Source organism: Bubalus bubalis, chromosome 4, assembly GCF_019923935.1.
Source record: "Bubalus bubalis isolate 160015118507 breed Murrah chromosome 4, NDDB_SH_1, whole genome shotgun sequence".
Taxonomy (NCBI): domain Eukaryota; kingdom Metazoa; phylum Chordata; class Mammalia; order Artiodactyla; family Bovidae; genus Bubalus; species Bubalus bubalis.
Window position 1 is genome coordinate 89425229 of NC_059160.1, and position 118248 is coordinate 89543476.

General features: G+C 52.2%; 6 protein-coding genes and 1 long non-coding RNA gene across 13 annotated transcripts; 2 read left to right on the forward strand and 5 right to left on the reverse strand.

The window, feature by feature from the left end:
* Positions 1-1596: 1596 nt before the first annotated feature.
* On the reverse strand, positions 1597-19129 carry ARF3 (ADP ribosylation factor 3). The gene is made up of 5 exons (XM_006054549.4): positions 18970-19129; positions 6328-6567; positions 5408-5518; positions 5050-5174; positions 1597-4485 (listed from the first exon to the last, which is right to left on the reverse strand). Exons 2-5 carry the CDS (start codon positions 6473-6475, stop codon positions 4324-4326), a joined length of 546 nt encoding a protein of 181 aa, XP_006054611.1. The 5' UTR covers positions 6476-6567; positions 18970-19129; the 3' UTR covers positions 1597-4323.
* Positions 19130-19219: 90 nt separating this feature from the next.
* Positions 19220-27884, forward strand: LOC112584591. The gene is made up of 3 exons (XR_006550588.1): positions 19220-19283; positions 22515-22594; positions 27749-27884. It is a non-coding gene; the product is annotated as an uncharacterized LOC112584591 (long non-coding RNA).
* WNT10B (Wnt family member 10B) lies at positions 27237-33329 on the reverse strand. Its single transcript, XM_025284072.2, has 6 exons — positions 32896-33329; positions 32440-32553; positions 31443-31562; positions 31052-31320; positions 28938-29311; positions 27237-28420 (listed from the first exon to the last, which is right to left on the reverse strand). Exons 3-6 carry the CDS (start codon positions 31514-31516, stop codon positions 27962-27964), a joined length of 1176 nt encoding a protein of 391 aa, XP_025139857.1. The 5' UTR covers positions 31517-31562; positions 32440-32553; positions 32896-33329; the 3' UTR covers positions 27237-27961.
* A 5855-nt stretch (positions 33330-39184) lies between these two features.
* Positions 39185-43169, forward strand: WNT1 (Wnt family member 1). The gene is made up of 4 exons (XM_006054547.3): positions 39185-39288; positions 40032-40285; positions 40941-41206; positions 41703-43169. Exons 1-4 carry the CDS (start codon positions 39185-39187, stop codon positions 42189-42191), a joined length of 1113 nt encoding a protein of 370 aa, XP_006054609.1. The 3' UTR covers positions 42192-43169.
* Positions 43170-53270: 10101 nt separating this feature from the next.
* Positions 53271-59557, reverse strand: DDN (dendrin). 2 transcript variants are annotated; one of them, XM_044941707.2, is made up of 3 exons: positions 59015-59557; positions 57107-57178; positions 53271-56681 (listed from the first exon to the last, which is right to left on the reverse strand). In XM_044941707.2, exons 2-3 carry the CDS (start codon positions 57151-57153, stop codon positions 54875-54877), a joined length of 1854 nt encoding a protein of 617 aa, XP_044797642.2. In that variant the 5' UTR covers positions 57154-57178; positions 59015-59557; the 3' UTR covers positions 53271-54874. The 2 variants fall into 2 exon arrangements, with proteins under 2 accessions (XP_044797642.2, XP_006054608.4); XM_006054546.4 differs by lacking the exon at positions 59015-59557 and having other exon boundaries at positions 57107-57462.
* Positions 59558-60281: 724 nt separating this feature from the next.
* Positions 60282-75226, reverse strand: PRKAG1 (protein kinase AMP-activated non-catalytic subunit gamma 1). Its single transcript, XM_006054545.3, has 12 exons — positions 75115-75226; positions 70039-70087; positions 63174-63283; positions 62905-62986; positions 62750-62808; positions 62567-62612; positions 62410-62464; positions 61994-62120; positions 61719-61884; positions 61533-61570; positions 61118-61264; positions 60282-60987 (listed from the first exon to the last, which is right to left on the reverse strand). Exons 1-12 carry the CDS (start codon positions 75121-75123, stop codon positions 60883-60885), a joined length of 993 nt encoding a protein of 330 aa, XP_006054607.1. The 5' UTR covers positions 75124-75226; the 3' UTR covers positions 60282-60882.
* A 142-nt stretch (positions 75227-75368) lies between these two features.
* On the reverse strand, positions 75369-114575 carry KMT2D (lysine methyltransferase 2D). Of its 6 annotated transcripts, none has more exons than XM_044941702.2 (55): positions 114438-114575; positions 110166-110251; positions 109790-109916; positions 109392-109615; positions 109167-109276; positions 108871-109033; positions 108136-108301; positions 107929-108043; positions 107621-107778; positions 107279-107424; positions 105545-107140; positions 104352-105457; positions 103470-103580; positions 103009-103119; positions 102364-102468; positions 101490-101671; positions 101174-101338; positions 100968-101077; positions 100827-100874; positions 99943-100164; positions 99316-99435; positions 99115-99228; positions 98770-98900; positions 98536-98683; positions 98287-98352; positions 97993-98103; positions 97696-97833; positions 97507-97591; positions 97032-97273; positions 96864-96937; positions 96602-96652; positions 94667-96478; positions 94400-94579; positions 94186-94322; positions 92109-93967; positions 90416-90539; positions 90200-90284; positions 90028-90109; positions 89704-89936; positions 86736-89603; positions 86460-86600; positions 86168-86335; positions 85850-86009; positions 85142-85217; positions 84784-84959; positions 84540-84670; positions 83779-83911; positions 83573-83700; positions 82279-83419; positions 81166-81302; positions 80921-81051; positions 78943-79228; positions 78633-78706; positions 78397-78505; positions 75369-78266 (listed from the first exon to the last, which is right to left on the reverse strand). In XM_044941702.2, exons 2-55 carry the CDS (start codon positions 110212-110214, stop codon positions 78174-78176), a joined length of 16758 nt encoding a protein of 5585 aa, XP_044797637.2. In that variant the 5' UTR covers positions 110215-110251; positions 114438-114575; the 3' UTR covers positions 75369-78173. The 6 variants fall into 6 exon arrangements, with proteins under 6 accessions (XP_044797637.2, XP_044797641.2, XP_044797638.2 ...); XM_044941706.2 differs by having other exon boundaries at positions 90028-90094; positions 99124-99228; positions 103467-103580; XM_044941703.2 differs by having other exon boundaries at positions 99124-99228; positions 103467-103580.
* Positions 114576-118248: the final 3673 nt, after the last annotated feature.

The following is a 118248-nucleotide window of genomic DNA, read 5'->3' on the forward strand; positions in this document are numbered from 1 at the left end:
CACCCACTCACACTTATCCTGCCTGTCACTGACTCCATCCCACCTGGCCCGATCCAAGGCTTTCCACTAGCTTTCTCTAGGCTCACTTCAGAAGCTCCCTTGCCCAGATTATCCTAGGCCAAGCCATGAATGAGGAGCTATTCGTGTTCTGGGAAGATAAGGTTGCTTTTGTCTTAAGAGCTGGATGCTAAACATTCACCTTCCAGGTTAAGTCTCCCTTTCATCTCCCCATGTCCTCCTCCATCCCCCCAAAAGCTAGAAGTTTCAAGCAACTGCCACAAGAGAGCTCCCCCTCTTTCCTGGCATCCTGGACTGACTACTGAGGGACAGAGACACTAGACCATCCTCTCCCCAAGTTGCCAGAGGTCCAAAGACCCCCACTGGCCTGCCATCCTGCTAAAGTCCTCTCCATTACCATTATCTTATGTAGGGCTGTAGCTCTAGAAGTTATCCATTTGTTAGTATACAAATAATGCACTTGGGCAAGTGCTCCTAACTTATCAACAACCTTGGTCACCAAGCAGGCTTCTGAGGAGCCCAGGAGGAAGAAAGCTTCACCTGGTTTTCAGGGTTATGTGGGTAGTGTTCAAAGCTTATGGGGTTGATAAAGCAATGTCTGATTGAAGTAGTTTAAGGGTTCATAAGGGCAGATGCACTGGTCCTTAACCATGATGGATTATTTTAATAGCAAGAGAGGGGCTGAAAAGGAAGATTGCCAGGGGAGGCAGCAGGGAGGTAGCTGAACACAAAGGATAATTTCACACTGGTATTTGGGGCTCTCAAACTTATTACATGCCTATATCCTGTGCCTTTTCCATAACATCAAGTTGGGAAGATCTCTGTCATTAAATCTTAGGAAAGTGGTGAGAGCAGGGAAGGCCTGCCTGGCTCACTCAGACCTCACCAAGAAAGGGGAGCAGCATCCCTTTCTTTGCCTGAGTAACAGCAGGAGAGGAAAAGAGTAGTGGTGGGAATTGGATGGAAGGACAAGGCTTGTCTTTTTCCTCAAAACGTTATCTCTGGATGAGGTCTGGCCTCCTGACAATGGGGAACCGGACACCTAAAGCAGAGGTGATGCAGGGCCATGAGCTGTAAGGAGGGTCAAGTTCATTACACTACTCAGACCTTTACCCTTCACCTTACGCAATGCCAAAGTCCAGAACTAGATGGGTGAGCAGACTCCAACCTATGGATGAGGGGACCCTGGTCCAACTAGAAGCAGCTGAGGCACAGGGCTGGGGAGATCTGAGAGTGGGGGCTGTGTGAGGCATTAGGGCCCTCTATTGGAGTCCCTAAGTCTACTAGAAGATGATGAACATGGCTAAGTTCAGGGTTAAACCCTTTACAACTTGAGGGGCAAAGTCACGAAGCCCTCAAACTCTGGGCCCCGATTCATTTCAGCTCCCTTTTGGGGTATGATGGGAAACAGTAAGCAGTGTGGAGATGAACCTCCGTCACTTCACTCTCCCCAGTCCAGAGTACCCTTTACCCCTCTGCTGAAACAAAGAGCAGTCTGGAGAGGGGGACCAGAAGCAGAACTACCCTCACCAATAAACTGTGCCACGGCTGCTGCACATCAAGGATGAAGTCTGCTCCAAAGCTGCATAAAACAAGTTTAATTTCCAACCAGGGTCACAGTCATCGCGTATCCCACATTTTGAGCAAGGAGAGAGAAGGTGAGTTATTAAACATATACAGTCTACATTCCAGAGGAGAAAAAAAGAAGAGAAAAACCAGTTCAGAACTGCAGTTACCACTATAACACCACAAACAAACTTTTAGGGGGGAACAGGGGAAATTCCCAGGGAGAAGAAAGGCTGGAACAAAGGAAAGCAAAAAATTAAACCTACCAGAGGAAAGTAGGGGAGGGAGTGGGTAGAAGTGGAATGAAACACCCAATTCTGAAAGCACTTCTGGGTGAATGGGAATGTAGAAAGGACCGCCCCTGCCGAGGGCCCAGCAGCCTGGCAAACTAACAAGATCATTTACTGCCCCCTGCTGGACAGATCCTTCAGCAGCACCCAGGCAACCTCCAAGACTTGTTTCCCAACACCCTCAGCCCCACCAGTCCCTGAAGGCCCCCAAACCAAGGTGGGGGGTAGGTCTAAAATGAGAAAAACCCATTTGGGACTGACATCTAACTTGGCAGGGTTAGAGAGGGAGTGAGGCAGGAGAGGAGGCAAAGTCCTCACCAACCACAACGATACAGAGTGAGCAATCCTAAGGAAATTTTCCCAAGGAAAAGGGAGACAAACAGGCAACAGCAGTGAAGCAGGTGAGAAGGCAAAGGAAAGAGTTCCGGGAGGCAGAGGCAACAGGAGCAGGAACAAAAAAAACATCTGACAAAACAGAGACAAAGGCAAAGTAAAATATGAGGGAAGCATCTGTGGGGTCAGGGGAGTGAATACATGTTAAAATGAACCAGAAGCTCCAGCAACCCCTCCCCCCACCCTGCCACCAACCACACATACACACGCATACACACAAAGGCCTAGAGCGCAAGAGACCTGCATACACCCACTGCATCACTAAGGAGCTGGCACTGAGACACCCCTGGAACCTCTCTTTCACAGTTCAATCTGAGGTGGGGTAGGGAGTACTGATCCGCCTGTTGTAGACAAAGGTGGCAGGAAGCCTGGCCCCATGGGGTGGGGCTTGGGACAGCCCCTCTGGGAAGGGGTCCCTCAGCCATGCTATGGAGGCCCTGGGCCCTGACATTAGCAAAAAGGTTATGGGCGGCCGTCTTGGAGCTCAGGGCGCAGCCAGCACACACAGGAGCCCGCAGAAAAGCCACGGCTTCACAGAAACCGCGGAAGTCAGGAACCCAGGCCAGGATCTCAGGGACAAGTGCCTCCTGTAGACAGAGACACAGTAGCAGCAGCTTCTGAACAACTACATGATAATGGAGGGAGGACTCGAAAGACGCTGCAGCCCATCAGCACCAACAATCACTTCGGAGCCCGGTTTCCTCCATTCCAATGCCCAGATCCATTTATGGGAAGTGGGTGGAGAGGGCAGGGAAAGGCTCTTGGGATGGAGTGCGGAGTGATGGCAGGATGGTCTCAGGGTCTGGAAACAGAAATTTCCATCCTTCAGCACGCCCTGGACTAGATAAAAATGGAGAAGAAGTGGCTTGCTGCTGAGGTCTACTGTGTCACCCCACTCCCCTGCTCCTCAGCAAACCAGCCAGCCGGCGCTGGTGAGGCCAGCAGAACTACCAGGGTGAGGAAACTTCTGACAAAGGACAGGGGAACCACCCAGGCCCAAGATCAGAAGACAGAGGGGGTAGGAGGCAGGGATAGGGAAACTGATCTGTGTTTCACCTTCTCCTAATAACAAAAGAGGATGAAGACGGAAAACCTGAGCCCCTCTCCCCAGTGCCCTGGGTCCCAAATACAACCCATGGTCTTGCTATCCCTACCTCCCCGCTCCAGCTCGGAGGAAGAGATCTAAGGACGAGGGGGAGGATCAGCTGAACACTCTGAGCTGATAAAGAGTGAGTGGGTTCCTCTCTCCTTCCACAAAAAGGCAGGGCAGAATGGCATCTCCTTGGGAACAGTCATCTAGAGACAAATGCCACCCCCCTGACCTGAGTGGGGTGGAGAGAGGGATAGAGGAAGATGGTGGCAGAGAAGCCGTCATCTGCCCTGTCATCCAGGAAAACCTACCTGCAGTGGAGAGGCACCAGCCCAGCACTGGGGCAGCCTCCCCTCCACCTCCTTCCCTTTATCTCGCCAGCATGGGAGGAGCAGCTGATAGATGAGAGTGGGCAGTGTCCTGCTCCAAGCCCTGAGCTGCACCCACCTCCCCTACCTGCTCCTTGGCCCCCATATATATCTCTCTATACAGGTATATACACGCGCACACATGCACGCACACACAGAGAGGCCCGTGCAATTTCCATGTAGAATAGGGGGAGAGCAGCAAAGGAAAGGAAGACGGGGAAGGGAAGAGGGGCCTGTGGGGAGAGGGAAGGGACTCAGATGCCAAGAGCACAGCAACTAGAGCCAAACGAAGCAAACCAGAGGGAACACTCCATCCCACCTCCCAAGCCCGAGCTTGAGGGGGGGCCCCCCCCATGAAACCATAACAACCTTGTTTTTTGTTTTAAATCCGGTAAATTGGAATGATTCATCATCAGGACAGCAACTGGGGACTGGTCATGGATCGGGGAGGGGAGGGCAGGGTAAGCAAGGCTGTTGCTGGGCATGCGGACATGATACCCAGGGATCTGGCCGCACTGGCAACAGGAAGGAAAAGGGTAGGGCTGGGTCAGGGAGACAGTAGGGGTGGATGGGGTGGTCGGATAGGGCTGTCTGGCTCTCACTTCTTGTTTTTGAGCTGATTGGCCAGCCAGTCCAGGCCTTCGTACAGCCCATCCCCGCTGGTGGCACAGGTGGCCTGAATGTACCAGTTGCGATGGCGCAGGGAATGCAGGCCCAACTTGTCTGTGATCTCAGCAGCATTCATGGCATTAGGCAAATCCTGAAGCACAAGGGAGACACAAAAAGGAGCCTCAAGATCTTGCAGAAGCTTCTAGAGCACCCACCTAGCAAAGGCAGGTATACCAGCACCCTCTCCTCCTTCTTCAGTGGAGGAACCCAGAGCAAGATCCTAAAGAACCACTTTGGATTTAACCATCCTAGAACTCCAGAGCCTAGGCACTAAAGGTCATTCCACTGAGGAGCTGGAAACCAAGTATGGGGTTGCTAGGGAAGTGGAGAAGTCATTCAGATGGGCAGACAATCAGGTCCATCTGACCATAAAAGAGAGGGCTGTTCCACTAAAGCAGAGAACAGGTGAGATAACAGAGGGGCTGGAGGTAAAGGATCTACCACACCAGTCCCTCTGGACAGAAACTCTGCTAAGTAAAGCTGGGATGGGGGAAGGGGACAAGAAGAAGAGCATAAAGAAGCCAGCTAATCATATTTCCTACTTTCCAAATTGACAGCCTAGTCATAGGGTTTACCACACAATGGGCTCCAAGATCCCATGACTTCCACGGCCAGGCTGCCCTCTCTCAAACGCAGAGGCAGGGAGATGTCACACCTGTTTGTTTGCAAAGACAAGGAGCACAGCATCCCGGAGCTCATCCTCCGCCAGCATCCTCATCAGCTCCTCCCGGGCCTCATTTACTCGCTCTCGATCATTGCTGTCGACCACAAATATCAACCCTGGGGAGGCAGAGCATGGGCTGCACAGAGACGACAGATCAACTCCCCTCCCCCACCACAAAGAGAAAACACCCTCCTTATACCCTTAGAGTATCTGCTCCCTCTTCTCCTGTCTCCCATCCCTAGGAGCTGCAGCAGGGCAAGAGCTGGTACCTGATAACCAAGAACAACAGCCACCCTCTGCTCACACCCAACCAACCTGTGCCAGTCCATGGGCAATTCACACGCCCTACCTTGGGTGTTCTGGAAGTAGTGTCTCCAGAGAGGCCGAATCTTGTCCTGGCCACCTACATCCCAAACTGTGAAGCTGATGTTCTTGTACTCCACTGTCTCCACATTGAACCCTTTGGGGAAAAAACAGACAGTGGTCACTTGGCCAGAATTACCAGGCCTGCAAACGATGCCCCGCTGGGTTATTTCTGCTTCCCCCAGGCCTAGCAAAGAAAAGAAAGTAAGGCCTCCTCAGACCTGGTGTTCCCTGACTTAGCAGCATTAAGGCCAAAAAGAAAACCTCAGAGAAGCAGCAGAAGAGGACGAAGAGGGCCAGTTGGGAGGTTCCCAGCTGCCTGGGTGAGACAACCTTCCCCACTCATTCTCAGTCTCTGACTCTCTCTCCTGCAAAAAAAATGACTCAGCCCCACTCCTGTCCCTGGGCCACCGAGTCGGCCTCAGTGGAGAAGTGGGGCCTGTGAGGCAGAATGGAGAACAAGAAGTGGGTGACAGTCTGGAGCCCCAAAAGCAGAACCAGCTGATGATGGTGATCTAGAGCTGCTTCCACGAGGCAAATGCTCTCCCTCCCAGAGGCAGGTCTTAACTGGGATCAGGGCCACCAAGGATCTAAACTGAAGCAATTCCAGGCCTCTGGCAGGAACATCAAAGCTCTTCACCTGCTTTTCAAACAACAGAGAACAAACCAGCTCAGTGCTTGAGGGCCACTGTTGGGTGCCAGGGTGCGGAAGTTCCTGCATCAGGGAGGGCTAGGGTAGGTGTGCAAATGGCAGGCCCAGCACCTGCTGGGAAGCTAAATAACCACTGTTCCCTGAACCCCACAGACCGTAAGGACTTGCCGGTGGCCAGGTGGGGGATCCAGGAATAGGCCCCCTACCTGGCTCAGGGGTGGGCATGAGAGCCTCCATCTGAGCGTTGCCCTTACCAATGGTGGGGATGGTGGTGACGATCTCGCCCAGTTTCAGCTTGTACAGGATGGTGGTCTTTCCTGCGGCATCCAGGCCCACCATCAGGATGCGCATCTCCTTCTTCCCAATCAGGCTCTTGAGAAGGTTTCCAAAGATGTTACCCATGATCACAGCACTCGCTTTCTGAGGACAGTAGGGTGCAGTGGGGGCAGTGGCAGTCTGGTTCGGGCCTGGACCCTGGTATGGAGGGCTTGATCCTAGGCAAAGAAATGCAAACTCACTACCATCTGCTTGTCAGGACTTCATGCTAATGGGACTGGCCACAGTCATGGCTGGAGTTCTTTTATGACAAACCGAGAGCCTGAGCGTACCATGAAGATCAAGGCCCACTTAGATCCTGAGCCTTTGGGAGCAGAGACAAAGCAGTGAACACTCAGGTCCCCTGCTTCTGCCAGTAATCCACCCAGGTGACGCTGGATGGGTTATTTCACCTGTTCTTATCCGCACCTGTAAACGGAGGAGGTTGAACTAGATAATCTCTAAAGTCCCTTCAGTCCTGCCATTCTATACTATATCCCAACGCATAGGGAGATCGTTAATGCCTCTCCTTCCCCCAACCTTGCCCTGAGACTTCTGGAAAAGGTGGGAGAGGAGGGAGTGGAATAAGGAGTGGCTCTTTGTGATTCCTGACAAGGTTCAGGCTTGTCAGGTTCCCAAGGTTTATGCTCTCAGCCCTAATCAAGAGATTCTGCTTCTTCCCATCCTGTGTTTCTACACTTTCCTTCTACACACCAAAATTAAGCAGGAAGAAGAAAGCAGCACTCCTAAGAAAAGCTGATCCTTTCCACTCTGTGAACTGCCAGCTGCTAAAGCCGTACTCTGCGCATACAACAGTGAGCTGAGAGCTGGGAGGTGGGATGTGGAGAGGCCCCCCCTCATTCCTCACCCAGCTAGGTACTGGGCTCCCGTGGTGCCTCCCGGGACAGCTGCTCCACATGGTCACCTGCAATGAGGCCGTCAGCTCATTCTCTGCTTCTGTTCTCACCCTCTTCAACCTATTCTCCAGAGCAGCCAGACTGATTGTAAAACCAAAACCAGGTCAGGCTGCGACTCTGTTCAAAACCCTCTCTGGGCTTCATAGCTCCCTTTCTGTAAAACCCAAAGCCATCATGGCCTACAAAGTCCGGCACAGTCTGCATTCCCGCTTCTCTCATCAGGGCTCCTACTCTCCCCTGTGCGTACTCCACTTCAGTTCCCCAACACTCTCCAGTCTCAAAGCTTTTGTCCCTGCTCTTCACTCTGCCTGGAAGGCTCATCTCCGAGACAGCCTTCGTGGAGCTCTCCCTTGCTTCCTTCAGGTGTCTGTTCAACTGTCCCTTTATCAAAGAGGCCTTCCACAGCCACCTGTGACACACACACACGCTTCTCTAACCCATCATTCCGCTTCTTCCTTGTAGCATTTACCACCATCTGACACGTTCTGTACTTGTTTCCTTCTGTACTGTTTTCTCCTCCTACTATCATGTCAGTTCCTTGTCTATTTTGTTCCCTGCTGTGTTCCTGGTGCCTTGACTAGTGCCTGGCACACTTCATAGCTGGATAACTGAATTAACTCACAAGGTCTCTACTGACCTCACTAGCAGCTCACTCAGGTTAGACGCTTCTGCCTGATACATCATTGGCGGAAATGAAGGGAGCAGCTAGCACACTACAAAAGTACAAAATGCCTATCTGCCCACTTTGCCCACTGCCCCAGACTGACAGAATCATAGAGTCATTCATTTCTTCCCTTCTTCTCTCCTATCTGGATGGCTCAGGACAGCCACAGAAATGACTCCTTGAAACAACAATGAAGCAGGGGTTCAGAATCACCCATGCCAGCCAGCTCTCTGTGCCTGCAGGAGCCGATGCGTCAGCGGCAGCTTATTCAGCGATCACCATATGCCAGCTGCTGGTGTTCTCCACAGTCTGGGAACCAGAGGTACACATATGCACACCACAAACCCAGCAGGCAAAGGAACAGGTCAAGACAGAGTGCACCCAAACCCAAGAATGTGAAAGGTGGATAGGGAGGAATCCTATTTTCAAGCTAAAGCATGGGGGTTTGGTGGGAGTTTAGTTGTTTTTTGTTTTGTTTTGTTTTTTTTTCAAAAACTATTTTAGATTTGTTTATTTGTTTCCTACTCTCCTCAGTTTGCAGTGAATTCCAGACTGGTAAAAAGGAGCCAGATCAACGGCCCCTGGAGACCAAAGTACTAGTTTGTCCAAAAAACAAACAATAAGTGCTTATGGAGTGTTTCATCTTCAAAGGCCTCCGCAGACATTCACTAATAAGCCAGGCGTGGTGCTCTGGGTAGGTTCCACAGAGGAGCCCAGCCCCTGACCCAGAGGGCTCACATCCCAGGGGGAGGGCCTGGCTCAACTTTAGGGTGCAACTTCAGCCAAGTCGCCCACTAGCCATCCACCCGGCCCCTCCTGCCTCAACCACCCAGGCAGACAGATTCCTGAGGATTCCTGAGACAGGAGGGGAAACCTACCCAGCTAGTAAGATCAGATCCTACCAACTCTGGTAATCCGTGGTAGTCAGACTTCTGGTTCTGATGCCTTCACTTCCAGAAACTTACACCTTCCCCAAGTCCTCCTAGTTTTTACCTTGTTTCCCGCTCACGTGTCTTTTCCTTTAGCTCCAGATGACACTTTGCTTTAAAGCTTAGGTAATAGGCTTTGGCCCAGATTCTGAACTGAATTTATACCACACATTTATCTTGCCATCCTTCATGACTAGAAGTATTGCTGATTAAATGATTACCAACTGTGAGTAGAGCAGTGGCTGAAAGCGAGCCCTTGCCCCAGAACATGCACACACTGTCCTTTGGTTTGCTTCTTTGCTAAGCTATCACACTGAAGTCTTGGTTCAAAAGCGGATCCCAGTGTTACACTGATTTCTATTTCCTGGCAAGCTACAAAAAGGCCCCTGAATTATCTGAACCATTCAAGTGACACTACGTTGTGGAGTTCTTCCTTCTAAATCTGTGCTTTTACTGTCTCCCCAATTTAACCATGTGCTCACCATGTGCAAGGACTATGCCTCTTATTTATTTTGGATCTTTCCTTGCTCCTAGTGCCAAGCCCTGCTGTAGGAGTTCAAGCAAGCACACCGGCTGATTTAAGCCTCATCTAAGGCTTGTATCATTTCTTCTGTCCTAGCAGTACTTGGTATCTTGGTGTCTCCATGTGGTGCACAGATGGCTGCTCAGCTTTCCTGTCAATTCCTGGCCATTTTCCACACATACTGACCTTAAGACTGGTTTGGGAAAGCCATGAAAGGACGAGAAGACTAAAAGTGGTAAAATTTTCTCTTGGTATTTAAAACTCTATGGGGCTGGCAGATAACTAATGAAATATTCAAGTAGTTACCATGTGTCCCCCATGGCACCCCAGGGCCTTGAAATTAATGAACATTACAATTCTTCTTTAATATAATCAGGAGCTTGACTCAGATGAACAGTCCAAAGCAAGTGCTGGCTTTCTTGTCTTGGCTTTCCTTGCTCCTGTCTGTTTCCAGATGGCATGCTGCCCCGACCACCAGGATGGTGGCAACTTTCAGCTCTGTGCCATGAACATACACCTACGGCTATATAGTCAGCTCTCACTTTCACCACACTGCATTGCTAGAAGCAGCTCTGGGAAGCAGAATGGCAAACAAACCATCCTCGGATTGTCTATGTACTGTACAGCCTATAGTCATTCTCTTTTGCCACAGATGGCACTCCTGTGTCAATAAGGCAAAATACCAGGGTTCCATGGGCTGGGAGAAACAGGAAGCAGTTAAGACTGAAGGTGAGTGGCTCAAAATGAAAAATGGAATACAGCAATATCTCTATTAACAAAAAGGATGTCTCAACATTCTATTGCACAGTTACAAACTTTGTTATCAGTGGTAAAAGCAGCAACAGGAACTCTAAAAATGTGTTTTAGTATAATCTGTGTTGGACAGTGCAGTTCGATCAGGCACACCGACTGACATAAGCCTCGCCTGAGGATGCCCTCACTGACGATCACTCACGGCCCCCAACCCCTCCCTCCCACCCGCACCCCCCAGGAGAGGCAGGCTGTTGCTGTCATTGACTGTTCAGTCATTTTGACTTGAGGCCTGTCTGCCTCACACTGCAGGTGATTCTGAGAGTCACAGCTCAGTCTGCCATGCACACTCCCCATTCTTTTCACAGGTATGTGTCCTGAGACACCCCTAGGGGACTCCTGATTCAGCACCTCCTTTTCAGGCTACATGGGCTCAGGGAAAAGAAGACCAGAGTCTCCCAAACCCTCTGCTGCCAAGCAGAGTGCACCAAAAACAGCTATATTCCCAGACGATTTTCAAATTGAGACATCACTAATAAAGATGCTATTTTTAGCACAGCCCATGAAATAGACCAAAAAATTTAGGGAAACCAAAGCAAGGTCTGCCTGTTAATTTGGTTTCCTTAATGCAGCTGGCTTGTGACCTATGTAAACTTTCCAAATTTTTGTCTCAAGAGCACTGTAATCAGCACACAAGAACTCGTAGATTAGTATCTCAATGGCTTCTATTAAACTCAAAGATTTCCCAAAGCCAAGAAACAGCTTCTGATGTCAGTTTCCATTCATTCATTAAACGTTTATTAAGTATAATGAACTAGGGATACTCTGCCTTCATGAAACTCAGTCAATGGGAGAGAAAGACTAGGAAACAGAGGATTACAGTGTGAGGCTAAGAGTGGGATAAGCACACAGTATTATGGGGACAGAAAGCTAGAGCAGTTAATCAAGACTGGAGGATGAAGGCCAATTCCAAGACATGACTCTCTGATCACACCTGAGCTGACTCTTAAAGGAAGAATATGAATCAGTCAGACACTAAAGAATAGGGAAGGTGGAAGAGGGAAGAGTGTAGGCACAGGCATAAAGATGAGTTAGAACAGTGATTAGCCAAAGCCAGGTGCAACCAGGAGGTCATGTATGTGGATGCAGCATTGTGAGTAAAAAGAAGGGATGAGGCTGGAGAGGGAAGCAGGAGCCAGATCATGAAGGGCCCTAAAGGTAACACTGAGTAACATGATCAGATATGTGCTTTAGAAAGATCGTTCTGACAGCAGTTTAGGGAATAAGTTAGGGAATAAGGGGGAAAGACGGAGGGAAAGAGACCACTTGGGAGGTCCAGTAATACAGATAAGAAATCCAAAGTTCTTAGAAGGGTGGGATGGGGAGGGAGATGAGAGGGAGGTTCAAGACGGAGAGGACATATGTATACCTATGGCTGATTCATGTTGACGTTTGACAGAAAACAAAAAAAAAAACTGTGTACAGCAATTATCCTTCAATGAAAAAATAAATTTAAATTTTTCAATAAATAAAATTTAAAAAGAGAAAAAAAAAGAAATCAAAAGTTCTGAAACAGAGGTGGCAATAGAGAGGACAGGACAGATTTGAAACACCAAAACAGTAGACCTCACAGGATTTGATAGCTGATTATAGTAGGGAGAGGAGAGTCAAAGACGACTCCCAGGTTTCTGGCTTGTGTGAGTCAGTGGCACTTCTTTAGACCGGAAACACTACAGAAACAGATCTGGCAGCAAAGATGTTTGTTTTTAGATTAATTGTGAAGTGCTAAGGTCTGAAGATCGGGAGAAAAGTCTGGTCAGGGTATTTGGAACCATGTGCATAGACAGTAACTGAAGCCCCAAGAGGAACCAGGAGGATTCAGGGTGGCAGCAGTTACTGGCTGCCTGCCCCAACAGCCATCTTCCCTTCTTTCTTCTAAGAGAACCCCTAATTTGTTCAGACATTGGCAGGCAGTGGTTATGAGCTACCCCTCCCCAGACCTAGGGTATGAAAGCTGATCAGTAAAGACTCTGGGCATTTCATTTCTCTCACCATGATTTGAGTCACAAATGCTCAAGCACTAATTCTGGGCAATAAGATGTAAGAAAAGTCTACTGGGAATATTTGGGAAAGATTTCCTCAATCTTAAAAAAGAACATATATCAGTGTTCTCTTCTCTAGCTTTTGGATGTTAACGTAGAAGGGCAAGATGCTGGAGTAATCTTGAGTATATGAAAGGACAGACACAAGAACACTAGGATATCAGAGCAGAAAAACCTGGATCCTACCACTGTTTAGTGGGTAGATCAAAAAAAATTGTAAGAAGGAATGTTCTTCCCCTGAACTACTTCTGCATGTGGCAGACCGTGCGTGTGTGCTCAGCTGCTGCAGCTGTGTCTGACTCTTTGCAACCCCATGGACCATAGCCCAACAGGCTCCTCTGTCCATGAGACTCTCCAGGCAAGAATCCTGGAACGGGTTGCCACGCCCGCCTTCAGGGTATCCTCCTGACCCAGGAATCAAACCTGAGTCTCCTGGACTGCAGGGGTATTCTTTACCCACTGTGTCACCTGGGAAGCCTTGTGGTAAAATATACATAAAATTTACCATTTTAACCATTTTTAAGTTTAAATGTACAGTTCAGTGGCATTAAGTACAGTTACACTGTTGTGCAACCATCACCACCATGCATCTCCAGAACTTTCGCATCTTCCCAAACTGAAACTCTACTTGTTAACCAATAACGCCCCTCCCCTACCCCCTGGAAACAACCACTATACTGTTTCTGAATCTGACTATTCTAGGTACCACGTTAAGGTGGAATCAAACAATACCTGTCCTTTTGTGTCTGGCTTATTTCACCTAGATTTCCTGCTAGGTGCTTAATAAATCCTCGGATTATTTGAGCCACAGTGTGTTTTCTTTTTTCTTTCTTTCTTTTTTTATTTTGGCTGTGCTGAGTCTTCGTTGCACTTGAGCTACCTCTAGCTCCAATGCTCAGGCTCTAGAGGGTGGGCTCACTTGCAGCATACAGGCTTAGGTGCCTTGAGGCATGTGGGATCGTCCCGGGACCAGGGATAGAACCCAAGTTCTTTGCATTGGAAGGCGGATTCTTAGCCAGTGGATCACCAGGGAAGTTCTTCACAGGTGTGTTTTCTATCTTTCGCAACTGATACATCCTAATCTATGTATCTAGAGAGAGTGTGTATGCTGAGACAGGAGAAAAGCCCAAAGATAAAAACCTGGGGCACATCAACATTTAAAGCAAAAAAAGGCCAGGAAAGAGAGTAGGAAGCAACCAGAAGGGTAAAAAGGAAATCAAGAGACTAAGGCATCAGAGACACCGATGAGGAAAGAAAAAAAAAGGAGGGTCAAAGGCTACGAAAAAGTCAAATTAAGATAAGGCCTGAAAGATACCTACTGAACTTAGCTACTAGGCAATCAATGAATGGCCTTGTTATAAATTAGAACATATGACTAAAATTAGTCTCCACTTAACTAACAGCATTTAGGTTTGAGTCAGAATCATTAAACATCAGTTTCCCTTCTAGTCCAAGACGAAGACTCCAGTTAAGGATAACCTGAAGGAAGCCACAAAGTCAAGCGAAGGATTCTAAACTGCCCTGATAGACCCACACACCAGAGAACGGTATGGCTTTTCCCAAAGACAAACCTCAGCAAGTGAGTCAGAACAGAACCTCAAGTCTGTTTCAGAATACATGACCTAGCTAGATAAGACAGTGACCAAATAAAAACTAGACTCATTTCTTTCCCTGGAACATTCCGTGGCACTGCCCTCTAATCAAAGCTTTCAGTGTGCCCTATTCTTATCATTTGACCACCTTACAACTGTACCATATCCTGATATTTGATGGCTGCTCCAATGCCCACATCTCTAGCCTTGGATATCCAGTACACTGTACCTTCCTAATTACAAAATCACTGAAATCCCATGAGTAATCAGCCTAAAGCCCTAGTAAACCTTTGCCCCAATCTGGTCCCACTATGCATGTCAAGATGGAGCTGCCAGTGAACAGATGAAAACAGGAGGCCATGATTTGGACAAGGCCACCTGTAACAGAGCAGCCTAAGAATACAGAAGACAGGGAATGTCCTACCTTGGGGGATAAGAGCCTTTTGTGATCCCTCAGCACCTCAAACACACTTCTACTCTAGGACTTACCACAGAATGTTTTATTTACCTTGGTGTGTTTTGCTTTCCAGAGCTGGAACTTCCCAAATAATGTGCCTTTAATGTAATACAGGTCAGCTGAAGATGCTGATCCCATCAATACTGGATAGCTAGGGCTTAGAGTGGCTAGAGCCCATGGGCCGGTCATCTCAGGTTGCAAGCAACTATGCCTGTTTCACTGTTACCATTTTCTCAGGACACCACAGTGGGAAAACAACACTAGACTCTCAGTCCCTTGACAGCTGGGACTGTGCCTTATTCATGTTTCATGCTCCCAGCGTCCAGCTCCATGACTGATCTGTAGCTAGTGACTGATACACTTGTTGCTGAACTCAGTTCTACTGATGGTGCAAACGCTCGTGAGGTTGAGGAAGACAGTATTCTATATGTGATCTCCAATCTTTTTCCTGTAACTGACAAACTGGCAAAGTGGCTTCCACGTTCTCAGGTTCCTTGGATGGGATTCAGAGCCTGCCTAGGGGAAAGGGAAAACTATCTGAGAGGTTCTGATTATGGTCCGCCACTCTCCACCACTACCACAGCAGCACTGCTTTTATCCATTTTACGTATTAGACTTCAAATAAGATTTTATATAAGGTATGGTTAGATTCCTTTTTTTCAAAAAGGGGAGGATGAAGAATTAAACCACTCCAACAGAAAGCTAATGTTCTTCTGCATCCTAAATCATGTTGAAATTTAAACATTCATGGTTGACATGCTTGTGTTTAAGCTCATAAAGGGCAGGTTATGGGAATTCCATGGCAGTCCAGTGGTTTAGACACCGCAATTTCAATGCCAAGGGCCTGGGTTCAATCCCTGGTTGTCAAGGAACTAATATCTGCCATGCCCAATCATTTCAACTTTCTTCAGGAATATGGTGATAACCGTGGATCCCTAATATCTTGAGCCATTTCTTTTTCTGGTCCATCTGATGCAGCAGGTCCTCTGCAGAAATCCATGACAAATCTCTAACACCTTGGTAGAATCCCTACATCAGTCAGTTCTTTCCCAGACTATAAGATAAAGCCTTCAAACATTTGTAGAACTCTTTCCAAATGCTCCCCATGTCCTTTCCTTATCCAAAACCTTTATTAGCACTCCACCTATACTTGAAACAGATGTTGGAAAAGGCAGAGTAGACAAATTTACAGACATTGCAACTCTGGACCGTAATACAGTACATTCTGAAACAGAGGCAGACATTTAAAGGAGTTATGACTAAGTGAAAAGAGTGGCCCAGGAAATGGAGGATGCTGAAATACCAAGATCTAAAATAATGGGACCCAGGAATCTAAACACCTGACATAGGCCAATTAGGGTGCTCTTTCACGGAAGAGTCAACCATTACCTCAGAGTCATGCTGACTTTTGTATCATGAACACTATTCCTGAGCCCCCACATCCTCACTCTACATCCCAGTTGATGGTTCAGGGCCCCTGCCTTGCTCCAGCTTCACCTCCCACTCAGCCAACAGGAGCTGCCTCTGTGAGGCTGAGGCTGAAAAAAGATTTCATTGCTCATAAGCCTACGACCAGCACAGAAAGTCATGGTAACAATCACCCCTCTACATAGGCGCTTCAGGAAGCAAGTTGTTCTTTTGTAAACCTCCTCTTTTTTAAGGCAGCCCTGAGGGCTCATGTTATTATTACTGTTATGATGGTGATTATTAATAGCAGCTAACATTTACTTGAGGCTTACTATGTGTGCTTTGTATAACCCTAAGCACTTTGTGTATGTTATCTCATTTAATTCCCATGCCAACACTATGAACAGACACTATCATTATCATACTCCTTACAGATGAGGAAAATGAAGCTAAGAGAGACAAATAATTTCACCAAAATCATACAACTAGTAATTAGCAGAGGCATGATTTGAACCCAATTGTGTCCGATTCCAAGGTCCACATTGTTAATTATCATACCATGTAACAAAAATGGTGAAGAAAACTGTTGCACACCTGAAACGAACACAATATGTCAATTAACTATACTGCAATATAAAAAATGTGAAGGACTTCCCTGGTGATCCAGTGGTTAAGGCTCTGCACTTCCACTGCACGGGGCACAGGTTCGATCCCAAGTCAGGGAAGTTCCACAGTAGCCGCACACAAAAAATGGTGAGGAGAGTGAAATACAGTGACATGTTTTGAGTCTTAGGCCTCTTGAAATCCATTTCTAAAGGTATATGGGAGAGTAGATTCCACAATTTCCCTCAGTCATTGAATCAGTTTTAACAAACCTGGTTTTAGAGAACTTCCTTCTAACCAATAAATCCCGCCCACTGTTCTCTGAGTCCATTTCCTCTATTATGACTCCAGTGGAAGAAAGTAGCAGAGACAACACACTCTATGACTCTTTGTGCAGTAAGACTTCACTTCCACTCTTTCTAGCCTGCTGTCTGTCCTCCTTTACACTTGCATTCAGTTTAGTAATAGCAGCTACCATTCATTGCCACCAATTCTATGCCAGGTACCAGATACATACACGGGCTTCCTTCTCCGTAATTATCAGGAACTCAATCTGCAGACAACTCTGCAGGACCTAGGTCTAAAGGAGATCTAGGATTTCTGCTAAATAATGACTCTGTGTTCTAATACTTTTCTTTTGGGGGTCTTAACTTTCATTATCTACAACTGTTTTGTGCCTCTTAGGAAACGTGGAGACCAAGACCTTAATTACAAAGGGTAAAGACCTTTACACCCTCACTCAGCTATCTTCAGCAACTCTCTATGACAGCCAAGCCATCTCTTTCTCTTTCCTTAAACTATGGTCAGAAATCCGGAGTTCAGGACTTTCCGGGTTTGATCCCTAGTCAGGGAACTAGATCCCACAACTAAGAGTTACCAGGTCCATCCTGCATTTCGCAACTAAAGATCCCAAGTGCCACAACTGAGACCCAGTGCAGCCAAATAAATAAATAAATATTTAAAAAAAGAAAAGAAAACCTAAGTTCTATTCATTCACATTCAGTATTCATGAGAGCTTACTGTGTGCCCAGGCAGTGTGGGGGACACAAGATGAGATCTAATTCCTGCACTCAAAGTTTTGTCTCTTCGGAAAATCAAGACATATGCATAAAAATTTTGACTACAAAAGAAAAAAAATTTTTTTTTTACTACCGAAGGCAATAACTCTATGCTGGGAGGCAGAAGGAATGTCAATATGTGATACAAGAGGACCCTTCCAAGCTGAATCCAAGGTCAAAGATTCATTCTGTGAAAAGGTGGATCAGTTTCTTTCTTAGAACGAGCTTTTATAGACATGGTATTCAAACCCAAGTCTAATGCACAATGACCAATTCACTGACCCATTCCTGTCATAGCAAGTGGAGACACTTAACCCAACAACAAGCTCAAGACAAAATGGTAGCAAATACTGTCACCACCTGAATAGGGATGGGGAAGGAAGTATGCAGACCCTAGCTGCACTGGCCTAAGCAATCAGACTCCTGCAGCAGATCTCCTACCAAATAAAACTTTCATGCCCTAGACCAGGAGTGACCCAATCCAACAGCGACGGAGACACGTTTTAAGTTACACTTCTTCCTCCCCCGATGACCTCACTATTTCTTCTCACTCCTGACCACATACCACACTCCTCTCGGCCTAGCCAGAGGGAGACCAGCGGTAATACAACCCAGAAGGAAGGAAACTTTCCCCAAAGAGGAGTTACAACTTGGCTAATCAAGTGGCCCGGTTTTAACAGGGAATTCCATCCTACCCCTCACCCCCACCTTCTTCCCTCAAACACTAGTGTAAGCAACGGCTCCATTTTCGGTTCCGGGAATCCTGGTACTTCCTAAAGAAAGAAAGCGGATTGGAAGACCGAAACTCAGAGCTGGCGACCAGAAGCTCCCTCCTCCAGTGAGACCGCCCCCGCTACGCCTGGGGGAGGAAGGCACCACCTCTCTTCTCCAAGCAAGACCAGATCCCCCTCCCCCTTCTGCTGCCTCCTCTCTTCTGGCTCCCCACCTGCTGCCCTCTTCTCAACATGCGGTTCCCAGGACCCGAAAGCTCAACCTCCACCAGAATAGTGTCCCTGGGGTGTCCCACCAGCCTGTGTTCCAGGTTAATCCCTAACCCCCTACCGACCCCTGCCCCACGATAGGGGGAGGGGTGTCACCATAGCAAAGCTTCTCTCTGGTCTATTACCAAGGTGAAGGCGGAAAGCGGGTAGGAAAAAGCGCTATTCCCTAGCCCTTTAATAGGAAAAGAATACAAAACAGTCATCGCCGCCCTCACGTCACCTCACCCAGGACTGCTTTCCTCCCCCTCAACCCCGACCCTTCAAAAGCCCACCTTCTGCAGGCGAGGGGCTCCTCACCGCAGCCCAGGTCGCCCCCTTGTGCGAAGCGGAGGACAAAACCGTGTGCGCCCCCCACCCCCACACCAGCTCAGCGTCCTTCAAATGCGGGGGCAGGCGTTTGGCTGGCCCGGCGCCCCCTTTCCGAGCTCTCGGGAGGGAAGGACCACACCGCTCCATGCCAGGCAGTGCCGGGCGGGGGCGAGCGAGCGGAGAGCGGGGCGAGGGGGCTCTATCCTCGCAGCCCCCACCCCGAGCCTCTCCTCTACCCGGACCTGCCTTCCCTCCTCCAAGCCCCTCACCTGTTCCTGCTCCCAGCTCCGCCGCTGCGGCCGCCGCCTCCGCCCCCACAGGCTCCGCTCGGCTCTCGCTCCACTCTCTCCGGCTCCCTCAGCCGATTTCAGCGCGGCTGCTCCCCTGGCCTCGCTCCCGGCTCCCTCCTTCCTGCCCTCCACCTAGCACCGGAAGCAGCGACGGCGACAGGAGCTGTGCGGCGCACCCCCACCCCCAGACCGGGATACTTCCCACCTCCCCGATCGCGCGAGAGCTGCGCACCGGCGAGCGGCAGATCTCGCGAGATTCATCACCATGGCAGCGGCTGCAGCAGAAGCAACCGGTATTGGAGAAGTCCGGGCGGGGTCCGATGTGGGGGCTGGAATCTGTGGGCGGTGGTGGCGGAAGCTAGGGAATGGGGGTGAGACAGTGGGAACAGGTGAGAAGCCCCAGGGCTATGCCTGTTATTTAAGGATTGAGGCGGCGTAGTGGGCGCAGTGGAGACTGGGGCTTCTTGGGCAAAGTCAGGAATCCAGAAAATGAGTGAACATCTCTTGCTTTGGACCTTACTCCTTCAGCTCTCATTTTCATTTCTTAACCAGGGATAGGTGCAGGCCTCCGAGAGCCCTCACTGCACCAGTGTTGCTACTCACTGCTAAGACTAGGTTGCTGGGGGGGTCTGAATCAAGAGATCTTTTTTCATAAGGAAGAGGGAGAGTGATGAATTTAAGAGACTGAAGGAAGCAACTGGTCACTGGGCCAGTTAGGAAGTTGGAACTTGAAAGACAAACAGTTGAGGCCTAGTATTCAGAGGTGTGGTTTGAGGAAGTATACCTAGATGAATATGAATTTTAGTATTACAAGGAAAGTGAGGGATTTTGCACCTGTGTTTCTCTATTCCTGCCCACTCCCACTTTCATCACTCATTTTTGCACCTGGTCTACACATGGAGAGTTACCTTGGAACAGTCACAGCTGTGATACAAGAAGAGCACTAGTAATGCTAAGCACAGAAGGTTCTTGAAATGCCCTTTCTCATTTACAGCAGTACAGATTTTCCTTGTCTTACAATGGGGTTCAGTTCAGTTCAGTTCAGTCGCTCAGTCGTGTCGACTCTTTGCGACCCCATGAATCGCAGCACGCCAGGCCTCCCTGTCCCATCACCAACTCCCGGAGTTCACTCAGACTCAAGTCCATCAAGTCAGTGATGCCATCCAGCCATCTCATCCTCTGCCGTCCTCTTCTCCTCCTGCCCCCAATCCCTCCCAGCATCAGAGTCTTTTCCAATGAGTCAACTCTTTGCATGAGGTGGTCAAAGTACTGGAGTTTCAGCTTTAGCATCATTCCTTCCAAAAAAATCCCAGGGCTGATCTCCTTCAGAATGGACTGGTTGGATCTCCTTGCAGTCCAAGGGACTCTCAAGAGTCTTCTGCAATACCACAGTTCAAAAGCATCAGTTCTTCGGCGCTCAGCCTTCTTCACAGTCTAACTCTCACATCCATACATGACCACAGGAAAAACCATAGGCTTGACTAGACAGACCTTTGCTGGCAAAGTAATGTCTCTGCTTTTGAATATGCTATCTGGGTTGGTCATAACTGTCCTTCCAAGGAGTAAGCGTCTTTTAATTTCATGGCTGCAGTCACCATCTGCAGTGATTTTGGAGCCCAAAAAAATAAAGTCTGACACTGTTTCCACTGTTTCCCCATCTATTTCCCATGAAGTGATGGGACCGGATGCCATGATCTTCGTTTTCTGAATGTTGAGCTTTAAGCCAACTTTTTCACTCTCCTCTTTCACTTTCATCAAGAGGCTCTTTAGTTCCTCTTCACTTTCTGCCATAAGGGTGGTGTCATCTGCATATCTGAGGTTATTGATATTTCTCCCGGCAATCTTGATTCCAGCTTGTGCTTCTTCCAGCCCAGCGTTTCTCATGATGTACTCTGCATAGAAGTTAAATAAGCAGAGTGACAATATACAGCCTTGATGTACTCCTTTTCCTGTTTGGAACCAGTCTGTTGTTCCATGTCCAGTTCTAACTGTTGCTTCCTGACCTGCATACAGATTTCTCAAGAGGCAGGTCAGGTGGTCTGGTATTCCCATCTCTTTCAGAATTTTCCACAGTTTATTGTGATCCACACAGTCAAAGGCTTTGGCATAGTCAATAAAGCAGAAATAGATGTTTTTCTGGAACTCTCTTGCTTTTTCAATGATTCAGCGGATGTTGGCAATTTGATCTCTGGTTCCTCTGCCTTTTCTAAAACCAGGTTGAACATCAGGAAGTTCACGGTTCACGTATTGCTGAAGCCTGGCTTGGAGAACAGAATGAGCCCGCTCTAGGAGTCTGTAAAAACATTGGAGGAGTCTTCTGCCATTTAAAATACAGAGCTTAGGATCGCCAAAGGCCTTTGACAGCAACAGCCCAGGACGGATAGGATACAATTCTTTTTGTTATAAACATACTCCTTATTAGTCCTCTCATCCTTCATCATCTTTTAAAAAAAATCTTATTGGAGTATAATTGGTTTACAATGTTGTGTTAGTTTCAAGTGTTCAGCAAAGTGATTAAGTTATACATATGTATATTATTCATATATATATTCATTCTTTTTCAGATTCTTTTCTCATATAGATTATCACAGAGTATTTGAGTTCCCTGTGCCGTACAGTAGGTCCTTGTTGGTGATCTATTTTATATATAGTAGTGTGTGTATTTTAATCTCAAGCTCCTGATTTATCCCTACCGCCGCACCCCGCCCCCCAACGTTTCTCATACGGTAACCACAAGTCCGTTTTTGATCATCCTTCACCAACTTTTTAAAAAATAATACTTTACTTTTATTGGTGTATAGTTGATTTTAAGGGCATCTCTGGTGGCTCAGATGGTAAAGAATCTGCCTGCAATGCTAGAGACCCAGATTCCATCCCTAGGTTGGGAAGCTCCTCTGGAGAAGGGAATGGCAACCCACTCCAGTATTCTTGCCTGGAGAATCCCATGGGCAGAGGAGCCTGGCAGGCTACATTCCACAGGGTTGCAAAGAGTTGGACATGACTGAAGCGACTTAGCACACATAGTTGATTTACTAAACTAATGTTGTGTTACTTTCAGGTATACAGTGAAGTGATTCAGTTATACCACATATATTTGTTCATTTTTAGATTCTTTTATCATATAGGTTATCATTCATCCTTCACGATTTTAAGTTAAGTTCCTGCTGACTTCACATTCTAGGGTTGTGTTATTCTCCAGGTTAAAACAAGAGCAAAAACAAACTGGGATAAGAGGAAGGGATTGGTGAATGTATATACCAGGGATTGATGAGGACAAGGAGTAGACAGAGTTATCTACCAGTTTAGTTCTTCTTGGAAGGAGACAAGAAATAAGGCCTAAAAAATCAAATTTAAAAAATCGACAATTTTAGCTCAAGCTTTAGGGAAGAGCCATGTGTTTCCTTATACATATGGTCCAAACTTACAATGGTTCCACTTAATGCTTTTTTTTTTTTTACTTTATGATGGTGCAAAAGTGATATACCTTGAGTAGAAACTGTGATTTGAATTTGATCTTTTCCCAGGCCATGTGGTATGGTTTTCTCCTGTGATGCCCAGCAGTAGCAGTGAGTTGCAGCTCCTGGCCAGCTATACCATCACAAGGGTAAACAACTGACACACTTACAACCACTCTGTTTCCCACTTTCAGGATAGTATTCAATAGATTACATAAGATATTCAACACAATTATAAAATAGGCTTTTTGTCAGATTATTTTGCCCAACTGTAGGCTAATGTAAATATTCTGAACATGTTTAAGGCAGGCTAGGTTAAGCTATGATGTTCAGTAAATGCACTTTCGACTTTAGATATTTTCAACTTACAATGGGTTTATTGGGATGTAACCCCATTGAAGAAAGTAGGGAAAACCACTAGACCATTCAGGTATGACCTAAATCAATTTTAGGTCATATCAATCAACCCCTTATGATTGGAGAAAAGGAAAGACATAAGCATCTGAATGCTGAGTTCCAAAGAATAGCAAGAAGAGATAAGAAAGCCTTCCTCAGTGATCAATGCAAAGAAATAGAGGAAAACAACAGAATGGGAAAGACTAGAGATCTCTTCAAGAAAATTAGAGATACCAAGGGAACATTTCATGCAAAGATGGGCTCGATAAAGGACAGAAATGGTATGGACCTAACAGAAGCAGAAGATATTAAGAAGAGGTGGCAAGAATACACAGAAGACCTGTACAAAAAAGATCTTCACGACCCAGATAATCACGATGGTGTGATCACTCACCTAGAGCCAGAAGTCCTGGAATGTGAAGTCAAGTGGGCCTTAGAAAGCATCACTACGAACAAAGCTAGTGGAGGTGATGGAATGCCAGTTGAGCGAATTCAAATCCTGAAAGATGATGCTGTGAAAGTGCTGCACTCAATATGCCAGCAAATTTGGAAAACTCAGCAGTGGCCACAGGACTGGAAAAGGTCCATTTTCATTCCAATCCCAAAGAAAGGCAATGCCAAAAAATGCTCAAACTACCGCACAATTGCACTCATCTCACACGCTAGTAAAGTAATGCTCAAAATTCTCCAAGCCAGGCTTCAGCAATACGTGAATCATGAACTTCCTGATGTTCAAGCTGGTTTTAGAAAAGGCAGAGGAACCAGAGATCAAATTGCCAGCATCCACTGGATCATCAAAAAAGCAAGAGAGTTCCAGAAAAACATCTATTTCTGCTTTATTGACTATGCCAAAGCCTTTGACTGTGTGGATCACAATAAACTGTGGAAAATTCTGAAAGAGATGGGAATACCAGACCACCTGACCTGCCTCTTGAGAAATCTGTATGCAGGTCAAGAAGCAACAGTTAGAACTGGACATGGAACAACAGACTGGTTCTAAATAGGAAAAGGAGTACATCAAGGCTGTATATTGTCACTCTGCTTATTTAACTTCTATGCAGAGTATATCATGAGAAACGCTGGGCTGGAAGAAGCACAAGCTGGAATCAAGATTGCCAGGAGAAATATCAATAACCTCAGATATGCAGATGACACCACCCTTATGGCAGAAAGTGAAGAGGAACTAAAGAGCCTCCTGATGAAAGTGAAAGAGGAGAGTGAAAAAGTTGGCTTAAAGCTCAACATTCAGAAAACGAAGATCATGGCATCCGGTCCCATCACTTCATGGGAAATAGATGGGGAAACAGTGGAAACAGTGTCAGACTTTATTTTTTTGGGCTCCAAAATCACTGCAGATGGTGACTGCAGCCATGAAATTAAAAGACGCTTACTCCTTGGAAGGCAGTTATGACCAACCCAGATAGCATATTCAAAAGCAGAGACATTACTTTGCCAGCAAAGGTCCGTCTAGTCAAGCCTATGGTTTTTCCTGTGGTCATGTATGGATGTGAGAGTTAGACTGTGAAGAAGGCTGAGCGCCGAAGAACTGATGCTTTTGAACTGTGGTATTGCAGAAGACTCTTGAGAGTCCCTTGGACTGCAAGGAGATCCAACCAGTCCATTCTGAAGGAGATCAGCCCTGGGATTTTTTTTGGAAGGAATGATGCTAAAGCTGAAACTCCAGTACTTTGACCACCTCATGCAAAGAGTTGACTCATTGGAAAAGACTCTGATGCTGGGAGGGATTGGGGGCAGGAGGAGAAGGGGACAGCAGAGGATGAGATGGCTGGATGGCATCACTGAGTTGATGGACTTGAGTCTGAGTGAACTCCGGGAGTTGGTGATGGGACAGGGAGGCCTGGCGTGCTGCGATGCATGGGGTCGCAAAGAGTCGGACACGACTGAGCAACTGAACTTAACTGAACTGAACTGAGAGTGGGCTCCCGGAGAAGGCAATGGCAACCCACTCCAGTACTCTTGGATGGAAAATCCCATGGGTGGAGGAGCCTGGTAGGCTGCAGTCCATGGGGTCCAAAGAGTCGGACACGACTGAGAGACTTCACTTTCACGTTTCACTTTTATGCATTGGAGAAGGAAATGGTAACCCACTCCAGTGTTCTTGCCTCGAGAATCCCAGGGACAGGGGAGCCTGGTGGGCTGCCATCTATGGGGTCACACAGAGTCGGACACAACTGAAGCGATTTAGCTGCAGCAGCAGCAGAGTGGGCTCCATGATACCTCCACATGATTTTGCTTTCCATTTCTTTTCCTAGATTTTTTAAGGCACACACCACCAGATTATGCCCTCACACTGATCACCAAAATTATGCTTTGCAACTGCCCTTGTTAGTGCCTCAACCATACCAAGACACCTTGTGAGACTCTGATAGGAGGTGACACCTGTCAGTGTTCCTGCCCAAGTCTTCAGATCCTCTCAAGGTTGAGTCCCAGGTATGATAGAAGGAAGGAAATGGTGACAGTGTTGTATGGTTAGCAGCAAGTCCCAAGGTATTTGAGTCAGGACTGATGAATGGAACTAGAGAATCTTCCAGCCCTGCTATCCTTTACCCTCTGGAGTCTGGAGAGGGAAGTGTCTATTGCAGCATTACTGGGTGCTCCTCGTAGAGCAAACAGGAGCACAGATAGGAGGGTTGCTGCTCAGCTAGCAATAAGCCAGCCACTGCCGCTCCCCAGCTCCCCAGCCACTTGAAAGGCTAATGCTCTAAGGGGAGAAGAGCTGTATCCAGAGCTGAAGGAGGCCAAGAGGCCTGACTGCAGTTGATCAGTCTTTCCCTATCCCTCTGGCTGCCATTGGCGCTAACCAAGGCTGAAATTTTAGCCACCAGCTCTGTGGGTTGCACACTCCCCCTCCACCACTGACCCCAGGCCTGGGCCTGAGCCCAGTGCGTGTGCCGTGTGCCGGGAGCAGGGGTGGGGAGGGGGGTGTTGGCCTCACTGACAAAATCCATTTGGAATTTCTCAAGGTTGTGGTTTGGGGCTTCAGTTTGCCACAGAGTGTGTCTGAGGAAAGAAGAGAGAAAGCTAGTAAGAGAAAAGGAGCCAAAGAGAGCACAGAGGAAGGAACTGGAGGAAAACTGAAATAGTCCTGCTGTGATTTCATTGGCCATTCTCTTCCCTCTTCCTGAGTGTGAGAAATTCCTAGTCTGGATGTTCCTTATCATTATTTTCCCTCATATCCTATGTCTATTCTAGCTGCATCCATCTCTCTCCTGCTGTCCCATGCATACACGAAGCTCAGTCAGTGCCTAAAGGCCTACCTCCATCAAATTTCCAAACCAAGAATTCTCAGTGTGCAAGTGAAAATTTAGGACATCAAGTTTTACCATAAAGTACTACCTAAACCAACACCCCTTGCTATCTTTCCTACCTTGATCCTACCTGATTTTGAGGGTAATTGGGGGCAGATAATGCTATTGCCTAGAGGTGTGAAAAGGACTATTTCTACATCTCCTGGCCAAGGAGATGACCTGACAGAGTGAGCATCCTGCAACCCCATAAACAATCAGTTATTTGTAAAGTTCTAAATTTGTGCTATAGCTTCCTTTTCTGAATTGAAAGATGATTGTTTATTTTCAATGATACTTGACTAGGAATAGAACGAAAGTGGAATTGGAATAAAAGAAGTTCTGTTTTCTCTAGTTATGGTTATCTCTTAAAAGATAAAGGAGCTATTTTGCTGAGATTAAGTGCAGAAGAGCTCTGATAAGGAAAGACAAACTACATATGCAAATAATTCAGGGGGATAGCATGCTGATTTTGCTGGTTTCCAGAGCAAAAAACTCCCAATTTTGAGAGTAGGAATCCTTTATATATGTTTCCCATTAGTCTTGCATCTATCATTAAGTTCTCCAATTTGGAACCACAGAGAAAAGCACCTGCCATTTTTGAGTCCAGGTTCAATGGTGAGACATCTTCAGGACCTGAAAATCCCAGAACAGACGTGACCTCACTGTGTAGGGTAGGTGTCAAAACGAACCACAGCCGAAGAACCAAATCTGGCCCCGCAGTCCATTTTTGTGAATAAAGTTTTATTGGACATAGGCATGCCCATGAGTTGAGGAAAAAAAAAAAATCCAAGCCCTGTTATAGGGCAGTGGCCAAGGCAAAATCTGGAGGTGGAACACAGAGAACCAGAACGGGGCCTGTGTCTACCTCTTGAGTCCCTCACACCTAGAAGTCCCCCTGCCCCACCCAGTTTTTTCCACGCTAAAAATTGTCAACTGAGTCACCTGAAGACCATTTCAAATCCTTTGTGGAACGGAGCATGATATACATAAAGTCACTGAGTGTGGGCGGGTAAGAGAATTCACCTGGAAAAGAAGCCAGGCCTGGGATCCCAAGTGTGGCTAGAAATATCACCATCTGTAGTCACCATTCCAGGAACTTAATTTATTTTTATTACAAACAAGAACCAAGAACAAGTCTCAGTACAATAAATTAGCCTTTCCCACCCCTCCTGTTGAAGAAAGAAAAAGAGGCTCAGAGAGTCTTGGATAAAATTCTTCCTTTGGAGGGTTCCCTTCAACATCTGAATAGGGGCAGACAGCTTCCCTAAGGGCCTTGACAGACAACTTTCAGGGTTTTTGAGTGCCCTGCACCATGTCCCTTCCCTAAGAAAAACCTCTCTACCACCGGCTCCTATGACTCCCTAAGATGGGGTCCAGGCTGTAGTAGAGGAGTTTGGAAACAGCAAATAGGAGTGAGAGGTCTCTTTCTGGATATAGGTTGTATGGCTCCACACAATGCTGGGGCTATCCCGCAAAAGAAAAGAGTGGTCAAATTATAGGGACTCCCCAGCCAAAAGGAATATGAATATGAGAGTTAAAGGGACCCCAGGTTGGGTGGCTGGGAGAGCAACACAGTTCATTTCATCTTCTTCCATTCAGGTGTTCAAGGAGCAGAAGAGGATGACAGCTCCCTGACAAGGCCCTCCTACTGTGGAGGAGAAAGCCACACATCACAGACTCCACCTGACCCAAAGCTGTTTCCAGGTAGACACTTTGAGCTGCCAGGGGCCAAGATTGACCCTGGACAGAAATCAGAGCAAAAGGCTGCAAAGGTGGCCCTCCCCTGCCCCAGCCCCGCAGTGAGGCTGACCCTCACTTACACACATTGACCCACTCTGTGACCTTGCACTCGTCACACAGCACGTAGCAGCACCAGTGGAAGCGGCAATTACAGCGCTCGACTCGGGTCTGCCGGAGCACGTTGTGCCCGCGGCCACAGCACAGGCTGCCACAGCTACCCAGCAGGGGGCTCGTCTTGTTGCAGGCCCGGCCCTGTGTGCCTGGGGAGCCCACAGTGGGGTCTCGCTCGCAGAAGTCAGGAGAGTTCTCGAAATAGACCAGCTCTCCTGAAAGGCGTCGGGGCCGAAGGCGGGGTTGAAAGGCTCCGGAGTTGCGGTTGTGAGTATCAATGAAGATGGCCCGGTCCAGCCGCTCCCTCAAGGCTGCTCCCACTGCCCGGAACTCTGGGGGTGCCCTCCAGCACGTCTTGAGCTGGCAGCTGCCTGACGTACCATGGCACTTGCATTTCCGCTTCAGGTTTTCAGTTACCACCTAGAGCATCAGCGAGGAAGAAATGAGAGGGGAGGGCAGCAAATGGACAGAGCACAGAGGTACAGGAAGGGGAGGGAGCAGAGAACATGCAGGAACAAACAGAGGGAAGAATGGCAATGAACTATCAGAAGAGAAAGGGCACCGTTGGACGGCTAATAGCCCCACTCCCTCGTTTCATGTTGGAGAACGAAAGCCAGAGCAGAGAGTAAATTGCCCATCTTCAACAAACAGCTGGTTACAGAGATTTGGCTGGTAACTAGTCGGCAACAGGACTCAGCTCCAGTTGCCCTGACTCCCAGTCCAGTGCTCTTTCCAGAGTGAACACTGGTAAACCAGGGAGTCTAGCCCAGAGAACCCCTAAATTCTAGGGAAGGCAGTGACTTGCTTGGCTCCAGACCACCTCGCGGGTAACAATCACCCCCCCACAGCTCATCCTCTTATGCTGCTGTGCCCTCTCAAATCTAGCCAGGCCTTAAAAACGCCAGGAAGACCCAGGACAAGTCGCGCACACACATACCTGACGCCCCACCCTGTTGTTGTGGATCCGCATTCGTGCCTGGATGTCCCGGGGAGCTTCCCTGGAATCCAAAAAATCCCGAGAGAACTTCTCCCCGAAGTCCATGTCATGGTTACAGCCGCCCCATTCCCACGTGTCCTGGGGGCCAGGGCTGGGACCGGAGCCAGGGCCCGAGCTGGGCAGGGAGTGGGGAAAGCTCTTGCCCCGCGATAGTGCCTGCAGCTGCAGCAGTTTCGCCCTCAGTCGATCCTGCTCACCACTGCCCTTCCAGCCACAGCCACAGCTCACCAGCTTGCCCAGGCTGCAGGCGGTGGCTACTGCATGCATGACCCCAGCAGCCAGCATGGAGAAGGAAAAAGCGCTCTCTCGGAAACCTGGGGATGAAAGGGGTGTGGATAGGGGTAGGTCTAACAGGCCGCTAAGAGTATGGAGGCCAAAGGAAACAGCCAACCTGCAATTCCAGAATTTCCTAACTGACTCCAGATCCTGCCATTTACCAGTTAAGTAGTTTAGGAGCAAGTCACAGGAGAAGGAAGGGAACCTAAAAGCACAGAGTCTCAGTTTCCTCATCTATAAAGGGAGAGGATGAATTGAGATGATCCCTGAGGCCCATTCTTGCTCTGTTTAAGTCTGGAATTGTCAAGCGTGGATGAAAGAGCTAGGCTAGAGAGAAAGACCCCTGGGGATGAGAGATGACTAAGAGAGAGTCCTTGAGGTCTTTGAAGATATGTTCACTTAGTTCTATATCTGAAAGCCTTAGAAATTCCCCAGCTCTGCAGGTGGGATGGAAGCGGAGGCCTTGGTTTTGTGTTGTTGTTTTTTTTAATCAAGGTTATTTAAATCAGTCTTTTCACCAACTTACCCTCCACCAGCCCAAAATCCCCAAAGAGTTGGAGCTGTGGAGCTGTCCTTCCTCTTTCCAGTTTCTAGTTTTATATTTGCCTGTTAAGACTGCCCCTTGTATTTATCCTAACCTGTTATTACTCTATAAGATGCTGGGAGAGGGAGAGAGGTGGAGGTGATTCTCCCTAAGGTCCTCTTAAAATGTTGACTTCTTTGTTATGTTTTGAGAGTCACAGAGGCTCAGGATGACAAGCCTTCCCCAGGCTTAGATAGACATGCTTCCCACTGGGCCATCAAAGCCTTGCCCTATGCCAGGCCCTGTAGGAAAGCAGCCTCCCTCTCTGGAGCCCTGAGTGGATGTGAGCACCTCTTTAGGGGCCAGGCCTCTCCCGTCCCAGGATGCAGGACTCCTGGCCCAGCCTCCTGATCCCCCAACCTCAAGCCTCCAGGGGTGAAGCTGTTTTCACAAGTCTTGGGAATTCCCCCGCAGATGGCGGCTGCCTATTAACCCCATAGTCCCCAAAGTATTGCCCCCACCCTTGGGCTGAGCCCGAGATGCATATTTACTCCTTTAGGGAGTAAACTGGGGCATGGCCTAGCAAGAGACAGTGATGCCCTTCCAGACCAGGGCCCCCAAGCCAGGCCCCACAGTGACCTCCTGTGGGGAACACCTCCAGTGAACACCTCCAGCGCTTCCTCACCTGCTCAAGTGAGAGCCACCTGGGGCCCCCACAGCACTAAGGAGGGAGATGCTCCCCGGCTTCAAAGCCATCAGGGTCTTTGTTCCCAGCTTCTGCTCCTGGGAACCCCAGTAATTAGGGGAGAAGGTTTAACCCTTAAACGGTTGGGGGCGTCACCCCACCCCCGCTGAGGCTATGGGGACACCAGCCTGGGCTTGTCCCATGCAGAGAGGAGGGGCAGAAAAATTGGGGGACGGGAGGAGGGGGGCATTTAAAGCTTCTAAGGCTGGGGGCATCTCTTGCTCACAGGTGCAGCCGAGATCAGCTGGGCGGAGGCAGGAAAGGGGGGCCCTGGGGTAGGGGAGCAGGGACCCAGCTGCCTTGCCGGCAGCGCGCAGGTGGAAGTCTGAAGCACGGGGCCCCAGACGGGTGGCCAGACCCTACTCCGCGCAGCTCCGGGGGGGAATTCCCGGAGAGGCCCCTCCCGGAGTGGTGAACCAGTCCCTTCCCGCCTCCGCTCGCGTCGGCGTGCCTCCCCCCCCACCGCCCCCCAGCCCCGGCGGCGGCGCAGCCTCGCCCGGTCAGGCTCACCGCGCTTGAGGATGGCGCTGTGGTGCGGCAGGCGGCCGCCGCCCTCGAGCGCCGAGCAGTTCCAGCGCTGGTCGCGCAGCTGGTGCTGACACTCGTGGACCGCGATGTGCAGGCCCTGGAGCGCCGACGCCGTCACGTCGGGGCTGCGCAGGCACAGGCCCAGCTGCTGCTTGCTCAGGCCCGACAGCGTCAAGCAGACGGTGTTGGCGGTCAGCGGCGGCTCGCCGCCGCCCGGCAGCTTCAAGCCCTGAATCTCATTGCCGAGGGCCCTGGGAACCGAGAAGGCGTCTCAGGTCTGCGGTCCAGGCCTTCGGGCCCCCTCCGACGCCTCCCGACCGGCCTCTAACCCAGGGCTTTCTCTCGCGGGCTGGGTGACAGGGGGACGGCTCACCGACTGCACAACGCCAGGAACAGGAGACCGGCGAGGCCCGAGGGCGGAGGCCGCGGCCGGGGCTCCTCCCGCATGTCGAATCCCGGGCCCGAAGGCCCCGATGGGCAGATCGAGCAGGGCCTGCAGGACAGGGACACTTAGGGAGCGCTCCAGAATAGGGTGGCTCACCCGGGCAACCGAAGGATGCCCAACTCCCGCTCCTAACTCACCAGGGCCACCCCACTCATCCCGCTCAAACAAAACAGTAAGATCACGCCCTTGATTCCCTGAGTACCTGGGCCCTGGAAGAAGTGTGGGCCTAGAAACTGGGACTTACGCCAGCGCCCTGGAGCTCACCCAGCCAGACACAGTGCCCGGCACACAGACACACTCACGTGCAAACAGCTGGATAGTCTCACAAACAGCTCTCCATTACCCTGTCCACTGCTCCCTTTTCAAGGGCCCCAAGATTGGCTTCCCAGGCCCAACAAAGGTTTACCCTCTCACGCTCAGGAGGCCTAGGGGCAGGATTGAGAGGGGGCGGGGTGGGAGAGTGTAGTCTCCAAGTGCCATCTAGCAACTTCCCTGAAAAGGGTGGAGGAATGGGCTCCCCATCCCACTCTGCCCTGTGCAGCCCCAGTAGGGAGCCAGGGGAGGCTCCAGGTGCCACAAGTCTGGGAGGGGACCTTGCTTCCCTCTTGAAATGGGCCTCGTGCCGGCTGAGTCCTTTACTTCGTCTGCTACTTTCCCTAACTACATGTTCCTCTCCTCCTGGCACTGCCCATCTGGTCCCCACCAGGTCCTCAGCCTCAGCCCCCACCCCTCCGCTCTCCACTCACTGGCCTCCAAATCTAGGGCCACTCCTTTATTTGCTAGGCTTTTATCTCTGGCAATATCCCGGGCTCTCTCTGCATCTCTGCGCCCCTGTGGGCGGATGCGTGTCTGTCTGACTACCAGAGTGCTTGTCGCGTCCCCGAGTGCGAGTCCCTGCCCTCCCTGCTTTCCCAATTCCGATTACCTCCAGCTGCTCTGGGGCCGAGTCTGCCACAGGCGCGGTTGGGTCGCCTGGGCTCGAGCTGTTCAAACTGTGGGGAGACTGCGTCGGGTTCTGGCCCCTCGGCAGAGCCGCATTCTTCCAGGGCAGGGCCACTCCTCTCCGCCGCTTCCCCAGCGCCGCCGCGGCCGCCGGGAGGAAGGGAGGGAGTGATCGAGAAAGCTAGCGAGCGGGCGAGCACAGAACTGGGGGCTCTGGCTCTACTCGCGCGGAGCTCACCGGCGGCTCTGCCGCGGCTGACAGAGCTGCGGCCCCTCCCCGAGCCCGGGGCATCCCCACCCCACTCCTCACACCCCCCGCCTTGACCCGGGGAGCCCAGCCGCTCCCCCTCCTCCCGGCGTACTCACACACCCTCTCCCCCGACGCCTGGGTTTCAGGCTTGGCCCCACCGAAGGGGGAGGTGGCCAGAGTTCCACTCACCTGCTCTGGGACCGCCAAGGCTGCAAGGAGGGTGTGGCGACCCAGACTAGAGAGCCAAGCCTCTGGTCCCCAGTGGTCATGTCTCTTTGCCTCAGTTTCCCCTACCGATAGCTGAGTGACTGGAAGGTGCCTTTGACCAGATGAAGACGGAACTCAGATCGAACTTGCCTGGCTTGACTGGCTTGGTCTCCGCGCGAGAGCCTGGGGAGAGCGCACTGCAGGGCAATCTGAGCTGGCGGGAGTAGCTCCCTTCTGGGTGGCTTGGCTTCCGCCCACCTCGGAGCCCTACGCCTGCCCCTTGGGAGGGGTCAGCTCTGGCCTCAGAGTTTGGCTGTGGCAGAGGTTCCGGGAGCTCCGGAGATCTTCAGCCTGCCCCTGTGCTTCCTTCTGCTCACAGGCATCCTTGCCAGCAGAGGTCCCCTGCCCTTCCTAAGATCCCAAGTCGCCACTCCGCGGTGGCCCATATTCCTGCTCCAGACTCGCAGACTTGCTTCACGTGGAAAGAGGAGGGATCCCAAACTGAGCCCAACCTGAGGACGGCCAGGCAAAGAGTCTGATCGTGGGTTGCACAGACGGAGGCAAACCACCCTAGGGAGTTCCAGTGGCAACGAAGGGGTTAGGCGCCACTGCGCTCCTGCCTGACTCACCCTCCCAGCTCTAACCACTGTGGGCTATTTTTGCCAGAGAGGGGCCCCAGGCTTCCCAGCCGCCCCCCGCCCCTGCCAGACCGCAGCCCAAGGCACGGCTGGCCCCGCGCGCCCGAGGCTGGCACGTTGACTCAGAGACAGGCCCCCCGGAGAAGCAGAGCCACGGGGTTGAAACCCACAGCCACAGTCATCTCTTCCTTGGTAGTGGCCATGCAGCTTTCCTGGGCAGCCAGCCTCTAGTCTGTGTGGCTGCAGGTCTTGCCCTGGGCTGCAGGGGGCACTGCTGTCTAGGGGGCAAAGCCGTCTGAGAGAGATTAATAACTTTTATCTGTTGGGATATTTATTAATCACCTTTATGTGCCAGGCCTCAGGCAGGCTGGGGAGGTGAAAGTACCCTAGTTCCTGACCCTGGACAGCTGTGATCAAAGAGGGCTGCTTTTATCTGCTTTCTCACCTCTGGGTGGAGAGGGGAGTAGAGGAGAAGCCCTACAGGAGAAGGGGCTCTTGTCCCTGCTTCCTGTTTAGGGGCCAAGAACCAAACCATGTGTGGCTTTTGAGACCACTAGAATCTGCACCCTATCTTAGTAGCTTTTGGATCCTGTCCTTGTCCTTCCTGCATGTCAGCCTGGAACTTTACTTAGGTCCCTGGAGGAGGGGGACAAGGTTTCCCATGCTCTTGGACACTCGCATTTTTCCATGTGACTCCAAGTCTCCCTCAGGTTTCAGACTGCTCCTTCTGATTTTACCCTTGTTGGGCTGTGGTATAGTCAGGTGCCAAGGAAGGGCCAGGGTCACAGCTGCTACCACAGATTCCAACATCTTAGTGACCCCCAGGCTCCCCAGGCTGCCCTGTCCCAAATCCAAAGACCCATACTCCTGTTTCCTTTCCCAGCAGAAGCCCAGCTCTGGGACAGGAGGCCACAGGCAGGCAGACTGGGTGGCCTGAGCTGGCCCCCAGTGCCCTCGGCCCGACCGGCTGGCCTGAGCACTGACCCGCAGGCGGCTGGAGGGTGGTGGGGCAGGCGGGGCCTGGAGAGGGCTGTGGGTACACACCCATTGCCTAATACCCCAAGCACGCGGCCAGCTCCAGGAAAGGAGAGGGGCGGGAACCAGAGAGACCTTGACAAGGGTTGGGGCCATGACAGGAGGGGGAAAGTGAGGGGCTGTCATTACTTCAGAGAGGGAGTGGGAGCAAGCTGGTCCCCCTTCCCCTGTGGGGAAGAGTAGGGGGCTGACTTCCCATCATAGGGCTGGACATATCAAGAGCAATCTGAGAACACTGGGACTCTATAGGGCGGGGGTCAAAGAAAAAAGTGGGGGTCCCTGGAGATTGGGGGATCCAGCAACTGAGGCGGTGGCTAAAGCTGAGTGCAGCCTCGAAAGCCTCCTCCTCCTCCTCCCCCCGTGTTTGCCTTGGCCCGGGGTCCCGGGTGACTCATCTATTGCTGAGCTGCTGATAGGGGCGGCCAGGCCCAGGGAACCCAAATTATAGGCCCTGGAGGGATGGATGCACCCGCGGCGGCGGTGAGCTCAGCTGTGCTGCCCACCCTCCGCCTCTCACGCCTTCTGCTGCAGCACCCTGGGCCACCACCCAGAGGCACCAAAGCGTTCGCAGCTGACTGCACTGGGCTTCAGAGAAACCCCCAACACTCAGCAGTTGCCCCCAACATATCAGTAAAATTACCCACGACAGAACTTTTCACCCTTCTCCACCAGAGGCTGATGCCTTCCCAGCCCAAAGAGGGAGTGCCACCTGCTGGTGCTTCAAAAGAAGGTAGGCTCCTCTGCCCACAGCTCTCAGCCCTGGTCCCCTGCTTCCCCCCAAGACCCCCATTTAGGTAAAGCCCCTCTCCCTTTGGATATCTCTCTCTCCAATTCCTATTTTAAGAGGGTAGTTTACTACTGACTTTCCACTTTAAGCCTTTAAAGGTATCCATGGTCAAAAGTGATGCAAAAGATAAATAAAGCAGAGTAAAGGAGATAGGTGGCGGAATTCCATTTTATATAGGTGGAGGAGTGAAAGGGGTGTGGAGGAACAAACATATGGAGATATCGGGGAAGGGCATTCTAGAAGACAGAAAAGCGAGTGCAAAGATCTCGAAACAGATACTTCCTTGGTATGTTCAAGGAATTAGCAAGGAGGCCAGTGTGGCTGGAGGGAGGAACCTACAGGGGTTTTGAAGACAGAAGAGCAGGAGTTTTGTTTTCTGTTTTTTGTTTTTTTTTTTGACTGATTTGACTTAGAGTATAAGAAAACAGACAAGTCAAGGATGGCTCTAGGGTTCTCATCCTGTGCAACTCAAAGGATGGAGTTGCCATTCACTGGGATGGGGATGACTGAATAAAGAGTAGGTGCAAGTGAATAACTGGGAGTTTAGTTCTGGATATTGTACATTTTGAGATGTTTATTCAAGTGTCAGATGTGCAAGTTCAGAGTTCAGGGCCAGAGATAAAAGTAGGGAGTATGAGACTGTATAGTTCACCAAATGAGTGAGTGTAGACTGAGAAGAAGTTCCAGATTGAAATGGGGTGCAGTCCAATGAGTCATGTAGAAATTGGGTACAAAGGTGGAACCAGATAAAGAGACTGAGAAGGTGAGCAGTCAGGAAGGTAGGAATGGTGTTCCAGGAATCAAGTGAGACTATTTCAAGGAAGAAGTGTTCAACTTTGTCTGCTATTCCTAAAAAGTTTGTTAGGATGAGAACTGAGATTTGACAGAGCAAAACAGAGGTCACGGATGATTTTGAGGAGGACATGCAGTGGGTTCAAAGGTGTGATTAAGGTGGTGGAAAGAGAGAATAAAGAAAAGAAACTGGCACCGGGGTGATTAAAGCAACACTTTGAGTTGTGCAGTAAAAGACAACACAGAAATGGGGCACACTTAGGTGGTAATGTGACGTCAAATAAAGTTGTGGGGTTTTTTAGATGGGAGATATTATGGCATCTTTGTAGGCTGATAGGTATGATCCAGTAGAGAGGTAAATTGATGACACAGGAAAGGAAGAGAAGACAATTAATAGGGTGATGATTTGAGCTAAATAAATTTGGGCCAGGTCCTGCAAAATTTGACCAGCCCCTAGAGCCCTCCCACTCTTCCCCACTATTCCTGATGGGTGGGGTAGTGGAACAAAGGATACGGAATCCTTCTTTCCTCCCTTCCCACTTGTGCTTGTCACCAGTGGCCACAGACAGGACTGCCCTGTCTTCAAGCCCAGCTCCCTCCTCCATGGGGTTTTATCAACCCACCAAACCAAAAGATGTGACCCAGGCCCCAGTGGGAAAAACTCCTAAGGGACAAAGGGCAAGCTGCCCATGGTACACTGTCTACTTACTTGAGCCATCTGTGCTGGGTGGCCTCTGCAGGGGCCACTGGCTTTTAGACCTTTGGAAGATGCTAAGCCAGTACACTTTGTCCCTCAGGGTCAAATCCTTGGAGGGGCAAAGGGCCTGGGAAAGATACTCCCCTGGAAAATAACCTCCATCAGGTTTCATTTGGGTAATATGCATCCTTTTAAAATGCCCCAGAAAGTGCCCCAGGAAGATTCATTAAACTTATTAGAAATTTATTCTTTAGAGTGATTTGCCTGCAGGGAGGCTGATCATTTCTGGGCTTGGAACTCTTTGGGACCAGGCCTGGTACATTACTCAGTCAAAAAAACATCCTAAAGTCAGGGAAGATGAAAAAAGAGAAGATCAAAAGGGAGGCAGGAAGATCCTAAAGACCATATCTATTTATCTCCCAGTTTGGGGAAGGGCCCCCAGCCTGCTATTGCTGCACAATCACAAGCAGCCATTAAGGTGGAAAAAGCATGGGGTATGAGTCAGAACAGTCTGGGTTTTAACCTGGCTCTACCGTTCATCCCTTTATTAGCTGCGGGGCCCATGGAAAACTGCCTAATCTAGTTTTTCCTTTGTAAAATGGAGAGAGAGAGGAGAGATGTAAAGGAGGAGATCCTCCTCTTCCAGGGGCAACCTGCGTGTGTTGGCAGGGCCTGATAACCAGGCTGGCAGTGCCCCCTGTATCTCACATGGGGAACAGCAGCCACTCCTTCCATAGGAGGCAGAGGGGCCCTCAAGCTGAGAGGATGTAGGGAGGCGTGTTAGGGTTAGGTATCCCAGCATGGTGAGAGTGAAGAGAGCCAGAGTTTTAGGTGGAGAAGACAGAAACTTGGTAGAAATTTTCAGAAAGAAGCAGAAATGTGGATGCACAGGTTCTCTGCTCTGGGTTCAGTTTAGTCAGCAGCCCTTCTGCTCCCAGCCCCTCCACACACACACCTGACATCTAGTCTAATGCCTGTCTTTTCTGAGCCCAGTCTCAGAGTCACCGCTGCTCCAGGCCTCATCCGTTATGATGCCACCTTGGTTACAGGTTTTGTCCCCCGCCCCCAGTGACATGCACAGGTTGACACATGCCATGGGGTGACACACTATAGGATGACACAAGGTACACAGGGTGAGAGTGACACATATATGCATATTTAATCTCCTACTCATCCACCCACCTCCACACACAGCTCCAGACACTGTTCCTCGGTCAACCTTCTGGGTCTCTCCTGCCCACCCCCTTCCCGACACATAGGCGATGATGCACTGTCCCAGGTTGTGGCTGTGACAAGATGACTCGATGATGCCTTCTGACCTGAGCTAAATTCCAAGATTCTTGAGAAAGGCTCCTAAAATCCCTCCTCAGAACATGGAGTTTCTGTACGGAGGACACACACTCATGGGTGTATGCACATTCTCACATGCAGTCTCATTTACAACTCTCCCACTTAATGCACACACTGGCAGGCATTTGTGCACTTCTTTCTTCCCACAAGTACAAACCTCTGCTGCCTCAGGTTTCTCTCCATGGTCGGGCTCTGTGTGCTCAGCTCATCCCCCAACCCCAACCCATCCCTGGGATTTCCCTGACCACAGCCCCAACCCCACCCGTCTCCCACTTCTCCTTCCCTGTTCAGCCGTCGGGGGTTCATGGGCGGGGAGGCGTCTCCCCAGAGTTGCTGCCCAGAACCACAGCTTTCCTTCTTCCACTCAGGATGGGGGACCGGGGTGACGTCGAAGGGACAGCCCCACAGCGGGCAGCGAAGTGGCTGAGCTCCTAGCAGTTTGTCCCCGCAGCACACTGGTCGCTGCGCCCCCTGGCGGACGCTGGTCCCCGACGGGCTCCGGACGCGGAGAGGACTGAGGCGGGCGCGCGTGGGAGGGCGTCCCAAGGGGAGGGGTCGGCGGCCAGTGCAGGTCCGGAGGCGGGAGCCACCGGGCAGGGGGCGGGGGTGAGCCCCGACGGCCAGCCCGTCAGCTCTCGCCTCAGACGGGCGGGAGCCACGGCCCCGCTCGCTGCCCATTGTCTGCGCCCCTGACCGGTGCGCCCTGGTGCCACAGTGCGGCCCGGCGGGGCAGCCTCCTATCGTCACTTCAGCCAGCGCCGCAACTATAAGAGGCGGTGCCGCCCGCCGTGGCTGCCTCAGCCCACCAGCTGGGACCGCGAGCCATGCAGCCGGTCGCCCGCCCCCAGGGCTGTTAGAGCCAGACTGCGAACTCTCGCCACTTGCCGCCACCGCCGCGTCCCGTCCCACCGCCGCGGGCAGCAGCCAAAGCCGCCCCAACTGCAGCATAGAGCGGGCAAGGCCAGGCAGGCCATGGGGCACTGGGCGCTGCTGCCTTGCTGGGTTTCTGCTGCGTTGTTGCTGGCGCTGGCCGCTCTGCCTGCAGCCCTGGCCGCCAACAGCAGTGGCCGATGGTGGTAAGTGAGCTGGTGCGGGGTCGCCACTTGTCTCGGGGCACAGAGCCAGGGGCCAGCCCCATCCAGCTCCCACGCTCTGGGATCCGTCCGCAGACAGACTTCCTCCAGCGCTCTGACTTCCCTTTGAGACACCGAGGGGCGCTCTGGAGCGGAGCTGGTCCAGAAATTCCAGCTCTGCTGAAGTGGGGGTGAATGGTCCGCCCGGCGGCCCACGATACTCCAGGAGGGGAGCCCTCTCTCATCTAGCACTGCCCTTCTTCCAAGAACCCCCAAACGAGCTTCACGGTGGTAGTCACACTACAGGGCTTCCCAGCCTCTGGAGAGAAAGGCCAGGCGTGCACTCCGAAAGAAGCCAATAAGCGGGTGGAACTCCCAAGCATTTCACTCCTTGGGTGGGCATGGACCGCAGGCCAGGATTTGCGAGCCAGACTGTCCGGAAACAGGCTCTGAGAGCCAAGGTGAATATCTAGTCCCTGGGCTCTCCATCCCTCCGCTGTCCAGCTCCGGGCGCAGCCCGCAGTCCCCGAGCAGCCCTAAGATTCCCGGGAACACAAAAGTCTGAAAGCCAAGTCCTTTCAAACTAGTGAGTGCCTAAGCGCAGAACTGTTACCTTATTATTGATTTCTTCCCGCTCTTGTGGCAAATAGCTCCAGGAAGAGGACAGAGCGAGCATGACCTTTCTGGTTAGGGTTAGGGTGCAGGTCCCCTTCCAGAGCTTGAACTCCTCTCATGCATCTCACCAGGGGCATCGTGAACGTAGCCTCCTCCACGAACCTGCTGACCGACTCCAAGAGTCTGCAGCTGGTACTCGAGCCCAGTCTGCAGCTGCTGAGCCGCAAACAGCGGCGGCTGATCCGCCAGAACCCGGGGATCCTGCACAGTGTGAGCGGGGGGCTGCAGAGCGCTGTGCGAGAGTGCAAGTGGCAGTTCCGGAACCGCCGCTGGAACTGTCCCACGGCCTCGGGGCCCCACCTCTTCGGCAAGATCGTCAACCGAGGTGGGTACCCCGGAAGGTGATGCTTCCGGGGACCAGGGGAGCGCGGGGTCACCTCAGGGCACGGGCGGGCAAGTGCAGGGAAGATGTCCGGGGCATCTGCAGGGTCACAGAATCAGCCTGCCAAGAGCTTCATGCCAGCACTAGCTCTGGGCCAGACTCGTTCCACCAGGAGGTTTCAACCCATGCGCCTCGGGCAAGCAGCTTAGCTTTTCTGAGCCACCGCCCCAGCGAAAGGGAGTGCTGAGTGGTGGACACTCGCTGGCCACCACTTTTCCGCAGTCCCTCTCAAAGAAGCCTGGGAGGCTGCTCTCTTGCCTCCAGCCCAGCAAGGCTTGCATCGCTGATGTGAGCTGGAGAGTTCTTGGCGGTGCAGAATTCTTCCGTTCCCCTCTATTCTCTTTTCCCTCCGGGGCTGCCCCACTTGCACCAAGAAGTCAAAATGAGCCCGGAGTCTCAGTAAAGCGTGATTACAAGTGTGGAGGAGGTAGCGTGCCCACACACGTGCTTTTGCGCGGAGACCAACTTCCCAACACAGCCGGTCGCCAGGCTTCCAGGACTCTAAGGGCGTAGGACTCAAAGGTCCCAAGGCCTCCCCTGAAGGTGCAGGCTGCACCCCGCGTGCCCCCTCGCTGATCCCCTCTCCCATCCCCAATAGGCTGTCGGGAAACAGCATTTATCTTCGCCATCACCTCGGCCGGGGTCACCCACTCGGTGGCGCGCTCCTGCTCAGAGGGCTCCATCGAATCCTGCACGTGCGACTATCGGCGGCGCGGTCCTGGGGGCCCCGATTGGCACTGGGGAGGCTGCAGCGACAACATCGACTTCGGCCGCCTCTTCGGCCGGGAGTTTGTGGACTCCGGAGAGAAGGGGCGGGACCTTCGCTTCCTCATGAACCTTCACAACAATGAGGCGGGGCGCACGGTGAGCCTGCTTGAGGGTGTCCGCGCCCGGAACGGAATGGCGAGGATCTCGGAGTCCCTGTCTTAGGCTAAGCTCGAACTTGGGAAGTAACGGTCGGTGTTAAGGCTAGAGGTTAGGCTAAGGAACCAGGCGAGGGCGTCCGGAGGGCGCGCGCGAGGGCTTGGAGGGATTCACTGAATGAAAGGGATAGTCTGACAACGGAGAGGTTAGAAGTCATGTAACACATGGACTGTGTTGCCTACGCCCGCCACTGTTTAGGTTCAAAAAATAAGACTGAGAGGCAAAGACAGATTCTCCGGGTGGAGCAGAGTTGGGTTTGGCGTCCAAATCTCTGCGGGACATTTCGTGACTCCCTGCCTTTGAGCTCGGCTAGGCCTGGGCCTTTGCTGAGATCCCGGCGACGACCAGGAGGGGGCGGTATCCGGGAAGGTGGCTCTGGCTCTGACGGCGTCCCGGGCCGTCCTTTCTTCTTCTTCCCCACCCCCCGCCCCCCTAGACCGTGTTCTCCGAGATGCGCCAGGAGTGCAAGTGCCACGGGATGTCGGGCTCATGCACGGTGCGCACGTGCTGGATGCGGCTGCCCACTCTGCGCGCAGTGGGCGACGTGCTGCGGGACCGCTTCGACGGTGCCTCGCGCGTCCTCTACGGCAACCGCGGCAACAACCGTGCATCGCGGGCGGAACTGCTGCGCCTGGAGCCGGAGGACCCGGCTCACAAGCCTCCCTCGCCCCACGACCTCGTCTACTTCGAGAAATCGCCTAACTTCTGCACGTACAGCGGACGCCTGGGTACCGCGGGCACGGCGGGTCGCGCCTGCAATAGCTCGTCGCCCGCGTTGGATGGCTGCGAGCTGCTCTGCTGTGGCCGGGGCCACCGCACGCGCACGCAGCGCGTCACCGAGCGCTGCAACTGCACCTTCCACTGGTGCTGCCACGTCAGCTGCCGCAACTGCACGCACACGCGCGTACTGCACGAGTGCCTGTGAGGCGCTGCGCGGACTCGGCCCCTGGGAGCACTCTCTTCAAGCCCACCCCCAGATTCACCACTGGCACCTCAGACCCGGATCTGCGCCCACCCCGTCCCTCCAGCCACACTCCGGGATTCCTACTACCTATCCCATCATTTCTCCCACCTCCTCAGACCTGGGGACTCCTGAAACCACTTGCCTGGGGCGGAATGAACCCTCTGGCCATCCTGATTGACCCGCCCCCGGACCTACCTCCCTCCCTCTCCGCGGGAGACCCCCTTGTTGCACTGCCCCCTGCTTGGCCGGGAGGTGAGAGAAGGATTGGTCCCCTCCCCAATCAGGGTCAGCTCCCGACGCGAAGCTCTGCCTCCTCCACCGCGCGCAGCGACCTGCCTGCCTTTCTCCTTCCTTCTCTTTTAACCTCCGTTTTCTCCAGGTCCCCACATGCCCTTCCCCTTCTCCTGTCAAGGGTGCACACCCTGAACACACACCTGGGCATCAGGGCCTTTCTCCTCCCCACCTACAGCTGAAGTGGGAGGTTCTGGGGTGAGAGGGCAGCTGTGGTGATGTGGAAAATGAGGTTGGGGGCCCGCGAGAAATACCGCCATTCTCCCAGCCTCTGTCATGGAGCCATTGAACAGCTGCGAACCATGCCTCCCTCAGCCACCTCCTACCCTCTTCCTGTCCTGCCTCCTCATCAGTGTGTAAATAATTTGCACTGAAACGTGGATACAAAGCCACGAGTTTGGTTGTTGTAAATAAAAACTATTTATTGTGCTGGGTTCCAGCCTGGTTTGCAGAGACCACTTCCCACCCCAACCTAATTCTTCTCCATTCTTCTCTCCTTTTGCTCTCCAGCCTTTTCTGACCCCTCTTTGCCTCTCCTAGTTTCTCCAAGATGCCTTTGCATTCCGGAATCAGTATTTCCTTCCACTGTAGCTATTAGTGGCTCCTCGCCCCCCACCAATGTAGTATCTTCCTCTGCAGAATAAAATCTCTATTTTTATCAATGACTTGGTGGCTTTTCCTTGAATCCAGAACACACTATTGCGTACCTCCTTTAAACAAATAGGATACATTGTTGAGGGACTGTTTTCCTGACTCTGGAAGAGGACTCTGACATTCTGTCCCTTGGATAACCCTGATGAGGCCACTGGGGATCCAGGTCTCCAGATGAACCCAGTCAGGAGCCAAAAGATGCTACAGGGTCCTTCTTCCTATTTGAACACCAATTGGCTGTATGATACTGTGAAAGTCCATAACTTCTTCAGTTTCTTGCCTTGCTGAGTGGGGATTAAACAAACTTGGAGACCCTGCCTTTCCTATGTAGAAGAGCTGTTGTGAAAATCGCTACAACTGAGTGATAGCTATGATGGTGTTCTGAAAAGAAACCAAAGAAGAAAGAGAAACCCAAACAGAAAGGATACTGTGGCTCATGGGTGTAGAGGTTTTGGTCCCCAAAGCCTCTCTGGGCCAGCTGTGGTCAGGGTGTTGGGCAACGGGGAAGCCACTCTCCTTCCCAGGACAGGGAAATGCCATATTAGGACATCAACTTCCAAACCGTGGGCTACAAAGAACAGGTGAAAAGCTGAGAGAGGATAATGGGGGAGAAGAAAGGAACAGCAGGATTAGAATCCAAATAGAGGCTAGACTTTAACCAGTGTAACTGAAAGGAAACCCAACTGTGGTCCATAACCAAACCATGAGGTTAGCCATTCCCACAGAAAGCCCAAATGAGAATTCTGTTACTAACACCACCAACATGATACCTCTGTGTGCATTTCACCAGATCGGAGGGGAGAACTAATTTCTCCTACAGCCCGAAAACCTCTCTCTAACTCTAATCCACTCCCTTTCCCTAGGATTAGGTCTAACCTTAGCCTTAACCTAACTTCAGGCAAACCCTAACTGCTTGCTAAGCTCTAATGCCAGTCTCTAATCTTAACACTTCCCCCGCCCCAGGGGAGGGCTTGAAGGACAGGGGGAGCTATGAAGCACCCCACCCCCTAAGGGCAAAGACTGATCCCAGCCTACTGGAGAATTTCCCCCTCTCCCCAGGACTCTTTGCTGTTGTTGCTGCCTCCCACCTCCCTGGATGTGTGAACTCTGACCCATGTTGGCCTTTGGGATATGTGTGGGGGTAGGGAAGTGGAGCCAGGAGCTGCTCAATCCAGTAGTGATATATCCCTTTTCCTTTCTCTCCATCCACCAAGCTAGCACCAGTTCAGCTTTGATGGGCAGTTGACGAGGAGGAATAGAAATCTTACTGATCCTGGGCAGAAGGTACCTGACAGGGCTGGGTGTCCAGTAAAGAACCCCCTGCAATAATGTCCAGTCTATAATCCAAAGAGCTATTAGATCCCCCCAGAGGCAGGAGAGGAGGTGTGGGCCCCTGTCAGACAATACCCAGATTCAGGGAGAAGCAACAGGGTGAGGAGTCAAAGGGTTGGCAGCTGTCCCCAACCACTCTCACCTAACTCCTGACACTACAAACTAGAACGAGTATCTGCTTTCATGCCTGGAAGCTGGGAGGGCTCTGAGCTGCACCGACACATAGGAGCTGGAAGAAGGGCAAGGAAGAAGTGAATCCTGTTCTGGTCCTAACTAGACTTTCAAAAACTCCGTAGCTTTCTGGGCTTCAGCTGCTTTGTCTACTCAACAGGGATGATTACTGACACTTAGTCTTCTTCAGGAAGGTGATGAGGTTCAGACAAGATCATGTATATGGACGTGAAATACAGGGTCATTTGAACACTTGCTGACATGTCTTCTGTGCCAGGGATATGCCAAATGCTGGGGATACAGTGATGTATGAGCCATGGAGCCTGCTAGAAGTTTACAGTCTGGCCAGGGAATCAGGCACATCAAGATATTGTCAGGATAATGGGAGCAGTGCTGTGAAGGCTCAATGAAGTGTAAAGCCCTCTGCACAAGCATGAAGTTTAAAGACAGACTCCCATACTCATGTCCTCAGCATGAAAGTCCTTTACTTCCAGCCATAGGAACTTCAAGGGAGGGGGTAGGGAAGTGCAGAATGGGGCTGGGTCCTCAAAGGGACATGTGATAATAAAGCAAAAAAAAAAAAAAAAAAAGTAAGCAAAAGGAAAAAAAAAATTTTTTAAAGCAAAAGGGCTAGATCTGCAAAGCACTACCTAGGAGCTAATTATTGATTAGGATCACATGTGCCACCCTCACACGGAGCAGGTAAATCCTGGGGAGGAAAGCAGCAGTGCCCAGAGCAGGCCCGGGCGGGGGTCACTATTCTCCCGCCCACCTCTGATTTTCAGCTGGGATCCGAGACTGGCAGGGACCCCGGACACAGGCTTGGCTCAGTGAGTGAGGGAGGCACTGGTCCTGAAATATCCTGGGGGGAGCGGAAAAGCTGAGAGGACTGAGGCTGCACAGTCCCCAGGGGGTCAGCAAGCCAGCACCACACACACCCTGCCACACGCACCCTGGAAAAACCCTGTCAGTGGGGCTGCAAATACCCCAGGGTCTAGCACCCCCCACCCCCCACCTCAGGCTGGCTCAGTCCTCCTCTCCAGGCCAGAGGGAGAAAAATAACAAAATGAGGAGAAAATAAGCTGTTTGGCTGTGGTGTGAGCAGGAATATCCATGCAGAGCTGCCCACCACTCACCCTTACTCACTCTTTCCACACCCAGCCAGGGCGCCCAGCATGAGACAGACCACCCCCCTACCCCCTCCCCCGTCTGGGCTAAAAGCAGACGCTGGTGAGCGAGCAGCAGGTTATAAATATGCCCGGGGAACTGCCGCCAACTCGCTCCCTTGTCATCCCCTGGGAGGGTATAGGGTGGGGTGGCTCCTAGGGAGGAGCCAGGGCTGCCCTGTTCCCTGGGGCCCAGGAGGAAGTGGGGCTTCCAAGAGGCTACTGCATTTTTCCTCCCTTTTCAAAGGGAAAGAGCCACTGCCACTTCATTTTTCCTGGACGTTTGCTCATCTGCTCAGAGGTGGAGCCCTCATCCTCCCTGGGCCATAACTGGGAGCTCAGAATGAAAGGGCCCAAGTCCATTCACTCCATGTCACGGTGGGGCCCAGTGCCGCTTCTCCTCACACCCAACACCAAAGTTCACTCATTCACTCAACAGATATTAACAGAGGACCTGTTGAATGCCAGGCCCTGTGTGCAAGCATGTCTGCACATACAAGTGTGTGCATGTGTGTGTGCAGGCACACAGCAGCCCCTACACCCATGCATGCACACCAGCTCCAGCCCCTCCTCGGACTTGGTTTTACCAGCCTCATCAGGAAGGGTAAAGCTTCAGGCTCCCGGTTCCACCTCAGAGTAGGTTTGAGGAGGTGGGGCATTGAGAACAGGGCCCCTAAATATTCCTGCTTTTACTACCTCCCTAAGAAATGAGAGGGTCCCTTCTCTCCTCCCTGCCCAACCATCCTACCAATGGAGGTACCACCCAAGGAAGAAAGAGCCACTCTGTGGGATGCTAGGGGGTACCTGCCCCGGCTGCCAGGGCCCCCTGCCTCCCAACCACTTGCCAAGTAAGTACCAAGCCGGGCAAGAGCGGGCAGTGCCACCCTGGGAAGCTCCAGCTCTCCTCCCCCAGAGCCGAACCCCTCCCTTCTCTCTCCTCCCTATTAATCCTCGGAAGTGAAGGGGCCGTCCCTGGCGGCCCCTCGGCCCTATTGTGGCCCCTCGCCCTCCTCGGCTGGCGTCTAATTAACTCCTCCTGCCCCTGGTTTTATGTGCCCCCCTTACCCCACCTTGTCGGCCCCGCCCCTCCGCTCGGCCCGCTCCCCGCCACGGACATTCCAGCCCGGCCGGGCTGGTGTGCCAGGGCAACCAGGGCCGGACCGAGGCCTAATCCCCCCGCCGCCTGGCCCGACTGGGAGAGCCCCGCTCACCTCCCTGCTCTCTGGGGGCTGCTCGGCTCTGCGGTGGCGGAGACACACAATCGGGACAAAGGCGCAGCCCCCAGGGGGCTAACTCAGCCTTCACGCCCAGGTTGTGCGGCATTTGGGGAGTTTAATGAATTGTCCATCACGCCTTTCAGGGCCCGCCCGTCAGCCTGGATTAATCTTCGGAGCCCTGGTGGGGTAGGAGACACTAAGCCTGTATTTATTACTCTCCCATTGTCACTAATTGAGGTAATTATCTGTGACTCTGGCCTGGCCAACAATGCGGCATTCACTCTCGGGACCTCGACGGGCCTGGCTCCCACTCTCAGCACCAGCCCTCCCTCCTCTCCTCTCCCAAACCCGCCAAGGGCTAACTGGAGCCCCGGAGCATGATGGGAAAGTGGACAATGTCCCATAATGCTTCACCTCCAAACCGGTGTGAACTAGGAGAGAGGTCCCTCTAAAGCAGGTGAGGAAAGAAGGCAGCCTGTCTGGGGACAAGTGTGGCTGGCAGAGACCCCGAGCCACAAAAGGGCATGCCTCTGGGGTCTTTGGTTTTCTGGACCCTCATCTCTGTGTTGGTGGTGCCAGCGTCTCCCAGGGTCCTTCTGTGAACCCACCTTCATGTTCCTGTAGCCTCCAGAGTTCTAGGGTATTAGGAGGCCCTATCCCATACCAGGTATAATTTACGGAGGGCCCTAAAGTTTCAGGGCTGGCAGAGTAGTGTGGGTGGGGGAGGTGGGGAAAAAGAATAGGCTTGGGCTCAGGGGAAGAGCAAGAGGAGCCGTCACAGGAAGGAGCACCGAGGGCTCATGCTACTGTGGCCATGCAATAGCCTTAGGGAGAAACTTGGATGTGAAGAGGGGAGCAGGGCCAAAGAGCAGATTTCACATGGGGATGGCTTCCCAGGTCAAGGGGATTGGCCCTGGGGAACAGGTGTGTGTGTTTATGTGTGGGTGGAGGGGGGGGTGTAAAAGAAAGAGAGAGAGAAAGATAGCAAAGGAAGTTTTGGAAAGGACTAGAGGGTAAGCCCCTACCTTGAGGGTAGGAGCTGTGTCTTGATCACTGTTGTTTTTCTAAGAGCCTGCACTGTGCGTGGCACATAGTAGATCCTATCAAGTGAGCGTATAGGATAGGTGAGGATAAATGAGTGTATAGTGTAGGTGAGGCCTGTATGATCGTTGGGGTTACGATCTGTCGACTCCTCTGCCACAGCCGCACACAAACTCTTCATTCTGCCTCAAGCTTGCTGAAAGGAAGTTCTGACCATCTGTGGACAGTTCTTGAATGGCACCTCACCAGCTACTGGTGTCAAGGATCTTGGCAGAACTCAGTGCTACGCTCGGAACATCGCCACCTTGTGGTGCCTCTTGGGAGAACTACTGGAGGGACCCCAGCAAAGGAAGCAGCGTCATCCCTGGCAGGTGGGCGGCATAGAGGAAGGACGGTCACACCAGGCAGCAGCAACCCCTCCCTTATATATGGACCCTGAATTGCTGTGCCAATGTTCCTGTGGCACAGTTTTATCATTTGTTCCTTCTTTCTGCCAGCATCTGCTGAGAGCCTGCTCCAGGCCAAGCTTATAGGCGATGCAGAACTAAATCAAAGGCACTACCCTTGAGTAGCTCATGGTCCAGTAGAGAATCACACAAAACCTCTCTGCCCCTCATCTCTCCCTCAGTTCCTCTCACTAAAGCTCAAATGTTTGTTTGTTTAATATTTATTTATCTGGCTGAGCTGGGTCTTAGTTGTGGCATGCAAGATCTTTTAGTTTCAGCACACAAGCTCTTAGTTGCAGCATGTGGGATCTAGCTCCCTGACCAGGAATCGACTCAGGCTCCCTGCACTGGGACCATGGGGTTTTAGCCACTGGACCACTAGGGAAGTCCTCAAATGTTTTATCTCTGCTTTCCTGGGATACTTCATGATGTGGTTCCCATACATCATTCCAGGATCCCATCCCTTTGCAACTCTGCCTTCCCCAGTGCCTGTGAAAGCTGTGTGCTCTCCCACCTCTCTACCTTCACCCACACCCTGGAATGAACCTTTTCCCCATCTCCCCTGGCTGAAATTCATCTCAAAGCTGCCTTCCTCATGCTGCTGCTGCTGCTAAGTCGTTTCAGTCGTGTCCAACTCTGTGCGACCCCATAGACGGCAGCCCACCAGGCTCCCCCGTCCCTGGGATTCTCCAGGCAAGAACACTGAAGTGGGTTGCCATTTCCTTCTCCAATGCATGAAAGTGAAAAGTGAAAGTGAAGTCGCTCAGTCGTGTCCGACTCCTAGCGACCCATGGACTACAGCCTACCAGGCTCCTCTGTCCATGGGATTTTCCAGGCAAGAGTACTGGAGTGGGTGCCATTGCCTTCTCCGGCCTTCCTCATGAGGCTCTTCTAATTTCCCTTGGCTAAGTGGCCTTGCCTCCTGACACACCTTCTTGGCGGGGCTTTCACTAACAGCACATACTGGCTGCTCCATGGGTGGAACATCTGTGTATGTTATTCATATTTTTATTGGCTTCTAGCTTTCTGAGGGCATGGACTCTATGTTTTGTTCATCTTGGCATCTCTTGCAACACTGAGCTAGGCGCATCACATGCCCTCATTAAGATAGATGGATGGATGGTTGAAGGAAGGAATGAATGCATAGATGGATAAATTGATGGAAGCATGACAGATGAGTTGGTGAATGGATGGATAAATGGATGGGTGGGATGTATGGATACACAGATGAATAAACAAAAGGATGGATGCATGCATGCATAGATAGATGGATGGATGAAGTAACTCTTCTCTAAAAAGATTCACAAAAGCTTATGTAAGGGACTTGCCTGGCAGTCCCATGTTTAAGACTTCCCCTTTCAATGCAGGGGGTGTTTGGTTCGATCCCTGGTCAGGAAGCTAAGATCCCACATGACTTGCAGTGAAAAAAAACAAAATATAAAACAGAAGCAAAAATGACACACCAATGAAGACTTTTAAAATGGTCCATGTTAAATAAAACTTTTAAAAGAGGCTAAGTAGTACCAGGGGCTTCAAAGGAGGGAGCCCCTACACCAGGACATGCAGAGGAGATAATGGATCCAGGCTGAGCCTCCTTCACTAACATGTATACCCTCAGTGACTGGTCTCTCAAAAGCTTGGGTATATTCTGACTGCTCAGCAGTTGCAGTTTGGGAGCCATTCTTGCCTTTGTGCTCCCCTAGACCCTGTGGGAATGCCTTTATCAACATATATTACATTGTACTGCCTGCACTGTGATGACTCTGTGGGTTTCCTCTTCCAAATCCCTTCCCCTGTTTCTCATACAGCCTAGATGTGTGAACTCCCTGAAGATAGGTAACAGGTCTGAGTCTTTTGTGTGTCCCTAGGGCCTGGCATCCATGTTCAATGGGTGAGTGAACAAATGAATAACTGAGTGAATGCACAATATCTACATATTCATGTTCAGTCATCTCTCCTTGTCCTCTCCTCCTCATTCACACACACACACACACACACACACACACACACACACACACACTCCTGACGAAAAGTCCCAGAGTTATGGCCTGATTCTTTGTTTCATTTACCCATTTGTGATCTATCTCGGGAAGTCCCAGGGCTCTCCTGAGAGTCTGAAGGGGGAGGGGGCTCTTAGCTGCCTTCAGAAAGGGGCTTCCCTGGGAAGAACTTGGCTGGTGGAAGGGTAGGAGCATCCTGTGGTAACCTGAGGGCTGCTGCCCCCACCTGAGCACACTCTCCAGCATTGCCGTCCCTACAAGGCTGTCCCAACATGGGGTGGGGGGTGCGGTGTAGTTGTGGCCTCTGTCTTGAGGCTGGCTGGCTGGCAGACGCAGCCAGATTTAGAAGTCATTTTCGCAGCAGGGAGCCTCCAGCCTCCCACCCACAGGGCCCTGCAGGGCCAGTCTGAGATATGGCTCACCCAGGGCTGGCCCCCCAGGTCTGTACTAGCTCCTCCCCTTCTCCTCTCCTACCCTTTCTCCCAGATCTTTAGCAGCTGGTGCTGATTTCATCCTTAGGCAAAGATGGAGGAAGTCCTGGGGGAGGGGGTATTGCACTTGACATCCCAACCACCCATGTGCTCTCAGTACACCATTCACCCAGTCAAGGGGCTGCTTGTCTCCACCCCAGGAATCCCCTCTCCTCTCAGCCTCTGCTGCCTCTTCCTCCTATTCCTCTACCTCTACTTCTCTCTTCCCATCTCCCAACCTAATACTCCCAACACTAAAGAAATAGCCCTAAAGAGAAATAACAGAGTTCAATACATATATCACTTACTGTGTGATGTTCTAAGTGCTTTACATATTGAATCATTAATCCTCCCAACAAGCTTATGAAAAACACACTATTAATAACTTCATTTTGTAACTGAGGCTGCTAAGGCACAGAGAGGTCGAGTAACTTGCCCAAAGTCACACAGCTAGTTTGAGGTGGTGGTGGTGGTGGTGGTTTAGTCGCTCAGTCGTGTCTGACTCTTGCGACCCCGTGGATTATAGTCCACTAGGCTTCTCTGTCCATGCCCAGGCAAGTATACTGGAAGAGGTTGCCATTTCTTTCTCCAGGGGAATCTTCCTGACCCAGGAATGGAACCTGGGTCTCCTGCATTGCAAGTGGATTCTTTACCAACTGAACTACAAGGGAAGATCGAATATGAAGTAGATGCAAGATTTAAACCCAGGCTGCCAGGTCCCAGAGTCCATGTTCTGGATACAACACTACCATAGTTCTCTAACAATGACAGCAGTCTGCATAAGCTCTTAAAACTAGCCTCCTGTGTGTTCAGCCTCAAAGAAACCTAGGCAGCATTGTGGAACCCCCTCCCCAGGGCTAACCCCTCTACTTTCCATGCATCTCACCTCTCCTGCCACTCCCAGAGCCTGGGAGCCCCAGGGCTACAGCAAAATCCGGACAGATGCTCTCACTACTGCCCTGGTCTTCCTCAGTCTTCCTCCTAGCCTGAAGTCCATCCTATTCTTAGGCCCAGAGGTCAAAGGCACACACCCCTGAGCTGGACCAGGCTCACCCTAGCTTGGCCTCTCTTTTCACGCCTGCCTTTATCTTCCATATCTTCTCTGAATGTATCCTCAACTCCAGTCAAACCAGACCATTTGACAATTTCCTAAACAAACCGTTTCCCTTACATTCAGGCCTCTATTTTTGCTGTCCCCTCTGCTTGGAAACCCTTTCCCCAAATGCTATCTCAGATGCCTACCTCCTTCATGGAGCCTTTCATGATCTCCTAGAATCTGTACAATCTGCCTTGTTTGATTCTTTATAATACTTAACACCAACTGCTCAATCTATCATTATTTGCATGTTTTCCCTTCACCCCATCAGGCAGGTCTTCCTCATCTCTTTCTTGGAGTTTAGCTTAGTGCCCTGTCCTTCTCAGGTGCTCAGTAAATGTTTAGGAGTTAGAATCAGCAGAAGTTAGAACTGTAGGTGGAAGGAAGACAGAACTCAGAAACCTTTGATCTCTGCCCAAGGTGAACCCGCACTTACTTCACTTCCTCCAGCAAGAGCTAACTTGAAACCTGGCAGTATGGTTTCCAGGCAGGTTCTGAGATGGACGGACCTTCCTGGGTGACTCTGACCAATGTTATCCATTTAGATTCAAAGCCCCCAAAGCGCCCTCCCCCCCCTCCCCCCACCCCGCCGCCCAACCCCTTTCACTGAACCAAGGTCAGACGCCTAGTTTAGGGTCCAATCCAGAGGCCTCCCTACCCTGCCCCACTCCCAGTCCTGCCCAGTCTCTCCGGGTGCGAGTGGGGAGCGACACTGAGATAATTGGAGACCAAAAGTCTAAGTAGTTTGAGAGCGGGGCTGGGGATCGGAACGCTGAGCCGGAGTTGCTGTTGGCAGGACTCGGTGGGGGTGGGGGGCAGAGGCGGGGCCGAGGGCCGGGCCAGGACTCGGCGACTGAGTCTGAGCGAAGCCCCCGCGCCTGCCTAGTCGGCGGCTAAATTTACCCAGACTGACTCAGCCCTTGCCCGGAATGGGGGGTGGGGGGAGTGCATCGAAGCAATGGGAAGAGTCAGCGGGGGTGGGGTGGGGGGCAAGGAAGGGAGAGTTCGCACTGGGGGAGACAGGGGTGGACCACCGGAGTTTCCATCAGAGAAAGGGGTCTCCTCCACCGCCCACCGAGCAGGAAGGAGCGCAGGAGCCCTGGTGGGAAAGATGCTGTGGGGAATGGGTCGGTGAGAGGAAAAAGATGCCAAGGCTGGACAAAGGGAAGGTTAGATTTATTGAGCGCCTGCTGTGTACCAGGTACTGTGCAAGGCGCTTTACATACATTATCGCATTAAGTCCTCACAACAACCCTGCGAGGTAGGTGTTTATAAACCCCCATTTGACGGATGAGGAGACTGAGGCTCAGGGAGGTGAAGTGATTTGGCCGAGTTCACATGGCTAGTAAATAGAGACAGAGGAGGTGTCCGAGATCGAAGAGAAAAAAATACTTCAGTGTCTGAATCCCGAGCTGTTTGGTGTGGACGAGTACAGAGAGGGGCTCCGCGCGCTCCAGAGGTCTGCAAGGCCAGAGGCCTACTCGCGATCTCGCATGGCTGGAGACGGCAGGGCAGGGGACCCGCGCGCAGGAACTAGGGAGCAATTGATTAACTGGTAGTGCCGGGGGTTGGCAAGACTCGGGGACTAGCTACGAGGGAAATCCGCGACCTGCGCGCGCCCCGTAGTGGCTACAGCGAGTATCACACCCCACGCCTACAGGCTTTTGGGGACTAGCCTCTTCCTTCCCTTGTTGGTTTCTGGAAGAGGCAGAAACATGTAAGACATTCTCAGGATTCTCTCAGATGGGTAATTCCACCTGGGTGGGAAATCGTGGTAACTATTTAGAGCATCACCAAGGGACACTTGGGAGGAGGAACAGGGGAAGGCCTAAAGGTCCCAAGCTGCTTCATTGGGTGCCTTCCCTCCCCAGCTCAGACCACCACAAACTAGGGACAGTGACAAGGCCACCATCCTGCTCTGCTTCGGGGATCCTAAACCTAAACCTGAGAGACTGGAATAGGAGCCCTTGCTCACTTACTTGGCTCTTCTGCAAACCCTGCAGTCTCTTGAATTGAGAGTGAATGCTGGTGTCCATGAAGCCACCCAGGGACCCTCAGACACTGTTCACTTATTCCTAACTGTCTTGCGGAGGGGAGGATTGAGATAAGAGCCTCTCCTAGGACTCCAAAACATCAGGAATGGACCTCAGAACTCCCTCATTTTACATATTATGGGAACTGGAGAGGGGAAATGACTTGTTTAAGGTCACCCAGCAAATCAGTGTCAGAGTTGGGGTTGGAACCCAAGATCTGTGAAACCAAAGTGACTCCTCTTCTGCTTTGCTGGTGGCTTCTGCCAAGGGCCTGTCACCTGATCCTCAGTCTGAGGCCTCTCCATCACCTTCTTCCTCCGGCCCAGAGGTCCTGCCCTGCAGTTGCCCTGACTATCCCACCCCTGCCCTCCCGCCTAATCCCACCTAGGCCTCTCTGCTCAGCTCCATGTTAGTGCACTGGGCCCTGCTGAAGACCTTACCCACAGGCACTGAGTGGAACAGGCATTCAAATCTAGTGCACACCCTCAACTCTCCTGGAAAAAAAAATCATGAATTGACATGTGCTCCCTCTCATCTGTGTGCCTTCTATGCTGAGTACGGGAATGGGTGGGTATAGGTAAGGGGTACAAGGAAGTCTGTGAGGAAGAAAGGGGACACAAATACAATAAAGGGCCTCTCACTGTTGCTCCCTATTTCCCTGTGGAGTCCCCTTAATGTCCCTCGCCCCGAAGAGGACCTCCTCGGTTTTGCTGATGGCACCTACAATCTCTCAGGCATTGCCGCTCAGCTCGGCTGTCTTTCCGCCTTCGGGGGGCCCGGTCCGCTCTTTCCGCCAGGAGGCGCCCGAGACTTCTGTGTCGCTCGCATCAGAAGAGCTGCTATGGACGCTGAGCTCCGCAGCTTCGTCTGAGTCGGAGTCCGGGGCGGTGTGGCGGCGGATGCGGGACACAGCTTCCCGCAGGGCCCCGGCATAGGGTCCAGGGGCTCGCGCCCAGCCCCGGCCTGCGCACCGCGTGCCGGACGCCACTTTCTCCGATCCCTCGGCACCGCGCGCTCCCCGCGAAGCCGCTGGGCCTAAGGCTGAGTGCTCTGGGCTACCTGGCTGCGTGGGGGGATCCTGTAGGTTTACTTCGCCAACCGGGAGCCCCAAGATGCGGGAGGCGCGCTCCTCCAGTGAGGAGTCCGCGGGCTTCCCGCGCTCAGCTTCGAGCCCGCGTCCCTCACTGGGTTGGAGAGAAGGACGACTGCTCAATGGCAGCTTTCGGTAAGGGGAGGGAAGGAAAGCGGCCCCCTCTCCCTCCTCTTTATTGGGTTTCGGTTGGCTGGGGGCATTCCCCACAAGGCGCGGCACCCCGGCGGGCAAAAGCTGAACATGCTGGGTTCGAGGGGTCGGGACGTACTGGGAACGTATCACCACGCAAGTGGCATCAATGACAAAGACGCCTTCCCCACGAGTGGGGCCACGGGAACTTCGGGGCAGGGTGTGGGGGCGTCGGGTCGCCTTCCAACCCTCCAAGGTCTCGGGTCCTGACTCCCCTCTATGACCCAGGGACTCTAACCATCCCGTGCCTCCTGGAGCCCAGGGTCTGGGGAGGGTCTGGCTATGCCGGGGCGGCTGCTTTTTAATGGAGGGAACCCAGCGTTTGGGGAGCCAGGTCTGGTCTCTACCTTCCCTCCCTTCCCCGGAGCCTTTGGGATGGGGTCTGGACCTGGGAGTGGGACGCGGGGGGCTAGGGGTGGCAGTGGCAGACCCCGCAGGAACTGTGCCTGGGCTCCCAGCGGCTTTAGCTTGGGGATGGCCGTCGCTACCACTCTTTAGGCCAGCAGCAGCCAGCCTCAGGCTTTTCTCCGCGGGCCCCTTACCGGACTCCAGCCTTGGCCTGTCTGTTCCACAGCCTGGGGATCCCCCCAAGAGACCCCGCCCCTGACGGAGACCCCAGGCCCCTAGGACGTCCCGGTAGATCCGAGGATCTAGCCTCTTCTTTGCGCACCCTCCCTCTGTCCTAGTCGGCGCACAGGTTGAAGAGGCGCGCGCCTGCGAGGGCTCGGGGCCTCGCTTAGTCCCCAGGGTCCTGTGGGGGCCCTCGTAAGAAGGTGGAGCCACGTAGGGTGGCGGCCGGTCCCAGCGGCGTCGCGGGGCCATCCCGGCAGCGCCTCTCAGCAGCAGGTGAGCCTCGTAGCTGGGGGGCCCTGGCCGCCGACCGCCGCAGGGCCCCGCCCACGCCGCCCCAGGATTGCTCTGCGGCTGCGCGGATGGACGGGGCGGTCGCCCCACCGACCCCAGGCGCTCGGACCTTGAGGGAGCTGGGAGCCCTGCAGAGTGGGCCACCCGAAGGGCGTTCCGAGGCTCCGGGCGGGGCCGACCAGGGGGACTCCTTCGGGCCCCACCAGCCTTGCGCCTTTTTCGCTCGGTCTCCTTGGCCTCCCGCTCCTGCGACGCCGCTTTCCTTTTCTCTTGCTCCCGGGCTCGGGCCTCGGCCGGGGGCCCCGCCCGCCAGTTGGTCGCCTCCTGCAGCACCCTGGAGGCCCAGGGCCGGCGGGGCGGCGGCTCAGGGGATCCCGGGCGCGGCCCACACCTGGGACAATGAGCAGGAACCCAGGTGAGCAGTTTGTGGGGGAAGGGAGCCGAGGTCCGGGGAGCTGGGAGCGCTGGAGGCCACTTGGGGCCGCCGGGTGGAGGGGTGTGTGTGAGTGTGTGCGCGTGTGTGAGTGTGTGCGTGTGTGCACGTGCGTATATGTTAGGGTTGAAGTCGAAGCGGGACTCCTCACCATCTCTCCATGCACACTTTAACAGTATCTGCCCCATCTCACCTGCCCTTTCTCACGCCCACTCCTGTGCCCCCAAACAAGCGGGATGAGTCAGGCCTCAGCCTTCGGGATGGGGTTGGGGGAGGCGTGGGGAAGAGAAGGGGGAACAGCAGCGCTGGCTGGTGCCCACGGGAAGGTCCAGACCCCAATCCCTGCCCCACCTCTCTCTTCCCCTTACCCGTCCTTCACTCACGTGCGGCTCTGGGGCCCGCGGAGCCAGTGGCTGGCCTGGAAGTCCATGAGCTGTCGAGGAGGGGCGCGGCGACTATAATGACAGGAAATAGTCTTCACTTCGATCACCACCAGCTTGGATTTCTGCACCCAGAGGCAGCTGCCAGACTCCTCATCCTGGAGCTCCCGGGGGCTATCGGGCCCCTCGGAGAAGAGCTGGCCATCCAGCATCCTGCCCCACCCCACCCCGGCCCCCCACCCTCCCACCCGCCCCGAAAGCCCCCTCCCAGCCCGGGGAGCCGGCGCCCACTGCAGAGCGGCAGGCCCAGCGACTGGGGACTATATATACCCAGGCACACGTGTGTGCCTGTCTGTGTGTGTGTGCGCGCGCATGTGACACGGCGCGGACGGCTCCGCGCTGCTACCTCCCCCACGTGCACGACCGCCCCCTGGGGCCCGGGATTGGGCGCCCCTTCCCACTGCTCTTGTCCCGCAAGCCTGATGGGACCCGCACGAGTGGGCAGGGGATTTCTTATTCTTGCCAAGATGACAGTGCCCCCACCCCCGCCCCCGTCTCTTCAACCTTCCCGCCGTTTTAACCCTTCATTCTCCTGTTTCTCAGGGTGCCTGACCAGCAGCGTTCTGTCCCTGACATCCTGCCCCAGACTTTTATTTCTTCATCAGGGAGGTGATGGGAACGGAACTCAAGGTCTCCGCCTGCCACTCTCTGCTGGTTTCCAGGGGGTTGGGGTGCAGGAAGGGCTGGCCCACGGCTGGGGGGTTTATTTTTAGCGGCAGTGGCGTTCGGGTGCAGAGAGGAGATGAGTAACCAGCTTCCATGCGGTGGAGGGAGGAGGTGGTGGCTTGCCCGCAGCCTTTGTGCAACTCTGGGGGAGAGCTGCCTCCAAGCTCAAAAAGGGTCACCCCCACACCCTTAACTCCTTACCCTCTCAGTGTTGTGCCCAGGGCTGATGCCACAGCAGGACAGGAGTCTGTCTTAGCCATTGAAGCGGCCCACACTTTCATCCTTAGATGTTTGTCCTTGGGCACCCATGGAGCCCTCTCTCTGAAGCAGGCTCTCCCAACCCCCAATCCAGAAGCCAGGATTTGGGGGTCCTACTGTTCTCAGCCTGAACTCTGCTCATACTTGTGGAGGAAAGAGTGCTTACGCACTTGCACCCTTTCAGAGGGTATAGAGGCGGAATGGTGTGCTTCCTTGGCTAAACTAATCCCCTAGCAACTGAAATGATACAACTGGCCCCCATTTTCCAGTGTAGCACTCTCTGTCACCACTACCACACTGCCTAGCTCGTTCAACCCCCACCTGGAGTGGTGCTCAAGGTGCCCCCCTTTTAGGCTCATTCTGTCCCGGGTGGGGGTGGTTGTCTGCATGATCCCTCCCCCCAAGCCTATAGCAGGTGTCCCCTGATTCACCATGGTAATGTTAGTGGCAGTGCAGCCCACGCCAACCCTTCCATGCAGAGACTTAGCAACCATGCCTGGCAACCATGGCAGCAGCTCCAGTGGAGAGGAGGGGTGCGGGGAGGTGGGAGAAAAGAGTGTGTATGGCAACAGTGCTGAAGAACGGATAATGCACCTCTCCTGAGGAATAGGTTAGAAGGCTATGAGGCTCCCAGACTTTATCCCTTGTTTCTCCTTCTGCTCCGTCCTCATACCCTGAGACTGCCTGGTTGGGTTTTTTGGGGGGACAGGAGAAGCAGATCCCAATTTGTTTTCCACTAAAGTATACACAGCCCTTGGACACAGACCCTTCCTTTTAAGGTGATGAGCCAGGAGGATTGTTTTAGGACGGGCACTGACTTACTGGGAACCACGGAAACAAAACCCAGGCCTCCTGCTCCCTGACATGGACCTTTAAAGAGAACCCAAACATCCTCTATCCCATCCGCTCAGCCCGCTTTACACCTACCAGCTATACCGGTGGGGTGGCTCTTGCTTGAAGATGCTTCCTTCCACCCAGGTCCCACCAGAGCCCCAAGGCTTTAAAAAGTCCTTGCCTCCTCCCTAGACACGATGGAATGTGACATAATGCGACATCTGTCCTTTCCATCATGCACACACCCACACTCACATAAACATACCCTAATTCTAATAACTTATAAGCCTCCCTCCCTCAAGTGTGGGAATGTGCTGTGAGAGCTTTGAAGGGGTGAATGCAGAAGCAGGGGCTTTGGAGAAGCCCCACAACGCAGCACCAAGAGCAGAGCTTGTATGAGTGCCCAGTGCTTTTCCCTGTGTTCCATGGAGAAGCCTGGTTTGGAGGAACCAGTACAGAATAGCCAGGGTCATGAGTTATCAGGCACGGTCTGGGTGGGGGCAAGGAAGCACTCAGAAACTCCTTCAAATCTGGGATAGGAAATGGTACCATATCTCTAAGGCAGTGGTGAGACAGTCCCCAGAATGTGGTTCATACCCAACCATCTAGCAGCCCTTATGGTGCCTGTTGCTTGGACTACTGCTTTGGTCCATGTAGTTTCAGCACAGGGAGAGGTCTGACAGGGTGACCATAATCCTGCTGCTCCCCACCCCTCACTCTCCAGCTCTTATTTACCTTGGAAGAAAGGGATTTATGAGTTCAAAGACAGTGTTGGCTCAGCAAAATCCAGAGTCCAACTTCCCTAAGTGGATGGTAGTGGCAGGTCTCTCTGCCTAGTAGAGAGACTTTCTTTCTCTTTTTCTACTCAGTTCTACCCTCAGTCTTTCTACTCTATGGAGACAGAGACCTAGCACTGTTATGGGATTTTCTTTGGGTGCCAGCTATGGTCCAGGCAGAGGAGAAAGCGAGGTGATAAGGAGACTGCAGGGAATAGGGTGGGAAACATTTATGAACGGAGAATTAGGAAGACAGTGAATCTAGTGTAGTGGTAAAGTGCATAAGTTCTAAAGAAAGACTGTTTCAGCTCAAATCCTAGCTCTACTTTTTATTAACTATGTGGCCGTAGGCTAGTTACTTGGCCTTTTTGTACCTCAGTTAAAAAAAAATCTGTAAAACTGAAATAGTATCTACTATTGTTCTGAGGATTAATTGAAATAATATATGTAAAGCACTGAGAATGGTGGCTGGCACACAGTTTAATGTATGTGTGTGTGTGCTATTATTGTTGATCTTAATGATGAGTTGAAGAAGCCTTATGAAGTAGAAACATTGGAGCAAATACAAAAATCAAACACCGAAATACCATGAAGAGGCTCCTGTCATTTTAATTAGGTTTGCCAGGAAAAGCAATAACCTCAGCTAACCACTCTGCCCTCCCCCTCCCTGCAACTCTCATCTCCTTTCATATGCATACAGCACAGGAAGCCAAGGGCCCTCCTCCCCATGATCCTCCCCACTCGCATTAGAGGAAGAAATGCCACTACATGGACTCAGCCTCCTCCATACAGCATGAAACATGATGAATAAAAACATCTTTATGCAGAGTTCTGTTGTGCCTATTTTCTTAGGGTGGAGTCAGGGACAGAGGCAAAGGCTGGGTGAGGTCTGGGGATCTCTTAGAGATCAGGATTTGCCTGAGGAGCACAGAGTCCATAGGTCACTCAGATAGGGGGCTATGCCTAAAAAGAAAGGGGCTAAGATGGGCTGGGTGAGGATAAGGAGAGCTAAAAATCCATTTTCCTTCCTCCCCCACACGTTCCCTCCTCCCATGTAGAAGGGTAGGGGGCTCCTGGGCAGGGAACAGTCACAATTCTCTAAAAGTATCATCTGTGGTTCCCAGAGCTTTGGGCAGGCAGTGAGTGGGGCATATGCCCTGGTGCTGCATGACCCCTTCCCCTGGCTCAGGGCTTCTCTCCGCCTGTGAGCACCAGCGCCTGCAAGATGTCAGATAGGGATACAATCCCCTTGACCACATCATTCTCATCCACCACTACAAGTCGGTGAACCTGCACAGAGCCACGAGGGAGAAAGGGATGTTTAGTGCCAGCCTCAGTGAAGGTGAGCCCGTCAGTCCCCACCCTCCATGCCAGACCAGAGCTGCTCCCCCAGCTTCTTCTGGGTTGCTGGCCCTCCTACCTCTGCTTCTACCAGCCTATTGATGATGGTTTCCAGAGTCTCATGCAGGTAGCACTTGAGAACACCCTCAAAGTAATGTGATCGATGTTGCAGGGCTTTGGTCACTGACACATCTAGGTTGTTGTAGGTCTTTTCTGCTGCCAGGTTCTGGGGAGAGAGAGGAAGATTCATGCAGGGAAGCAAGGGAGCCAGCCGCCAAACCCTGAGCCCACCCCACCTCACAGAGTGATTTAAAGTAGGTGTCGGCCATGCCCACAAGCCTCGCCCAGCTCATTCAATTCCTTTTCAAACAGAATTTGAAAGCTTGGAAGCTTCTAAAACCCTTAGGTCCCAGAAGAGACTCTTCTTCTCCCTCTCCACATTCAACACCCCACCCCTTTCCCTACCTCCCAACCCGCCCCCCACAATCACTCACGATAACATCAAACTTGGAGTAGATGTCCACCACACGCCCTAGGGGGACAGAGGCAGCTCAGCAAGGAGGATCTGGCATCCAAGGCTCCCCCTGCCTACAGAACCACCTTCCAGGTTGAGCTGAGGGGACAGCAGATTTTCCCACAGCCTCCCTGGAGCCCTCCTCTCCCTGTGCCCGATCCCTCACCTTTCTCATCCACCACTGGCAGGGCTGAGACTCGGTGCTGTACAAAGATGCCCAGAGCCACGTACACAGGGGTGGTGGTGCGGACCATAGCAATGTTGGCATAGGTGCCAATCTGTAGCTCTTCCAGAGACTTAGACATGAACTCTGGCTTGGGGAACTCGGTGATCTGAGGAAATAACCATCACCTTGATTTTTTTTCAAGGCCCCTCAAACTACCCTTGGATACTCCTCCAACCAGTATCTAAGAAGTAAAAACTGGGCTGAGGAGCACTTACAAATAACTTGAGGAACTTGAGGATACGCTTGTGGGTGAGGATGTACAAGGTGTTGCCTGATTCCGGGTCAATAACTGGCAGCCTGTGGATCTTGTTTCGAATTAATGAAGAGACAGCATCAAACAAGCTGTGGGAAGGCAGGGATTAACGGTAAGTCCCACAGTGGTAGGCCTGAGGGTGCTGAAGTAGCTCTAATTTAGAGTGTGCTTACAAACAGGGAAAACAGGTGGTTAAGGAGAGGAGCAGGGGGTTCAGACCAGACCTAAAGAATGTGCATGCGTGTGTATGCATGTGTGTGTATGTGGGAGGAGTGTCTTTTTTCTCTTCTGTTCCCGGCTCTTTGGGTATCTAGGGCCTCAGCTATGCTGATGGCAAGGCTCTTTCCCCTTCCGGACAAATAGGTAGGTGGAACTCACCTGGCATTAGGAGAAATGCAGACAAGTGGTTTAAAGGAGTCCTGTAGATACACCTCTGAAGGGAAAAGGGAGGTTCACAAAATATTACCATGAAAAACTGTTTCCCAGGAAACTCTCCATCCCTTTATCCTTTTACAACCCTCAGCTCTCCACATACCTCTCCAAGTTTCTATCTTGTGTTCTTCCAGCTCATAGATCTGCACCTGAAAGCAGAGGCAACAGAACTTGAGACTCAATCTCTCTGCTTTATTAACCCCTTGTAGTTGCTTGGAAGAAAGGGTATGAGAGTGAGGGACTCTGGGCAGGAAAGTGGTTTCGGTCATGGGCTCAGGAGCCTTACCAAGGCTGATTTATAGTAGCGGTGCAGGATATTGATGAAATCAGTGATGGTCAGCATGCCTAGAGGCCAAGATAACAGCCCTCAGCACAGCTCAAAAGCTTCTCTCCATGCCCAGTACAAGATGCCAATAACACAGTGTTCCAAAAACTGCTTACCCACAAAACTCTGCTTCTTACTATCCCACAAAGGGGCCGCCCGGACACCATTAGTCACCAAAGCAAAGAAAGCTTTCTTCACCTGTAGTGAAAGAGTAATAACGACAAAGGAAAATTCACAGGAGGCAGGGCTGGAAAAGAATAGGGGTTGGATATGCTGGGGAAAATGGGAGCCTAACCACATAGAAAGTCAAGCTCATCACCCTTGGGATGAGGTACTGAACCAGCGGCTCCGAGGAAGGGGGAAGGGAAAAGAGGATTTCACCCACCTGAAGGGAAGTATCAAATACAACCAGTTTTGAGCTTGTGGGAATCAGGTCATAGCAGCGATGAGACTTCATGAAGGAAGTATACACGCTATTGTTAGATTCCGGAGTCTCTGCATGGGGTGAGATAGTTAGTAGCTTCCTCCCATGCAACAACTCAGCAATCAAAAGAGGCAGCAAATAAAAGTGTTGTAGTTGCTCAGGTATTTACAGCATGATTTATAAGGCCCCCTTATAAAGGACAACAGGAATAGATATTCTGTTTTGTTGCTATTGTTCCCACAAAACCTGGATAAACTCCTTAGAAACCATTTCATCCAACTTCACCCCCAGGCAGAACTGTATCTATTGGCTCCTTAGGCAAAAGATGGCTGACTAAAACGAAAATCTATTAAACTTTCATTAACCTGTTCTAGTCTAAAAGTTTTTTTTTCCTCACCTTTAACTCATTTTCCTTCTCATATATTTAGCACATTTTCACTTGTTCTTTTTCTCAATTAAAATGTAATTAAGCTTCTTAAAATCCAAGAAGTAAACTTCTTAAAATTCTTGTTAGATTCACAGATGAGGAAGTCATGGCCCAAGGTGGGCCATTTTAGAACAGCACTAAGTTAGAGCCCAGTGCTCAATTGACCTGGCCCCAAACAACCTGAGAGTCCATCTTGGGATGACCGTGTGAATCAGAAGTCACCCCACCTACTCTAGACAAATGGCTTTCCATTCCTCTGATTTTAACTGCTTGCTCTACTCGAGCAGCAACCCCCAAAAGAACAGCCCAAATGTGCTACATGGTATGCTTGTATATCTAAAAATATTATGTCATTTAATCTGTAAGGCAAATATTGTCATTTTTCAGCTGAGAAAACAGACAGAAAGCCATAAAACAAAAACTACTCAACGTCGTATCATTAGTTAACAAGAAAGGCTCAAACATAGATCTACGTGATTCCAAAGTTCATGCTCTTAAATCCTAATCAGTTGTTTTTCATTTTTAATTTTTTTACCAAAGTTATATAGGTACACAGTTTAGAGAGTCAAATAGTTCTATGATTTTGTTAAGAAAAACTGCAGTTCCTAGCACCCACTTCACTTCACCCCTCCCCAGAGAGGAAACCTCTTTTAGCTGATTATTTTGGTACTTATTTCTATGTCTATAAATAATATGCTTATATTGCTACCTTTTTTTTTTCACTTTTAAGCATTAACTATTATCATGCAAGGAAGATGACAGGCACTCTCTATTATCATATGAGGAAGATGAAAATTTTCAATTCTATTTCCTACCAGGACCCCATTATAAACCTGTACCTCCTAATTCTCCATTCTCCCAGAAGTTAAATTGCATCAGTATTTAAGTAATTTGACTGAATATTCATTATTCTGAGCTACGTCAAGTAGTAAAGTCTGATTTTCTTTTTTCCTTCACAACTTTGTTTTCCTTGGAGTTAATAATTGTCTGTTTGCTTAGTTCTAGTCTGTTTGCTAAGTATTTAGTACTTATAACTAATTCAATCCCCAAACTCTTTACCAATTGTTTAAGTCTCCTTTCAAGAAGTTCAGAAGCATGGGATAGTCTATCAATTTAACTACCCAAAGAAGTCTCTCTGGAGCCTTCTGACCTGCTCAAATCTGGGCTGGTTTGCCTGCCATGCACTTCTGACATCTTGAGATCTTCCTTCATTTCCATCCTGGGACCCCTTTCACGTCTCTCCTGTATTAGCACTCTTGTGTCCTGTATCCCATGATTTCCTCTTTTTTGATTATTCCCTTGTTTTGGTGAAGCACATTTTCCAGTAGCTTCCTGAGAAAGGGTGCATGGGAGGTAAATTTTTTGAGACCTTGCAGACATAGACTCTGCAGACATCTCTATGTTACCCTCATCTTTGATTTAAATTTGTCTGGCTACAGAATTCTAGGTTGAACTTGATTTTCCTGCAGAATATTGAGGGCACTGCTTCATTGCCTTCCAAGCTTCTGGTGTTATTGAGAGTTTGGGGTCCTAGGCCCTTCTGATTCCTTGTATATGTCTTGTTATTTTCTCTCTGGAAACTCAGGATCTTCTCTTTGTTTGGTGTTCTGAAATTTTATGATGATTGTGCTTTGGGTGGGAGAATTTCACCCGTTGTGCTGAATATTCAACGAGAAAACTAATGTTCTTCAGTTCTAGGAAATGTTCTTGAATTACTTCCTTGATTGTTTCCTTCCCTCTGTGTTGTCATTTTTCTCCTTCTGTAACTCCTACTATTTGGACTTCCAAAACTAACCCTTAACGTTTGTTTTTGTTGTTTTTAAAACACAGGAGTTCCCCCTGCCCCGCTCACCTAATCCAGGGTTTTACTTTCCACTGTTTCAGTTACCCACAATCAAACCTTGTCTGAATATTAAATAGAAAATTCCAGAAACAAGCAATTCATAAGTTTTCAATTGTGTGGCATCCTAAGCAGCATGATGAAATCTCTTGCTATTCAGCTCAGTTCCAGCCCTGGGAGGCAATCATCCCTTTGTCCACCATATCCCATCCACTACTTATTAGTAGCTCTCTCAGTGATCAGACTGTCATGGATGTTATCACTGTGCTTGTGTGCAAGTAACCCTTTTTTTGGAGAACATCTCTGATGGCCTAGTGGTTAAGACTCCGAGTTTCTTGGAGAAGGAAAATGGTAACCCATTCTAGTATTCTTGCCTGGGAAATCTCATGGACAGAGGAGCCTGGCAGGCTACAGTCTATGGGGTTGCAAAGTCTGACACTACTTTAGCGACTAAACAACAATAACAAACCCTTATTTTATTTACTAATTGGCCATAAAGCATATGTAAAATTGAAGCCCTAATGCTGTGTGTGTGTGATTAGTTGCTCAGTGGTGTCCAACTCTTTGAGTGTTCAACCCAGGGATTGAACCTATTTCCTGGACAGCAGGCGGATTCTTTACTACTGAGCCACCAGGGAAGTCCTAAAACCTAGAATGCTTCCTATAAGTGAAAAGGTGAAAGTTCTCAACTTAATAAGGGAAAGAAAAACAATCATATGCTGAGGTTGCTAAGATCTATGATAAAAATGAATCTTCTATCTGTGAAACTGAGAAGAAACAGGAAATCATGCTAGTTTTGCTGTTGCAATTCAATTGCAAAAGTTATAGGGTCAGTGTGTGAAAAGTGCTTAGTCAAGATGTGAAAGGTATTATGTTTGTACAATAAGATATTTAGAGGCAGACAGACTGAGAGATGCAGGTTTGATCCCTGGGTTGGGAAGATCCCCGGGAGTAGGAAATGGCAACCCGCTCCAGTATTCTTGCCTAGAAAATTCCTTGGACAGAGGAGCCTGGCAGGCTATAGTCCGTGGGGTCACAAAGAGTCAGACACGAATGAGCACACATACACCTTACTCTTATAGACTGACCAACTACATTCACATAACTCTTAGTATACTCTTATCATTGTTCTATTTTATTATTGTTGTTGTTAATCTCTTACTGTGCCTAATTTGTAAATTAAACTTTATCATAGGTATGCACGGGGCTTCCCAGGTGGTGCTAATGGTAAATAACTCGCCTGTCAATGAAGGAGACACAAAAGATGTGGGTTCGATCCCTGGGTAGGGAAGAGCCCCCAGAGGAGTGCATGGGAATTGGAGAATCCCTTGGACAGAGAAGTATGGCAGGCTACATAGTCCATATGGTCACACAGAGTCAGACACGACTGAAGCAACTTAGCATGCATACACTCATAGGTATGTATGTATATAAGTCAGGATATATAGGAAAAAACATTATATATACAGTTTAATACTATCTGTGGTTTCAGGCATCCACTGGCAATCTTGTAATGTATCCCCAAGGATAAGGAGGTACTAACCACTGTTTCTTTTTTCTTTCCTCTTTTTTCACTTTTTTCATTATAGTTTATTACAAGATACTAAATACAGTTCCTATACAGTATATATACAGCTATACAGTAAGACCTTGTTGTTTCTTTTATATATATAGTAGTTTGTATCTGCTAATCTTATACTCCTAATATATCCCCCTTCTTTCTCCTTTGGTAACCGTAAGTTTATTTTCTATGTCTGAGTTCACTTTGATTTTTAATTCTTACTTTATGAGAGATTTCTTCAACTTGATTTTCCAAACCTCCTACTTAGTTTAACGCTTTTGCTGTTATATTTTTAATTTCTAAGAGCTCCTTTTTTCTTTTCTGAACATTCCTTTTCTTTAAAAAATTGCATCCTATACTTGCTTCATGGTGGAAATATGTTCTTTGAGTAAGTATTAATGTTAGTTTTTAATGTTTTCTTCTTTATGCATTGACTTTTCCCACTGTTGCTTTTTTCCTGTTTATCTTTTTCTTTTTTCTTCTTCATTTGGGGGGACAATTTAGATCACTCTTTTCACATTAGAGGCTTTCTTTAGATGTCTGGTAATCCTTGGTTTAAAGGAGGATTCAAACCATATTTTAAGAATGGAGTCTTTAAAGCTGATTAGAAGCTCTATGTGTGTAGATGAGCCTTGTTAACTGTGAACCATTTAGATGGGGAACAGTCAGTACTTATATTTTTAGGTTTTTCCTTCAGTGGGATTCTGAAGAAAAGGATTATTCATTTGACTTTGTGCTTGAGGATGAAGTCTTTTCTGTCAGCATTCTGAAAACTGAGTGTGGGAAAAGGACTAGGGTCTCAGCATCTAGTTCACCTCATGTTCGTGTTTTCAGCACAGTACCTCAGCCCCTTTCTGTACCTCCAGTCTGTGCCAAAGTTAGGATGGGCAGTTTTCCAGTTGCACTTAGTGGGGTAGGAAGTCTTAGGATGTGACTCCTCCTTAGACCTTCAGCGCTTCTGGGCTTTCCCCTCTGCTAGTTACAGTTGAGTTTTCTCAGGTATGCTAAGTCATTTACCACCCTTCTGTCTGCTTTCCAGCTTCCAAAAATTCATTGCCATTGTCTCCTTGCTTGTTCTCCCTATTTTGATAGTTTTTGTACCTTCAAGAATAATTCCTTCATGGTGGCTTTAGTGGCTTTTTTTTTTTTTTTTTGTAGGTTTGTTTTTAAAATGGTTTGAGAAAAGCAACTCTGAAACTATTTTAGAAATATTTTAGAATTCAGCAAATTAGTGCTTTTATGGGGATAATCAGCATTCTATTGAAAGTGAAGTCGCTCAGTCGTGTCCGACTCTTTGCGACCCCATGGACTGTAGCCTACCAGGCTTCTCAGTCCATGAGATTTTCCAGGTAAGAGTACTGGAGTGGGTTGCCATTTCCTTCTCCATAGTGGCTTTTTGTGAAGGAACAAAAGTAGATACATGTATTAAACCCACCATCTCTAACTGGAAGGCCACCATTGTTCTTCGAATTTGAAAATTCACAGACTCCCAAGAATCTGTCTTTTGACACCAGTTCAAGACATGCTACAATGATAGTTAAATAATATTACAGGCTGCTGCTGCTGCTACTGCTGCTAAGTCACTTCAGTCATGTCCGACTCTGTGTGACCCCACAGACGGCAGCCCACCAGGGTCCTCTGTCCCTGGGATTCTCCAGGCAAGAATACTGGAGTGGGTTGCCATTTCCCTCTCCAATGCATGAAAGTGAAAAGTGAAAGTGAAGTCGCTGAGTCTTGTCTGACTCTTAGCGACCCCATGGACTGCAGCCTACCAGGCTTCTCCGTCCATGGGATTTTCCAGGCAAGAGTATTGGAGTGGGTTGCCACTGCCTTCTCCAATATTACAGGCTACAGGCCTGCAAACATATTTGGTTTGGTTTTCATGGTATTTAAATAATTAATTTAAATAATTTAAATTAGTGCCCAATTAAAAAATTCTGGAGATATATAAGAATCCAAATTCTAACTTTCTTTTCATAATCAGAAGATCTGACAAAAATAGGTCTTGAATTCCTGAACAGCAGCAATTAACCAGACTAGGCTAGTTGCTGCCTCCTTTTAGATGCAACGAGAACCACAGGTTATTGTAATCATATGCAACCCACGTCACTACTTGATCCATGTAGACAATTTGAGTTTCTTACGCCTGCCTCAGTTGATGCTAACGCAAATGCACTTAGAAACACAAAATAAGCACTGACATCATGTTGCAGTCATCAATTATAAAGAATCAATCAGGTAATTCAAAATATGACTATATTAATTTTTGGATACTAACGACATGAAAATAGAACATTTAAAAATTCTTGTGGAGAACTCACAGACCTTTAATAATATATCCCAGAATCTCATCCCATATTTTAATCCTCTGAGAAAGTATGTATTCCTAATGCCATAAACATGTCCAAGAAAGACTAAGAGTGTTCCTGGGCAAAACCCTTTACCAGAGATGCCTATAATTTTGCTTCTTTCCAGATGACCGGGTTGGACCAGCCTGCTCTAACCAGGTATTTGGGCAGATGCTAGAATTCCCTTCTCCTGTGCCCTGAATTTTAGGGTTTAGTGCCTCTATTTCTGGATTAGTTCTAAGGGTTTTCAAGTCCCTTCTATAATTTCTTGTGTATACTCAGTGGCTTTAGTGAGATTGCTGGATGATAAAATCCTAGTGGCATTGTCTGGGCTACTCAAAACATATCAGGGACTTCTAAAACATGGTTAGCCATCCCAGAATTGCCTATGGAAGTTCTCCCTGTACCTCAAAAGTTTCTCTCAAGTGGTTTGATGACTGAAGATATTAATCATCCTCACCCTGCCCAAGATTTATTCTTAGGTGATCTCGCAAAATCACTTGTTCCTGATTTATGTGGTTTGGCACATTATCTGGCCCAGCCTTGATTTTCCCAGGGAAGACTCTGGGAAAAATTCAAAAGCACTGCTGAATACGAATTAGGATCGGGTTATCGTTTTCATACCAGTTTCCTTTCCTCAGTAAACTTACCTTGAAGATGCTCATTTTCCACAGCTGGGTAGCTATCTGAAGAAGGGACCTGGAAAGACAAGAGAAACAAAGATTCAGCCTGTCTTACGCTCCATCCATTTGAGCCTGGCAACATTAGGGGAAGGGCTGGTGAACTAATGACTTCCTTTAAAGCACTACAAGGTCCTTCAGAAATATTATCTCATTTAATCTTTATAACCCTTGCTACTGCTAAGTTGCTTCAGTCATGTCTGACTCTGTGTGACCCCAGAGACGGCAGCCCACCAGGCTCCCCTGTCCCTGGGATTCTCCAGGCAAGAACACTGGAGTGGCTTGCCATTTCCTTCTCCAATGCATGAAAGTGAAAAGTGAAATTGAAGTCGCTCAGGCTGTCTACTTGAAAGTTACACAGTCGTGTCCGTCTCCTAGTGACCCCGTGGACGCAGTCTACCAGGCTCCTCTGTCCATGGGATTTTCCAGGCGAGAGTACTGGAGTGGGATGCCATTGCCTTCTCCATATAACCCTTAGGTGAATACTATTATCAGCCTTATTTTCACAGATTAGGAAACTGAGGTTCAAGAAATATTAAGCAAACTGCCCATGGCTGGCAAGAGGTGAAATGGGGATCTGAATACAGGTTTGTGTGGTTCCAAAGCTCATGGTCTTATATACTACATTGCCTAATGAAACATTAGGACTTAAAAGCTGACACTAGAAAATATGAGCTTAAAGTTGGTTCCACAAGACTTTCACAGACTTATTTATAAAAATATGGAAGCTGGAGAGACAACACTGCTTTCCTTCAAATAGTCACTAAGTGTAGGTGTAGGCTCCTGAGTCACTGACATACACTTTACCATGAGAGGGCCGCATATGGGGAGGATCCCAGCAGCTGACTGTCACCAAGGATCAAAGTTTGAATGACTGAGGGGTAGATGAGAAGGATAAATGTTCTGAAACTAGGGAACTGAGTCCTCTCAGCACCCTTGTGAGTCAAAGCCTGCTATAGCCCAGAGGGGACTGGTTTTCCAAGTTTCCTTGTTTATGACAGTCTGAGATTAGAAACTGCTCTGAATACAGAGAAACCTTCAGAGCATCTCAGTGCTCCCTCAAGTGGGAACATTTGGAAATTTCATTGTTATCTAGAAACCCAGGAGAGATCATGATCATTTTTGTCTGCCGGAATCTAGTTTTGACTCTATTTGCTCTTTTTGGGTAATATTCCCAAAGTAACTTCAAGTCACACTTCACCTCCACAGCTGCAGTAGTAACATGAATTTAAAGGCCTTGGCTTGAACCTGGGAGGTTGGCTGGTAAACAGGGTCAAGTTGGATGGATAGCTCTAAATTTCCCTCCTCTAATAGGCCAGGGTGGGGGCAGGGGGGTAATCTCCCTCTCTTCTCTCTAGGCTGCATAAGACTTTCATCATGGCCTGGCATTTTGGCATAGCTATCGGAACAACAGCCTCATCATTTATAAGTGGGAGAGAGGCCTGTTTAGCAGTAAAGCAGTCTCACAAAGACCTATACAAAGCAGCAGAAACAGTGACTTCTGTAGAAATTATTGTACTGACCATATGATTGATACTTAATTACTTCACTGTGCTACAGTTATTTTGTTCATTATCTATCTGAACAGGCTGTAAATTCCTGGAAGCCTGAAACTATCTTACACTTCTTTGTATCTTTCTCTCATATCACCTAGCATGTGGGTTTGCATATAATTCTCAAATGTTTTGCTTCTCAACAAACTGGTAATGATTCACACTGATATGGACAGAGAGATCTAAGACTACATTACAGAGAGAGAAAAGACATACAGCTAAACAGAGACATAGATACCTACATAAGAGTTCAGACACAATTGAATATGACTTTCTTTCTGCCTGTTTCTCCACACAGGAATGGGGCAATTGTGTCTACTCTCTCTACATTTAATAACAGAGGGGACTTGAGACTACTGTACTACATAAGTGCAAAATATTATTCACAGAGACACACCCTATATCTGCTACAAGACTCACAATTTCTTCCAAACTCCTGATCCACCTTTCCAGTTGTTTGCTGGACCACCACAGATGTCACAGAGACTCCTCAAATGCTTCAATACAAGACAGAACAGCATCTGTCCCTCCAATCCTATTATTCTTTTTTTTTTAATCCTATTATTCTTAACTGTGGTTCCCACCTCTGCTTTTGCATTGCTCTCTTCCCAGGTGCCTGAACTGTGGTCTTGATTTCTCCAAGAATGAGCTATCCCAACATGCCTGCTTAGAATGATAGAGCAGGGTGTGACCTAAACTTGTCCTTAATGTCTATCAACTAAGCTGCTATGTTAGAAATAAATGCCTCAAATCCATCTCGCTCCTTTCCACTTTCACAGCATTAACATAACCTCTTACATCACATTTCTGCAACATTCTCTAAACTGTTATCCCTGACAGTTTAAGAGAAGAGGAAATCTATTTCCTCTTCAATTTGTCTTTCATGCTGTCACTAAGTTCTCTCCCCAGGCATCTCAGGTTTGGAAGGGACTTTCAACTCCAGGAACCAAGAACTCACTACTCTCTGAAGTAGCTCCTCCGTTTACAGAAAGTCATTAGGAATATTCTTAAAGTACACTCACTACCTTGCTCATATATCTGTGTGTGTGTGTGTGTGTATGTGCGTGCACTGTCATGTCCAACTCTTTGCAACCCCATGGACTGTAGCCCACTAGGCTCCTCTGTCCATGGAATTTTCCAGGCAAGAGTACTGGTGTGGTTGTCATTACTATTCCAGGGGATCTTCCTGACCAAGGACTGAACTTGTGTCTCTTGTGTCTCTGCATCGGCAGGCAAGTTCTTTACCACTCACACCACCTGGGAAGCCCCAAATCTTCCATGGGTCTCCTTATTACAAAACAAAGTTCAAACTTAATGTGATATGCAATATCTTCAACCTACTTTCCCAGTCTTTTCTCCAACTATGATCAAAATCCAAAGTTCCAGCAACATCAGCCACTGTTCAGTTCAGTCAGTTCAGTCGCTCAGTCGTGTCCGACTCTTTGCGACCCCATGAATCGCAGCACGCCAGGCCTCCCTGTCCATCACCAGCTCCCGGAGTTCACTCAGACTCATGTCCATCAAGTCAGCGATGCCATCCAGCCATCTATCTCATCCTCTGTCGTCCCCTTCTCCTCCTGCCCCCAATCCCTCCCAGCATCAGAGTCTTTTCCAATGAGTCAACTCTTTGCATGAGGTGGCCAAAGTACTGGAGTTTCAGCTTCAGCATCAGTCCTTCCAATGAACACCCAGGACTGGTCTCCTTTAGAATGGACTGGTTGGATCTCCTTGCAGTCCAAGGGACTCTCAAGAGTCTTCTCCAACACCACAGTTCAAAAGCATCAGTTCTTCGGCGCTCAGCCTTCTTCACAGTCCAACTCTCACATCCATACATGACCACAGAAAAAACCATAGCCTTGACTAGCCGGACCTTTGTTGGCAAAGTAATGTCTCTGTTTTTGAATATGCTATCTAGGTTGGACATAACTAGCTGGTCAGCCACTGGCTGACCCCCAATTAATCGCTACACACCCCAGTTTCTATGCCCTTGCTCACAGTTCTCTCAACCCGCAATGCCCTCTAGTGGGCTGACAGTAACTTCTCCCTCCCCTATGGTGCCACAGTCCTTTTTTTGCATCTTAATGATAGCATTCACTACAATCTACCCTAAATAACAGCTGTCACTGACTTGCCCTTGCCTCCACTGCAGTTAGGCTAAGCATTTTCAAAGTGGGGTTTTCTTTTTTCTTCATTTTATTTATTTATCAGCTGCACCACATGGCCCATGGTATCTTAATTCCCCCACCAGCAATCAAACCCGGGATCTAGCAGTGAAAAGGTCGAGTCCTAACCACTGGACTGCCAGTGTACTCCCCTTTTTTTTTTTTTTTTTTAGAACAATTTCTATTCCAAGAAACTTCTAATCTAGTACATAAAATATGATGGCTAAATTAGAAAATCCATATAATAAGTAAAAAATAATGTCATTTTGAATTTAATGGAATAAGACCTTTTATTTTTGCTCAAAATTCTCCTAATCTATAAGGACTTACTCCCTTGCCTGGGTGACCAGCTGCAAATCATTTTACTTTGGTTTGATTTCTTCTTTATAACCTGAGGGACATGACCTCTCTGCAGGCAGAGAAAGAGCACAATAAGGGAATTACTCTGGGCATGTAACTGATGGAGAGAAAGGTGAACCTGCAGCCGTCATACAACTACAGTAGGAGATGATAAAAAACCAGGAGAGGAAGAGCTACTCTGTTTGACAAAGAATACATGGAAGGAAGGAAGAGAATGGGAAGGGTTCCAGAGTGCCAGACCAAGGCTCCTGAGAGTGAGGGGAGGTACAAACAGATAGTAGGGGACCTGCAGCAACTTAGGGAGGATGACAGGGTCCTGCCACAATCTGTCAATGCCTGCTACCCAAGAAGGAGCTAGGCCAACACACCTGCTCAGAATCGCAGAGCAGGGCATGACCTAAACTAGATCAGGGACACAGTAGCCTCTAACACTGGAAGATTCCCTCCTTCAGGGAAACCCCACTTTTCAGTCTTATTAAGGCTACGTTATCTCGCTGAACACCTCAAAGTAGTATAAGTCTTTCAGACGTCCCTCCTGCCAAAGATTCTATGGATCACACTCGGACAACTGGGGGCCAGGTGCTACCTGCAAGTGGGGGTCCCTCGGAACCCCCTGCTTCACCTAGGGAAGCTGGCTCACGACCCTTCTCTCTCAGGCAAACCTCTGAAGGGCTTGAGGTGCTAAATGAGGAGGAGGTCCGAGATCGCCAGAGAGTGCGTGGGTTTCAAGGAGGGAGGCAGGAGTCATTGCCCGCTCGGGCTTAAAGTATCGTGGACCGAAGGTAGGCACCGGCGCGGCCCAGTCGCTGAAATGCGCTCAAAGAGCGGAGGAGCAGGGTCACGGTCTAGGACAGACACCCTGCTTCTCGTTGACTGGGCACCAGCGCCGGTCCCGGTTCCCCAGTCCTCTGACTGGGGTCTCGGGCTCCACAGCGCACCCCCGCCCCCCGCCACATTCCCGCGCTCCTCACCGCCTCCATCGCGAGAGACGCCGGCTGGGTTCTTTCGCTTTAGGAAGCTGGCCCGGGGCAAGGGGGCGGAGAAGGCCCCGCCCCACGTCCGGTACCGCGACGCACTTCCGCCTACGTCAGAACCTACGCAAGCCAAGGGTGGAAAGCGGGGAGCTCACCCTTCCGGTGTGTCCTGGCCTCAGAAACCGCCCTCCCCGGGTCCTCAGACCTCACTGATCCCACCGACGGCGAGGGTGACGGGACGGAGTCGCTTGTATTTAAAATGTTCTTTTTTTTATTTGTCGTTTAAAAACAAACTTGGAAGAAGCAAAATCCAAAACTTGCCCTTTGCCTCTTGCAACATAAATTATGTACACTTCAGAATGATCGCTGATACAAAACATGCCAAGGACAGGGGCGCTGGGGGTGGAAGGAGAGAGGGCGCTTTAAAAAAGGGAATCATTTCATCCGTTGTTACGAAGGACCAACCTTGCTGTACAGGATACACACAACACAAAATAAAGTCTTCACGGGATTCACACTTGTCAGAGATTTATTTTTTAAAAAGGGGGAGGGTCCTGGAGGTGAGAGAAGACCATAAATGGGAAAAAACTGAAAATTGAATATGTGCAAGTGTAAACCAACCCAAAGTACAAACATGGGGGGGGGGGGCGAGGGGGAGGGAGGGAATTCTGATGCAATTATACAGGCGGGGTACTTAAAAAAAAAAAACCAACAACCAAAATTCCAACCTTGTAGCTTGGGTCTGAGTTAGTTTATATAAAAATTAAAAACTGTATAAGGTTTCTTCACTAAATTCTACAGGACTATCAGATACCTAGCATATGCTTACAAAGTCTGCCCCATCCCCTTTTCCCAATCCCAGGGCCCAAGCCCCAATCAGAGCCTGACTGGCAGGAGCCAATCTCCCCTTCCCTGTAACCTAGACCTTTTGCTCTTGGAAAAGGAACATCCAATGGCTTTGGGGGCAGAAGCCCAGTCTCCCCACTGTGATTTCATTACAGTGGTTTCTGTGGGGGTGGGGGATGTTATTCTCTTAAACATTTGCAGCTTGAAACAGTTGAGGAAGCAGCTTAAAAATAAAAAAAAATTCCCTACCCCCATCAATCTGCAACCCCCCAAATTCAAAAACAAACAAAAACAAACCTAAAATCACAACAGCGACCGTGCTCCCCCTCCAGCAGGCCCACCCATACACCACCACCAAGCCCACCCCCACACTCCAGACATTTGATTCTTGAAAATATTAATTACAAAATGCCCTTTGCCCACAGCCCCTAGGAGAGAACTGCATATAAGCTTCATCTTCATCCCCATGGCTCCCTACCAGAGAGGGGTCTGGGGCCTCACCCACCCCCTGACCTACCCCTACCCCCAGGAAGAGGTTCAACTGCAGCACAAGCTTGGGCAGAAAGGGGAAGGAAAGGGAGGCAGGGGAACCCATTACCCTCTGGCTCCCCCTGGGGCCAGCTCACTTTTGTGCGTTATAACATAGTCCAACTATACAAAAGGGGGTGGAAATCGCCCAGCCTCTATACCCCCACCTTACAGCAGTCATAGCCAGGGGGTGGGGAGGAGGGGGTGAGGAAAAGGGCGGTAGGTTGGGTAATGGAGGGGGCTCCCCCACAAGGGGAGCTCCATGTATCCGCCCCACACCCCCCTACCATTTATAAACTGGTTTTGTAAAAAGAAAATAGATATATTTATATAGAATATATAAAGCACAAAAATTAGTAGTTTTACATTTGCTCTCCCCGGGGGTGGGGGGAGAGGGGAGGGTTCTCACCTCCAGCCGGCTCCCCCATGCCCCACAAGACTATGTACAATCCCATGTATAAATAGATAAATACCCCCCACCCTCCCCGCGCTGACACTAAGCTCCCCCACCCCCACATCACCACCCCTTCTCACCAGACCAGCAGCAGTTTGGTGACTGAGGGAAAGTGGGAGCTCCGGGCCACACCCTGCCTCACTGGGTATGGGCATGCCACTCAGGGATAGCCCTCACCCGACCACCCACCCACCCCATCCAGGGGCTGGAGGGCAAATGGGCTCATGATGGGGTTGGGAAAACAGGAGGGAGATACTCTGGTCCTAAGTTGAGCACACCCCTCCTGCCCCCATGTCCAGATGGAGAAGGAAGTCCTAGAGCAACTAGGGGCCAGTCATCCCCAATCTTCATCATCATTAGCCTCAACCACCATCCCATGCCCGTAATTAAAAACAAAGATGGATTTTTTGTTGTTGTTTTTTCTTCTTCCTCCTACCCCCCTTCCACCCACTCAGAAGAGGGCAGTGAGGTGGGGGAGAGGGTTGGGGCAGTAGGGGGCTTGGAGAGGGTCTCACATTTCAAAACAGCAAAAAATCCAACACTTAAATGAGGTAGGTGTGGGTGCGGGGTCTCCTTGCCCGGCTTGCCTGGCTTGCCCTCCTGGGCAGCTGGGCGCCTCTTTCCCATTCCTGTTGCATTTGTCAGAGTGGAAAACAAGGAAACACAACCCATAGAGAGACAGAAACACAGAGGAGAAGAGGGAGACAGAGACAGATCGAGAGGGAAGGGGATGGGGGTGAGGGTGGGGGCAGGACCCGGCAGGCAGGGCCAGGTGTGGGACCCGGCCTTTGGGATTGTCAAGCTTAGTCAAGTCTCTTTGCAGCCTTGAGTTGGGCCAGAGAGGTCGGTGGGAGCAGCAGGGCTGTGAGGCCCGGCCACACATCCTCCTCCCCCCTCCCTGCTGCCTCCCAGATGCTTCTGGGTAGTTCCCGGCCCATATCCCCCTCAAACCTGAGATGCCCAATGGCTGCTTCTGTCTGGCCCCTCCTGGAGCTGGGGGCAGAGATGCCAGCCTGGGGGCCGGTGGCGGGGAAGAGGGTCATCCCTGGTGCCCAGGGTGGGCTTGGCCTAGGGCCCTCTGCCCCAGCCTCCTGCTCCAGGGGCTCCGGTCAGCCGGCAGCCCCAGCCCTGGGTCCTGGCTCTGGCTGCTACCTCTCTTCCCCCTCATCCCTTTCAGGGAAGAGGTTGGGGGTGGGGGGACTCCCCTGCCTGGTAGCCTCAAAGCTTCTTAGTTCATCCATTTCCGACAATTCCAGGCTCCACAGTGGCAGGGGATCTTGTGCTGATCGTCCTCAAAATCAAACTGATAGTCATATGTCAGCTGGAAAGAGAAGAGGGCACAATCAAGGCCAGTCCGCCAGAGGAAGTGGGGGAGGGTGGTGGCCTTGGGATTGGACTTCGGGCAGAGAAGAGGGAGCTGCTGTCACTCACTAAGAGACGCTTCCTCTTACCTCCTCTCCTTTGGGGATTCGCCGGCTGGAGATGATGATGATTTTGTCCTCCTTGTCAAATGTCACAACTTCCGCCACACAGTTAGGGGCACAAGAATGGTTAATATACCTAGGCAGTGGGACAAAGGCAGAAATACCAAGCTACTGGGTTGGATGATGCTGGTTCCTTGTTGGCCCACCCCCAGAGTGCCACCCTGAGGGACTCCTAAATCCCTTCTTGCTCATCCCTCTCTCACCTGGCGGGGCCTCCGGTCAACGTAGCATCAATGACATGTTCGTTGTTTATTCGAAACATGTAGATGCCTCGATTCTAGAAAGGCAGAGGTTGCAGAAGGGGCAAGAGTATCAGAGAAGGGCAGCAGTGGTTGGTGGTGGTGGGGTCAGGTGGTGGGCTTGGGCAGTGAGCTCATCTTCATTTCTTACTCTTCCTTTCTCCTGCCTCTCCCCTCCTCTTCCCACAGCAGCTTTCCACCTGCTCCTCTGGCCCCAATCCTGCCCCTGCCCCTTGGCTAAGTGCACCATGATGGCCCCTCTGCCAGCCCATACCTGCTCCTCATAGATTTTCTCCCGCCGGTTGGCCACCTCATTGCGAATGATGGTGCCAATGTACTCAATGACCATTGTGTGCTTTTCTAGGTCCTTGGCTGCATAGAGACCCAGGCCCTGGATACGGGAGCGAGCCAGATAGACATTGTTCTTCCACTCAGTGCGCAGCCGCCGGTACTGAGATGACTTGGAGTGCACAAACTGCTTGCTGTACGGGGTGTTGGTCTCGCCTGTGAAGGTGCTCTGATATGCCTTGGACATGCTGGTGCTGTTCAGAGTGTGGGGCCTGGGAGGTGATACAGTCCATAGTCCATGACAAGACAGCTCTAGCCCAGACCGGGCACACACCACCCGCTTCCTCCCTGGGATGTGTAACACTCCAATGAGGGCGCGTGCTGCCTTGGGAGTGGAGTAGAGGCATCTGAGTCTTGGCTGTGGTGAGGCAGCAACTAGCTACGGGGACCCTTCCAACACCCTGTGTGGCAGAGAGAGCCCAGGATGGCGGGGTGGGGTGTGAAGGGAGGGGAGGGGCACTGATTCCCCTACACTGAGCCTGCTCTCCCATCTCCCTGCCTTCTACCACCCTCCTGCCAAACCAGACTCAAGGCCACGCTCACGACCTCTGGGAGGTCTTCCCCAAGCAGCCCAGGCCTGGAATTCAGGCTCACGGATTTGTTCAAATCTCTGAGTCCTATCTCCTGCTTGTGCTGGAAGCTCTGCAAACGGGGGCCATGTCTACCACACTGGGCTGGATTTGAATTAAAACTGGCCCTGAATTCACAGCCAAATGGTGGTATCCTTTCCTTTCTTTAGACTGTTCCCTTTCTCTGCCATAACATTGGGCTCTGTGCAGATGGCTCAGTGCAGGGGAATGACTGCTGCCTAGCAGGATGCCTTTTCACCACCCTAGGGCCCCAGCCAAGTTCTTGCCCATCCCAGAGCAGTGGTTTTCAAACTGACTCTTTTTCATACAGCAGAAATCTTGTTTTTTTCTTTAACAAAACATTACAGGAATGCCAATACACAAACTAGATGGAAACGGAACTCTTCTGGTTGAATCCAATATGGGGAAGGGGGAAGTTATGCATGGAGAGGGCCAAGTTCTGCCCACTCAGTTTATGTGTTCCAGGGCTTTCTGAAACACAGTTTGAAAACCACTGGTGTAGAGCATCAGGGACCAGGGCTGGCGGGGGTAGAGTTTGACGCTCTACGACAGCCCAAAGAGCAACCGAAGACCTTCAAGAAAGCCCTCCTCTCATGGATTCTGCCTCCCTCTACCCAGGGACCAAGGTCAGGCTACTGTGGTACACAGCAAGAACAGTGAACCACAAATCAAGAGGTAAGGCTCTGGTCCCAGCTGTGACCTTTGTCTAGTCACTTAACCTTTCTGGGTCTCAGTTTTCTCAGCTGTAAATGGGGATAATACCACCTGCCCTACCTACCTCATAAGGTTGTTGTGAGGATCAAATGAGATAATGGATGTGAAAACGCTTTGAAAAAAAAAGTATTAAGTGCTATACAAATGTAAGGTTTTATTATTTTTTTCTATTATATTCCTAATTATTTATTTTTGACACCAACTCAGCCTGGGGATAGGAAGGTGAATCTAGCACTCGTGGGGCATCTGTCTAAGGTTGGGGAGAATCACAGGCCCCCTGGAAGCAACACAGGAGAGGAGGTGGCATCTGGGTCCTTTACACATAAGATCTCACCACCGTCTTCCCAGAACCTCCCCAAGGGCCATTCCCAGGACACCCAAGAGAAGTGTCCCTAGATGCAGGTCAACCCCAAGCACCTGAGAGGCTGGGGGAGGAAAAGGATACCCTAGTGGTACCTGTATACCCTCAAGTCAGGAGGCTAGAGTGAACCCCCAGTCTTTCCAAGGGAACTCTGATCTGTAACCCCAAACACTCATAATTAGCCAGAGGGTCCTACCAACCGCATACCCACAACCCTTGGTCCAGCCCCACAAGCTCACCGTTTGTAGTGTGTGAGGATTTTAGGCTCTGACCGAGCACAGCCAGTGGGGTTGATCATGAGCGGTAGCTCCATCAGGGGGTGGCGTCCATAGCGGAATAAATAATTTTGACAGCTTTCCACTCCAGGCAGCTGTGGGCACAGGTCACACTCACTTCAGCCTGAGCACTTCTGGGGCAAGACCAACATTTCCAGGGCCCTCCCAGCCCCCAGCCACCAGCCGCCAGCCCCCAGCCCTTTCCTTACTGATTCAGCTATGCGCAGCACGGCATGCACTGTCAGCCCAAAGAGCTCCTCGCCTTTCAGGTACTCGGGGAAGAGACGCAGCATGTCGGCCTCTTTCCTCATGGCTGCCACAGGCTCAATGATGCGATTCCAAACGGCTAAGAGACAAGGAAAGACAGCAGCCCTCAGAGGCAACTTCTGCTTACTGACCTCAGCCCTAACCTCCATCTGATGCTAGGCTGGTTTTCTGTAGCCTGCCCACCTTGCTATCAAGAGGCTGTGTGGTTCTTCAGGAACCTCTCTTGGCCTCCCAGTCTCAGTCTCTCTCAACAAGCCAGGAGGTTTGCCACCCTGGAGGGGCATCAGAGAGCCTTGTGACACAGAAACATGAACCCAGGGCCCAGGATACCCAACACAGTCCATGGATCTTACATGAGAGCCAGAGCAGCTCAAGCTCCAGGCATGTTCTGGAGTGAGAAGACTTAGGTTCAGATTCTAATGCTGGCCATGGGGCCCTTAAGGCAAATATTACGTTGGTGAAAAAGTTTGTTCGGGTTTTTTCTAAAACCTGAACGAATATTTTTTTGGCTAACCCACTACTTAAATCTCTCCACTACTCAGTTTATGTATAAACTTGGCATAATAATAGTACTTACCTTGAAGAGTTGCATGAACAAAATAACCTACATAAACCACTCAGCTCAGTTTGTGGCACATAATACACGTTCACTACAACGTTAATTCTGTTACTTTTACCATTAATACCGAAACCAAGATCAAAAGATTTTATCCAGGGGAAAGCAACCATAAGGAACTCAAGCCTAGGATGAGATTGGGTAAACTGGGCGACAGGGTCTCAGACCTGTATCCTTTAGATCCACTGAGATTAAGAAAAGGAGCTGGAATATGTATAGTCAGAGAAGCAAAGTATCTTCAATTACATAGAGAATTCAAAGTGGCTGAGAAAGGCCAAAACACTTTCTCTGGAGAACTTCAAGAGACCTCTACCTGCCGGAAGTGGGGGAACAAGATCACTCAATAAGGAGCCTGAAGGTTTCGTCTCAACATTGGAAAGGTGACTCTGGGAGAAACTCGCCCAATGCTATACTACGGCTGCAAGGGTCCCGTGCTCACCCTGCGGAGAGGCGTCCGTGAAGACCATGTCCTCCAGGCCCTGCTCCATGACTTTGATCACGAACTCCGGCCGCCCATTGTTCTCACCGATGGAGCAGCGGTAGCAGCAGCGGCGGTTGTTAGTGCGGAGGCTCCAGTAGATGCGCGTGGCCTCGTAGCCCACTGGATAGAGGGCAGTGGCACTGTGGAAGTCGGCCATCTGGTGGGGCAGCAGCTGTCCAATGGCATGGAACACAAGGCCCCCCACCCGGAACATGTGCAGCCGCTCTCCCCGCTGGATGATGCTGGCAATCTGCTTCACCTCATCCCGCTCAATGTAGACCCTCCGGAAGACAGCAAAAGAGCTCAGCTCCTGCTCACAGGGCCCCTTGATCTTATGCATTGGACATAGCATGGTCTTGTCCTTGAAGAACATGCACTTCGCGCGGATGGCACAGGCAAAATGGTAGACGTTGGGGCAACGCATTCGATTGCAGCTGCTGGTGGCACCAGTGCGCTGGCACAGGGAGCACTTGGTGAGCAGGCCTCGGTGCAGGGCAACCTCCACGTTCATCAGCGCCCCGCCCTGGGTCTCATATACCTCTGTGGACCACAGGGCACAGTTGAGGTGCACCCACAAGTCCAAGTCCAGGTTCAGCAGGCGGGCAGGCCCATCCGTGGCCCCATCCCCCTCCTCATGACAGAAGCAGCAGCGCCGCATGTCTCGAGGCACCTTGTCAGGTCGCAAGGCTGTGCCGAGCTGTTCCATGAACTCAGCCACTTCCCGCTCATCCTCCTGCCGCACACCACCCTTCTGGATAGTCAGCAGCAGCCGGAGCCGCTTCCAGCGCACCCCCTTCCACTTCTTGAGGCGAGGGGGCCGGGAATCTTCACTTTCTTCAGGAGGCCGGGCTCGGGGCTTGGGCCGGGTAGATTCAGGGGACGAGGCCAGTGGCAGAGGCGAGGGGATTGGTGGCTCAGCTGAGGGTTCAGCTGGAAGTTCAACCAAGGGTTCAGCAGGGGGGCTGGCAGGAGAGGGTGCCAGAGGGGAAGGAGGTGGGGAGGGTTCTTCAGGAGGTGGGGCCGAGAGCTGTCGCACATCCAGGTTGGAGACGTTGTAGGTGTAGCTGTGCTGGGTGGGGGGCTCTGGGGCAGGGCTCTCCTATGGGAAGATAGGAGAGCCCTGTACCGTTAGTGCTGGCTCCTCAATTAACTAGTCACCTCTCTCCTCCCACCCAGATTCCACTCGCCCCAAAGCCCTCTGCCTTCTCTGTCCTAGCCAGATACCCACCCTGTCTTCTTACAACAGACCCACCTGTTTGAGGAGACTCAAGATGTCTAACTGACTCTTGAGTGTATAGCCAGGCAACACAGCATCAAACTGCTTCAGCCAATCAGGGCCAGCCTCTGGGCTCTTGCCTCCCAGACTCTTTTCTTTCCCACCTGCAGGAAGGAAGGGGTCAGAGATTCCCACCACAATCACTCCCCGTGGGCCCCAAGGAGTTTTTCTGCCATACTCACCAGGGCCCTCAGCCTCCCCCTTCTTAGGCTCGATGCCAGCCCGGGCAGGGCTCTCTGGGAACAGCACCTCATAGGAATTGGGGATCTTCATGCTCAGCAGCTCTGCCACTGCCACCATCATGCCATTCAGGTTCTGCCAGGGCAGGAAAGGGGATATGACAGCCATGTCGGCAGAGTGAGAACTATCACCAGCTTGGTGGGGACCACAACACCCAGAACGCAGCTCCCTAAGCGGCCCGTCAGTCCTGCCCCTGTGCCATCTGGCTTCTTCTCATGCACCTCTTTTAAAGGCAGCCTTTCTCAAATCGCTGTGGGCATTAACAGGAGCTCACAGAAAGAGACCTGCGGTAACTGGGCTTAGGAAATGATACACTGCATCCACCCCTTGGAAAGTCCCAGTACACATTAGCAAAGTAAAGGATCTGCAGAGTCTTGTAACAAAGAAACCTGTTTTGCTATTTTAACTGAGATTTCCAATTTCCTTTGATCACAAGATCCTGATAACATTTTCAAAAAAAACAGAATTCCATGCAATGCGACTGGGGGGACATGTTTGGTAACACTTTGCCCCTGAACTATGAGCTCCTTGAGGGCAGGGCAGCCCCTTGTGCTACATTTTTTCTAATCCCACACTCCAGCTCAGGCTTTCATTCACAGGAGGTCCTCAATACACAGGTTTAAATGACTGGATTTATCCAGAGAAGCTGGACTGCCCTCTGACCGGCATCCCCTCCTGGCCCAGAGGCATCCCCAGGACATACCTTGGCGGCAGCAGCAGAAACCGTCAGCATGACTGACACCTCGTTTCCTTTGCCCTTTTCCCAAGTTGGAGCAGGCAGCTTCCTGGTGGTCTCCAGATCCAAGACTCCATAAGGTTTGCTCTCTGGGAAGACTGAATGACAAAGAAAGACCTGTGTAAGCTCCAGCTGCCTCACTCCCTGACCTCTGACAATGCAGCCGGGCCAGGCCAGGCCAGGCCGGGTCCAGGCCCAGAGTCACCTCTACCTGGAATGCTGGCCCGAGGAATGATGGGGATGACGGGGGAGAGAGCCCGGTCATCCTGCTCCCACCGGCCTGAGCCCAGCTGAGGGAAACGGGGAGCCTCCTCCCCCAGGATGCTCTCAGGGGATGAAGCTGGCACGATGCTGTCAGGAGAATCGCTGTCCTCATCACTCTCCATCCTGTGGGCCAAAAGTAGACACTCACTGCTACAGCCCAGCAGGTGCCCCCTCCCAAATCTAAAGATTTGTGGATGTTACAGCCCTATTTGAAATCTGCCATTGGTCAAAAGAAAAAAACAAGGAAAAATGAGCAACTGGTACCCCACCCCAATTCCTCATCCCCATCTCTGCCCCTTCCACACCTGACATCCTCAGTCTGATTGTGAGGGGGTGTAGGCAAAGCGGCCAGCAGGTCTAGACTTTTCACTTCTGAAGCATCTGCAGGGTAGAGAGGAGAAGAAAAGTCAGGCTGAGGTCAGGCCAGAGCTGCTGGTGCTTCTCCCACATGTTTCAGGCCTAACGGGTACAAGATCTAGCTCAGTTCTATGACCACTATCTACTCATCCACCCATCTGCCAGTTTGGGGTACATGAGCTATAAATTTATTGAACCTTTCTAAAGAGTGTACTCTGCAGTGTACGCTCATTGGTTATAGTCTTTCAACAACTCCATTAAATGAGTACTATTTTTATTTTAGAGTGAGAAAATTGAGGCTCACACAAGTCAATCAAGTTACTTGGCTGCAGTAGCACAGCTAAATGAATGCAGGAGCCAGAGTTCAAATCCAGATCTGACTGGAGTTCATACCCTGTGGGTAAGGAAACTTGGGTCATTCCTCAAAAACAAAAGCTTCATTAATATTCTCCCTGCCCTGCTGCCTTTGCTCTGGACTCCAGAAGCCCCTCCTTGGCTCCAACAAATCAGTCCCGAAGAGGCCCTTCCTATCTCAAGTACCATCTGTTGTGTATGCACACACAGCAACACACAACCCACTCCTACCCCAAACCCTACCACAGGACCCTAGCCACCAAGACGGGGCCGAGAGGCAGCCCACTCTGCCCCTGACTTACCCCTCAGCACCCCTTCAGTATCCCGAGCACAGGCGGCATCCTTGGGGTGCTCCCCCAGCTCTTCAGATGGAGTGACGCCATTAACCATCTTCTGCTGCACCGATGGGGGTGGGGTGGGGGGCAGCGACGAGGGTGGTGTCGGCGGGTTACTCAGGTTATTCTGGGGGCGGGGTGGGGTGTTGTGTGCAAGATGGCATAGGGAGACTGACATAATCTCCTGGCCCCACACTCTATCAGCCCTTTGCTCAAGTCTGCCACCCCCAACTCCACCTCCCCAAGAACCTCATCATCCCCAAAAGGTACTGCCATTTTTCTGACCTTGGTAAGCAGCTGGGAATAGTAGTCAGGGCCCGTGGGCAGCACCCCACTTCCAAAGGCCCCCCTCAGCTGGCACTGCCCACTGATCGGGCAGCCACTGCCAAAGGGAGCAAAGAGGCTAAAATTGGCGGTGATGGTAGGCTCCGTGAGGGGCAACAGGGACAGCTCCTAGAAGGGGAAAGACGACAAGGCTGGAATCCCACAGCATGCACCTCTCTGCTACTGCACAGCTGGGGGCCAGGCTGCCCCCTTATCCTGGGATGGGACCAGGGGACTGGCTCCTGGGGGTCACCTGTTTCAGCTGTTTCAGCAAGGCCTCGCTGGCCCTGACCCCGTCCTCCTTCCGCAGCTTCTTTCGGGAGCTCACCAACCTGTCGCTTGCCTTCTGTACCCGCTTGGGCTTCGGTGTCAAAGGCTTCCTTGCTGCTGTATCCTAAGTCGGAAAAACCCACAGTGAAGGCCACCGTGCCCCTCAGAGCCCTCACCTCTGGTTTCACCCAGACCTGCTTGCTCTGCCCCTGGGCTCCAGCCCCCACAATGTCTGCTCCCCTCTAACTGGAGTACTCACCTCCTTGGTGCTGGGGGTACCCTGCAGTTTCTGCTCCAGCCCAGCAAGCTTGCTGTCAATGTGCCCGTTGATCTCAGCTCGCAGCCCCTCGGGCCCCCGCCCAGTGCTGAGTTGCACATTCTTTGCTCGTAGAAGCTTCTGCAAGAGCAGATGCCCAGCTTCTGAGCGGGGCCCTGCCAGCAGGAGGTGGTTGCTGGTACCTGGGGCCCCTACAGGCTCCCCGTTGGCCTCCCTCTTCACCGCCTGGGACCCCAGGGCACACGGCTCTTCCCGAGGCTCCTGCTTGATGTTGAGATGCGGTGGCTCAGGTACCACCTGCCCATTCACCTGGTCCAGATGCCCAGGTACCAGGCTGCTTTGCTCCAGCTTCTGGGCTTCCGCTAGGTGGTCTGGGGGGTCCCAAGGTCCCAGTCCCTTGCCAAAGAAGGTATCCGCAAGCTGGGCAGCAGCAGGTGAGACCCTCCCAGGAGGAAGCTCCAAGGGTGGCCCCTGGGGCTTGGGGGTTCCTGGCTGGGTGGTAGGGAGCTGGGCCTCTGAGGGGAGCTGGGAGCTAGGGGAAGGTAATTGGGAGGAAGGTCTCTTTGGCTCTTGGGGGCTGGATGGTGGAGGTGTGGGATGGACAGGGCCAAGAACTGGTCCTGTGGATAAGGCTCCTTGTGGGGCGGGGAGTCGGGGTGGGCCCTGAGGTCGAAGCCCGGCCCCTAGCTCCTGAAGAGGGCCTGTCTGGGATCCAGGGAAGCCCCCAAGTTGGGGCTGGCGGCCCAGGAGGCCTTGGAGGGGAGAGGGCTGGGTCCCAGGCTCCTGGTAGGGTGGGGCCTGGCGTGCTGCCTGACTCTGCTGTAGCTGCCGCTGCATGAGAAGTGCATGGAGCTGCTGCTGCTGCTGAGGACTCAAATGCCGCAGCTGTGGGTTTTTGGCCAGGACTCCTTGGAGCTGTGCCCGAAGCTGACCCACTGTAGGCATGACCCCAGCCCCTGGCAGGCTCTGCCCAGACTGCGGGACAGATCCCAGCTTGGCAGGTTGTGGCCCTATGTTATTTTGCATGGGCCGCTCTAGTCCAAGGGGCTGTTGGGAGCTCAGAAGGTTCTGGGTCACGGATCCAGGCTGTTCCCCTAAGGAAACAGAGGATTGGGCCAGTAGGTGGGGCACAGACGAGGCCTCAGATGATCCACTGCCTGGTTGCCCATGGCTTCCTGCACCTGCTGTGTGGAGCAAGTTAACCGGCGGCTGCTGTTGTCCTGGGAGCCTCAGAGGTGGCTGCAGCTGCAGAGAGTTGGGCTGAGGCTGGGCCTGGGGCTGGACAAGAAGGAGTTGTGAGTCCCCAGACAGTGAGGGCTTCACCTCTCCTGGTTCAGGGGCCACGGACTCGGGTACAGTCCCCATTGGTAAGGGCCCTCCCTGATGTGTGGAGGACCCCTCACTGGCCTCTGAAGGAAGAGCCGTCTCTACAATGCTTTGTTCCTTGCCCGTTAGGATAAGGGTTGGGCCTAGGGCTCCGGGGCTAGAAAAGTGTTGCAGAGGCTTGGCTGGCATGCCAGGGCCAAGTGTCATCTGTTGCTGCTGCTGTTGCTGTTGAGGAGACAGTAAAGCTCGACTCTGGCTCAAGAGGCCCATCTGCTGCTGCTGTTGAAGCTGCTGTTGCTGCTGCTGCTGTTGAAGCTGCTGCTGCTGCTGTTGAAGCTGCTGCTGCTGCTGCTGCTGTTGAAGCTGCTGCTGCTGCTGCTGCTGTTGAAGCTGCTGTTGCTGCTGCTGCTGTTGAAGCTGCTGTTGCTGCTGCTGCTGTTGCTGCTGCTGCTGTTGAAGCTGCTGTTGCTGCTGCTGTTGAAGTTGTTGCTGCTGTTGTTGAAGCTGTTGGTGTTGTTGAAGTTGCTGCTGCTGCTGCTGTTGCAACTGTTGCTGCTGCTGCTGCTGTTGCAACTGCTGCTGCTGCAAGGCGGCCATGGGCTGAGCGCCCAGTTTGGGCTGCCCACTGTGTGGAATCAGACCCTGCTGAAGATGGGAAAGCCCAGCCATGGATCCTTGTTGTTGGTGCTGTTGCTGCTGCTGCTGCTGGGATGTGACCAGCCGGTGTCCCATAAGGCCCTGACCCTGCTGTGCCATCTGGGGGGAACTCAGCACCCGTGGCTGGGTCAGGAGCACCTGTCTGTGAGGGCCCTGGGGGCCCAAAGCTCCAGGGTGTGGTTGCTGCTGCTGCAACACTGCGACCTGGGCAGGGCCCAGCATGCCCTGGGGTCCCTGGGGTGGTTGCGGGGACAGCTGCTGGACCAAGAGGCCCTGGTGGCTGCTGGGAGGCAGAAGGCCCTGGGGCTTGGGACCCAGAGCCTGGTTCGCCTGTACTCCCGGGCCCTGCTGCTGTTGCTGCTGGATTGCCACCTGTCCTAGGAGATGCTGCTGCTGCTGCTGTTGCAGTTTCTGAGCCAGCTGCATGCGCTGCTGTTGGAGCTGCAGCTGCCTTTCCTGTAAAAGCCTCGAGTCAGGTCCCAGGCCTCGAAGAGCAAGGTTGCCAGGGAAAAAGCCCCCTGAGGGGCCAGCCAGGGCCCCAGCTCCTCCAGAATGTTGCTGTTGCTGCTGTTGGGCCAGGGTGGTGTTGAGGAAGGGGCCACCAGGCTGTCCAGGTAGGGCCATGCCCCCGGGGGTCAGGCGAAGACCTGCAGCTTGGCCCCCGGGGGGTCCTTGAGGTGGCTGCAGCCCATGGCCTGGGAGCAGCTGACCAGGAAGCTTGGTGAGTAGCCGGGGACTCTGGGAAGGGCTAAGGGCAAGTACGGCTGAATGCTGCTGCTGTTGCTGCTGCTGCTGTTGTTGCTGCTGCTGCTGCTTATTCCGATATTCTGCCATTAGGTTAGTGTGCTCCTTCTGCTGCTTCCGGACCTAACACGGGAGGGTCAGGGAGGTCAGCAGGGAGGCCACCCACCTGTGCCACCCCTCTTCCCAGGTTCCTGGTTGCTAGGCTGAAGTCTGCCTTCCCTACCTGATCCAGCTGTTTCTGGATCTTGCTCTGTTGTTCTGTAACCAGCTTCAGCTTCTCAGCATCAGCCTCGGGGAACTCCCGGCCAGCCTTCTTGGCAGTGCGCTGCTTGGCACACAGGGCCTTCCGGGACTTGCGGTGCACCCCTATCTGCTCCTCTAGCACCTTCAGTTGCATTTGTAGGAGCTGCTGGGTATGGAACAGCCACTCCTCATACTGCCGCTGGTCAGCCTCATCTGGGAAAGGAAGTGGATCGGTGTCAGGGGATCCAAACCCCTTTTTCCCCAAGCCACTTCCTTGCACATTCCTCCCTATCACCATACTCACTGATCACTCCCTGGGCAAAAGTGGGTGGATTGGGACGAGGCTGGGAGGAGTCACCGGCACCCCGCTCCTGGGATGAGAAAGACTGCTGAAGGGTCACTGTTCTGTAACAGGCCCTAAGAAGGGTGGCCCGAAGGCATAGGACCCAAGTTCCTGCTCCCACCAGACCATTTACCTGGCCACTCCCAGCTGCCACATGGTTCTGCAGATCACTGCCGGGCCCCCCTGAGAGCCTCTGAGCTAGCAGGGACACTTGCTGCCTGAAGTCCACCAAAGCAAAGAGGATGAGTTAGTGATGCAGAGAGGTGGGACAAGTAGGAAGGAGGATCATGAAGAATAGGGGAAGGACTGGAAAAGGAAAAAGCCAATGCTCCCACCTCATACATCTTACCTGTTCATACCAGGTGCCACTCCAATGCTGCCCTGAGCCATCACCTTCTTGATGCCTTTCAAAGCCACCATCTTGGCCTTTGCAATTGGATCAATGATATCTTCTGCAGCGAATTTGTCCAGGTCTAGAGACAGAAGAGCCAAGTGAGCCTGGCATTGAGGTCAATGTTGCAACTCTTTGACTTCCACCAAGCCAAGCAGAACAATGGCATGGCATGGTGGGAAGACCACTGGACTAGAAGCCAGGTAGCATAGGTGACTCAATTCTGTTATTCACAGGACACATAGCTGTTTTTACTTGCATGGTGTTAGGAAAAGGTACTCAGTAAATATTTACTGAACCAATGCATTAAAGTCACTTCACCCCTATGAGCCTCAGTTTACTCTTCTATTTGACAGAGATCATGATTCCTTATTCTGCTTATCTCACGGAGCTACTGAGAAGATCAAATATGACCAGAATATGAGTTTACTTTATGACCTACAAAGCATTCTTCAAAAGTCATGTTCTTAGGACAACTAAGTGCAGCCCAAGAACCCAAGATGTAGGCAGGGTGCCAAAGCCCAATGCCAGAGTTGCTTTGGCCACAACACACACCACCTACAAACCACTCTTCTACCTGTTCAGGACACTGGGCAGAAAAAGAGAAACAAGCAGATACCAAATCATCCTAAAATCTTATACACTGCATATTTCTCCACTACTCAGAAAGCTTAACTGACTCCCTACTTTTAAGAAGATTAACCAAACACCTTCTCCTGGTTATTCTGAGGTGGTAAAACAGTTAAAAGGATATGAGGGCCAGGCTTCAAATTCCAGCTGTTAGTTGTATGATATTGAGCAAGTTAATCTTTCTGCCTCAGTTTTCTTTTCTATAATCTAAGATAACAATAGTACCTATTACATGTACACACTGCTGTATTTAAAATGGATAACCAACAAGGACCTACTACACAGCACACACAACTCTGCTCAATGTTATGTGGTGGCCAAGATGGGAGGGGACTTTGGGGGAGAATGGATGTATATGTATGCCTGAGTCCCTTAGCTGTTCACCTGATGCTCTCACATGGTTAACCAACTATACCCCGATACAAAATTAAAAGTTAAAAAAAAAAAAATGGTACCTATTTAATGTTTTTGTTGTGATGATTATATTACACAATAAATGCAAAGTCCTCAGCAGTGTTTAGCAGTCATTATTCAATAGATACTATTATAATTTGAGGTCTTCTTCAATCTGGGCCCCCACCTTACCTCTCCAAAGTTAGGGCAGTGCCCACTCGCTTCCTTCCACAAAGCCTACCCCAGCCTAAGCAGTCCACTCATGGTCTCCAAATACACCTGACCTTCCTGCCACTAAGTCTCATTAAGTCTTTTACCAGGCCAACTACTTCTTGCACCACTCTGCTCCAAGTCCTAAGCTCTGGGTCTCACCATAGCTACAAGGACTCTGCTAATCAGACTTCAGGTGTCCATTCCATTCATTCACTCAAACATCTGTAACACCTGCTAGATGCCAGGCACTATTCTCCCTTAAAAGGTACAGTGTTTCTGCCTACACCACTCTCTGTGTCCGGTCTCCTTTAACTAGGGAGTGTCTTGGGTCTGCAGCCTCAGAAAGAATTCAGTTAGTGGTAACCATGATCACTCCTGAGTTACTAAGCCAGTCTCTCCCCCAAGCTGAGATTACCTGTATCAGGGAAAAAGCTGTTAGCCAACTGCTGCTGCATTGCCAGCTGCTGTGGTTTCATGCACATGGATGGTGGCATGGTACCCATTGGCTTCTGTGCCAGCACCGGCTGTGGGTTCTGCTGGGGCACCAAGCCTGCCTGTCCCCCGTGCTGCCCACTTAGCATATGCCCTTGGTTGGATACCATGGCCATGGATGGGGCCAGGCGCTGCTGGAGGGCATGAGCTGGTGGCTGGGTGGGCATCAACGGTTGGGCCAAGCCTGGCTGTCGGGAGCCTCCAAGTCCCAGGGCAAGCTGCTGTTGAGGGCCAGCCAAACTGGGAGAAGAGCCCTCATGGGGCAAAGACACAGCCTGGCCAGGGCCTGGGGTGGACAGCAGGGAATGCTGCTGGGGCTGCTGCTGCACAGGCTGCAGTTGCGCTGAAAGCTGCTGCTTCTTTTGCAGCTCTTTCTTCTCATGTTCCAACAGGTCCTCAATGAGCAGGGGTAACTCACTGGCTACCAGTGAGCTCTCCATCTTGTCCAGCTCATCCCCAGATGCATGTCCACCAGGCAAAGTCAGGGCCCCACTCTCTAGCTCAAACTTTTCCAGTAGGGAGGACCCTCCCGGGCCACTTAGTGGGCTGGGCGTCAGCAGGTGAGCTGGTGGTCCTCCTGTGGTCCCAAAGGGGACCTTCTCAGCTGTGTGCCCACTGCTAGAAAAAGGTCCTGTGCCCATTCGAGTGTCCCGGCTGCCCGTCACACTCTGACCTGGCTTCACCCCCAGGCCTAGGGAAGTGGTGACAGGTGCCGGCTCTGCCTTGGGGGTGGTAATGGTAAACTGGCAAGGGGAAGGGTGGCGAACACCCTCCTCCACCTTGGGCTTCACCTCAGGAAGCCCTGACGCCAGACGGGGCTCAGAGGCATCAGCGGCCGGGGGAGGGCGCTCCTCGGGGCCCAAGGGTCCTGGCTCCACCCCTCGCAACAGAGCCTCTCGTTCAGCCTTTTCATTGGCCGACTCCACCAGCCTCAGATGCTCATTGAAGATGTCCTTCTTGTCCCCCGTGTCCAGCTCAGGGTCAGTATAGGCCAGCAGGTCAAACTCATCCCCATTGAGCAGGTCATCGAGGTGGGGATCATTGGTCTCCAGGTTCTCCAGAGTGCCCAGCTCGTCATCTCCCTTGGCCACATCCACGCCCAGGCCCAGGTGAGCCAGCTCCTCGTCGTCCTCCAAGGCCTTGTGGGCGTCAAAGTCATCATCCAGCTCAGGGTCCTCACAAGGTAGTTTTCCAGCTTCCAGGGTCAGAGGAGGGGGGCGGCCAAGCTCAGTGCTGGAGGGGGGCCGGCTGACTAGCTCCAAGCCAGTGGGCAGGTTGGGACCCTTGGTGTGGGGCGTTGGATGGAGGCTGTTGTTCAGTTCAGGAGCTGGTGGGGCTGAAGGTTTCTGTGGAGGAAGGCCTGAGACTGCTAGGCCACGAAGCCCTTCAGGGGCCAGTCGGTGGGAATCCTCAGTTACAGGGTAAAAACGGGGTCTCTGTGGAGGGCCCTGACCGGGAAATGGAGGTCCCCCCGGTCCGAGTCCTTTCTGTACATTGTGCCGCAACTCAATGAACTGGGCAGGACCAGCTGGGCCAGGCACTGGTTCACCAGGGCCAGGCAGGCGGTTGGAAATTCCAGCCAAAGGGGAACCTAGGGTTTGGCGGCCAAGTTCAGGCCCAGGAGTTGATGGAAAGCGCGCAGACATGGTAAGTCGCATGGAAGCTGCTGCTGTTGCCTGTTGCTGCTGCTGCCACAGTTGCTGCTGCTGCTGCTGCTGTAAGGGCAGGGACCCAGGATACGGTGCTCGCTGATAGAAGGCTTGGGAGCCCCCCACCAATTGCCTGGAAGTATACGCAGTAGGAAGATAAAATCAGAATGAAAAAAGAGCTAGAACATGGGCTTCCCTAAAGAAGGAAAGAATTAATGCAGTGAGGGGGAAGAAATGGGGAAGAAAAGAAAGTGATGCTGAGGATTAGAGAGACAGGAAAATCAGGGGCAGTGCACACTGGATGCAATATACTCCCTTGATTTTTCCCCGAGGGAAGCCCAGGAGCCTCACCGGCTGTTAACATCCATAGAGGAAGGGGTGGCTGGTGGAGGCGGCCGGGAGAGTCGGTCATCACTGGGGAAAGCCCCTGGCCCCAGGATGGGGCCACCCAGCTTGCTTGGGGGCAGCCCCACAAGGCTGCTCTTGTCCTAGGAAAGATAAGGGTAGATGAAAGTGGGACCACCTTCAGCATCTTGGATCCACCACCCCTTGCCACTCTACCTACCTGGGTCCCAGCAAAGGGGGTCTGGCCTCGACCCAGCTGCTCAAATGCGGGGCTACTAGGCTCAGCACCCCAGTTGCCTGGGGGTCCCACCGCTCCGGCAGCTGCCGCAGTCTCCTTCTCCTGCCGAAGGGTGTTGCGCTGCATCTGCTGCCGAATCAATAGCTCCCGTAGTCGCTGGCGCTGTGCAGAGTACAGACAAGACGGTAAGTCCATTGGACGAGCACCAAAGCCCAAAGGGCTGGCCCACAAACAGAGATGTCGACCCACCTGTCGCTGCTTCTCTAGTTCTGTCTGACTGAGGCCAGACATGCCTGGGTCCTGGGTACCTGAAAGCTCAGGTGCCGCCAAAGAGTTGCCCGTGCCAGCCCCTGGGTCTTCTCGCTTCTCAACGGGAGAGGTGATGCCCGCCCGCTGTGTGGCCCCGTGGGGCAGGCAGGGGAGGGGCCCATCGGGTGCGGGTTGGGGCAGGACTGATGGGGGGCGCAGTGGGGACGGCCCGTAGCCCTCTCCTGCGGGCCCGCTGCTGGGCCCCAGGGGGCTGCCTGATGGGCGGAAGTTCCCTGCGGCTACTGTGTAGTTTGTGCTTTGAGGCTTGCCCATAGTAGGGCCAGGCCCAAAATGGCTGTTGATCCCATGGGGTGGAGGGAGACCAGGCTGAGGGACAGGCGGCTTTAGGGGAGGCTCCCCGACCGCCTGAGGGAAAGTGAAACGCATGGGAGAAGGGGCGCCCACAAATGCACTGGTCCCAGGGGACCGGGCAAAATTGGGGGGTTGCACACTTGGGACCTTGGCATGGAGCTCACCTGCTGGCCCTGAGGGCAGGGCTGCTGGGAAACCCCCAGCCCCCAGCGGAGTGTGGGCTAGAGGCCCAGCCTTGAAGGCAACTTCAGAGGGCTGGGGGCGGGGGGGCTTATGCAATGGGGCAAATGGATCCCGGGACTGAGGGCGCGAGGGTGGACGGGAATAAGGGTCAGGGGATTGGAAGCGAGGGGTAACAGGGGATGGGCAGAAAGCCTCAGCAGACAGAGGACGGGGTGTCAATGGGGACTGGGAGCTGGACTGGGACTGGGGACTGGCGGGCACTCGGGAGAAAGGGTCAGAGGGCAGTGAACGGGGAGGCAGGGCACAGCAGCTCTCAGGTGGTGGGGGTTGGGGCCGAGGCGTCAGCGGGGGTTGGGCGTAGGGGTCAGGGTAGGGACCAGGGCGAAAGATGTCTGAGTGGCTGGGAGGAGAAGGGGCCAAAGCCTGGGCAGGGGGTGGCTCCTGGGGCCTTAGGCCCAAGCCCGGGCTCTGGGGCTCTACCTGAGATGCCCGAGGGGTCAGGGGGGCTTTGAAGACATCAGGTGCCTTTAACTCCAGGCTACCCAGGTGGGGGCCTGAGGAGGGAGAGTCAACAAAGCCCAGGTTTGGGGGCCCATAGCTCGGAGAGGATCCCCCAAGCTCTTCCTTCTTCACCTCCAGGGCCTTCCGAGACTCCCCGAAAGGCAGGGGCGACAGCAGAGGCTCAGCAGCCTTGCTTCCCCCTCCTCCTGGGCTCTCAGGCACAGCCAGGTTGTCCAGGGAGGGGCAGCGGGGTTTGAGGAAGGGGTCAGGCGTAGAGGGCTGGTGTCGGGGGGTGCCAGGTGGAGTAGTGTGGAACTCCCCTGGCTGGCCAGTCCCAGGACGAGATGAGGCGCCCAGCGTTGGGGGCGGTGCAGGGGCCCCAGTCGGACTAGGATAGGGAGGGTAGGTGGGTGGTGCTGTGGGGAAGCGGGGCTCCAGAGCATAGGCAGAGGCCAGTCCAAAGGGGTCCTGCGAAGGCACTTGGGCGGGCACCTGGGGCGGGAGCTTGAGGAAGAGCTCACCAGGCGAGTCTGGGCCGGGCACCGTGCCCGCCGGCGGCTTCAGGAACCCGTCCGCAGAGGTAGACAAGCCGGCGGGGGGAGTGGGGCTGCCAATGAAAATGGTGGGGGCAGCAGCAGGAGGCGGACTGCCCAGGGCCCCTGGCTGGGGGGGAATGCGGAGATGTAGGGCCGGTCGGTCAGTCTTGCGGGCCATGTCGCCCACCTTGGTCTGCTTGTTGATCTGGCTCTCAGCCTGCTACAGGAGGAGACCAGGTACAGAACAGTTAGGCTGCTGTAGGCAGGCCCTCTGACCCCCACCCTCAGGGAGGCTGCCCCACAACCAGACTTGGATGCCCCCGTGCACCCTGAGCCCACTCACCTTCTGCACCTTGTTGATGCGGTGAGCTGCCCGGTTATCTTTGGCCTTTTGCTGAGGAACAGAGGACACAGCCTGAGGCTGGGACTCAGTCTCAAGCCCAGTCCCACTCCCTCACCATGCCCTCACACTCCCCACCCAGAAGCCAACCCCTGCTGGCCCAGCTGCTATGAAAGTGGGAAGTAGAAGGAATGAAGGTGACTTTCCCAAAGATACGCTGCCCATGACTCATTTCCCACGCCACTCCAGGCTCCTTCTGTCTCACCAGGTAGGGGGCTTTATCAGCAGCTGGAACTTTTCTCCACAGCTTCATGATTTGTTTGCAGCGGCTTGACCAATCTGGAGGACAGAGGACGTGTGAGAGAAGAACTGGCAGGTGACCCCTGCGCTGGTCATGTCGCAGGCTGTCTCCCTTGCTCTGTCCCACAGGTACCTGGATAATCCTGCTTGAGACTGGGGAAGTTAATATTGGCGTACAGCACAGGTGAGATGGTGGAGAGCTGGCCCAACTCCTCGTCCTTCTCCCAGCGCTGAAGACTCCGCTGATTATAGGAGAGCCCGTCGCCCTCACCCTCCGTGGTGGGGGTGGTGGGGGTGGAGGGCGTGGTGCCCCCCGAGCCTGTCCAGGGGCTGTCTGGCTCACCGGGTTCCGGGCTAAAGAAGCCCCCGCGCTCCCTGGGGCGCAGGGGCAGAGAGTCACAGAGGGCAGGGATGCCAAGCCCCACCCCAGACAAACTGCCCAGAGTCCCCAGGCTACTGCCCTGCCCCAACAGAGGACAGTCACTAGCAAGGCAGCAGAGGGAGGGAGGGGTTGCCACAGCAGCACCCAAGAGTCCAACATTCCCTCCCCCAGCGTGGCCCCACTGGAGGGAAGGGACTGCCCACAGAGGTTAAGCACAAATACCAACCTAGAATCCAGGAATGGGGACTGGCAGAGGCCCGGGTAAGAGTCCATTGGGCTGTTGGAGGGGAGATTGCCCAAAGGGAGTCCACCTACAAGAGGCATAGGATCAGAGAGAGGCAGCAAGCGGCCCAGTCTGGAGGCAGGCTTGATGGTACCTGCCCACCCAGTCTTCAAACCACCCCCATTGGCTCACCTTGAAGAAAGGGCCTCTGCAGCGGTGTCCGGCTGCCGTCCAGGCCAGGGGTTCCGCAACCCAGATGCTGCTCTCGTTCGGAACCCAGAACATCCTTGAAAAGCTGCTGTAGGTCCTTGGATTCCATCTTAGGCAGTTCTGTGAGGGATCAAGGAAACATGCTGCTGAGTAAGACTAGGGGGCTCAGGGGCTACCAGGGAAGGTGCCCATGACTCCCCACCAGAGGAGCTATATAAACGAGTCCCTCAGGCAGAGGAGAGGACCCTTATACATGAAGAGTGTGGGTCCCAGCCTCACCTTCTGTGGGAATCCTGTCTAAGTCAGAGCTAAGCATCCCTTCACCTGGGGTGCCTGGCTTCTCGGGGTCACTGGGCACTGGGGATGCCTTTATGCCACCATCCTCAGGTCCTGCAATTGCCAAGAAAAGCCCATCAGCTAAGGTCGGTGTGGAGGCACCACAATGGCCACTCTGGCAAGGACCACAGAAGGCCTGAAACACTTTCCAGCCTCCAACCTTGATGGTGCTCAGGGGCAGAACAGGTTGACAGAAGCAAAACCAAGATGGCACCCAGTCCTCCCAGCAGCCCTCACCTGGTGTATCAGCCTTGCCCTCGGGGCCACGGGATTCTTCATCTGCAACATCCGGACCATCATCTCCTATGAGCAACAGCCCCACTTCAATCAAAGATGCCCAGAACAGGACCCCAGCACCAAGGCCAGGGCCCTTGGCCAATCCTCAACTCCTAGAGACCAGCCCATTTCCCACCAAAATCTCTTACCAGCTTCCAAGTACAAAGTGAAGTTGGACCCCTTCAGACTACCTTACCCTACATGACTGACCTTTCTGTGAGGTCGGGAGCTCCTTCCTCTCTGAGCCTCCATCGCCCTTGGCTTTGGGGGTTCCCAATCCAAAGCTTGGCCGGCCCATGCCAACTGCAAACAGGGCCTTCCGGCTCAGGTCCAGCAGCTCCTTCCCAAAGAAGGCTTCCTGTGGGAGGAGGCAGAAAAAAATAGGCTTTCTCAGGCCCTACAGGCCAGGAGCCTGGCCAGCAGCCCTCAGAGCCTAAGACCCACCTGCAGGTAAGCAGGGAACATGTCCTCCAATTTGTTCTTCTTGCGCCCTCGCCGCTGCTGCTTCTTCTTCTCATCCCCATCGGCTAAGCCCTGGTCCACAGAGCCCTCAGCAGGCAGGTCGGCAGGCAACACTGAGGACCCAACAGGAGGGTCAGCCTCTCTGGGGACTGTGAGCACGCTGCTCCCAGGTTGGCCTGGGGACACTTTTTGCCTATTCTCCCCCGACACCAATTGGGCCCACTACCTCCTTGGCCCTTTGAGAGCACCCCTGCCCCCGGCCTCCCTGGCAGTGTCCCACGGGTCCTGCGAGCCCCACCTTCTCCCAGGCCCCAATGGAGCCCTCACCCGTCTCACCCTCGTCGGGCTGCCCATCCCCACTCAACACCTCCGCCTGTGCAGCAGGCCCTTTTTTCACACGTGTGTGGGATTTCCGCTGTCGCACCATGAAACCACCAATGCCTGTAAGGAGGCAGAACTGAGGCTAAGAAGCCGCTGGGGACCTGGTAAGCTGCCCCTCACCACCCCACCCACATCCCAGGGCCTCACCAGGCCGATAGGGTTTGCGTTTGCGTTTTTTGCTTTCCTCAGTCTCCTCTTTGCCAGGCTCTACATCAGGGCTGACAGGACCCTCCAGTTTAATTTCGCACTCCATGTGCTCCACACTACCTGTGTATGGAGACAGAAGAGACAGAGACAGGTCAGAAGCTTGGACCCTTTGAACCCTGTCATCCTGTCAGTTAAGAACAGAGAACTGGGGACTCCCCAGATGGTCCAGTGGTTAAGAATCTGCCTGCCAATGCAGGGGACATGGGTTTGATCCCTGGTCCAGGAAGATCCCACATACCAAGGGGCAACTAAGCCACAACTACTAAAACCCGCACACCCTAGGGCCCATGCTCTGCAACAAGAAAAGCCACCACAATGAGAAGCCTGTCTACTGCAACTATAGAGTAGCCCCCACTCACAGCAACTAGAGAAAGTTCATGTGCAGCAACAAAGACAACACGGGCAATAAAAAAAAAGAACAGTTGAGTTCCCCATCACAGAGCCATCAGACAAGACCCACAGTGGCCCAAGGGTGACTGGGAGTGACAATGCTGCCCTGACCCAACACTCAACTCTCACAGGCATGATCCCAGAACTCTGGTGCTCCCCGAGATCCCCTAGGCTGACCTTCAGCCTTGAGCAGCTCGTCCGTGTCCAGGTCACCATCCTTCTTGTCATCAGGGCCCAGGACCTCTGAAGGCTCGGCCCCCTCCAGCCCCGCCTCGCCTGGGAGGCCGGGCCGTCCACGCCTCTGACGCCGCTTGTGCAGAGGCGACATGGTCAGGTTACGCAGCACCGCCATGCCCGTTTCTGTCAGCCACACGCCCTCGAAGCGAAAGTACTGGGGCTCTGCACAAAGGGGGAAAGCACGTGACTCCATGGAGCCCCAGGGAAACTGGGACTCTGAGTTTCGGCCTAAGTCCCTAGCTGGGACAAGAGCAATGAGAGACAAGAGACTGAAGTCCAGACTGGGGGTCTGAGGGCTACAGAGAGACCACTGATGGGCACCAGCTGAGACCTGAGTGTTCTCTCAGTGACCCGAGGGGGTCTGAGAGACAGCGGCTGCTGAAGCTGGACTCTGCTCCTAATGAACCCTCAGGTCACCAAATATATTCTCTGGCTATATGGACCGCCCCTCCTTGCCGAATGCCAGCTCATCGTGCCCCAGATGCCAGGAGCAGTGCCCACATCATGATGGATGGAGGTGGGAGAGCTCCTTCATTAAGGAAAAAGAGCAGGGTTCAGAAAGAGTTCTGTGCTCTCTGAAGATGAGAATCTGGCTGTACAAAGGCCATGCTGGCTGGTGAATGGCATTCTGCCTGGAACCCAGAGGCCTTGAGTGTCACCACAACTTCACCACTGACCTACGGGGTGACCTTGGGCAGGTCACTCAACATCCCTGGGTCTTAGCTTTTTTTCTGTGAAAAATAAGATAAAATTGGGGGACTGGAGCTGGACTAAATGTCTAAGGGTCTTCTCTGGCACTGGCATGCAGAATCACTGTGACTCACCAGGCTCTTTCACCTTCATAGGTACCAACTCTGGAGGCGCGACAGGCGCTGTGGAGAGGACAAACAGCTGGAGGCCCTGGCCCAGAGCAAAGCACCCCTGCGCTGACCCCTCCTCCCCTCTCCCTAGCACCCGGGACTCACCAGCAGGCTTGACCACGTAAGGCTGGCAGGAGACACAGTCGAAGCCCTCATCAGCTGCCTGCTCCACATCATCCTCTGTGAAGAGGCTCTCACAGCCAGCATGCATCCACCTGGTTGAAAGGAGACAGGAGGAGGTGAACAGAAACAACGCAAGGCTGAAAACAGCGGGGGGGGGGCGCCTATCCGGGGGAGACGGGCACCCTCACCGTTCACAGTGGCGACACTGGATCAGCAGGTCCTCCTCCACGTAGGGGGCATGACAGATAGGGCAGGTCACCAGGCTGGCACAGGGCCCGCAGTGTGTGTAACTATTCTGCCATTCACAGTGGAAGCCAGGGGAGGCGGCCCCACACTGCATACAAGACACACACCTGGTGGGGGCAGAAAGACAGACCCTCAACACTTGACCTACCCAGAGCACCCAAACCAGCCTGGCCTTCTAAACCCAGCCTCAGCCATGTATTCAACATCATACCCACTCTTAAACATGTCAGGCCCATCTGACGTTGCCAGTCTCCTTACCACTTGCACTTCCAGCCACCCTTGGGCACGGTGAGCAGTGGGGGGTCCAGGCAGTACGTGTGGTAGCTAACGTCACAGTCATCACAGAGCAGGAGGCGGGAGGGGTCTGAGGCCTGGCCACACACCTCGCACACGATGCACTCCACACAACGCCAGCCCTTCAGCAGCATCACCTTGGTGATCTGGTGCAGGAGACGGCAATTCCTCAGGGGGTGATGCAGAGGGCAGGGCAGACCTCTCCAGGGGTGCTGGGACTTACACAGGTGGGGCTGGAGGACCCCCGTACCCAGGCCAGACCTTCATTTGAGCACAGGGAAGATACACGGAGCACCCTCACCCCTAAAATAGTGGCTCTTAAACTTAGGCTTCCAGGGATCTCCGCTGATCAAAGAACAGCCTCACCCAGCCACTGCCTTGTTAAGGTCTTTCACTACCCAGGTTGTATTTCCCCCAGCTTTTCTTGAACATACTGCTGCAAGTCAGTGAATGTTAGCAGCGGACAAATTCTAAATGTTAATGAAAACCCCAAAATGACTGATCATGCTTGAGTCAAAAACTGCTTTCTCTTTGTGGACATGTGTTTGGTTCTGATTTTATATTTTATATCCAGACCATGTTTTCTACTAGAAAAGTTCTCACAATTTATACAATGTACTCAATTATACGAGTAAGTCATGATCTATAACAAAGAAACTTATAAGACCACTATGTTTTCCAAAACATTTTTCCCAAGATGAATTTGACAGCCACTGGAAACTGAGGAACAAGTTCCATGACCAGTGACCACTTTAAGTAAAGTGGCCAGGAAAGAGACCTAGGATAAGCAATAACTGACCCCATTCCCCAGACCAGATCTCTGGGGTTCTGAACTCACCTTGCTGTTGACACAGTAAGGGTGATAGCACTGAGAGCACTGGGAACAGGCAAGGAGGTGGCCCTCTGCCCCCCGGCCAAAGCTGCCACACACCACACACATGTCCTGGGGAAACACACAGAAACCCAAGTGTCCTGCCTCACATCCTCAGCACCACTCAGTCCCTGTGACTGACTACGACACTAATCTGACAGGAGAGAGTCAGAGAACCAAAAGCCTATCCCTGCATTAGGACACAGCGAGCCATCACGGGACCCTGCTCCTTCCTAGCCTGCCTGCTCGTCTGATCAGGTAATCTGAAATGATACAGCCTACTGTGGATAGAGGTAACAAGAAGAGAAAGACAAGGTGGGTGAAGACTAATCAGGATCACAGTAACATACATGACAAATTCTGTAGCTTCAAGATTACTCATGTTCCTAGACTAGGAGCTTCAATAGAGCAGAAATCGTTTCTGCCTTTTTCACTGCTACATTCCCTGCTCCCAGTTCAGTGTCAAGCTCATTTTCTAGTATTCTAAGAAGTAGGTCTTTGGTTTTCCTCATTTACCCTCCCACCAAAACACATATATCCCAATGCCATGCTGGCATTCAGTCTGCCAGGTCTTACTGCTGAAGATGGGACTACTTGAGTCAAGTACAGTACCTGCATTAGCACAAATTTGTCTGTGTTGGAGAAGAGAACCACAGTATTTTGCATGGTATCATCATCATCGTCTTCTTCCTCCTTGCTGGGAGAGCTATCGATATCAGCAACCTTATAGGCAGAGAGTTGTGCAAAGTGAGGCAGCTAAATCTGCCCCGACTAAGCTGCTTTCCTCTTTGGTGTTGGGGGAAGGCGGCATAAACCCCCGGCTAAGATGAAGGCCAGGAGCCAGGACTAAGAAGCAGAAGAACACCCCAGCTCCCAAACTGGGCCTCAGCCCAACATCACATTTCAGAGAAGCCTGGGGGCCAAGAGGACAGAAGGAGCACAGACATAGCTGGACAGGCCCTAGGCTAGCAGGCAGGCAGAGCGTGCAGGGGACTGGCAGGATTTAAAGGGTGTTTAATCTTGAAGGGGCCAGCTGAAGCATGTTTGGGGGATGGGAGGCCTCTCCTTACTACCAGAGTCTCAATGGAAGAAGTAGTTGATTTTAGCCGGGCCCGTCCTCTCCCACGTCCTCCATGTGCTCCTCCACGTGGCCGGCGTCTCCCTGGGAAACTACTGCTGCGACCCTGAGTGAGGGAAACGGGTGATTACAGAAGAAGTAGAGGGCTAACAGGTGGGGTCCATAGGCTTAGAGGCAAGAGAAGAGACAAAGGGACAGAGCATGGCAGGTAACAAAGACCAAGCTTCCCAGTCAGGGCCAGAGAGGAAGCCCAAACTCTAGGGTAGCAACAGGTAGGTAGCTCTGGTCCAAACCACTCCTGATCTTCCAAGAAAGAGTGGCCAACATAGTACTGTCCAGTAATAAAAAAGAGTAGCTTGAGAGATCTGAGTTTCTAGTACCGATTCTATTGACTGAGTAACCAAGAACCTGGGCAAGTTATTTTCTCCTCTGTTACTGGTGTTCTCTTTAATAAAATAATAAGATGAACTCAAGAATCTCTGAGAACCTGCCGCTGCTGCTGCTGCTGCTAAGTCGCTTCAGTCGTGTCTGACTCTGTGCGACCCCATAGACGGCAGCCCACCAGGCTCCTCCGTCCCTGGGATTCTCCAGGCAAGAACACTGGAGTGGGTTGCCATTTCCTTCTCCAATGCATGAAAGTGAAAGGGAAGTCGCTCAGTCGTGTCCGACTCTTAGCGACGCCATGGACTGCAGCCCACCAGGCTCCTCCGTCCATGGGATTTTCCAGGCAAGAGTACTGGAGTGGGTTGCCATTGCTTTCTCCCTCTGAGAACCTAGGATTCAATAAGTCAGGTGGGAAGGTATCAGTGAGTAACAGAACCGTACCTCTGACAGTGACGGGACATCAAACACATCCAGCGGCTGGATAGCCCCTCACCTGTTTGATACGGGAACGAGCTGGGGAGCTGCGCCGCCTCCCCTTGTCCCCCTCAGCTTTGCCTCCTCCAATAGCTGTCCCAGCATCACACAATAGCGAGTCATCAGTCTCTGGCAGCGAGTCGGTACAGAGCCGCAGGGAGCCCTCATCTCGGGCTGGACTAACGTCTGTAGATACCCCCAACTCCATGGACAGGGAGCCACCCCCCTCGGGATCTGGAGAGCCTAGCAGGGGCTCTGAGCCAGGAAAACTGGCACTGGCATCACCCTGGCTCAGATTGGAGATCTCATTAACGATGTCGGATTTGATGAGAATAGGTGGGGTCGGGGCCACTGATGCACGTGGCTCCTCTTGCTCTTCACAGGGTGAGCTCTGCCCTGTCTGCTTGCATTCTGGGCCATAGACCTCCATAGGGGTCACAGGAGCCAGCTCCTCAGAGTCCAGGAGCACAGGAGAACCCTTAAGTTCACTAGCCGAACTGCCAGGGGTCTGTCCAGCCTCTGGCTGTGAACCAGGAGTGTCAGTCCCATCCAGAGGGGCTGTATCTTCCCCCAGGCCACAGAAGTCATCCAGGGCTGGGGCAGGGCTGGGTGCAGGGCAGGAAAGGTTCCCCAGAGGAGATGGAAGAGGACTAGTAGGGCTGGGTTCCAAGGCTGGGCACTCAGGTTCTGGGGCTTTCTCAGTCTCCATCTTCTGTGGCTCAGCCTCTTCTGAGACCTCCACTGCCTTGTCCATGGGACTCAGCGGGGAAGGAACCAACAGTGGCAGGGCAGGAGAGCACTGGGAAGGAGGTGAGTTTGAGGGAGGCAGGGAATGCTGGAGGAGTGGAGAACAACGATGGGGGAGGGGCTCCATCAGGATGGGAGAGGCCGGTCCCATGGGGGAGCCTGGGGATGGGGGAAGGATCATAGGGGGTACAGGCTCAGGGTCAGTGCAGTTAGCTTCTGGTGGAGGGCTGATAGGTGTCTCCAGGATGGGGGCAGCCAGTGGCGACTCAGGGTCACTGTCCCCTTTGGCATCAAAGGGGTACTCTAACTCTCCCAACGGAGACAGGGCTGGTGGGGCCACAGTTGTGATGATGGGTGAAAGTGGAGGAGGAAGAGGATCTGGAGGAAAAGAGAGGCTCTTAGATTAGATGTGCCATCAAGAGTTAAAGACCATCCCAGAGTAACAGGGTACTAAGAGCACCTTACCTGGTGGCATCAGCTGAGGTGACAAAGATGGCTCCCCAGATGGGGACAATGGCAGCTCCTCAGGCAGAGGGGACAGAGGTGGTTCCCCAGGCTCAGACAGGGCCGGCTCTCCAAGCACAGGGGATAAGGGTGGCTCCCTGGGTGGGAGGAATAAGGGCAATTCCTCAGATGCAAGACACAGGCTTGGCTCCTCAATGGGCTCTTCAGGTCGAGGGGACAGGCGCGGTTCCTCAGGCCGGGGGGACAGGCGCGGTTCCTCAGGCCGGGGGGACAGGTGCGGTTCCTCAGGCCGGGGGGACAGGCGCGGTTCCTCAGGCCGGGGGGACAGGCGCGGTTCCTCAGGCTGGGGAGACAGGTGTGGTTCCTCGGATGCAAGGGACAGATGTGGCTCCTCAGGCACGGGGGACAGGTGCAGCTCCTGAGGCGCGGGGGACAGGCAGGGCTCCTGGGGTGCAGGGGACAGGCGCAGCTCCTTGGACGCAGGGGACAGGCGTGGCTCCTCAGGCGCAGGGGACAGGTGCGGCTGCTGGGGTGCGGGGGACAGGCGTGGTTCCTCGGGTGCAGGGGACAGGCACAGCTGCTGGGGTGCGGGGGACAGGCGTGGCTCCTCAGGTGTGGGGGACAGGCACGGCTCCTGGGGTGCAGGGGACAGACGCAGCTCCTGGGATGCGGGGGACAGACGCGGCTCCTGGGGTGCAGGAGACAGGCGTGGTTTCTCAGGTTGAGGGGACAGGTGTGGCTCCTCAGGCCGGGGGCAGAGTCGTAGTTCCTCAGGTAGTGGCAACAGCGGTGACTCCTCCAGCGGCAGGGACACGAGCAAGTCCTCCGGAGGTGGGGAAGCAGGCGGGTCTTCAGGTGGCGGAGATGTAGGGGAGTCCTCAGGTGGAGGGGACAGGCGTGAAGCCTCAGGTGGAGGGGATGTGGGAGACTCCTCAGGTGGCGGTGACAGGGGAGACTCCTCAGGTGGGGGGGACAGGCGTGACACCTCAGGCGGGGGCGACATAGGCAAGTCTTCAGGTGGTGGGGACATGGGTGAGTCCTCAGGCGGTGGGGATAGGCGTGACGCCTCAGGTGGCGGGGAGAGAGGAGACTCCTCGGGTGGAGGGGACAGGGGCGACTCCTCAAATGGTGGGAACAGACGAGAGGCCTCAGGTGGCGGAGACATAGGTGACTCTTCAGGTGGCGGAGACATGGGTGACTCTTCCGGTGGTGGAGACAGGCGAGATGCTTCCGGTGGTGGGGAAGTAGGCAATTCTTCAGGGGGAGGGGACAGAGGAGACTCCTCCAGTGGTGGGGACAGGGGTGACGCTTCAGGTGGTGGGGGTAAGGGTGTATCAAGTGGGGGATGTGGGGGGGAGTCCTCTGGGGAAGAGAAGGATGGTGACTCAGGTGGGGGAGACAGAGGAGACTCCTCAGGCGGTGGAGAGAGGGGTGAGTCCTCAGGCGGTGGGGACAGGCGCGATGCCTCAGGCGGCGGGGACGTGGGTGAGTCCTCAGGTGGTGGGGACAGGGGCGACTCCTCAGGTGGGGGCAGCAGTGGCATCTCCTCATTTAGGGGGGCCTCCAACTGGGGCTCAAGTTGGGCCCCTTCTCTCCCTGCAGACATAACACACTCTGCTCCTACCTAGCTCAGCTGCACCCCCACAGCAAGTACAGGATCGGGGCAAAGCAGAGATTGGCCCTTGCCGCAGGATAGAAGGGGATTACTTTCAGGAACCCTCAAACCCTACTCACCTAGTGGTTTGGCTTCACATTGCAGGGGCCCCGGTTCCTTGGGTTGCATAGAGGTCACGTGTCCACCCTTTGGCTGCCCTTGGCACGCAACATACAGACTATTGGGCTCATCAGTGGGGGTAGTGCCAGGCTCTGGGGGTGAGAATCTGCAGAGGGCACGGGAAGCAGACTCGCATCACCTACCGACCCCTCTAGAGCACACAGGGGTGAGGCATGGATGCTCTAGAAGGTACTGCTCACCCGAGGGCCCTCCTCTCAAAGGCTGTTTGCTTGAACACAGCCCCTGCCCATCTCAGTACCTCCCAGGCCCCCTCCCAACCTCTGCCAATCCACACCACTTACCTGCTACAGACCGGGGGGTGCTGCTCAGCAAGAGAACTGACAGGCTGTCCTCCCGGGGCTTTGTGACAGCGGTGACAGAGCGAATAGTTCTCAAACCACTCAGAGTTGGGATTCAGCTCAGCTGAGCCTGCCCCACAGGCCCGGCACACCCGGCATGCCTAGCGGAAGGGAACAAGCTAAATGGCCACCGGTCAGACAACAGAGACGCAGAGACGGGAGAAGAGCACAGGGCATGTCCCAAAGGGGAAACCTGGGGTGCTGCAGGAGGTGGAATTAGGGAGAGTAAGGCAGCACTGGGGCACACTCACCTTGCACTTCCAAGAGTGAGCAGGCAGTTCCTCCATTGGTGGTTTCAGGCAGAAGGTATGGTATCCTTTGTCACACGTCTCACAGACCAACATCTTAGAGTCATTCCCAGGTTTCCTGCGGGGGCACATAACAGGGTTCTCCCTGCCCTCCTTTTCAACCCTGACCTGTGCTTCACCTAAGGTTCCCTTCTGCCCTCCCACTTTTACCTGCAAGCTTGGCACACTTTGCATTCAGGGCACTGCCAGCCAGCACGCTTGCGGGCAGTCAGAGCAGTGTCCAGACAGGCCCCGTGATAGTGATGCCCACAGCTGGTACAGAAGAACAGGTCACACAATTCCCCTGGCCCCTCACATACTGCACAGCGAGCCTCCTCTGCAGTAGGAAGGGAAGGATGACACAGGTCAGCTATGGAGTCCTTACAGGACTCAGCACAGTGCTGTCTACATAACCGGCATTCCACAGACACAGAATGAACAAAGTTTCTAAGTGTCTGCCTAACATATGCCAAGCACTGCTCTAGGCACTGCACTGCATCGCGTATGTACGCTCAGTCGTTTCAGTCATGCCTGACTCTTTGAGACCCCATGAACTGTAGCCCACAAAGCTTCTCTGTCCATGGAATTCTCCAGGCAAGGATACTGGAGTGGGTTGCCATGCCCTTCTCCAGGGGATCTTTCCAACTAGGGATCGAACCCACGTCTCTAACTTCTCCTGCACTAACAGGCAGGTTCTTTACCACTAGTGCCACCTGGAAAACCCAGGTACTGCAGAGACCACAATAAATGAGACAGGCAGAGCCACTGCACTCAGAGTCCAAGCCTATTTTCATGGGGCAGACTGACAGCACGTAATTACAGATTTCGGAGCACTCTGCAGAGCATAAAAACCCCAGGAGCCGTGGACCCTCACGTGTCCCCTGTCCAAGGGGCGGGACTCCTCACCCAGGTGTGCGGCCCCCTCACTGTGCTCTGGGCATAGCAGCTGCAGTGTTTTCATGGATAAGAAGGAACCGCTGGCAGTTGCACAGGGGAAGTGGTAAAGACGTGAACATCCAGGCGAGCGGCAAGGGATGGAGGCACCAAGTCTGGTGCAGTGGGAGCAGCGCTGCCAGAGTGGAAACAAAGCCTCAGGACTGGCCAGCTCTCTCCAGAGCCACAGGCCAGGCACCAGTTCTACCCCAGCATGCCCTCTGCCCACCCTGCCCTTTGCCTGTGCCATTCCCTGGCCCCCGCCCCACCTGTGAGATCCCTGAGAAGATGGCCTTGTCCACACCACATAGTTCTGGGCCCTCCTGCCCCCATACGCCTGCCGACCATGCAGCGCACCAGTGGTGAGCCCAGCAGGACCCTTTATAGGTGGAAAGAGGGAAAACAGTTAACAAGAACGTGACCCCTGGTTCAGGACCACCTAGCCCTTATCCCATTTCCTTCCCAAGTCAGCTACCCCACTTCCCTTCCCTTACCTCCAGGTTCTCCCAGGTGGGCAGGTGTCAGGCCCTCAGGGAAACCAATCTGTGATAGGTCCTCACTGGGCAGCGCTCCCTCACTGGGCCCTGGGTTCCCCCCAGGGGACACCACGGGACACCGGGGCCAGTCAAATGGCAACTCAAAGCGCCGTAGCTCCCGCTGCCCATGTAGACTGGACTCTCCGCAGTTACAGAGAGCACAACGCCGCACCGGACCCCCGCTGTGAACACACAAGCATCAGCACCACGCCAGTCCTGCACCCTCAACAACCCCATGACTTGGCACACCTATGTTTCCTGAACACTCATTTCCTAAATCTTCCACTTTGAAAGCCCCAGATGCTCAAATCAAGTCTTCATACATCCTTATATCCTCATTTCCCCAAACTAGTTACCTGCAGTCCTGGGGAGGCTCCTGAAGCCGGGGACCCCCAGAACTGGGCACAGAGACCTCCCCAACATGTGGTTTGGGAAGGTCTGGCTCAGTGGCACCTGACTCCTCGGAGGCTGCAGGTCCATCAGCTGAATGAACAGAGAAGAAACATGTATCAGCCATTATCCTCTGTTTAATACCAGTCCACTCATCAGACCCAGGAGATTACCCAAAACCCTTGGTGGATAACAGTGATGGCATTTCAACTTCTGTCCCAAAGAACAAAGTCCTTCAATTATTACCTGTCTATCAGACAGACTTAGCTTCTGTCCCTGTGCTAGGACCAGAAATCTAAGATTTCCTGGGAAGAACAGAAACCCACTGTTTGTCCTACCCACCTGCTGGTTCCGAATCTTTATCCTCACCAGGCGGCTTCGGGCTGTCCATCCCTCTCTCCGACTGGGCAGAGCCCTCTCGGGGAGACCTGTCAGAGCCAAGAGATATCTATTTGTCTAGGAAATCTTCCCACTAAACACTTTCCTCCAAATCCTGAGGAGAAGGCAGCTAATGTTATCTAGAACCTATAGAAATCAGAGCAAAATCACACCTACAAACTCCTGTACTAACGACAAGGAAAATCCTTCTCCCCAACCCTTGTCCCACCATCTACTTCCCCTCCAATAAACACATATCCTCTTCTTCCACTCTGAATTCCCGGGGGGATCCACTTCCCATCTCCTGCCTAAGAGTTCCCAGAACAACCAGAAGCACCCACAAGCTACATCTAGTACCCCTCTTTGCCTCACATCTGAGTTCTTGGCTTCTGGCAGGCCCTATCCCTTGGACTTTTCTCTCAGTTCTCAAGTCAGCTACCATCCTAGAGGTCTTTCAGCGCTAACCCAGGAGTAGTCACAAACCAAGAAGTCTGAGTTCAGCTGAAATTCCTCTACTGGAGACCAAATTTGGGGTCTTGCAAGATGTAGAACATGTTACTGGAACGAAATCCCAGCTATGGATGGATCTCCCCCACCTCCACTGGTTTCAACCAGAATATTCCAATTATAACAGAAGAAACTCCCAATTTCCCACCCACTGCCCATCTAAATCTAGCTCAGGCCCACCCCCTGGCCCCTGCCATGACTGAGCTCAAGTTCTCATCCAGCCTGAAGGCCTCAGGTCGTTGCCCTTAGCAACGCCAACTGCCCTTCCTCCCTAGATGTCCCTAGAAGTTAACAGAAGGGGCCTTAAGAGTTACTGAGCATGTGTAGCCAGGCCTGACGCTAGGCATGCTGGGAGTTGTAGTCTCAGGAAGCACAGCCACTTGGAGCTGTTCTAAACGGGGGCAGGACACAGCAAAGCAGCTTCCTTCCTCTTCCGTCAGGCAGGGTTTCCACACACACTATGGGGGTGGGGGGTAACGGTCCCCTCTTCTAAGATATGCCTGCCTATCCCAGAGCCTAATGAAACACACTGAAGTTATACCTAAGAAGGTCAAGATCCACACCTTTGGGCATATTTTCCTAAATCTCAGAGGAAACTAATAAACACAGTACAAAAAAGAGAGAAGTAAAGAATTACAGAGCTGAGGAAGAGGAAAGGGGTCCTATAGAAGAAGGAAGAAAGGGAGAGGTGCCATCCGCTCTTAGTGGGAAGGGTAGGGGCTTAAGCAGAGAAACTATATAAAGTATAATTTTCCCATAGCAGGTGGAGCAGGTTACAGAACTCTAAATGAAAGTTTGAGAATTTTCTGTCTCCCCTTTTCCACTCCTCTTATTTAACCAGAAGGACCACACCAACCTTTGTAAAGACAAGCCTCTCTCCCCACACCAAATACCCCAGTCAGCCACTTGGGGTTGAGTGCATGGGGCAGATGAGGCTGGGGGAATCCTCAAAGGTGCCCAGGATCCATAAATCAATTACCTAAGAACCACACTATCAGTGCTCTTTCCCTGAGTTAATACTCCATTTCCAAAGACTGGCAATGGGCCTCATGGGACATGCCACAGGAAGGGCAATTTTTACTCCTTTCCCTTTACACTATTAGATTCTACTAGACTGGGAAAGTGAAGTATCACCTGATACCTGCTACCTTTACTTCCAGATCATCTCTTTCCCAAAACTGTCACTCACATAATCACACCTAAAAGGAAAGCAGGGTGGCCATCTAGCCAGCCCAGAGAAAAGATGCTCTGGCACTTCAAGGGCCCCCCAGAAGCCACCTATGTGAAGTAGGGGTTGGAGGTCAGGGCACCAGCTAGGCTCCTCTTCCTATTCAGCCATTCAAGGCCTGACCACACCCAGAAGGCTTCCAAGTTTCTTAAACATGTGCAACTTTTGTGGTACCTTACCACTAAATGTCCCCAAGAGCTTCCAACTGTTGTGCTCTCAAAGTTGAGGCTAAAGGAGTCACAAACAGCAAGAAATCAAAAGCAACAGTGATAGTGCAGTGGGTGGGAGGACTGCCTCACACAAGGCCAGAGGGACGAATTCCTCCGCCCTCCCCCCAAGCGCAGCCCTCTCAAGCTGGTAACGCTGGCACTGCCTGGGAAGGTGCAGAAACCACCTGCCTCTAGCTTTGGGAAACAGTACCAACATCCTCCAAAGCTGCAGCCTCATTTATGGGATCATGGAAGATGAGAGATAAGCCAAGGGTTGAGTGTCCTCCAAGCTGGACCAGAGAATCCAGAGGCTCTTCTAAGGGGTCCCATTTCCCTATGGACAGTCCAGCACCTGCCCCACCAATGCTGAGTCCGAGTTGTCAGGCCCCTGAACAGATCTAAACAAATAAAAACCACAGGTTCCCCTGTCTCAGCATTCAAAGCCAGAAACACACATATACACCAAGGGTTTTTCCCCGGATCTAAACTGGGCTAAGGCCTGGCCAGGCTTCCTCAAGAGAACTAGGGATCCTAGAGAAACACAGATCTAGGGAGTGAAACCATGGTGGGTCCATTTGATACCAGGCTTGAAGAGGCCCAGGACAGCAAGGAAGAAGGCAGAGATTCATCTCAACCCACTCTCCTCCCTGCCTCCATCCCAGACCAAAAGCTTTAGCTCCATTATGCCAGCCAAAGGGTAAATGGAGGCTTGGAGAGGTGAAAGGCTGAAGGAGGCCCTTGAGTGAACAGCTCTTCTGTAGGACTTCAGGACTTCCTGGTTCCCAGCCTGAGAATCAAACCACACCTCTCCCCACCCCCATTTTGGGCTGGCCCTCCAGGGAAGAACCCAAATGGCAACAGGGGCTCTGGAGACCCTCTGAACTATCCCTGGGTCATCCTAGGGTCAGCTACAGCCAAAAAGGAGTGGTGTCTCTTAAGGAAGTTCTTTAGGGACAGACAGCCGGAGAGGCCCTCCACAGGAGGCAGGGGCAGACAGCATGGGTGACAGCTAGCCTCATATCAGCACCCCTATGCCACCTCTCACCTCAGGATTACCACCCAAAAATCTTTCAAGGGCAAACCCCTATTCTGTCTTTTCCAAGACCAGGCTCAAAGTGGTCGAGCCTCTGTATGTTGGAGGGGACAAAGTGAGGGAGCAAAATACAGCAGCCAAATCCTGGCTGGGCCGCATGACAGCTGTGAGAGGGGCTGTCCCAGCCCAGGGTCCAGAGGCTCACGCTGCACCCTTCATGCAATCACACACACACCCCTTCTCCCCAACACCTCCTGCTAGGGCTGAAAACACTGGCTTCAGAGACATGCTCCTATCAGGTCATTTCTCCTCCAAAGAGGTACCGACCACCCTATTCTGCAGGGTTGGGACAGGATCACAGGACTAGTTAACATTCCCTGACTGAAAAAGGTTGGCGAGGTCTGGGAGGGGCCCTGCAGGACTGGCCAGAGACTTATGGGCGACCAGGCCCGGAGAAAGCGGGAGACAAAAGCCATTTTTTGCAGCCCACATTCACAGGGAGCAAATCTCAACGGCCTCCTCTATAATCCCCTAGAGATTATGTCCATCCCAAGAGGAGGGAAGGCAAAGCAGGCTAAGACAGCACTAGGCCTCGTTGGGGTCACTTTGCCAGGCAGGGGTAGTTTAAAGTTGACCAGCAAGGCCAGAGCTGCCCCCAGCCCCGCCTCCTTCTTGCCCCTGCCACCTCCTTCATCACAATAGTCAGTTTCCACACACTCTGCCCCATGCACAGTGAAATAAGGCCTAGTGCAGGAATCAGGATTCCTTAAGTCTCCCAGAGACTGCTCTCGGTGCCCGGATGAGCAAGAACAACCTTAAAGTCCAACCTGGCACTAAGTCTGACCTGGCAGTGGCACCCTACCCCCGCTCCCAAGTTGTTCTATTCCCAAGGCCCACAAGGAACCCTGAAGGAGAAGCAGCTGACTGGGATTGGTGCTGGCATCAGGGCTTGGGTCCTAGTTTAGTAGAGCTCCCCCCAACACAAAAATAAACAGGCAGAGAGACTTTCTGGCCAGGTTCCCAAACTCCCGTGGTTCCCTGAACCCCCCAGTCTTTAAAGAGGCACACCCCAGGACACCAGGCCTCGGTTCTCCTCTGGCGACTGGCTCAGGTTCCCTTGACAGACCCTGCCAAAGGAACCCTCCTCAGCTCTGGCACCCCCTTCTCCAACCTACAGGCCAGCTCGGGCCAAGATAGTCCATCTGGCTATGCCCCCAGTCCAACCCTTTCTGGGCCCTGGCCGGGCGGACTTCACTCACCTCTTCACAGGGCGATCCAGAAATCCTCATCCGAGAACATGGCCAGAGCCCGGGCCGCTCCCCGACCTCCAACCGCCAGAGCGATCACAGCCGCCCCCCGCACGGGGGGGCTTAAGGGGGCCAAGAACGGTAAATCCAGGTCGGAGTGGCCACCCTCCCCCCCCTCAAAAAAAGCAAGAAGCCGAAGAAGGGTTCTCTGCCTCGGGTTCCAGCAGTTTAGGTTTCCATGGACAGCCCCAGGGCGGCGAATCCCGAGCGGACACAAAGAGAGCACCGGTGGCTTTGATCTTGGGCGAGCAGGCTCCGCATCCGCGTCGCCGGGCGGCCTCTCAGTCCTAGGGCCGGGCCAGCGCCCCGGTCGCCCGCGCCGGGCTCGGGCGGAACGTCGAGGCTCTCCAGATGGAACGTCGAGGCGCCTCCCCAGCAGCCCGGAAGGAATGCCGCGCCGCCGCGCCGGGCCCGGATGGAACGTGAGACCCTCGCAGGAGCGCCGAGCCCCTCTCCCCCTCGGGCCGGCGCCCCGGGGCCGCGCGAGCTACGGCGACACGGAGCCGGCGGGGCCGCGGGGCTGAACCTGACACACACCCAGTGCTGGGCTCCTCGACCCCGAGCACTCTCCCTCGGCGGCTTCGAGCCCCCCACCTTCTGCTCCCCCCTGGGGAAGGGAGGAGGGTAGGTGGGCGAGGAAGAGGAAGGGGCGGGCGGTGCGAGCCCTCTGCCCGCTCCCCTCCGGCCGCTCCAGGCCCTGCGCTCGCCTCCCTTCCCCTCTGGCCTCGGGAGCTGCCCCGCCCCCGGCCTGGCCGGCTCAGATCGGCGGCACCCCCTCGACCCCCGGCTGGCTGTGATCGCGGGGGGCCTAGAGGTGCATGGCCCAACCCCGGCTCCCGGCGCCGGGGGGTCAGGAAACTGAGCGGAAAGTGGGGAACGAGGCAGCCATTTGCAACCGGAGAGGAAAGTAGTGCAGCGCGGCGCCGCTCCGCCTCCCCCCCCCTCCGCCTCCTGTTCGGCCGGTAGGGTGGTTCCTGCGAAGGGGCTATTTCCTGGCCCGAGATCTCGGCAGCGGTCGTGAAGATTCAGGAAGCCTCCGGCGCGAGATCCGGGTGGCCCTTTTGCCCGGGGAACCCCACTCCAGAAGGGGAGAAAGGAGAAGACGCGGCCCTATTTTGTGTTGGAGCGGAGCGGCGGAGGGATTTGGTCCTCTCGGAGGAAAGGCTGTGACTCTGCAGTTCTACGCACACGCAGCGGGATCCCTCCGCCATAGGTTAACCCCGACTGCGCCGGGCCGGCGGCTGTGCAGACACGTGGGAATGAAGACCCCCTCCTCTTCGCCCCAGACCTGGAACTGCCTCCTTTACCACCGGGCTAGTAAAACTAGGACTCTGGGCACTTTCTAATTCCGTTTCGCTGGAGTTATCGGTCCCTGAAACTCTTAGCTGCCCCTTGCCTTGGCCAAGAGCAATCTTTCCCGGGAGGGGGATGGAAGAAGAGCCTGGAGATTGGCCGCTGCTCTGCATCCTGGGAACTGGAGTCCGCAAATGGAGAAAGTGAGGCACGGCGCCTGGCGCTGCAAAGGGTGGGTTCCTGCCACGTTCGGGGGCCTAAAGGAAAGCGGAACGAGTCCCTAGTCGTTCCTGCTGGCTCTCACCCCTCCTCGAGAGGAAAGAGGACTGTTAGTGCCTCCACAATCACCTCCCCTGTCAAAACAGAAATGCAGAGTTTCCCCCTCCTTTCCCTGTTGCTCCCAGCCCCAGCCCTTCTTTCCGAATCTTCAGGGCCTGTGCTCCCCAGCCCCCCCCCCCCACCCCCGCCTTTTCAGTAAACAGAGGGCATGTAACTTGTAGCTTTGCTACCTGGCTAGAGTACTGTTACTCTACGCAAGATCCCAAAACAGCTTGCAGGGACACCCCCTCGTCCCCCCCCCCCGCCCCCCTTCCCCCTACCCCCCGCCACCAATTAGTCTGGATGAGAAAGGGTTGGAATGATTTCTCTGCATTAACTCTACCCACGGGATAGACAGGAGACAAATTAACAAATGCGCTGGATACTTAATATATTCTTAGTTATTCCTCACCCTTGTTATGAATTAATGTGGAATTATGTCCATATTACAGATGAAGAGATTGACACTAAAATACATAAAATTGTTCAACAAACCACATCTAGTGAGAAGTTGAGCCTTGCCGTAATGCAAGCCAATGGCCATGTTTGTCCTAGGATGTGTGTATGTGTATATAAATATTTTTAAAATTTTTATTTTAATATGTGGAGAAAGACACAGACAAACCAGGTGCAGGGCTGGTTTTGTGGGAAGGGTTTACAGTGCTGTCCAATAGAACTTTCTGCAATGATAAAAATGCCCTATACACTCATGTGGCTTAGTCACATGTAGCTATTGGGTATTTTGAAAAGTAAGTGGTGCAACTGAGGAACTTTTAATTTTATAAAATTTTAAAACTAAATAGCAATATATGACTTGTAGCTTTTATATGGGACAGTGCAGAAGACCTAAATGCCTACTGGCCAGAGTCATAGGCGGGATCAGGACTAGGTATGTCTTGGCTAGCCAAATACTGACATATGCTCTGCACTGACCATTCAGGTCTAATTCAGCAAAAAAAAGTCCAGCAGTAACTCCTCACCTGTAAATGGAAGGCCTCTCCCTACTTTCTGCACCCAGAGGCCGGGAGGCAGACCCTCACCAGAAAAACCTCAAATAATACACAATAGCCATCTTTTAAGGGTTTATTATGTATGAGGACCTATGCTAAGCATTTCATATATCACCTTAGTTTTATTCTTACCTCAATCCTATGAGGAAGGTTTAACTACACATAGTAAATGAGAAACTAAGAGAGGTTCAGAGGTTCATAGAGTTTAAGTGTCTTCCTAGCATCACACAGTTAAGTGGAAGAGGAACTCTTTTTAACCCAGCCGTTAACCACTATTCTTTACTACTATCAGGCTTTGAGATTGTTTGATATGCCTCTCAAAAACCTGATATTTGTTATCCCATTTCAAACCTCATGGACATAACAATAGTATAGATACCTGTAATGAGAATTCCAGGTCTGATGTGCAAAAAACCTAATATTAGTGTAAGGAGAGTGATGAGAACCCTAAAGAGATTCCTGAGCCCCTAAGAGATTGCTCTTTGGAATATGCTTTTTTCTTTTTTTCTTTTTTTTTCCCACCCCCCCCCCCCCCCGGAATATGCTTTTTTCTGCAGCCCTTATTTCTTTTTAGATTCAATATCAGAGATGCAGAAGCTGCCAGCAGGACTTTTAAAAACAAGCATGACAGACCGTCACCCCCAATTATAAGCCCAACTAGCTGGGAGCCAGGCCATAACAAGGTCATAGCTAAAAATCACACCCGGATTTTGTTCATTTTTCCCAATTAAGTGCATTGACAGAGTACCTCAGGCTCTCCCAGTTGGCAGAACTCTATGCCTTTCCTGTGAAGGATACCATTCAGGTCACCCTTATAAGTCGTTGCAGGAGGTATTAGGCCACTTAGGACCTAGGGCTGCTGGGGAAGGGGTGGGGGTAAAGGCAGTTAGGACCAAACTTTCCTAGCTGAACCCATCCTCCTACTGAAGTGGTGGGTCAATAAGAACAGAAGCAATAGCCTTTGACACCTGGAAAAGGTAACACAGCTTCAAAAGTGTGAAAGGTATGAAAAAAGCAAAGAACGTCTATTTTAATGAAAGGCACTTGGAGAGATGAGGGGCAGGGAGTGAGGGTTGATCGGGGCATTATTCCTTCCTTTATTCAATTCTCTTAAAAAGTTAAAATCTTCGCAACACTTTAGT

Bases quoted from the DNA above. Each gene is read 5' to 3' on its own strand.
- ARF3 (XM_006054549.4), bottom strand. From the start codon at position 6,475: ATGGGTAACATCTTTGGAAACCTTCTCAAGAGCCTGATTGGGAAGAAG. The intron at 5,519-6,327 runs GTAAGGGCAACG...TTTTCCCCAAAG, and splicing joins CACCACCATCCCCACCATTG to GGTTCAATGTGGAGACAGTG. The intron at 5,175-5,407 runs GTAGGGCGTGTG...CTGCCTCCCCAG, and splicing joins CTACTTCCAGAACACCCAAG to GGTTGATATTTGTGGTCGAC.
- WNT10B (XM_025284072.2), bottom strand. From the start codon at position 31,516: ATGCGGGAGGAGCCCCGGCCGCGGCCTCCGCCCTCGGGCCTCGCCGGT. The intron at 29,312-31,051 runs GTGAGCCTGACC...TTTCATCCCCAG, and splicing joins CAGCGCCATCCTCAAGCGCG to GTTTCCGAGAGAGCGCTTTT. The intron at 28,421-28,937 runs GTATGTGTGTGC...CTGATGCTCTAG, and splicing joins ACAACAGGGTGGGGCGTCAG to GTGGTAACTGAAAACCTGAA.
- WNT1 (XM_006054547.3), top strand. From the start codon at position 39,185: ATGGGGCACTGGGCGCTGCTGCCTTGCTGGGTTTCTGCTGCGTTGTTG. The intron at 39,289-40,031 runs GTAAGTGAGCTG...GCATCTCACCAG, and splicing joins AACAGCAGTGGCCGATGGTG to GGGCATCGTGAACGTAGCCT. The intron at 41,207-41,702 runs GTGAGCCTGCTT...CCGCCCCCCTAG, and splicing joins ACAATGAGGCGGGGCGCACG to ACCGTGTTCTCCGAGATGCG.
- DDN (XM_006054546.4), bottom strand. From the start codon at position 57,315: ATGCTGGATGGCCAGCTCTTCTCCGAGGGGCCCGATAGCCCCCGGGAG. The intron at 56,682-57,106 runs GTGAGTGAAGGA...TCATTGTCCCAG, and splicing joins CGCGGGCCCCAGAGCCGCAC to GTGTGGGCCGCGCCCGGGAT.
- PRKAG1 (XM_006054545.3), bottom strand. The intron at 62,809-62,904 runs GTAAGCAGTTTT...CTTGGCCTCTAG, and splicing joins TAAGAAGCAGAGTTTTGTGG to GCATGCTGACCATCACTGAT. The intron at 61,885-61,993 runs GTAAGTGCTCCT...TTATTTCCTCAG, and splicing joins TCAAGTTCCTCAAGTTATTT to ATCACCGAGTTCCCCAAGCC.
- KMT2D (XM_044941701.2), bottom strand. From the start codon at position 110,214: ATGGACAGCCCGAAGCCGCCTGGTGAGGATAAAGATTCGGAACCAGCA. The intron at 98,901-99,114 runs GTGAGGGCTCCA...TTGGGTCCTCAG, and splicing joins GCCCGACGAGGGTGAGACGG to TGTTGCCTGCCGACCTGCCT. The intron at 90,110-90,199 runs GTAAATGGTCTG...ACCCTTCAGCAG, and splicing joins TGGCAGCTGGGAGTGGCCAG to TCTTTCTCATCCCAGGAGCG.